At 44.0% G+C, this 144,179-nt stretch overlaps 1 protein-coding gene across 1 annotated transcript; it reads right to left on the reverse strand.

The window, feature by feature from the left end:
• Nucleotides 1-4,628: 4,628 nt before the first annotated feature.
• Nucleotides 4,629-116,826, reverse strand: ASIC5 (acid sensing ion channel subunit family member 5). Its single transcript, XM_033958640.1, has 13 exons — nucleotides 116,766-116,826; nucleotides 114,088-114,147; nucleotides 102,796-103,102; nucleotides 91,996-92,233; nucleotides 87,259-87,381; nucleotides 78,404-78,553; nucleotides 75,892-76,039; nucleotides 72,462-72,518; nucleotides 69,322-69,490; nucleotides 55,296-55,387; nucleotides 43,767-43,933; nucleotides 4,812-5,006; nucleotides 4,629-4,670 (listed from the first exon to the last, which is right to left on the reverse strand). Exons 1-13 carry the CDS (start codon nucleotides 116,824-116,826, stop codon nucleotides 4,629-4,631), a joined length of 1,809 nt encoding a protein of 602 aa, XP_033814531.1.
• Between the last annotated feature and the right edge of the window lie 27,353 nt (nucleotides 116,827-144,179).

The following is a 144,179-nucleotide window of genomic DNA, read 5'->3' on the forward strand; positions in this document are numbered from 1 at the left end:
AACTTGAGTGAAATGGTGTGGTGGCTGTGTTAGTCTAGATTCGAGCTACCAGATTTTATGTCAGTAAAATCCGGACCCCCCTAGACCTGCCCCCTGGCTTGTCCAGCTCCACCCATCCCCGCCCCGATACACCCCAGTTCCGACCCCAGCCCCACCCCCCCACTACCTGTTCATCGGGCAAGAAGGCATGTGCGGGGCTCAAGGGTCTCTCGTACGAAGAGAGACTGAACAAATTGCAGCTCTACACTCTCGAGGAACGTAGGGAGAGGGGAGACATGATCGAAACATTTAAGTACCTCACAGGACGTGTCGAAGTAGAAGATGATATTTTCTTTCTCAAGGGACCCTCGGCCACAAGAGGGCACCCGCTCAAACTCAGGGGCGGAAAATTTCATGGCGACATCAGAAAGTATTTCTTCACAGAGAGAGTGGTTGATCATTGGAACAAGCTTCCAGTGCAGGTGATCGAGGCAGACAGCGTGCCAGACTTTAAGAATAAATGGGATACTCATGTGGGATCCCTACGAGGGTTAAGATAAGGAAATTGGGTCATTAGGGCATAGACAGGGGGTGGGTAAGCAGAGTGGGCAGACTTGATGGGCTGTAGCCCTTTTCTGCCGTCATCTTCTATGTTTCTATGATGTCACATACATCCGCACGTCTGCATGACGTCACCGAGTTGCATACGCGGATGCCCCCTCCTGACATAATTTCTTTTCAAAACTCGGACAAAGTGCCAAGTTTCGAAAAGCCGTCCGGACCCCAGGACATGTCCTCAAAAGGAGGACGTGCCCGGGGAAATTCGGAGTGTTAGTTCACTCTTCAATGTAATATGTAGACAAAACTTACAGCCACCCTTTTTCCTTGAACTTATTTTAATTGGCTCAGATGTGCGCAGAATTTATCTTCCCATATGCTTAGTTCAGTAAATACTATGCAAGCTGAGCAGATTGATTATACAGTATTCCTTCACTTTTCCACTGCAGTTTTCCAGGGTGGTTTACATTTACACTTCAGCCCTGTGATTTGTAGGGTATGAAGTGGCAGTGGAGCTCTCATCTGCACATGTATTTCTTTCAACATTTTCAATGAAGGTAAATGTCATAGATATGTTCAGTTACTTAACCAGGGCTGATTCCAGTGCTGTGTGTGACATACTGTAGGCAGATTTATGTTAAAACCCCGTGGAAAGAATTGAGAGCTCTCTATATAGACAAAAGTTACTAAAAATAAGACCACAAGTCATGACCAGGCAGAGTAAAAAAAAAAAAAACCCTCCTTTATCACTGGGACTTTTCCATCCCATCACTACTCCATTCCATGCCATTTGGTTCCATGTACTGAAATGCTAAGAAGCTACTGTATATAACAATGAAGGCTGAGCTCAGTGTCCTAGATCAGTTAACAAAATAATTTCTTTGTGTTTGTGTGTGTGTGTGTGTGTGTGTGTGCATGTGGCATGCAATGGAACTTGACTATGGGGTCCGGTTCATAGTCATTCACGTGCGAGACCAGCGTGCCGACATTTCAGCGCCGACAATTTGGCGCAAGACACCAGTGCGCCGCCTAAAAAGTGACTTTTAAAGAGCTCCGATGCGGGGTGTGAGTGGGGAACCCCCCCAGTTTACTTCATACTCTTCACGCTGCCGTTGGGGGAGGGGTTGGGGGGGTTGGAACCCTCCGTTATAGAGTAAACTTAACTTTTTCCTGATTTTTAAGGGAAAAGTTAAGTTTTCTCTATAATGTGGGGGGTTGCACCCTCCCCACCCACCCCCAACAGCAGCGCGAACAGTCTGAAGTAAAGTGAGGGGGTTCCCCCCCCCACACCTGCCGTTGGAGCTCTTTAAAAGTCAATTTTTAGGCGGCGCGCTGGTGTCTTGTGCCGAATTGTCGGCACTGCAATGTCGGTGTGCTGAAGTCTCGCGCGCGAATGTCCCATCACCATGGGGTCCTTTTACAGAAGTACATCTAATTTGCAGTCACCACATCCTAATGCAAGAAATTAAAGTACAATAAATTGCTGTTAGTTTCTGACGACTGCCAGGTACTCAGTGGCATAGTAGGGAGGGGCGGTCCACCCCCCCTGCTCGGTCCCCGCCCCGCCCCACTGCAGTGCGTGCACACCGCTTCCCTTCCCCATACCTCTGTTACGTTCCTGGCGCGAGAAGCAATCCCCAACCTGCTGTTGCGCCAACGTCGGCTCTTCCTCTGATGTCACTTCCTGGACCCGCGCCTAGGAAGGGATGTCGGAGGAAGAGCCGACACTGGTTGGACAGCAGATTGACGGTTGCTGCTCACACCAGGAATGTTACAGAGATACGAGGGAAGGCAAGTGGTGTGCGCGCAGCAGGAGGGGGCGGGGAATGAGCTTGTGGAGGTGGGGGGGGTGGAGAAGAGGGTGGGGAGGGGCATCTCTTACCCTCGCTACGGCACTGCGTGCACTGACAATTTTGCAGTTCGCATAGGTCCGCTTAGCACCTCCTTAATAGGAGATGCTAAGTGCATGTGTTAACTACAACCAGGGTACCACACACTAATGGACATTTTGATAGGTGACCTGCAAAAAAAAATGCTGGACATACCCCTTAATAGGTGCTACATTACATTTGTTTATACTCTGCATGCCTGTTCATTCCCTACCTACTTCTATCCCCATGACTCAAAATGCTCATCATGCACAAACTAGGTCGCAGTAGCCATTTTGGCTCAGATTCTCTAAATTGCACTGATATTGGCAGCTGCCTAAAAAGCATCCGCCAATCGCGTGCCAATCACGTGATGACACCGTTTAGAGAACTGCACCTCCGGGAAAGATAGACAATGGAAATGTAGGCCAGAGTTTTCAAGGCCTACATTTCCGATGCCTGTTTTTGCCGTGAATCATTCCTACGTAGGTGCTTTACAATGCCTAATGCCACTTCCAGCGCCATTAGGCACCTCCAGCGGTACAGATCTGGCACCTTTTGTTTAGGCAGTAGGCGCCTTAAATTTAATGTTGCTTGTCATTTCAAATGGCATTTCCCAATTAACTTAGGCACCAGTAAGATGCCATTTATAGAATTTCCCTCTTTAAGACTGGACTTGGCTTGGGCAGAAGTGACTGGGTATTTCTTCTGCCCTGGCTACCCCTTACACCACCAGAAGACCCAGGAGGAGCACAAGTGCATGAGGAGGAGGCTTTATGGGGTGGGGGGGCGGGGAATTTTTGGGTAGGAGCTATTGTCATCAGTTCAGGAGTCCAGATGAGTAACTGACATACAGCTAGGTCCTACGTAAATGTTTTATGTGGGTCCCAGCTGAATATCAGCCTAGTCCTGCATAAGATAAGCCAGGCAGTGGCGTAGCGAGGGTGACTGGCACCCCTCCCCCACCCTCTTCACCACCACGCTTCTTCCCGACCCTCCCTGCCACGCGTGCCCCCCCCCCCCCTTCCTTTCCCCTGTACCTGTTTAATTTTCCTGGTGTGAGCAGCATCATGAACTTGCTGCCCACGTCGTGTCTGCTCTCCCTGTCACTTCCTAGGCATGGGACCAGGAAGTGACATCAGAGAGTGCTGACACCGATGCAGGCAGCAAGTTTGTGATGCTGCTCGCACTGGGAAAATTAAAGAGGTACAAGGGAAGGGGCGTGCGTAGGAGGTTCAGGAAGGAGCAGGGCAACGGAGAAGATGATGGTTGTCGGTGCCCCCACCAAGACAGCGCCCGGGCTGAACTCCCCTCCCCCCTTACTATGCCACTGAGGCCAGGTACAGTCCAGTCACACATATATTCATTGAATATTCAGGTCTAATTTAGCCAGCCAATCTGAACTTAAAAACATGCTGACTGCCGCTGGCTGAATAAAACTTACTAAAAAGAGCCTCTGCATTTCCCATTGTATTTGTGCATTTATGGCACTTGGTTTTTCCTTGGTTCTTGAAGGTTTTTTTTTCTTCTTTTGTAAATCCTTATTTTCCTGTGTATACTGTGTCACTTCAGAAGGCCACAGACTGCGTGGCACAGCCCCTGCCTGGTGACAAACAATAGTGCGGAGCACTTCCAAATAAGGAGAAAGCCCTACAAGCAACTTGCCAGGGTTCAAGTGCCAAACCCAGTTAAGAATAATCTCAAATTCAACAGTCTTAAAGTTTGTGTAATGCTGTATCTTTATTCCTCCAAACATATAGGCCTTAGCGTCATTGTACTCAGAAAAATAAAAGAAGGTTAAGTGTCACTTTTCTCAAAGGCAAAAATGAAATAGGCAAAAACACACAGTTCACTAGAAAATAAGTAACAGGCAAAAATGACCTTGTTTCTAACCCTCAGTGGACAAGAAGTTTTACAAACACAGTTCATTGGCCTTGTCTCCCAAAGTCTTATTCAGATGGCTCTGGTCTAAAACAGCTGGAGTCTCCAGCTTTAAAAGTTGGGCAGGGAGGATTACTGAGTCTGCTTTCACTGGCTTTTTACAGCTTTCAAAAATCCCTTCCCAAGGTATTAGCAGACTCTTCCCCCAAAAATCCTCAGCTCCTCACTGAGCCAAAACAAAATATAGCAAAAGAAAGAAAGTTCAAAACTTTGCAAGCACACACAGTTCTTTCTTCAGGGCACTGATGTGCCCGTTCCACACTAAGTGTAACAAACACTGCATCAACTGCTCTTTGCTTTCCACAGTTCAAAATCCAGTACTTTCTGTGAGGGGAGAAAAGAAAAAAACTTTTCACCAAAATAGTTCACGCCTTTTTGGCTACACAAAAAGAAAACATTCCTTTTAAAACTTTCAGGAAGAATCCTTGTCACTGGCAAACAGTAAGTTGTCTCACTTTAACTTACTTCCATTTCTTCTAAGCCTTCTCCTTCTGTAACAAACTGGTCAGCCAGCTCTCTGGGCTCCTCCAGGTTTAAATCTTTCTCTTCAGAACACTTAGGAGCTTCTTCAGCTTCTGGCATTTCCTGGTCACTACCTTGCCATTTGTCTGGGTTCCTCTCTGGGAAGTCAGATCCCTCTGCTTTCCCTGCCTTCTTCCCCTGAGGAATGAAAGTAGAGAATGACATGGTGAATGTTACCCACCGCTAGCTACGGGTAACCCACAGGAATGAGGCGAAAAATGATTGAAAGCTGCAGGTATGGGGACAAGGCCATTCACTGCCCCATGGAGCAGTGAATGGCCTTGTCCCCGCAGTAAAGTATCTGCCGCACATTGTCTCCCTTCCCACCCCTCCCTGTCAGTAGCCTTCCTCGTGATCATGCATTCCAGCAGCCCCCTCCCTCCTCCCTCCCAATTGCTGTGGTCCTGGCATCTCTTCCCCTCATCAGGTCATCTCCCTCCCTCCCGAAATGACGGAGGTGATTAGTGGAGTTCCACAGGGCTCAGTCTTGGGCCCAATCCTATTCAACATCTTTATAAGAGACTTGGCAGAAGGGCTTCGAGGTAAAATAACATTATTCACCGATGACGCCAAACTGAGTAATGTAGTGGGCAAATGCACAACAGACGAAGATTCAGTGCCCGACAACATGATGCACGACCTACTCCTACTGGAGCGATGGTCTAGGACATGGCAACTCAACTTCAATGCCAAAAAATGCAAAGTTATGCACCTGGGCAGCCAGAATCCATGCAAGTCTTATACCCTTAATGGCGAGATCCTAGCAAAAACGGTAGCAGAACGAGACTTGGGGGTAATCATCAGTGAGGACATGAAGTCTGCCAATCAAGTGGAGCAGGCTTCGTCCAAGGCAAGACAAATCATGGGCTGCATACGAAGGGGTTTCGTCAGTCGTAAGGCGGAAGTCATTATGCCATTGTATAGATCCATGGTGAGGCCCCACCTGGAATACTGTGTGCAATTCTGGAGGCCGCATTATCGCAAGGATGTGCTGAGACTGGAGTCGGTGCAAAGAATGGCCACCCGGATGGTCTCGGGACTCAAGGATCTCCTGTACGAAAAACGGCTTGACAAATTACAGCTATACTCGCTCGAGGAGCGCAGAGAGAGGGGGGACATGATCGAGACGTTCAAGTATCTTACGGGCCACATCGAGGCGGAGGAAGATATCTTCTTTTTCAAGGGTCCCACGACAACAAGAGGGCATCCGTTGAAAATCAGGGGCGGGAAACTACGAGGTGACACCAGGAAATTCTTTTTCACTGAAAGAGTGGTTGATCGCTGGAATAGTCTTCCACTACAGGTGATTGAGGCCAGCAGCGTGCCTGATTTTAAGGCCAAATGGGATCGGCACATGGGATCTATTCACAGGGCAAAGGTAGGGGAGGGACATTAAGGTGGGCAGACTAGATGGGCCATGGGCCCTTATCTGCCATCTATTTCTATGTTTCTATGTTTCTATTTACCATCCTTTTTTAAAATTAATTTTACTTTGATGTATTTTAAACAACTTCTTCTTCCCCTACTTTCCTTCTGTTTCATGTATCTGAATTTGTCCAGTATTTTTAATATTTGATAAATTATTGTTTTTATTTACTTATTTTAATTGTTTCCTATAATCTTTTATAATATACACCGTCTAGACATATATTTTGATAGACGGTATATCAAAAATAAAGAAACTTGAAACTCTCACCTTCATGAGTGCTTTTCAGAATTACGGTTTTCTCTCTGAGCAGCCCAGATACCATAGCATTCTCACAGATCGAGCACAACTATTCCGAAACTTCTCCTCTGATGCAAGCCGCCCGGGTGGAAACAGGAAGTTGCATCAGAGAAGTTTTGTAATAGTCACACACGACCTGTGAGAAGGCTACGACATCTGGGCCACTCAGAGAGAAAACCTCGATTCTGAAAAGCACCCACGAAGGTAAGGGAGGGAGATGGTCCGATGAGGGAAAGAGGTCGAGTAGCACTGAAAAGGGAGAGAGGAACAGATGCCGAAGGGAAATAGGGAAGAGAGAGGATACGGCATGGAAATGGGAAGGGAGAGGGGAGCAGAAGCATGGAAGAGGGAAGGAGAGAGAGATGGGGGAACAGACACTGGAAGAATGTGGAGAGGAGAAAGAGGGGAGAAGACGCTGAAGGGAAGTGGAGAGAGAGGGAGGAGCAGATGCTGGATGGAAATGGGGAGGGGAGAGGAGAGTGGGGAACAGACACTGAAGGGAAGTGGAGAGAGAGGGGGAGGGGAGAGAGGAACAGATTCTGAAGGGAAATGGGGAGGACAGAGGGGGAGCAGATGCTGCATGGAAGTGGAAAGGAGAGAGAGGGGAGCAGTCACTGGAAGGAAGTGGGGAGAAGAGAGAGATGGGAGCGCATATTGGATGGAACGAGGGGATAAAGAAAAAAAGGGCACATGCTGGATTGGGGGAAGAGGATAGAATTAGTGGGATACTGGAAGGAGTAAGGGAAAGAGGTGGCAAGCTGTAGGTAGACACAATGAAAGGTAAATTGAGGACTAGAAAGTAAGAAAGTAGACAAGAGGTAGAAAACAAATTGAGAATGAAGAGAAGAAAAAGAAGGGAAAGGGAGAAGAGAGAGGTACCAAAGCATTGGGAGAGGGGAGGAGACAGATATCTGAAGGAAGGAAAGGAGGAGAGAGATGCTAAAACCCACCTGGGGGAGTGAGTGAGAGATGGAAGGGAAGAAGACAGAGATGCCAGACTATGGGGGGAGCTTAGGGAAGAAGATGGGGAGAGGGAGGGAGAGATGGTAGGGAGAGGCAGACTATTTTTGGTAGAGGCATAGAAATAGAGCAGATGCCATATGGAAGAGCCAGAGAGAAGACAGATAGCAGATGGAAGGATGAGAATGATGAGAAGATGAGGAAAGCAGAAACCAGACAAAGTTAGAAAAAAATTTCTATTTCTTTTCTTTTTTTTTTTTTTTGATTTAGGATAAAGTAGTATTATAGCTCTATTGATAAACGTTTATAAGCAAAGCTCTGCCACCTGAAGATCTCTTCCTCTATTTTGACAGCCAGAGCTCTGATTTATAAAATGACAATTGTACAGAATATTGTTTCTTTTTATACTTAATAAAATAAGTTCAGTATAAAACTGAGGCTTGTGCGGATAAGATCAGATGGATTGCAGGGATGGGACAGGGACCGAGCTCGCAGGGATGGGGCAGAGACGGGACCCGAGCTTGCAGGGACAGGGCGGGGACCGAGCTCACAGGGGTGGGGATGGGGCGGAGACGGGGACAATTTTTTTTCTCATCTCATTCTCTAAAAGTTTTCTGCTTTTCAGTGTGTGTGCACGCCCAAACCTGTGTGAACCTGACCTGGAACTTAGCTCTCTTGGGCTCCACCTGTGGTCATCTTGCATAGTGCTGGTTTTCTTAAACCTAGTAGTGCATGGCTTCTGTTTTCTGGCAATAGGTTTGCAAACAACTGCTTTCTCACTGTGCATGGTTTCCAGCTCACTGGAAACCATGGCATCGTGCCAGGTATCCTGCCAGGGTTCATTCTCAGAAGGGTCTTTCTCAGAATAGGCAGCCACATCTGTAAGTGAATGTAATCTGTACTTCTGGAGAGCTTAACACTGCTCTTCTAATCTAAGGCTTGGCTTTATATACAGAGTCATCATTCTAAGAAAGCTCGACTCGGTTTACAATAGTTAACTTAACAGAAAAAAACCATAAGGAATAATGACAGAATTTCAAGAAAATTAATTTTCAAAATATTTAGCAAATAAAGTGGTTTTTAAAGATTTATGAAAAAATTGAAGTGAACCAGAACTCCATAAAAGAAGCAGAAGATCATTCCAAAGTTGAGAAAATTGAAAAATCAAAGATCGACTAAAAATCTTGACTCCTTTAGTCCCTCTCCTAGAAGGAAAGGATAACTTAAATCGTTGGATGCCTTTTGCAAAAGAGAATCTGTAGACATTCCAAGATAAAGGAATAAGAGGAGTAAAGATACCATATAGGATCTTGAAAGCAACACAAGCATATTTAAATTGAACTCTAAAATAAACCAAGAGCCAATGACTCTGGAGCAATGGAGTCACATGGTCAAATTTATGTTTCTCAAAAATCAATTTCGAAGCAGTATTTTGAATCAACTGCAATCTATAAAGGCAGATTTTTTTAATGCTGAGGTAAATATAGAAACATAGAAACATAGAAGATGACGGCAGAAAAAGTCCATAGCCCATCAAGTCTTCCCATTCTAATGACCCACCCCCCTTGATTTTACCCCCCTAGAGATCCCAAATGTGTATCCCATTTCCTTTTAAAATCTGGCACGCTGCTGGCCTCAATCACCTGAAGTGGAGGTTCATTCCAATGATTAACCACCCTTTCGGTGAAGAAGAACTTCCTGGTGTCGCCATGAAATTTCCCACTCCTGATTTTCAGCGGGTGCCCTCTTGTGGCTGAGGGACCTTTAAGAAAGAAGATATCATTTTCCACCTTTATGTGGCCCATGATATATTTAAACGTTTCAATCATATCTCCTCTCTCTCTACGTTCCTCGAGTGAGTATAGCTGCAATCTGTTCAGCCTTTCCTCCTATGGGAGATCTTTGAGCCCCGAGACCATTCTGGTGGCCATTCGTTGCAGTAATCAAGGCGAGATAGTATAATGGACTGAACTAAAATAGAAAAATGACGTTGATAAAAAAGATGTCTAACCTTCCTCAGCATATGTAGATTAAAAAAAACATTTCTTGACCACAGAGTTAATTTGATCCTTAAAAGAGAGAGAGGAGTCAAAAAGGACTCCCAAAATCTTAGCAGAAAACTCAATTTGTAAAGAGGATCCAGAAACCAAAGCTACAGAAAGAGGAAGACAATCTTCTGATTCTTAAATGGGACCAAAGCAGACGCAGAGCCGGATGGGTCACAAATGGAAGATTCTCACTCATTCCTTTTGCTAGTCAAAATGCTTATCCATGGGGTTTAATTCCAAGATATTTTATTGATTTTATATATATAAAAAAAATAAAAAGTACAAGATAAAACGACAGTATAACTGTAAAAGAGGATGAAAAAAAATAACATTGAAATTCTGAGAGGAACATTACAATTACGTCAAAGTACACTGACTGGGCCTCCACGTGTGTGGATCGCCGGACTCGATGGACCTTGGGTCTGATCCGGTGATGGCAGTTCTTATGTTATTAATGTTAAAAGAAATGCTGAGCTCAAGCAAATTGTCTGTTGCTCAAATGATATCTTTGAGTATGAGATTTATGAGAATTATCTAAGGCTTGTAAATATGATTATAACATAGACCAGTTGGTCATTTACTTTCATATGCCCATACATTTTGTCCATTGGGGTCTGTTGATGCTGTTAAGTTGGCTTGGATGTCTGTGATGGCAATTCTATCTATCATCTATTTCTATGAGATCTATTCCTCCTTCGGCTCTAGGAATGTACAGTCATAGCATACATTCATTTTATTATATTAGGGTAACTTTATAACATATTTTCTGCATATGAAGCATGTGATCTATACATAAAATTGCTTTTACAAAATTTCCCGGGGATGTGCACAAAAGCTCACATATCTATGCATAGACATTCTTAGAGGTGTAATTTGGATGCCGAAGGAACAGCATTGTGATACAGGTTAGTTTTCTTATAATTCTCTTGCACAAATTTACATATTCTTCAAAGATGATTTAAATGTGTTCATAAAATCCATGAAAACCTTTGCATAAGAATTTGTTTCTACTACAGATCAGGTTGAATAGAAGGTGACAGAGGGTAGTGATTGTATGTGATGATCTTAAGGTGGCCAAACAGGTTGAAAAAGTGACGGCAAAAGCTAGAAGGATGCTAAGGTGCGTAGGGAGAGGTATGGCCAGTAGGAAAAAGGAGGTATTGATGCCCCTCTATAAGACTCCGGTGAGACCTCATTTAGATATGAAAAGGATGGAGTTGGTCCAGAGGAAGGCTACTAAAATGGTGCTTGGTCTTCGTCATAAGGGGTATGGGGACAGATTTAAAGATCTCAATTTGTATACTTTGGAGGATATGCGGGAGAGGGGAGATATGATAGAGACGTTTAAATACCTATGTGATGTAAATGCACATGAGTCGAGTCTTTTTCATTTGAAAGGAAACTCTGCAATGAGAGGGCATAAGATAAAGTTAAGAGGTGATAGGCTCCGGAGTAATCTAAGGAAATACTTTTTTACAGAAAGGGTGGTAGATGCATAGAACAGTCTCCCGGAAGAGGTGGTGGAGACAGAGACTGTGTCTGAATTCAAGAAAGCATGGGATAGTCAGTGGGATCTCTTAGAGAGAGGAAGAGGTAATGGTTGCTGCGGATGAGCAGACTGGATGTGCCATTTGGCCTTTATCTGCCATTGTGTATCTATATAGTAGGAGCCTCTTGTTTAAGGGCATATAGATGCCTATTTTGTTCTGATAAATGTAATTCCTAGCTTCCACAATATTGTGTATGCAAATTCTGCTATGTGAAGCCATTTTCCTTTCTGACTGAAAGCCCAAGGATGCAGATATGGAGTCCAAAGAAATTTTAAAAAAGGTGGGAGGAGGGGGAGAAATAGCAATGTGTGGCAAAACACCCAAACAAATCCTCACTTAAAATTTTCTCAAATTCATTCACAATATACCTGTATATCTATAGATAGATTCTTTACAGTAGATATGAATGTTGAAATCTTTATTTTTTTTTATTATTTCTTAATGTTACTGTGTTGTACTGGGGAGATCATCAGAGAAAAACATCTCAATAGTGGTGCATGGGAGAAGTGCTTCTGCGAATTGCAAATTGCTATAGGGTCAATAGAATTGCTATAGCAATTCTATTGACCCTATAGCAACTGCAGACGAAGTTGGGGGTCTCTGCCCAAATGCCAGTGCTGTGGAAGTGAACTCCATTTCTCTCAGCAGATGTGGAAGTTTAACGATGTAGGTGTCAAGTGATTGGACTTGTTTCCTTTATGTCAGCCCTGACACAGATAAGTGGCAGTTTTGTTTGACCCCCTTATTATTTTTTGTGTGATTGTCAAAAGAAATGCAGTGTGACATATTGAAGACTTTAGGGCCTCCTCCTTGCTTCATTCCACTTCCCATTCAACCCTTCAGTGTACCTAACTGGTCTGTCACATTGGATAGTAGATTGTGCTGGAGGGTTAAGCCAAAACCCAGAATTTATTTATTTATACTGTTCTCTCAGGGGAGCTCAGAATGGTTTACATGAATTTATTCAGGTACTCAAACATTTTTCCCTGTCTGTCCTGGTGGGCTCACAATCTATCTAATGTACCTGGGGCAATGGGGAAATTAGGTAACTTGTCCAGGGTCACGAGCAGTGTGGGTTTGAACCTACACACTCAGGGTGCTGAGGCTGTAGCTTTACCCACTATGCCACACTCTCACCCTGTCTTACATCAGCCCACCCTCTTGGTGTTGTGTTTTTCCTCAGGCAACTGAAGAGTTTATGCAGTTTCCTACAAATGCGATGTGTTTCAACAAAATTGAAGAGTGCAGCAATATTATTTGACCTGCTGTTGATGCCTCTGTCATAATAGGCAATCCACGAGCAGCCTCATGTCAGTCTTGAAAAAAAATCAATACCTTATTAAGCTGTCAGGTTAGGTTTTGTCTGATGGCAGCTGTAAGCCATTTTGACTTATAAGCGGATAAATTTTTCCATGTGCATAAATGTGTCAGTGCAGCTGACAGGTTTCGGTATAAAACTGATGTTTCAAGAACAGAACAATTTGGCTGTATTTTAGAAGGAGTTGAGCAAATTTAACTGGAAGGGGGGGGGAAAAATGGAAATGGTGCCCAGTCAAATGAAAATAGTATAAATGGACAGATAGTAGGAAGAAATATTGTCAGCCTGTAATAATGGAAAGTTTTCAGACAGCAAGTTTCTTAAAATGTGATATACCGCTTATTAGAACATAAGAATACTGGGTCAGACCAATGGTCCATCAAGCCCAGTAGCCCATTCTCACGACAGTCAATCCAGGTCACTAATGTCTGGCCAAAACCCAAAGAGTACCAACAATCCATGCTACTGATCCAGGGCAAGCAGTGGCTTCCCCCATGTCTTAATAACAGACTATGGACTTTTACTCCAGGAATTTGTCCAAACCTTTCTTAAAACCAGCAACGCTATACACCTTTACCACAACCTCTGGCAACCCTTTCTGCACACAATGCCACAGCACTTTCTTTGGGGCTCTCTTTCTTTTCATCCGTGTAAGCATTTTAACTACTTTTATTCTCTTTCCTTGATTTTAATCTCCAAATTTTTATATTGCTACCCCCACTAGTTTCACATTTGTCTCATTTGATATATAATTTTTAATATACCAATAAAAGGCATGGGAGGCATGCTAGTACCTGGCCAAAACCCAAAGAGTAGCAAAATTCCATGCTACCGATCCAGAGCAAGCAGATGCTTCCCCCATGTCTTAATAACAGACTATGGACTTTTCCTCCAGGAATTTGTCCAAACCTTTCTTAAAGCCAGCTATGCTATCCACCTTTACCACAACCTCTGGCAACAAGTTCCAGAGCTTAACTATTATCTGAGTGAAAAAATATTTCCTTCTATTGGTTTTAAAAGTATTTCCCTGCAATTTCATCGAGTGTCCCCTAGTCTTTGAAATTTTTGATGGTATGAAAAATCGATCCACTTGTACCCATTCTACTCCACTCAGGATTTTGTAGATTTTAATCATATCTCCCCTCAGCCTTCTCTAGCTCTAGCTGAAGAGGCCTAACCTTTTTAGTCTTTCCTCATACTAGAGGAGTTCCATCCCCTTTATCATCTTGGATGTTCTTCTTTGAATCTTTTCTAGTGCCGCTATATCTTTCTTGAGATAAGGAGACCAGAACTGAATGCAGTACTCCAGGTGAGGGCGTCCCATGGAGTGATACAGTGGCATTATAACTTGTTAACCATCTCTTTTTTAATAATTCCTAGCATCTTGTTTACTTTTTTTGGCTGCCGCTACATCAGTGGTCTCAAACTCAAACCCTTTGCGGGGCCACATTTTGGATTTGTAGGTACTTGGAGGGCCGCAGACAAAATAGTTAATGTTTTATTAAAGAAATGACAATTTTGCATGAGATAAAACTCTATAGTTTATAAAACTTTCCTTTAACAATTAAAAGGAAAGATATATAAACTATAAAGAGTTTTACCTCATGCAAAATTGTCATTTCTTTAATAAGACATTAACTATTTTTTCTGCGGCCCTCACATTTAAAGTTTAATATCCTTTCTTTCTCAAAACTGGCACATTTCATTCACTATATTGAAAATAAAATCATTTTCTCTACCTTTGTTGTCTGGCGACTTTATTTTTCTGTGCTTTCAACTATGTTTCCAAGGCCTTCTTGTCCTTTGACTGTTTTTCTCTCCGTCTTCACTTTCTGCCTTGCATCCATCTTTGGCATTAACTTAATGTTCAATTTTTCTGCTTTCTTTTCAAAATCTACGTTTCCATGTCTTCCCTTCCCTTCCTATCTCTCTCTTCTTCTGTCCTATTTCCATGGTCTGGCATCTCTTTCCTTCCTTTCTCTCCCTCCCTCCTTCCTTCCTTTCCCCTGGTCTGGCATCTGTCTCCTTCCCTTCCCCCATGCTCTGGTATCTATCCCTCCCCCTCTATGGTCTGATATCTCCTTTCCTTCCCTCCCTCCCATGAACTTGGCTTCTTCTCTTGTTCCTCTCCTCTCCCTTCTCCTTCCTTCCCTCTCTTTCCCCAATTGGGTGCAGCAGCAACAGAAGCAGCATTTCCCTTCCCCCTTTCCTGTGCAGGAGAGGCATTTCTCTTCCCCTTTCCCTCCCTCTCCCTTTCCCTGTACAGCAGCAGCAGCATTTCCCTAGGGTCCCCCTTTCCTATGTAGCAGAAGCATTTCTCTTGACCCTTCCCTTCCGTTCTCTTCCTTGTGGAGCAGCAGCGTGTCTGGCCAGCTCGTTCCGTTCAAAGCCTCGGGTGGCGGCTCCTTGCGAGATCCGCACCTGCGTCTGAAGCCTCTCTGATGTTGTGACGTCAGAGAGGCTTCCAATGCAGGAGTGGATAGCACGAGGAGCCGCCAACCCGCGGCTTTGAACGGAACGTGCCGGCCAGACACGCTGCTGCTCCAAAAGGAAGGGAAAGGGGAAGAGAAATGCTGTTGATTGCGTCCAGACCGCGGGCTGCAAATAAAACCTGGAGAGCCACATGCGGCCCACAGGCCGCGTGTTTTGAGACCGCTGCGCTACATATTGGGCATAAGGTTTCATTGTTTTGTCTACAATGACACCCAGATCCCTTTCTTGGGTGCTAAACTCCAAGGTGGACCCTAGCATCCGGTAACTGTGATTTGGAATATTCTTCTCAATATGCATCACTTTGCATTTGTTCACATTACATTTCATCTGCTATTTGGATGCCCAGTCTTCCAATTTCCTAAGGTCTGCCTGCAATGTTTCACAATCCGCATTGGTTTTAACAACTTTGAACAGTTTAGTGTCATCTGCAAATTTAATCACCTAACTCGTTCCAATTTCCACATCGTTTATGGTAAAATAATTTTTATTGGAACAGACATAAAAACAAATACCAAGACTCAACTGCATAAGCAGTGTCCCAAAAAAAACAGCAACATTTGGTACAAAACTAACCCAATCATTTCCCCCGCCCCAATCACCTCCCCCCCCCAACTGGTCGGAGTTCCCAGAAACAGTCAGTAACACTAGTAAATCAATAAGACACAGTCAACAATTTAGCACTCGACTTCTTGCAACAGGAGTCATGGTAGTCCAAAAACGTTCCCAGATAACTGTAAAATGCTCACCCCGCACAGTTGAAAGATCAGGCACATCTCGACGCTCCCAAGTAAGCAGTTGAATCATCTGGGTACGCCACATGTGAATTGTGGGAACATCCATGTCCAGCCACTTGAGAAATATACATTTGAGGGCACATAAAATGGACCACTTAAGAAAAGCTTGCAGTCCAGGTGGCCTCAGATGACAAGAAGGAGAAACACTAAATAGCAGAAGAGAGGAGGGTTGTATAGTCACAGTCCAAAGAGTCTCTATAAAGGCAAAAAGTTGCCCCCCAAAAGTTTGAACCGCTGGACAAGACCATAACATATGGCCCAGCTCAGCGATCCGATAACCACATTTATCCACATCGTTTATAAATAAGTTAATTAGCACCAGTCCCAGTACAGATCCCTGTGGCACTCCACTGTTTACTCTCCTCCATTAAGAAAAATGACCATTTAACCCTACCCTCTGTTTTCTATCTGATAACCAATTCCTAATTCACAACTGAACCTTGCCTCCTATCCCATGACTATTTAATTTTCTCAGGAGCCTCTCATGAGGAACTTTGTCAAAAGCTTTCTGAAAATCTAGATACACTATATCAAATAGCTCACCTTTATCCACATGTGTGTTCACACCATCAAAGAAGTCAAGCAAATTGGTGAGGCAAGATCTCCCTTGGCTGAACACATTCTAACTCTGTCTCATTAAATCATGTTTGTCTATGTGTTCCACAATTTTATTTTTTATAATTGTTTCTGCCAATTTGCCCGATAGTGAAGCCAGGCTTACTGGTCTGTAATTTCCCAGATCTCCTCTGGAACACTTTTTAAAAATCAGCACAACATTAGCCATCCTCCAATCTTCAGGTACTACAGATGATTTTAGTGACAGGTTACAGATCACTAACAGCAGGTCAGCAATTTCAAGTTTGAGTTCCTTTAGTATCCTGGGATATATACCATCCGGTCCAGGTGATTTATCACTTTTTAACTTGTCAATTTGGCTTAGTACATCTTCCATATTCACAGAGATTTCTTTACGTTCCTCCACATCATCACCCTTGAATACTATTTCCAGTTCTGGTAGATCTCTTATATCTTATTCCGTAAAGACCGCAGCAAAAAATTAATTCAGTCTCTCCGCTATGGCCTTAACTTCCTTGAGTGCTCCTTTTGCTTCTTGATCATCCCATGGATTCCCTCACTGGTTTCCTGCTTCTGATGTACCTAAAGAAATTGTTTTGAGTTTTTGCCTCTTTGGCAAGTTTCTCTTCATATTCTTTCTTAGCTTTCTTTATCAATGCTTTGCATCTAACTTGCCAGTGCTTGTGTCTCTTCTTATTTTCTTCATTCGGATCCTTTTTCCATTCTTTAAAGGATTTTTTTTTGGCTCTAATAGCCTCTTTCACTTCAGTTTTTAACCATGTCGGCTCTTTCCACCCTTGCTAATACGTGGGATACATCTGGTCTGGGCTTCCAGGATGGTATTTTTAAATAACATCCACGCCTGATTTACAGTCCTAACCTTTGCAATTGATCCTTTTAGCTTCTTTTTAACTATTTTCCTCATTTTATCATAGTCTCCCTTTCAAAAATTAAATGCCTTTACAGCAGATTTCTTTTGCGATGTCACTCCCGGTGTCAGCTCATATTTGATCACGTTATGATCACTGTTTCCAAGCGGACCCAACAGAGTTAACTCCTGCACTATGCCTTGCATTCCACTAAGGACCAAATCTAAAATAGCTTCCCCTCTTGTTGGTTCCCGGACCAGTTGTTCCAAGAAGCAGCCATTTATGACGTCTAGGAATTTTACCTCTCTAGCACTCCCTGATGTAACATTAAACCAGTCAACGCTGGGGTAATTGAAATAAAAAATTCACAGGATGAGATAAATCAATTACAAATACACAAAAACTTTTATCTCCTACTGCTGGGATGGGAACTTTCATATGTTAAATAATAACCTGAGGGGGAGAAAAAGATCTCACAACTCACGAGGTATTTAGCTAACCAGCCGAAGCTGCAAAGTGAATAAGCCCTCAGTTCATCATAGGTAATAATAATAATAAAAAAACTCCCCCCCCCCCACTGACTTATCAAATTATGTCCCATTCAGCAGCAGGAAAAACACAAAAACTGAAGAAGTTTCTTCAATACATATGAGATGTGGAGCAGCAAATAGAGAAACACAGCATCTAAAGGGGAGAGGCGGTCTTAATCCAGTTAACCCCCTCTTTTACAAAGGTTCGTTAGCCATTTAAGCATGTGTATATTTAGCATGCACTAAAATGCATAGCGCACCTTAGTAAAAGTCTATGCACAAGTACATCTAGTCCAGACGAAAGATGCACCATCCAGAGAAATGAATCAAGTTCAAAATACGGTAGCTCAGAAAGATGGTCACTTTATAACCGGAAAACTACTCGGCTCTGCAAAATCTCTTTGGGATTAAACGACTGTCCATTCATCCAAGCAGAGCTGAAAAGTGCTAAAACTAGCGTCATGAATCCACTTTAAGTCCAAGTGCCAAAAAATGCAAATCCCTTGTCAAGGGTTGAAAACATGAGCACATCTCAATTTAGCAGTTGTTAGAATTGTTTTCATGTCAGCTAATTGCCTTGCACTGGAAATTGCCTTGAAAAAATGATTGGAAGGTGGCACATCAAATCTAAAAGAAGTTATCCTGCCATTGTATCGGGCGATGGTGCGCCCGCATCTGGAATACTGCGTCCAATATTGGTCTCCGTACCTTAGGAAGGATATGGCGTTACTAGAGAGGGTTCAGAGGAGAGCGACACGCTTGATAAAAGGGATGGAAAACCTCTCATACGCTGAGAGATTGGAGAAACTGGGTCTCTTTTCCCTGGAGAAGAGGAGACTTAGAGGGGATATGATAGAGACTTATAAGATCATGAAGGGCATAGAGAGAGTAGAGAAGGACAGATTCTTCAAACTTTCGAAAAATAAAAGAACACTTGGAAAAGTTGAAAGGGGACAGATTTAAAACGAATGCTAGGAAGTTCTTCTTTACCCAACGAGTGGTGAACACCTGGAATGCGCTTCCAGAGGGCGTAATAGGGCAGAGTACAGTACAGGGGTTTAAGAAAGGATTGGACAATTTCCTGCTGGAAAAGGGGATAGAAGGGTATAGATAGAGGATTACTGCACAGGTCCTGGACCTGTTGGGCCACCGCGTGTGCGGACTGCTGGGCATGATGGACCTCTGGTCTGACCCAGCAGAGGCATTGCTTATGTTCTTATGTTCTTAATACCTAAATAAGTAAATAAATCTAAAAAGATTAATTTCCAAAGACTCCTTTTCTTTCTGTTGAAGATTAAATATACTTCTTTCAGAAAACAAAATCCTTTAATCCACTGGGATATTGAGGGATCTCCATAAAACATATTTGGAAACTGAATTCCTCATTACTGGAAACAGTGAAAGTGTTCACGAGATTATAATGTGTTGAGAAATACATTAAACATCTGTTAACTTAATAAAAGTGGCAGTTTCAGTTTATTCTTAATGCCATGATAATACACTATGTAAAAATGTACACATTAAGTCGAGTTCTATTCCCAGTGCAAAATAATCCAAATCAAAACAATGAAATTGTCACTTTATATTGAATGAATATATCCTACTAGGTTTACAGAACATTTTTAAAAACATCATTGTGGTATTCACATGGAAATTTTCTTTCTTCACTAGGGGCCCCTTTTTACTAAGTCGCACCAACGACTTTAGCATGTGCTAAATACTAAGAAGACAAAGTCAAAAACAAAGAAAAGCCACTTTTTCCACAACAAAGGAGAAATCAAAAACAAAAGTGAAAAAACTATGCAGTAAACGTTCCTGATGCAGGCGTTTATTTAAAACAAACACACCCAAAAGTATGCAGTGATCCACATAAGATGTCAAAAGTGCAGGCCCAAATGATAACCCACCTTAAATATCCATCATACAGATCCAACACAGTCCGTGTTTCAGCCAAAACTGCCTTCTTCAGGGGTCCCAGACTGTGAAGCCTTAAGATTAGTTGGGATTATTTCTGTCCTTTGCTTTGGTGGCATTTCGCATTATAGGTGCCTTTGTTTTGATCCACATAACAGCCTTCTAATCTTAAGGCTTCATAGTCTGGAACCCCTGAGGAAGTCAGTTTCAGCCGAAACATAGACTGTGTTAGGTCCTTATGATGGATATTTAAGGTGGATTATCATCTAGGCCCACACTTTTGACATCTTATATGGATCGCTGCATACTTTTGATGTATTTGTTTTAAATAAACCCCTGTATCAGGAAGGATTACCCCCTCAGTTTTTTCACTTTTGTTTTTGGCTAAATGCTAAGAAGCTCATTTTAATCCTATTGGCTGCTTAGCTAATTGAAAGTACTCACTAAAGCCTTTAGAGCACCTTAGTAAAAGGAGCCCTTAAGGCGAGTACTTATTTCTGAACCATCTGCTTAATGCTTTGATGAAGGAAGATCTTTCTAGTTAAATCTAATCTAATCTAATCCTTAGGTTTGTATACCGCATCATCTCCACGTTCGTAGAGCTCGACGCGGTTTACAGTAGGAGAAATAGGAAGGAACTACAACAGAGGGTTAGAGGTAGAAGTGTGAAGAAAATTTAGAGGACTTGGGATGCCAAGATATAAGAGTTTCCTTGATTCCTAAGTTGGAGGGAGACTTACATTTTTTGAGAAAAGCCAGGTTTTCAGATGTTTGCAGAAAACTTGGAGAGAGCTCAAGTTCCGAAGAGGGGAGGTAATGTTGTTCCAGAGCTCAGTGATTTTGAAGTGAAGGGAGGTCCCTAGCTTTCCTGTGTGGGCAATGCCTTTTAGCGAGGGGAAGGATAGTTTTAATTTGTGGGAGGATCTGGTGGTATTAGGGTTTGAGGAATTCCAAGAAAGAGGGATAAAGGGAAGGAGGATACCATATAGGATTTTGAAAGTTAAACAGGCGCATTTATAGTGGACCCTGGCGATTATCGGAAGCCAGTGGAGCTTGGCCATTGGGTCATTTATTGGGCTTGCAGCTTTTAATTTAATTTGAGGAAGAGAAAAATGATTCAAGTGAACTCCACAAATAACTGTTTGAAAAGCAGTGCTGTTAAACCAGTACTTGCAAATATTTTAATAAAATAAACAACAAAAAAGATGTTGCACCTTCTTGAGCTATCACTGCTAACATCCTTAGCAATCCTACCTATCCCCACGCTGGCTTATCCATTAGGCAGAAGAGAAGACTGGCACACTCCAAGAAACAAACTCAGAGGATGTCCATAAAGGAGTTTAAGCTACCAAACCAATGGGCCAGGAGATAAGGAGTAGAGAGTGACAAAATTCATCACCATTCCCATCCCCGTGGGAAACAATCCTGTGTCATTCTTACGTGTCTATCTCAACCTCAGTCCTTCTACACCGACATTCTTCAATGCAAGGCTTAAGGGTCTGTGGTTGAGCCCATTCATACTCTTGATTCTTCCCTCTCTCCTTGAATAATGACATCAAGATGGTTTCCCGCGGTTATCCACGGGGACGGGAACGGTGATGAATTTTGTCACCATCTCATTCTCTAATAAGGAGCCGTTACAATTTCGCTTTATTAACCAGTCGGACTCAAAAATAGATCCAACACGGTCCGTGTTTCAGCTCAATAGCCTTCATCAGGGTCCTATGAGTTCATATTTATTTTATTTATTTAAAAAGTTTATATACCGCATATAGCCTGTCCCACGCGGTTCACATAAAAACAAATCATTCATAACTTTAGAATAACATCAGAGTACATATAAACAACTATCAAAAGATTAATTCAGGAACTAGTGGAACCCTCAATCATTCACTAAGTTAATTTCCACTGAACAACAAAATTGTGAAATCCATAAACATATCACATGTAAATAAATCACTACTAACCGAATGGAGTCAATAATCACTTTCCACAAATAGCCCCAATATTGCTGGAAACCCTTCTTCTATAAGAAGCTACTTAATATCATAACATTCAATAAATATTATTAAATATAAATTTTCTTACATTTATCCATTAATTTTCATAAAATCACATCAATACATACATCATTTCCAATGAGATTACCCTCTTTTTTTGTTTTCACCCCACACTTCACCAATAAATAATAAAAAGTCCACTCAAAGATAGTGCTTCTTAAACTTGCTACCCTCCTGGGCAAGAAATCACAATGTCTGCCCTTGTTGGTTGCACTTGCTCTGTTCTTTAGAATTAATTCCACAATTCACTCAAGAACTCAGTCCAGCCTGACACAGAGCTGTGTTTTGCAATCTTGTGTCATCAAGAGCTGTGACTCAGGAGGTCTCCCGTTTAATCTCTGCCCTCTCCAACAGAATATCCATATATTACTACCTCGATGAGGGTTAATCCAAGCCAGGTATCCACCTCCAGTTGTGACTTCACTTAGAAAGCAAACGCTCATCACATGTAAATAAATGAATGAATAGGAGGAAAAGCCTACAATGTCCTCGCAAACCTCAATGTGCTTCCTCATAGACATAAAAACCTCCTACTTGAAAGCATTCATGACTCAACATTCTCTTTAAATTAGTTCATGCAAGTCCACTCAAATAAATACTTCCTTATACGAAAAACAGTTCATGCATGTCCTCTTTCACTTTAGTGATTGTAAAGAATACTGCAACTTATCTGGTTCTCAGCGTTGCTATGATTCCACGCCGACGATGGCAAGCATTTCACAGACAAAGCTGCTTCAGGAAAACGGGATCACGGCTTGCTGACAAATGGCTGCATTGCTTTCAAGTAGGTTTTTATGCCTATGAGGAGGCTCATTGAGGTTTGCGAGGACGTTGTAAGTCCCGAACCGTGCCCTGAGGCTTTTCCTCCTGTTCATTCATTTATTTACATGTGATATATTTACAGATTTCACAATCGACTAATAATTTTTGTTGTTCAGTGGAAATTAATCCATATAAAACAAGTCACTGGTAGCACAAAAAGCCTGATCGTCCAAGTACCCATAATCAAAGCTGATTTTAGACGTATCTAAAACCAGCTTAGGCCTTTCCCCTGCCACTAAACGCACAGAGAGAAAAGAGGCATTTTTAGAGGAGGGGAAAGGGCGGGCGGTGGGCGGGTCGGGTTGCCTAGTCGGCACTTATACGTTTTGACTTAGACGAAGTGCCGAAAGATCTAAGTGCCGAAAAAGGGGCCACTGAGCTGATCATAGCTGCTAAGGTGGGATTGGGGGTTGGGGTGGGGTCGGCGGGGGGGGGGGTCACGGGTCGATAGGGGGGGCCGATCAGGGGTTCGGGGGGGGCGGTCATTGGGGGGGTTGTGTCCAGGGTAGGAGGGCCTGGGATCCCTCCTGCCCGTATTGTAGTGGGGGTGGGGGGTAGGGGGTCCGCCTGGGCAGGAGGGGTTGGGCTCCCTCCTGCCCGATTGTGTAGGGGGGTGGGGGGCGAGAGGCCAGGAGGGGTTGGGCTCCCTCTTGCCCTGATGTCATCGGGGAACGTCGGGGTGCCGCGGGGCAGGAGGGTTCCCTCCTGCCCCGATGTCGTGGGGGGGAAGGGGGTTGACAGACACCGGTTATAGAATCCAGCTTTTAGGCGAAGCACTGGCTCCTCCTTCGCCTAAAAGCCCTTGTGTTGGACGTTTGGGGCTTAGGCGTTTTTTTGGTTCATTATGGGGTATAAGTGTAGACGTCGTGGTGGTCTGGGCATTTAAACAGCTGAATATAGTGGCAGGCAATTATCAAAAAACCTCCATTTGGACGTTTTTTTTATTATGGACATTTTCCCTGCTTCTACTTTCAACGTTTAAGGCCTTAGGCCAAAAGGGGACTTAGACTTTTTTTTGATTATGCCCCTCTATGTGTACAAGTTGTGCCTGGAAATTCAAAATGATGAGATAGATAGATTGGGGATGAACCTGTTATGGTTTTGAAGCAAAGACAAGCAAACTTAAAAATGACCCTGGCTTCCACTGACAGCCAGTGTAGTTTTTTGTAATACGAGCTTACATGATCCGATTTCTTGAGACCATAAATGAGATGGACTGCAACATTCTGAACGATTCTTAGTCATTTGATGGTTTTCTTAAAAGATCCCAGGTATATAATATTGCAGTAATCTAAGATGCTTAAGATCAAAGATTGAACCAGCAATCGAAAAGAGAATAAATCAAAGTAGTGTTTAATGGTACGAAGTTTCCATAAAGTGAAAAAGCATTTTTTAACCCGAGAGTTAGTATGATCTTCAAAAGACAAGCTTCGGTCCAGGATGACACCAAGAATTTTGACAGTAGAATTAATTGGGTAATCTAGTTCCTATCTATGGTGCCCTGCATGCTGGTATGCCCCTCCAACAGCATCTATATCACATTCTGTTAGCTCAGCATGGCCATTGAAGAATGAAGAAAGTGCCATCATCATATCTGATTCCTCATTTGCACCCTCCAAGTTGACGGCCATGTTGCCAAACACTCCAGCCTCCTCTTGTAGGTGCTCTTCCGGTGGTACATGATGATCCTTAAGTGTTGTTGGGCTTCCTCTGATATCTCAAGCTGGCTGCCCACTGACAGTCCTTGCCTGGGTGCTTGGACACTTCTCAGCATCAGAACCCATGGCCTCATCTACAAATATGAAAACTGTAACACACCATCAATATATATGCCATCAGTCTCTATACCAGTGTTTCCCAACACTATCCTGGAGGTACACTTTTTCAATTTTGTTTTCAAGATTACCACAATGAATACGCTTTCTCTGCAAGGATTCTCCATTATATGGAAATCAATATCATGCATGTTCACGTAATCCTGAAAAGAGGATTGGCTAAGTATGCCTCCAGTAGAGGGTTGAGAAGCATTGCTTTACACACAACTTAGGCTCAGATGTGGTCAGCTATGGACCCTCTCCTTAGTCTAGAGCAGTGGTTCCCAAACCTGTCCTGGGGGACTCCCAGCCAGTCAGGTTTTCAAGATATCCCTAATGAATATGCATGAGAGAGATTTGCATATAATGGAAGTGACAGGTATGCAAATCTCTCTCATGCATATTCATTAGTGATATCTTGAAAACCTGACTGGCTGGGGGTCCCCCAGGACAGGTTTGGGAACTACTGGTCTAGAGGGTGCAATTCAAAATGCATGCATGTGGAGTGCATGGCAGTAGGCGGTACCTGACCAAAAAACTGTATCTTGTGATCCAATTGATAAGGGTACAAGCCCCTACCACAGAGTTCAGCTGAGTATACATGTAGAATACCTGAAGGAAAGTCAAGAATCCTACAGTACCTGATATTTTACAATACAGAGATATTTCTAAGACTGGTGTTGCAATTAAGGACATGTTTAGGCATGTCTGTCTGGCCAAGACCTGTACTCTGGTATCAGCTAATGCGATGCAAAGTAATTTTGGGTTGCACTGAACCCTCAAGACTAGGCTAGACTTATCGGAGCCTGAGCTCTATGAAATTCCCAGAACTAAATGTTACATAAGACTGGTCAAAGTCCTGAATTCCAGGAAAAGCACAAAAAACAAACAAACATAAAAGCTCAATCTCTAGTTTCATTGATGCCAGAGTTCAAAGAAATATATCTCAAATCAAAAGACATTTCTGAGACTTCTTCAGCCAGTTACCTTCTGAAATGTTCCCAGAACATCTGATTAGAAATGGTGTAAAATAGGGACATCTCTAGCTGGAAGGGATCTGACATTTCCTGCTGTTAGCCTTTTTATAGAAACATGTTTTTATGGCGAGAATGCGGGATTGCTTCTCGTAGAAGGTGTGTTTGCAATTAGATGATGCTTACAGAGAGCCTGTCTCTACCTAATTATTGTACTACTATAAGTTTCATCCCACTCACTGGTCCAATGCCCCAGTCTTTAGGCAAAACCCTGGAATGTATTAAATGCATATGGTGAGCAATATGAGGACCAGATGGACAGTCATATTTGGGACAGCCATGTTGTGCTGCTCAGGGCGGATATTCAGATAATTCCTCTTCCTCTCACAGGGCAGAAGTTTCATTAGCGTTTGCGCTCTAGTGGGGTCACAAGGCTCTCATCCGGAGATCATGAGGCACTCTGCTACCTGCCTAGCCACCCGCCACAGCGACACTGGAAGGGCATTCCATAACAGAAGAGCACTTTGACGAGTGCCATTTATCCATGCTCATGAAACAGGAGGGATATGTAAATGAAAACCACATATATCACATATACCACATATATCCTCAGTGGTTTACATTCAGGTACTTTATCATATTTCCCTATCTGTCCCGACGGGCTCAAACTCTATCTAGTGTACCTGGGGCAATGAGGGGATTAAGTGACTTGCCCAGGGTCACAAAGAGCAGCGAGGGATTTGAACCCACAACCTAGAAAATTATAGCCTCAATCTATATAGTGGCATTTCCACATTTATTTTCCCACATATACAGCCTATCTAAAATGGACCTACCCATCAAGGTCACAGGGATGATGGCGTCATGTACCAATTATAAGGGGACCCACCGAGGGGGTAACTCTAACCACATCTAACCAAGGCGCGTTAGCGGTTTTACGCGCTTAATAGCGCATGCTAAACCGCTGGACACGCTAGCCGCTACCGCCTCCTCTTGAGCAGGTGGTAGTTTTCCGGCGAGCGCGGGGGTAGCGTGTGATTAAAAGTTGCGCGCGCTAAAGCCGCTAATGCGGCTTCATAAAAGGAGCCCTAGGTTTGAGTTCAATGGCTGGTATAGCTACTTATGTCTAACTTGACTGCTCTGGTGCATTTTTCCACATTTTGAAAATTTTTGAATGTAGTGATGTGGTGTGACTCTTTTGATATATTTTTTTTTTTTCCAGTTTGAAATGGATTGAAATAGGAGTGGCTGTTTAAGCTGTACGTACGAAAGTCCTTCAGTCTTACTCTGTTGAAGCTACAGCCTCAGCGCCCTAGGGTTGTGGGTTCAAATCCCGCGCTGCTCCTTGTGACCCTGGGCAAGTCACTTAGTCCTCCATAGCCCCAGGTATGATAGATAGATTGTGAGCCCACTGGGATAGTTAGGGAAAACGCTCGAGTACCTGATTGTAAAACCGCTTAGATAACCTTGATAGGCGGTATAGAAAATCCTAATAAACTTGAAACTTGAAACTTCCATTTGAATTGTATTTGATTAAGTGAGGCTACACTAAAACAGATTTAAAGAGAGAAATATTTACCTGACCATTGTTCCTGAGTTGGGCTCAGGTTCTTGTTAGTAGATATTGTCTTAACTTAACATATGGGTGGAGGGGTTTTTTTTGGCCTATAATTAAGGTGTGCAGACTTGACTACTTCAGGCTTTCCCTTGAATTGAGTGCTGCGGATTTAGATGAAAAGAGACCCTAGGCTATTCCACTTATGAGGCCCTTTCACCTCCCATTTTTAAGTTTGTAAATTACATGAGAGATAATAAAATATATCATTACTGTCATATATATCAATATGTTAAATGAAACATATTGTTATTGGAAATAACCTTTATAAAAATTGTGACACGGATAATAAATAAAAAAAAGTCGAGAACACTTATTTGGAAATTTATTCTCAGCACCATATATAGTACTTGTAACAATAACTAATCAAACATAACACACAACATTTACAAAGAAACAAAATTCAAATAATGAAAATCTTTGACTACGAAAATAAAATACGCAATAAAAATTATCATATTTTCTATCAAATTAAATAAAATATATTCAATACATTGAAGATTAAACCAAATTCAATTCAGATAAATTTATTTCATAATAATTCGCATTTAAAGTTTAAGTATGAATTATTATGAATTTTAAGTCTTAAACTAAACCAAAAATGGAACTTTATTCAAACAAAATCCAGATCGCAAAAAAGAAAATATCAAATTGTATATCATATTAAATTTTATGTTAATAGTTATTTTATTTAAGAACTGATTCAATCCAAATATACATTTAAAATGAAATAGTAGATTAGAAGAATTTCTTTCTAAACTTTTTCACACAGAATTCTTCTATACGTTCATCAAAATCTATTTTTCTTAAGGTCTCATTATCATTTTTCAATCAAGATTGTATGGAACTGTTATTTTGTCTCATTGGAAAAAAATAGCAATTATGAATAATGAATTATATATATATATATAATCATGAAAATATAAAATAAAGCACGTAATATACATTTTAAAATATGCAAATTAAAACATATGTTAAGAACTTACTTAGAATTCCGCAAAATGAAGATATTGTCCCCAAAAAATTTTTCAATAGTCTATAAACACTTCACCAAAGTATTGAACCTACTGAACTCAAAAGGCGAGAATCAAATGATCGTTTATGCAATCCTAAAATAAGAATCTTTTCTAATAACATTATCACGTGTTTCATATTATCGAAGTAACATGAATATAACCGAACGTCGGGATATCAATAGGGCTGTTCGTTTGTCTGTTCCAATCTACACCAATCTGCACTTTATTTATGCAAGAACAAACCAGAGCTTAGTAGCATAAGGCACGTCAATATTTGCCATAGCAATCAGTGAACGTATGAACTATACAGTACTTTGGTGCAATCTAGTATATACAAACAAACAGACCCAATGAGCTGAACGCGTTGATCTTAACCAATACATTTTTATGTTTGTTTATTAGTCATATGCGTAGAATTTCTCCTTATTTTCGGTTCACTGTTTTTAGAATTGTGTAATTTTAATTATGCTAACAATTTGAATGTAGGCCCCTCTTGATCTTGAGGCCCTAGGCTAAAGCCTAGTTATCCTATAGGAAAATCCAGCCCTGGCTGCATCGCATGCGCCGATGTCTTTTTTTCTCCACTTTTTCTGTTTTTAAGCCGCTACAGCTTGAACCCACTCAGAAGAGAGTAGTATTGGTATTTTGTTGTTGGTAATTGAAATCACCCATTATTGTACTGTTGCCCAATTCTCCAGCCTAATCTCTGAAAACATTTCTTCATCTGTCTGGGGGACAGTAGTATAACCCTACCTTTGTATTACTTCCCTTCACACATGGAATTTCTATCCATAAGGATTCCACACTGCTATCTATGTAATGCAGAATGTTAATTTGATTTGATTTCATTCCCTCTTTAACATATAGCGCAACCCCCCCCCTCCAATTTGATCTACTCTGTCCCGCCCAGTTTCACCCATCACCACCCTGTTATGAACCATGCCCCGCCCCTAGCCTCCATCCCCTCATCCTATGCCACTTGTAATACACTCTAACAAGCCTATGTCTACAGATCAGAAGATGCAAACTACCCCATGTAATTGCACCAGGCACAGATAAAAATAAAAATCAAGAATTAATACAGAGCCTTTTGACAATGAAAATCTCACCTAGTCTAAACCCCCAATACAAAGATATCACTGGAACCTTTCACTACCTAGTGCCACTCTGCCTATGTACTACTAGTGCACAGAGACTGTTCACCAAATTGTCATCTAGTCTATATCTGTAATTTTTAAGGGTTCACAAGGTCTATTTATTCCTATATCACTCTGTCTGATATTTCAAGTACAAATATTCAACAAAACTGCACAAGACCTTTTGAGTTTGCATGCAATCTCTCACCCAGTCTATGCTGCACACATCATACCCAGTGCATACAATAACAAAAACAATTAAAATCTACATACCCAGCTGGAGATCCTCTTGAGGAATCAAGATTAGCCTCCAAATGTAATCTTTACTTTTTTATGTCTAGCCTTTTTTGGGTCTCAGGTTCAGGCCTCAGAGGCAGTGGAAAGTACAAGGTGCTGTTGAAAAGTTCTCAGCTCAAAAATGATGTGGAGCCATGAATCGTACAAGTTATTCCACACTTTCTTGACACATTTTGTTTCAATGATATGAAATGAAAATTTTTTTTTAAAAGTGTGGAATAACTTGCAAGTTTCATGGCTCCACATCATTCTCTTCTTAGTTGGACTGAGAATTTTTCTGTAGATGGTCTGCGCATGCGCTGGCCCTCCGAGCCTGGCAGAGAAGTTTTTTTTAAAAAAACTGTTTTTAACTTTTTTCCAAGCCCATGGTTTTAATTCACGTTAAACCTGCAAGTTAAAACTACAGGCTTGCTCTGCGGGAAGGGCAGGAGAGATTCAGGGTGAGTTGGGGTTGACAACTTGGGGCGGCAGGCAGGAGAGATTCGAGGTGAGTTGGGGTGGCAGACAAGAGAGATTTGGGGCGAGAGCAGGGCGGCGAGTTGGGGCGGCAGGAGAGATTCAGAGAGAGAGCAGGAGATCGGGGCAGGCAGGAGAGAGCAGGAGATTCGGGGCAGGCAAGAGATTCAGGGCAGGCAGGAGAGAGCAGGAGATTTGGAGCTGAGAGCAGAGAATCAGGGCAGAGAGCATGGCGGCAGAAGGCAGGGAAGTCGGAAAGGACCTCAGCGACTGGTCCTCAGCAGTCGCTTATTATTGGATCGGCCAGCCCAGTCGGTGTTGCTTTTTTATTTTAATGAATCACTTCCTGCCTGCATCTGAATGCCATTCCCCCTCATTTGCAAGTGCGGATCGGCGGAGGATCGGGACAGAGGTTAGTGAATCGAGTTGGAGGGAAATCGGGTCGTAAAGGGGTCGCTAAGTGGTTGGAAGATGATCGGTGGGCTTGGTGAATCTAGCCCTATGTCCTGCCTGAATGAATGAGGTTGGGGGGCGGGGGGTCAGAATGTGTGTGAGAGAGCAGATCAGAGAGTATATATGAATGAATGTCCTGTGTCTGAATGGGTGTGTGAAGGTGTGAGAAGCTGAAGGAGGAAGAGAAAGAAGAAAGAGGCAGGGGGTTGAAGTCTGTCTTTATAGATTTAAAATTTCTGTTCTAGTATCTTCCAGTATCAGTCTGTGTCAATTTGGTATTTGTTTGAAACAATGGCCCTTAATTGACAAGGAGACCCAGTTCATGGAGCCATTCTGTCTGGGTGCACCTGTCTTTATCATATCTTTTGGGAAAGTTCAGGACTTGAGGATACTCCCAAGTACTAGGCAAAAGGTCTTTTGTTGGTCTTAATTACTGGTCTGCTTGCTGTGGCATTCCCAGGGTCAGATTTGTTTAATAATATCCCAGAATCCTTTGCTTGCACTCTGGATATGTCAGCACACTAGTGCTGAATCGAAAAAAAAAAAAAGAAAAAACTGCAGCCAGCACACAGTAATGTAATGCTGACAATTGGCATCCTACTAAAAAAAGTTATTTCATGTTCAGGGTGAACAAAGACTTTCTTTAACTTTTATTCGCAGAGCCAAAATACAGTTCATTGTGAGATTCCGATGAAGTAACCCTCTAAAGCCTTAAATACCATAATAAAAAAAAGTCAAATAGGCAAATAAGCAGCTGGTATATGGCAGAAAATGCCCATTAATTTTAAAGTCTTTAGGATAAAGGTAATGCACTGTATAGAAAACAGCAAAAGAAGAATCCAATGATAATCTCATTCTCTAGTTTGCCCTTTACTCCTGTGTGTTTTGAATGAAGGGTTCTTCCTTAATGTTCATAATACAAATGTCACTACTGTGTACATTTACTACAAATAGTAGTTAAGGAACTTTTGTTCTGTGCTTACAACTATTCCATTTACATAGGGATTTACATTACATTACAAAATGTAACGCAGTTGCGTTGTTCAACTTTTTCTGTCATTTTGTCCAAAATGAAAATCGGACGGCGCTCACTTTCACTTCCTCACTCATCAGCGGTCTGCCAGCATTTTTGCGGCAGACGAGTACAGGAAATTCAGTAAGCAAACCAGAGGGTCCAATTAAGATGCCATCTTGCCCCAGCTAAGTATATTTTAATGTAGGATTTTCCTGCCCGCTATGCCTAGACTCAACTCATCATGCCTTAGCTTGCTAAAAAAATATTTTTATGCAGGTCTTGGGCTAATGTAGTTATTAGTGCACTATACTTGCTAAAGTTAATGCAAAAGCACTTACCACCTCCTATTTAGTGATAGGTGTTCCCGCATTAACACTACATTATCTGATTAGTGTACACTAATCAAGACAATGTGCTCTCCACCTAAATTAGACTTAGGTGCCAGTATTTAGGCCAAGAAAAGCCTGGCATATATAGAGGACGCCTAAGGGTTCTTTTTCCAAAGGTGCGCTAGCGTTTTTAGCGCACACACAAAATTAGCGCGTGCTAGAGCGTGCGCTAGCCGAAAAAATACCGCCTGCTTAAAAGCACGCACCATTCCACGCGTTAAGGCTCTTAAGAACATAAGAAGTTGCCACCACTGGGTCAGACCAGCGGTCCATCACGCCCAGCAGTCCGCTCCCGCGGCGGCCCATCAAGTCTGTGACCTGTGAAGTGGTTCCTGACCATTTCTGTAACCTACCTCTACATCTATCTGTAACCCTCAATCCCCTCATCCTTTAGGAACCTATCTAAACCTTCCTTGAAATCTTGTAGTGTGCTCTGGCCTATCAAAACCTCTTAACGCACCTTTGTAAAATGAGCCAATGGCATATCTAGCATATGTGACACCCGGGGCCCAACATTTTTTGACACCCCCCATCTGTATGAAAACATGATTTTTAGTAATCCACACGTCACACATGAGTACCTAGGAAAAGGCAGCATCTTACATAGTGCAATGAGCAGTACATCAATACACCCATTGTAAAACTAAACAAGCCAGACTAGTACAGATTAATCCTGCAGTCAATCCTAACAAAAAAACATGTATTTCGAACACACAGAACACACCTTCGCCTGGTATGGAATATGTAATTACAAACTAACCCCTCCCTCTTTTACAAAACTGTAGTGTGGATTTTAGCTACGGAGGTAACAGCTCTGATGCTCATAGAACTCTGAGCATCAGAGCTGCTACCACCACGGCTGGTGCTAAAAAACGCTTCACAGTTTTGTAAAAGGGGGGATAAAATAGAAATACATAGACAAAGGTTAAATTGAACCAGCAAGAAGCTGGACTCTGCATACAATGCTTCACAGAAACAGTGACACATGTCTCCTAAAGCAATAAATAAATAGAAAATTTTTTTCTACCTTTGTCTTCTGTGGTTTCTGCTTTCCTCATCTTCTTGTAACTCTCTTCCTTCCATCCACTGTCTGCCGTCTCTCTTCCACTATATGGCATCTTCTCTCCTATGCCCCTTCCAGAAACTGTATGCCTCCCCCTTCCATCTCTCCTTTCACCCCAATTGGTCTGGCATCTCTCTCCTCTCCTTCCCTCTCCCACACCTCTCCTCTGCAATCCCTTTCCCTTTTTTCCCTCATTTCCCTTTTCAATTTATTTTCTGCATCTCTCTAGATTATGTTCTTACTACCCTCTCATCAATGTCCTTTTTTATTGTCTACCTAAAGCTTGCCACCTCTTTCCCTCACCCCTCCAGTGTTCCCCTAACTCAATCCTTTTCTTCCCATCATGTGTCCTCCTTTTATTTATCCCCTCCTTCCATCATGTACCCTCTTTCTCCAACCCTTCCATCTAGTACCTTCTCCTCTCTCTGTCCACTTCCATCCAGCATCTGCTCCCCTCTTTCTCTCCTCCCATTTCCTTCTGGCATTTGCTCCTTTATCTCTCCCATCTGCACTTCCATCCAGCATAGGCTCCCCACTACCATCCAATGTCTGCCCTTTTTCCCTCCCTCTTCAATCAGCATCTTCCCCCTTTCTTTCCCTCCAATATCCTTCCCCCTTATGTCTCTCCCCTTTCTCTGTACATCAATTCCATCAGCATCACCTTTCCATACCACCCTGCCCCCCTTTATTTCCCTCCACCACTCTTCCATTCCAGCAGTCCTGCTCCTTTCTCTCCCTTCATGCAGCAAGGTCCCGTGATGACTGTAGCTGCCTGCTGCCAGTCCACCCCACTCCGACGTACTTGCTCTAGAGCGGACTCAGCAGCCGCATGCTGGAAGGTCCCGCGATTACTCGTCTGCTGGCTCTGCTCTGGAAGAAGTAAGTTACGTTGGAGGGGGTGGACCCGGCAGATGTAGTGAGTTGCGGCAAAGTCCCGCAATGACTGCGTCTGCCGGGTCCACCCCCTCCGATGTAACTTACTTCTTCCGGAGCAAAGCCAGCAGATGAGTCATCGCGGGACCTTCCTGCACCTCAGCGCGGCTGCCAACTCTGCTGAAGAGAAAGTAAGTCAGTGGTAACGTGACCATTTATTTTTTTCATCAAAAGGGGACATCTATTAATTGACTGTGTATCCTTTCTTTCTTTCTGCACTCAGGCCCAACAATTGTCCCTTTCTGTTCCCTCCCTCCTTCCTTCCCATGTCCTTAGTGCCCCCAGTGCCTCCTTCCCGTGTCCATAGTGTCCCCAGTGCCTCCTTCCCATGTCCTTAGTACCCCCAGTGCCTCCTTCTTATGTCCCCCCACTGCCTTCCAGATTTTGCCCACCCCCAAAGCCAGCCAGCTCTACCACCTCTCCATTTTTTTCTCTCTGTCACCATCCCATCCCCTATGCTCTGGCATCTCTCTCTTCTCCTTTCTTTCCTTCGCACCCCATAGTCTGGTATCTTTCCTTCCCTGATTCTCTGGCATTTCTCTCCTTTCCTTTTCTTCCATCTTTCCCTCCCCCTCCATGCTCTCACATCTCCCCCTTCCTTTTCCCTTAGTCTGGCATACCTTCCTCCTTCCCTCCAAACCCTGGCATCTCCTTTCATTCCCTCCCTCATCTTCCTTCTCCCTCCAGCTGGGTATAGCAACACTCTCCCCTGCAGCTCTGGACTTCCCCACACCTGCTCCCCCAAAATTGCCATGCTTCGGTTCCTCCTCTTCCTTCCTCCCTCCCCCCGCGGGACCCTGCGGCACCATCAACTCTTACTCCCTCTAACACCAGCCCTGCAGCTCCGGACTTTCCCACACCTGCCCCCCCCCCCCCGGATCGCTATTATTTTAAATGTTAAAGCTGCGGTGCTGTATCCATCAGTGGAGACGTCTAACCTCAGCCTGCCCAGAACTCTTACTGCAGCAGCCGCCCGTCTAGGCAGGAACAGGAAGTCACTGTTGCAGTAAGAGTTCCGGGGCAGGCCAAGGTTAGACGTCTCCACTAATGGATACAGCGCTGCGGCTATAACATTTAAAATAATAGCGATCCAGGTGTGGGGAAGTCCGAAGCTGCAGGGCCGGCGTTACACGCAATGAGAACAGGACAGCTAAGCGTCTGACGTCACCTTCAAAACCAGGCCAGCTGTGCACCCCCCCCAAGGCGTGCACCTGGGGCGGACCTCCCCCCCCCAACCCCTTAGTACGCCACTGGAATGAGCCCTAAGGTTTTAACGCCTACTGGCACTTAAGTCCAATTTAGACGCCGCTAGGAATGATTCTGTGAACGGCATCTCATTCATGATTGACATGCGCTGTGCATTGTGTTCGTCGGCGCCTGTATTTTAGGCTCTGCTTATACAATCAGGACCCTATTTCCTAAAAATGCACCTTTGTAAATGGGCTGCACAGTTTATGAAAATAGGAGCTAAAATTTGGCTCAGCACATTACATGAAGTGTTTATGTTTATTAAAATCTTTCTATACTGCCTATAAAGCCAAAAAGGATCAAAGCGGTTTACATCACAACTTTATTTAAGACAGGAACTCCATTAGAAAATAGGAAAGGGAAGAAGAGAAAGGAAAGAGATTAACATTTCTAAAACATATCCACTAAAACTGTTATATGAAATAAATAAATCCAAATCAACATGAATCGGTACAAATTAATGCAAATTAATGCAGATTGTGGTCCCCATTCCATTCTTCAATTCGGGAGAGCCATTTGAAAAAAAAAATATGCTTTTATTTGTCTCTTAAAATTTTGAAATGATTTTGTCTATACTGATACTGTTCTGCCATCTGCTGGAAAGCTGTGATCAGTGCTGCTTAGTGATTCATGTGCTGTGTGAAATTTAGAAGAAGAAAAAATCTGCAAATTTGCTGACTTTGAAATAAGCACAGGTTTAATTTCAAAGATGTTGAGTAGATAAGACAACAAGTAAATTTTGGCTGAATTTAAAGTGGAAGAAATGTGGATCAAAGGTGACAAGACTTTTCAGATCTGTCCTCATCACCCCTCCCCCCCTGGATGACAGCCCACATCCTAAAGACCGTCCCCAAACTTAAAAAAAAAAAAAAAAGAAATCAGCAGGAGGGAAGCCCACTCACTGCTGCTTTGGCCACCCAGACCCCCACATTCATGACCCCCACCTTTATATTAAAGAGCGGCAAGAGAGATGCCTACTCCTGCCACTGGAGCCCCCTGCGAACCCAAAACACCCCTGCAAACCCCTGACACCCCACCACAACCCCGTACCTTTCAGAAGAAAATTCAGCAGGAGGGATTCCCACTCCCTCCTGCCACCGAGGCCTCCTGCAAACCCACAACACTCCCAAATCCCTGACACCCACCCATATTACCATATCTTTCTGAAGAAATCTGCCAGGAGGGATGCCTACTCCTTCCTGAGAGCAGGCCCGCCTCTTCAAAATGGTGGGCGTTCCCCTTCCCGGTGTATCCTGGGATGCACTGGAAGGAGCCTAAGACTCTGATTGACTCAAGCACCTAAGGCTACTCCCATAGGAGTGGCCTTAGGCACTTGGGCCAATCAAGACCTTAGGCCCCTTTTCGGTGCATCCTGAGATGCACTGAAAAGGGCCTAAGACTCTGGTCCAGGCTCCTAAGACCCCTCCCATTGGAGAGGTCCTAGGGCCTTTGGCCCCTTCCCAGTGCATCCCAGGATACACTGGAAGGGGAAGGCCTGCCATTTTGAAGAGGCAGGCTTACCAGCAGGAGGGAGTAGACATCCCTCCTGCTGGTTTTATTCTGAAAGGTATGGGGTTGTGCGGAGTATCGGGGGTTTGTGGGGGCCCCAGCAGCAAGAGAAAATGGGCATCCCTCCTTCTGGTTGTTTTCTGAAATGTATGGGGTTGTAGGGAGAGTTGGGGGTGTCGTGGATTTGTGGGGGTCCTGGCAGTAGTAGGGAGTGAGCATCCCTCCTGTCGCTCTTTAATTTAGAGGTGGGAGGTCGGTGCTATGGGGGGTCTGGGTGACCATGGCAGGAGGGAGTGGGTTTTCCTCCTGCTGATTTTTTTTAAAGTTCAGGGTGTGGGCCGTCGTTAGGAATGGGGGGTCCCAGCATGACATTCATTTGAAAAGAAACTCTGCAATGAGCAGGCATAGGATGAAGTTAAGAGGTGATAGGCTCCAGAGTAATCTAAGGAAATACTTTTTTACGGAAAGGGTGATAGATGTGTGGAACAGTCTATCTCCTGGAAGAGGTGGTGAAAACAGAGACTCTGAATTCAAGAGGGCCTGGGATAGGCACGTGGGATCTCTCAGAGAGAGAAAGAGATAATGGTTACTGTGGATGGGCAGACTAGATGGGCCATTTGGCCTTTATCTGCCGTCATGTTTCTATGTTTCTGTGTAACATATGCACATCTGTGCCCATTAAAAAAACAAAAAACAAAACTACTCTTCCTTCCCCGAACAGCTGAGCGGCAGGAGGCTGCTTCAGGGCTTCCCCTGCCAATTAGCTATTCGGGGCCTCCCCTGCCAACTCTGCGCATGTGTCAGTCACTTTTTCCAACGACTGATCGGATTGGATTATGGCGGAACTCTGGGAAACTAATTTGCATGCAAAATTGTTTGAACCTCAATTGCTGTTTTCAAATCAGACAATTAATTAACCCCTCATTGACCTATGGGATTTTAATGATGATTTTTGTGAATCAAGCCCTAGATCTCTGAAACACATGAGATGAAATTCAGTGGGACTTTTCCAGTTGGAGGGGCTCCTACCTGGATAAATCCCACTTACATGGCCATACTTGCACTTTCAGCAGAATTTTCTGGCTAATGCTACTGAAAATCCTTCCAGAGAATCTCAGTACTATCTGGGTAGCACCAGGGTGGAACCTGGGCACAGCTTTAGGTTATCTGGTTAGTAATAATATTCATTCAGATAACCATTCAGATAGAGGTAGGACAGCAAAAGGCTGTTTTAACTTGGGGGTCCTTTTACTAACCTGCGGTAAGAACTAACGCATACTTACTGCAACAAAAATGATTTACCGTGAGGTGCACTGAAGCATACCGTGGTAATTTTTTGATGTGTACGCATGGCATATGCAAGGAAAAGTAAAAATTATTTTTAATATAGTTTTTTTGCGCTGAGGTGGGTCTGAGTGTAGAGAGTGGGCGACCTCTGCGTTTATCGGTCAGCACAGCTACATTGCTACTTGCTAATTGATTAGTGTGTGCTTAGTGCTTGAGTCACTGGGTGGCAGTAGGGACTCAGGCACTAATGGGAAAATTGGAATATGGTCCAGTATCTGAACACTAACGCTGAGGCCCGGTTTCTATAAACAGTGCCGCCGTTGTTGTTGTCCAACTTAAAATGGCCGTCGATTGCATGTCACGTGACAGCGCCATTTATAGAATTGTGGCTGCAGGAAAGGTAGGCCAGGGTTTTCAAGGCCTACATTTCCAGTGTCTACCTTTCACGTGAATGGCGGCTATTGAGGCTCTTTATGGCGCCTAATGCCACTTTCGGCATTAACCACGCCTACGGTGCCATTAGGCGTCGTAAAGCACCTTCGTAAGTACAATGCAGACACCGTTTTTTAAGGTGCCAGTAGTTTTGAAATGCTTTTAAATTTTTTAAACGGCGTTTTCCACTTATGTGAGGCGGCTAACTTAAGGTGCCGTTTAGAATATGGGCCTGACTGTCTGTGAATAGTGGCCAGCAATGAAATCAATCACTGACCGCTGTGACTGAATATCAGGGGATTGCTTCTTTTTAAAAAATGTATTTATATTGTATTAACATTTTTAAACTTATTATAGAAATCCAAGAACTAACATCAAAAGAAAAACATCACAAAAATTTACAGAAATATGATATATACGGTAATATCATATTTACAGTAATATGATATATACAGATATATATATATACAGATATATCATATTACATGACATCAGTTATTTCTAACCTGTGCAAGCCATATCAGTTTAGCATGTCTTACATACCAAGAAAATTACAACTCTGCACTTATCATTTCTTATCAAACATTATCAAATATCTCTTACTACAAATTTTCAAAATAAATGTCTTCAATAATTTCTTCAATAATTCATAGATTGAGGCGCACCTAATTTTCCCCCTCTTTTACTAAGGCGTGCTAGCCGTTTTAGCGCGTGCTAAAATGCTAACGTGTCCATAGAATATAATGGACGTGTCAGGGCTCCTTTTACTAAAGTGCGCTAGCGTTTTTAGTGCACGCACGAAATTACCGCGCGCTACGCTTCTAGAACTAACGTCAGCTCAATGCTGGCGTTAAGGCCCAGCGCCTGCGGCAATGTAGCGCGCGCTATTCCGCGTGTTAAAGCCCTAACGCGGCTTAGTAAAAGGACCCTTTTGTGTGGTAACCGGTTCTACCAATATGTGGCCTGATACGAAAACCGTTTTGTTAAACTTGATTTATATACCATACGATTCACTCGTGGGTAGTTCAAAATGAAGTAACGATGCGAGGAAATATGCAGCAACGGAGTCATATAACTCAAGGCTAAGCCTCCTAATATCTGGGCAGACTTGCACGGACTGTGTCTGTGTATGGCCGTTTGGTGGAGGATGGGCAGGGGAGGGCTTCAATGGCTGGGAGGGTTTAGATGGGCTGGAGTAAGTCTTAACAAAGATTTCGGCAGTTGGAACCCAAGCACAGTACCGGGTAAAGCTTTGGATTCTTGCCCAGAAATAGCTAAGAAGAAAAATTAAAAAAAAAAAAAAAAAATTTAAATTGAATCAGGTTGGGCAGACTGGATGGACCTTTATCTGCCATCATCTACTATGTTACTATGTTACTATCTGATAGATACAAGAGTATAATTTATGGGTTTGTTTAATTTGTTTTCTATCCCATCCCCCCTCCACCCCCCAAAGAGCTCAGAATGGGTTACAGGTTAACATACCTAATATACAGTTTACAGATTAAATGTGTCATTTGAAAATATATGAGGGTTCACACAGCAACCAATGCCATTTCGCAAATAGAGTAACCATTTCAAATTTGGGAACCTTTTATATTAAGTGAGCAGCAGCATTAAAAGCAGTTTGAAGTTTCTTTTGGATTATCACATGACATCCAACATATAATAAAAACAAATTGGTGAGAGCTTTAAACTCCCTTTGGAATTACCTGAGCGTCTGAGCAAAAGTAATAGGGTTATTATTAAAAGGACTTTCAGTACGGGCTTGGGCAACCCTGCGATTCAAATTTAGCCCCGGGCGGATGTTCATTGGTGACAAGCATCAGATCGAAATCTATATAAACTCCACCCCGTACATCATAATGTCCTTGTGAAATTGTTTTTTTAAAATTTTTTCTAAAGTGCAAATACTCATACCAATAAGCCCGGAAACGCCGAGAATAATTCCAAGCTGGGAGAAAAAAAGACTGAGAAGCACTTCAAAACCCCCCTCCCCCAAACAACAAAGGGCTCCTTTTACAAAGGTGCGCTAGCGTTTTTAGCGCACGCACTGGATTAGCGCGCACTAGCTGAAAAACTACCGCCTGCTCAAGAGGAGGCGGTAGCGGCTAGCGCGCACGCTATTCTGCGTGTTACGGCCCTAATGCACCTTTGTAAAAGGAGCCCAAAATAATCAAATATTGAAAAATTCAAAACTTAAACTTTGAACAAAAATTGCTAAGTTGAAATTTTCTTAGCACTGAAGCCCATTCCATTCCTATGGGCTTCGGTACATTTATCATGGCATCACTACTGCAGCATTGTAAAAAGAGCCCTAGGATTGAAAGGACCTCGTAATGCCATAACTTTTGTTTTATCTCCGAATAGGGTTACCAAAAGTCTGGATTTCCCCGGACGTGTCCAGATGGCTTTTCAAAACCCGGCACTTTGCCAGGGTTTTGAAATGAAATTGCGTCGGAAGGGGGCACCCGTGCATTCACGGATGCAATGCGGTGACATCATGTGTAAAGGTGCATGTGCATGACATCATTGCATTGCATCCGCGCATGTGCAGATGCCTTCCTGCCCAACGGATAGGCAGTGGGGGCGGGGCTGGGGTAGAGCTGAGGGCACAGCTGGGGGCGTAATGGGACAGGAATGGGTGGAACTGGATGGGCCTGGGGGGCGAGTCTAGGAGTCCGGATTTTACTGATGTAAAATCTGATAACCCTGTCCCCGAAACCCCCCATAAGAGTGGGTTTCTGACCGAACTTAGAAAGAGGTGTTTGTGAACAATGGGTTTAAACCAGCAGTTATCTGTTTGTGTTATAACAGAAAAGCTAGATCTCTTAGATCAGCAGATCAGTATTTGCTGACCATTCCATCATTGAAAGTGATTGGCACTAGAAGAACTACAACCTTCTCCATTTTGGGACCTCAGATCTGGAACAATCTTCCAACCTCTACTCGCCGAAACCTCTCTAGAGAAATTTAAAAAGCTATCTTTAAAATTAGAAAGCTATCTTTATAAAGATGCATATGAATCTTAGATCAGATAATTTTTTTTCTCTTTTATGACCCTTCTACTAACTCTTAGATTAAGTTTTTTTTAAATATGTATTTTATACCAAGTTTCATCAAAAATTCAGTGTTTTTTACCCCTCCTGATGTTGTTTTTCCCTAAATGTTTTTCTTTTATTTTAAACAAATATAGTTTATCCTTGTACTCCATATGTATTTTTAATCATCTATGAATAAGTTTGTATGTTTATTGTTTAAATGGTTTTATTTATTTCCCCAAATTTATTTTTGTTATATGCATTGAAAATATTTGATATTGCGTTTAAATCTAAATCTCAATAAACTTGAAACTTGAAAAGGGGTTTCTGTCTGCCACTTATCTGACTGCAGGAAGATGGTATCCAATTTATGAAAGTTACATGGTTGAGTGTGCAGAAGGGGTGGGTAACTCCATATGCAATCATGCACTGAGGGATGAACACGCAAACACTTGGGTGAAATGTTATGCATTTTAAGGGGTTATCTAATGAATGGGACTAAAAGCTTGTGGGCTAAAATGAATGTGGGGATGTGAGCTGAGAAACGCTGAATCAGAATAACAGAAGTGGATATCTACTCCCCACAAGTTCAAAAGAGAGAAATGTGGGGGTAAGAGAACCAACATGCTGAAAAAAGTCTAGAATCTATGAGATTGCACCGCACAGAGTCATATCCGTGCATTATACTCATTTGGGAGGTAGTTCCCTAGATGGGAAACTCTGTCACTGGCTAACACAGAGCTCTTTTTAGAGCTAGTATGCTGAATACTAGCAGAGGTTTACCACCAGGGGGCATTGTTGAAATGGATCGGCAGCCCTTGGAAGCTGAGAGTTCAGGGCAGAAGACCAGCAGCTCTTGGGAGCAGCTCAGGGTAGATGAAAATAACTTGTGAAGGCATATCTGTGCCTGTGGGCCGAGAAGAGCAGAAGCAGCCCTCTGTTACTTGTGGCTGTCGTGCCATGTTGAGAGCTTGTAGCTGAGGCCCCAGCACTCAGCCCCAGCCACCCCTGCCAGCTCAGCTGATTGATCAGCAGAGAGAGCAGCAGAGGGAAATGTTCCCCCTCCTGCCGACACCCTCCCTCATCTGTCGCTGCCCTGTTCCCCCCATCCTGTACAAGATTGACACTCCTACTCCATCCTGCTGCTGGGATCACCCATCCCTTGACAACCCCCCTGCCGCCCCCCACCCCACCACCTTTAAGATGAAGGCCAGCAGGAGGGATGCCTACCCCCTCCAGCGGGCAGGCCCACCCGCCTCTTCAAAATGGCAGGCCTTCTCCTTCCCAGTGCATCTTGGGATGCACCAGGGAGAGACCTAAGGCACTTATTGGCCCAGGAGCCTAAGGCCACTCTTAAGGGAGAATCCTTAGGTGCCTAGGCTAATCAGAGTCTTAGGCATCCCTCCTTCTGATTTTCATGGGGGAGGGGAGTCTGGGTGGCCAAGGCAGGAGGGAGTGGGCATCCTTCCTACTGATTTTCGCGGGAGGGGGAGGGGGGTTCCGGTCTGCGGCTATTGTGATAGCCGTCCAACATATGTGGAATGCCCTGCCAGGTTCTTTGAGGCTGTGTAGTAGTAAGATGGTTTTAAAGAAATTGTTGAAGGCCCATTTATTTGTTATTGTTAAAGCTTTTCATTCGGCGGCCCTTAATACTTCAACGCTATATGAATTCATTGCTGAATAAGAATTTCCTGATGCGAACGCTTATTATGCTGCGAAATACTGGCCATGAAATTTAAAAAAAACAAAACAATTATTAAATTAAATTTGGAAACAGACTAATGTTTGCAGGTAAAGGCCTTCTGGTCTATCTAGTCTGCCTAGCTACACCAACTGCTAAGCTCATGGAAACAGAGAAAAATGACAGCAGGTTTTCCTACTGTAATGAACCTACAACAAAGGGCTCCTTTTACTAAGGTGCATTAGGGCATTAACGCGCTGAAATGCCGCACGCGTTAGACCGTTAGTTCTAGCCACCTAGCGCGCGGTACAGCGTGCAGTAATATCCTGCATGCGCTAAAAACGCTAGCGCCCCTTAGTAAAAGGAGCCCAAAATGTTGCAATATGTGGGGATTTTTGCTGCTATCTAACACCCTCTTTTATCAAGTTGTACTAGAGGTTTTTAGTCCAGGCCAGTGAGGTAAGTGCTCCCTAAGAAATAATAACCGTTCAGAGTATAATTCAGGTGTGACAGGTCTTTAACCCTTTCAGGACCATAAGGATCGTAGGCCAATTTTTGTAGTTTTGACGACATTTTTATGGTAAAAAGGGCTTGCAGATGCCAAAAAATTGATTTTTTTTTGTGAAATATCATTATTTTTTTAAAAAAAAAATCACACTTCTGGCTTATGGACAGTGTGGCAAGTGAATCTTCTCGTCAATCTGGCAACGACGCTAATGAATGAATGTCGGAACCAGTTTGTTTACATAAAGGCAGTATCATATGGAATCCGTACATATCAAATTTAGAACTGTAGACTATCCCAATCAAAATGTATAGGATTTTAAAGTTATGGGACAAATATGTCCCTTGGTCCTGAAAGGGTTAACACTGCTGTACTGTATTTAGCTGGCTTTGAACTGCAGGAGGGCACTGAGGAACTTCGGCTGCTTTCAGTAGAAGAAAGATGCACATCCAGTAGAAATTGGTGACAATATATTCCAATATCTCTATGACTGTAATGACACTGGCGCCACAAAACAGACCAAGCTGACCGCCAACATCAGCTGTAATAGAAGGAAACAAGAAATCAGAGTAAATATTCTGCCTTGGGAGCTTCTGTTTTGAGAAAATATAAAGATTCACTTCAATTAAAAAAAACAAAAGCAAAAACAGAATTACCAGACTAGTAATAAATGATCTTACACAAGCTAAAATAAATTCAAGAATTGATTTGTTACAGTATGTTTATTTCTTCTTCTAGCACTAATGTTCACTTCAATATAACTTCTAGCACTAGAGTTCGGTGTCAGGTCAAAAGCGCGCCAGGACAAAGGCGCGAGCAGACAACTGAGCGCAGCGTGGAGGCGCGCACCGAAGAAAAAGACTGTTTTTAGGGGCTATGATGGGGGGTGTGGGGGGAACCCCCCCACTTTACTTAATACAGATCGCGCCGCGTTGTGGGGGCTTGGGGGGTTGTAACCCCCCACATTTTACTGAAAACTTATCTTTTTCCCCCCTAAACCCCCCACAACACTGCCGCGATATGTATTATGTAAAGTCGGGGGGGGGGCTCCCCAACAAAACCCCCTGTCGCAGCCCCTAAAAACAGTCTTTTTCTTCGGCGCGCGCCTCCATCTTGCGCTCAGTTGTCGGCGTGCGCCTTTGTCTTCCGCGTTACTGTCTATGAACCCTAAAGTTCACTTCAATATAACTGTACTCTGCCCCTTCTGTTTCCATTCTCCTCTCTAGTTTTTTGGTGGTTAAATTAAGTCAATGAATTTTCTTGGAGGCATTTTTATTAAGATAAGAAATGGGTTTACCCCATCCTTATATGGGTCTTTCCTGTGTGCTAAGCCCATAAAGACCTAAAAGCTGCCATACTGAGACAGACTGAAGCCCAGTATCCTGTTTCAAACAGTGACCAGTTCAGGTCACGAGTACCTAGCAAGATCCTAAAGAGAAAACAGATTTAATGCTGCTCATCCTAGGAATAAGCAGTGGATTTCCCCAAACCATCTTAATAATGGCTGATGGACTTCTCTTTTAGGAAATGAGCCAAATCTTTTTAAACCCTGCTAAGCTAACTGCTTTTACCACATTCTCTGGCAATAAATTCCAGAGTTTAATTAAACATTGAGTGAAGAAATATTTTCTCTGGTTTGTTTTACATCTACTACTTAATAGCTTCATTGGCGCTTTCCTGCTTATATGTACGATGATCCTCATTTTCAACAATATTTTGTGGAACAGTGGGCAGCTTATGCTCATTTTAATGCCGAGCATGCTGCTGACCCGGTCCTTTATTAAGAAGCTTCTAGGCCGGCCCTTCATGGGGATGTCATTGCTTATGTTTACCGTGAAATATTACAAATTACTTCTTTGTTATCTTCTGGGTGCGCTGGTGCGTTACTTCAATACTTGTGTGGATGACGCTTCATTTCCTCCAGGTGCTACAGATGCCCTTATTACTCTAATTCTGAAACCGAGAAAAGATCCTCTGTATGTCAAATCTTATCGCCCTATTTCTCTGCTCAATGTTGATCTAAAGATTTTTGTACGGGTATTGGCAGATAAATTTGCGCTTGCGTAAGCTACACCTCCTTTTTCTTAGATATTTCTGAGCCAGAAACCCAGAGCTCTGCCCAGTACTGTGCGTAGGTTCTATCTACTGGAAAGTTCTTTTTATTATATAGACTTATACCAAAAAAGCATTACAATTCAATACATTACAAAGTGACAGCAGCAAATATCATACAAATACTACAAACATAAACTGACATTTCACTATCCCCACACCAAACCTGTACATATGAAACTAAACATCCCCAAACCCTGTACACAAAATGACTAGAAACCCCCCTCCCTCCCAGCAATAAATAAACATAAATACAAAAACTCAGTTAAAACAAAAACTGTAACACGCGTCAGGGAGGCTGAAGCCGCACCCCTTTCCACAATAAACGCCACTGCTGTTCACTCCTCCTTTTTCTCTCTGCTTCTGCAACTTGGCACACTGCCTGCACCACATCCATCGCCACTGTGTCCGGTGCCAGCTGTCGCTGCCTCAGCGACATCTGGCAACGTGCCATCCAAATGAAATACTTCAGTATGGAAAAAATAATAAAAAAAGTTTCACCATACACCCTCTTCCCCCCACTACCCCCATAAACCCAATCCGCATAACTCAGACTTTCAAACAAACCCATCTGAAACCCCAAATCCCTGGCCACCCTCCTCCCCACCTCAACTGAAAAGGGGCAAAAACACAAAAAATGTTCCATTGTCTCTAACACTCCCTGGCACTCCCCCCTTGGACACTCCCTGTTAGTCACAGGTCTACACTTTAGATTCGCCCGGACATACATCTTGCCATGCAGTGCCAGCCATGCCACATCGAAGTACTTAGGGGGTAGGCGTGGCATCGCCACATAAAGGAGTGCCTGCTGTTGACGTATCCCCGGGCAATCCTTCAGCAGAGGTTCCACCGCATAACACTGGTGCAGCACTCTTTCCATCCATGTCTTCCTCCCCTCCACCACTTCATCCACCGTTACCCTCCAACTCCTAACTAAACGGGCCATGTCCGCCTGACCCGGCATCCCTGCCAAAACCCCCACCACCCGCTTCTTCCCTATTTCCACTCCCCCCAACCAGTCTTTCCAAAACACTGTTCCCCACGTTTGAACACTTTCTACCCATGCCACCCTTTCCTGCTGTCCCTTCACCAACCCCCCCAAATGGAACTGGAGGAAGAGGGAGGAGAAAAAAAGAATGGGGTTCACCATCCCCAAGCCCCCTTGTTCTTTTGCCAAATACGTTACCCCCCTCTTTATTGGATTTAAGCGGTTACCCCAGAGGCACTGAAAAAAAAAGACTATACATTGTAGCGTGCAACCCCTGCGGGAGCAAACACACATAACTAAGGAATAAGAACAAAGGAACCAAATATACTTTCATTAGACGCACCCGTTCCAGAAATGTCAGCTTCCACTGCTTCCAGGCTTTCACCTTCTGCTGCCCTTCCTGGATTTTTCCCTTCCAGTTCTCCATTTGATACGCCTCATCCCCACTGAAGACAACCCCCAGCACCCTAACCCTCCCCTCTGGAGGCAAGAACCCACTTGTACTCTCCACCTCCCATGCCGGATCCCCGAGTTTCAACAAATGACTCTTTTCCTGGTTAATGCATGCCCCTGTGGCACCTGAATACTCTCCCAGTTTTTCCTCCATTCACCTAAACTCTCTATTTGAAGACACAAACACAGAGATGTCATCGGCATATGCCACCACCCTGACCTTTGTGCCTTCCCCCATATCTATCCCTGTTAAACCCCCACCCTTCTCCAGCCGCTGCAGCAATGGATCGATGGCAAATACATATAGCAATGGACTTAAGGGACAGCCCTGTCTCACCCCTTTCCCAATGGAGAAACGCTCCCCCCTCCACCCATTCACCGAGGGAAAGGTTGCTGCCTCCCTATACAGAGTCTTCAACCCCTCCACAAACTGCACAGGAATCCCATACTTTGTAAGAACCCCCCACAAATATTTGTATGGCACCCTATCAAAGGCTGTGGCTTGGTCCAAACTAACAAGCACCCGCCCCCCCTGGGCCCTCCGACCCCTCTCAACTGCCTCTCTTACTGTTACCGCTGCTTCTATCGCCCCCCTCCCCTGCACGCCACACATCTGTGCTGGTGCCAGTACTGATGCCGCCACCTCTCCCAGTCTTGCGCACATCATCTTTGCTAAAATTTTCCTATCTGTATTAAGCAAAGAAATCGGCCTCCAATTTCCCACCCTTGACCCTTCCTTCCCTGGCTTTGCAATCAAAACCAATACCGCCTCCCTCATGGACCTCGGCAGAACAGGCTGACAGCTAAGCTCCGTAAACAGCCGCACCAAGAAAGGTATCATCTGCTCACAAAATGTCTTAAAAAACTCGGCTGTCAACCCATCTGGACCGGGTGATTTCCCTCTGGTCAGGCCGGCTATCGCCCGTCTTACCTCCTCCACCGTCCATGGGCCATTCAGCGCTTCTGCCTGCTCCTCTGTTAACCCTCCCCCTACCCCCGGGGTCCCCTCTATATATTCCTCCCACCCCTCCCTTTCCTCTTGCCCAACTTCAAAGAGCCCCCCAAAATGCTCTCCCATCACCCTCAATATCCCTTCTCGTGACTCCTGCTCCATCCCCTCATTGTCCAACAAACTCCCCACCTTCCGCCGCCTGACCCTCTCTTTGCATGACCTGAAAGGGTCCAGTGAGATGAATGCCCATAGTCCCTCTCCCACACTAAGGACCTATATCTATCGTACTGTAGTGCTTCAATTTTTCCCTTGAGTACCTGAATCCCCTCCCCCTTTTCACCCCCTTCCATCCTCCAATTTAATTCCTTCCTCAGGGCTACCAGCCTACCCTCCCTATTTTGTGATGCCCTCCTACTTATTTTCTTGAAAAAACCCTTGATTCTACCCTTCACAACCTCCCACCATCCCCCCAATGACCCATACAAACTTACAGTAGACAGCTGGTCTGTCCAGAACTCCCTAAAGGCCTCCTGTACACTCTCCTCCTGGAGCCATGCATTGTTGAGCCTCCACAGACCCCTACCCATAACTGGGTTCTTCCCCCCTACCTGTATGCTCACCAAAGCGTGATCTGTAAATTCAACATGCTGCACTTGGGGAGGGTCCTGACAGTCTTCCCTCCTTACAAAAAACCTGTCGATACGACTGTGGCATTTCCCCCTGCCAAATGTAAACCCCCCTTGCTTCCCAAAAACTGTATAAATATCAACCAGCCCTGCCCCCTCCCCCACCTGTTTCAAAAATAATTCATCATATCCTAAAGAAAATTTCCTCCCTTCCCTATCCTCCTGCCTCACCACTGCATTAAAATCCCCTCCCCACAGCACCCTCATGGCCGTGTATAAATATGGTCTGATCTGGGAGATTAGAGCTTTACGCTCCCACTTCCTCTGAGGACCGTAGATGTTCACCAACCTTACCTCCTCTCCCTCCACCCTTACATCCAATATCTGCCCCCTCCCCCCACCCAATTCCACCACCCTATGCACTTCCACCGCCCTGGAGTTAAACAGAATTGCCACCCCCCCCATAAGCCTCCTGGGCTAATACCCAGTATGACGGCCCCCATTTCCAGTCCCTTTTAGCTTTCCACAATAAACTTGGGTGGTCAACCCTTGTTTCTTGCAACATGATAACATCCAATTGTTTGGAAGCCAGGAACTCATAAACCAGAAACCGCTTTCTCTCCGTTCGGAGACTAGCAACATTCAAAGTTGCAGTATTCAAACCGGGACCCCCCATCATGACACTAATTTAGATTTCTTCCCCCCCCTTCTCTCCGCTCCCTTCTTCCATTCCCCTCTTCACCACCACCCCTGGCGGGACTGCCTCGCCCTCCGCCAGAATCAACTCTTCCCCAATTCCTTCCCTTTCCTTATCTTCCCCTTCCTTAATCACATCCCTCCCAACCAGCAAAACATCCCCTCCATCTACTTCTATACCCTCCTTCCCACCCACCTCTGTATTTAGAAAAGCCCCTCCCCCATCCCCTTCCTCTCTCACTGTCTCAACCCGCAACCTCTCCAGAATCACCGCCGGGTATTCCTGCTGCCCTCCCTCCCGACCTTTCTTCCCTTTCCTCTTCTGAGACACCCCACTTCCATCCTCTTCCTCCTGTGCCAATACACTAAACCTATTAGTATCCTCAACCCTATCTCCCCTTTTTTTCCTCTGGTGTTTCTCCACCTTCTTACTACGTACCTTTTCCCATGTACCCTCATCCCCACCCCCACCCTCTCTCTCCCCCTCTGCTTCCTGCACCAGCCCTTCACCCTGCCTCACCTTTTCCTGGCTATCTTCCTGACCACCCTCCTGATCCCGTTCCTCCTCCTGGGCCCGCTCCTGCGGTTCTTCCCTTCCCCCAATATTTTCCTCTCGCCACCTGTTATGTGCAGCCCTCGGACACTTGCTGAACGGGTGTCCCAGACATCCACACAAGTTTCACCGAATGAGGTCACACTCCTCCCCAATATGCCCCTTCCCTCCACATTTCACACACATCAGGGTAGGACACACCATACTTAGATGCCTAAACGATCCACATCGAAAACATACCCTGGGCTGCCCCTTGTAAAAATACAGGCATACAGGTCCTCAGGGATGAAGCCCAACCCCAGAACCATTCTCAACACCCTGTCCTTTGTTGGCATATTCCCCACCCCCACCCACTTCAACTGAACCACATTTCTTCTCTTGAAAATACCCCCCTCTCTCCCTTCCCCGCTACCCCACCCCCCACCACCATTCCCATTCCCTCCACCATCCTCCCTCCTCCCCCCACTCTCCCCTTGCGCATTCCCCCTCCCCCGATTCCTACCCCCCTGTCCCGATCCCCCAGCCATCACATCTGCAAAAGATATTCCCCGTTTAACCCCTTTCCGGGCACCATGCCCATCACCACCAGATCCCCCAACCTCTCCCACCCCCTCCCCAACACCCACATTCACATCCATAGGGATCTGTCCTGCATTCAGTTCTTTCAACTGCAGTTCTTTAGAACAAGGCAAAACTTGCTTTGTCCATTGCTGCCGTTGTGGCAGCACAGCTTCATCACCTACAGCCACCTCCTGCTGTATTTCTCTCTGTAGATTCTCAGGTTCCAGCTCCTGACTCCACTCCACTCCTTCCAACACACTGGAAACACCTCTTTGCTGTACTCTGCACTTTGAATTAGGCTGAGTTCCCTCAGCACAGCTCAGAGAAGACTCCACCCCTTTCTCAGTCACATTCTCAATCACATTCTCAGTCACACAAAAGATTCCACCCACCAGTTCTTGGGAACTCCTCCCCTGAGCTGCATTCTGGGATTTTCCTTGCCGATGGAACTCAGGTGTTTCCAATCCAGGCTGCTGATCAATCACTTTCAAATCACATTCTTCCTCCTCCTCCAAGAATTTTATCAAGTTACTGGGCAAACTAGTCTCAGCTGCCTGCTGTTCCAGCACTCCCTCAGGTGCTTTTATTAAAGTTTGTGGTAGCTCAATTTCTGTTTGTGGTTTCTCAGTCCCTGCTAACACTTGCTCAAACTCTATATGAAGTTTTTCAGTCCCTGCTTGTTCCAGGTAGTTCACTCTTTGTGTGGCTTTCTTCTTCCTGCGCTCCTTTGTCCGCCCCTCCTCCACTCTGGTTTCTGCTGTGTCTGCACTCTTTTCCCAGCTGTACCAATTCAGGCTGTCTCCCAACTATTCTCCAGTAGCCTCTGTGGTAGCTTTTTCTTCCACTGCTGTGGGAGTTTCCTGCACTTCTTCCAACTGTCCTGCTTCTGCACAGGGTTCTTCTGCAGAAACTGCTGCCTGTAATTTCCCCTGGTGTCCCTGCAGCCCTGCCATTCTCTCTCTGTTCCGATACACTTCAGCCATGGGGTTAGACACATCTTTTGTAATACCAGCCATCTCTGTTATGCAGTTCTCCACCTGCCACTGAAGGTATTGTTGTTCTTTCTTATACTTTTTCTTTTGCTTCTCTGGAGCCAGCTTATACAGAGTGGACACCATACGTTGTTTCTTTTGTAAGTCCTGCAGCTTTTTCTCCAGTCCAGCCATCCCCTTAACTGTTAATATGGCTCTTGTGGCCAAATCCATGTCCTTCTGTACCTCCTCCTCCCCACTGAAAATATCCTCCTCTGACCCTTGTGAGTCCTCCATATCCTCCACCACTGTAACAGCCTGGGCTTTCTTCCTGCCCATCTCCACCTCCAACTCCCAGGCCCTGTCAGACCCCTGTTGTACCTTCATGCTCCTTGGTGTCAATTCTGGAACAGGAACCCTTCCTCTAGGAGCTCTGGGGTCTGGCTCTTCTGGCCTCCTCCAGCCTGATGGCCCAGGCTTTTCACCATCTGGTTCCCTCCTTCCTTCCATAGTAGGCCCTCCAAACCAGGACCTTCCCTGGGAAGGGACCCCAGGCTTCATAGCTCTGCCTGGGGCACAGAGCTAGGCCCAGCTCCCACCTTCCACAGGCCTCTGGTTCTCCGTTGCAGCTCTCTCTTCAGCTCCTCTCACAACCAAAGTCACACACAGACTGGTTCCATCTACTGGAGTCTCCGTCAAAGCTCACTCCAGCCCATCTAAACCATCCCAGCCCATCCTCAACTGAATGGCCATATACAGGATACAGAGTGTGCAAGTCTGCCCAGTTCTGGCCGTAGTTCTTCAATATAGACCCATTATTTTCTGATTGGAAATCCTCTGTGTTCATCCCATGCTTTTTGAACTCTGTCACCGTTTCCCTCTCCACCACCTCCCTTGGGAGGGCATTCCAGGCATCAACACCCCTTTCCGTAAAGAAGAATTTCCTAATGTTATTCATGAGTCTACCACCCCCTCGACCTCAAATTAAGCCCTCTGGTTTTACCATTTTCCTTTCTCGGGAAAAGATTTTGTCCTTTCAAATATTTGAACATCTGAATCATATCTCCCCTGTCCCTCCTTTCCTCTAGGTGCCGTCACATGATTGATACACAATTGGTGACCGCTGATAATAGCGCCAGTTAGAAAATCTGGGCCTTTGTGTCCTTTTTCTAGACTTTTCAAGTTATTCATGAGCTGTATATATGGAATAGTATCTAAAGGATTGCTAGGATATTGGAAATCTTAAGTCGTTTGATATTAGATTACTAAAGACCAAGGATGATAATATTAATCAAATTGATCAGCTGTAAAGTAATGCTTGGTTTTTTTAAATGTTATTTTCAAATGTTATACAATAGGTTAACCCAACTCACTCAAGTGAAAATGCTCAAGTTTGCTAAAAAAAAAAAATCATAAATATCCAAACACAAGAGAATAAACTGATACAATATATTCCAAATTATTCAGACCTCATACACCCTGGACATTACTCAAATTTCTTTCATGACCTTAGTGGTCTGATGCATATTCATTTATAGCTGCATGACAAATGGTTGTGTGTTTCTCAAAAAGTACGTATTTAAGAAGAAGCACTTAGCTTTAGCCTGACTGTTACTCAGTTGTTACACTGCTTCGTTTCTTCAGGACAAAAATTCCACTCAGAACAGGCTGTACAATCCAATGGGAATTCTGATTCCACTTCCTCAAAACGAGTCAGCGGTGTTGGAATTCTTCATCATTCCCCACAGATGGAAAGTACTAAATTTTTTCTTATTTTCTTTTCCCTTTATTTATAACTTACTAGCTGATGCCCCGGCGTTGCACGGGTATTTAATTATAGCAATAACACTGTAAATGGATTCAAATAAAGATACTTTATAGTGGTGAATGAAATTATTTTTTTACAGCTTTATAAAAAGTACAATATTCAAATTATAATGTGAAATATTTGACAAAACGAATACAATACAACTAACACAAAACTTGATTATAAACAACATTTTTAGTTTCACCTCCAGGAGCAAGAACATATAAATTCTTGGGTGAAGAGACCCCCAGAACATATCACCCCAGGTAGTGAGGGATCTGCATACCAAGTTTCGTTCAAATCGGTCAAGCCGTTTTTGCGTGATCGCAGCACATACACACATACACACACACATACACACATACATACCTCCGATTTTATATATATAGATTAATAATTTATAGCTTAGTTATAGCTTATTTATAATTTAGATATAGATTTAAAAGTGTATCACTTATCTTAAATCCTTACTGGTTCCCCTTCCCGACGCGTTTCGGAACTCTTTTTCAAGGTCGGGGGAACAAAAGATAAGGGTAATCCTCAACCATATTCTTACTGCCGCTGGAAGTACAAGTGCTTCTTCTTAAATACTGCCGCTGGCAGTAAGAATATGGTTGAGGATTACCCTTATCTTTTGTTCCCCCGACCTTGAAAAAGAGTTCCGAAACGCGTCGGGAAGGGGAACCGATAAGGATTTAAGATAAGTGATATACTTTTAAATCTATATCTAAATTATAAATAAGTTATAAATTATTAATAAGTTATAAATAAAGGGAAAAGAAAATAAGAAAAAATTTAGTACTTTCCATCTGTGGGGAATGATGAAGAATTCCAACACCGCTGACTCGTTTTGAGGAAGTGGAATCAGAATTCCCATTGGATTGTACAGCCTGTTCTGAGTGGAAGTTTTGTTCAGGTTATTTATTGATAGCTTGAAGTGAGTCAAATAAGTTTGGTAGGTCGTTTCTTCAGGGGCCTTGCCACTTCAATCACGCCACACAACAGCCATCCAAATTGTTTTATGTTACGTTTTCTTGGAAATCAAACCGGCACCTATTTTTGTGATCCGGTACTTGTGACCCCAGTAAGGTCATGAAAGAAATTAGAGTAATGTCCAGGGTATATGAGGTTTGAATAATTAGGAATATATTTATATTCTGCATATCCTACAACTCTATGTGGATTACAAATTATTCAGGTACTCAAGCATTTTCCCCTAACTTTCCCAGTGTGCTCCCGCTCTGTCTAATGTACCTGGGTCAATGGGGATTAAGTGACTTGCCCAGGGTCACAAGGAACCGTGTGGGATTTGAACCCCCAACCTCACGGTGTCAAGGCTGTAGCCCTAACCACTACACCAGCAAACCTTCTATTGCCACACAGCAGTGGAAAAGTATGAGCAACTTCTAAATACAGTAAATACTACCATACTGGATTATTCCCTAAGGGACCATGGATGAAAGTTTACCCAAGGCATTCAGTTTAGAAATGTATTTACATTTTTACATAAATCTACAGTTTGAAGATACTTGATAGTATGCTGATGACAGTAAGTTTTATTGTACTAATTAAGAGAATACCCAGGTGCATTACTGAGCCAAAACTGTTGGCCTCTTTTTCCTTCTCCAATTGTCCATACGCTAAAAATATGCCTGGAGGCACCCATCTATAGTAGGAGTGCGGGGTGGGTTCAAACCTCATACTGCACCTTGTGACCCTGGCCAAGTCACTTAGGGGGTCTTTTACTAAGGCACGCCAGCCGATTTAGCACACGCTAAATGCTAACGCGTCCACAGAATGTAATGGGCGCCTTAGCATTTAGCGCACGCTAAATCAGTTAGCGCGCCTTAGGAAAAGACCCTCTTAATCCTTTACTGCCCCAGGTCCATTTGACAGCCTGTGAGACCAAAGGGACACTTAGGGCTCCTTTTACTAAGGTGCGTTAAGCATTTTAGCATGCGCTAATCACGCGCTAAACACTAACGCGTGCATGTTAGTTATGGATGTGTTAGCATTTAGCGTGTGCGTAGATTTAGTGCACGCTAAACACGCACTAAAACGCGTTAGCGCACCTTAGTAAAACAGTTGGTTAGGAAAAATGCTTGGGTACCTGACTGTAGACTGCTTAATATCTCTTATCCAAACAATATATCATATCCCAATCCCTTTTCTCCGTTTACTTGCCTAGCAGCTCTGTTGATGATAATGCCTTCTGCTGCTGTGACATCTTGTAATTCAGGTCATGATATTTAATGTCAATGTAGACAAAATTCTTCCTACAGTAAAATATAAATGACACTAAATCGATAAGAAAATAAGTTACCCCCCTTCCCCCTTTTTACAAAATCATAGTGCGTTTTTTTAGTGCCGGCTGCGGCGGTAATGGCTCCGACACTCATAGAATTCCTATGAGCGTCGGAGCTGTTATCGCCACGGCCGGCGCTAAAAGCCGTGCTATGGGAGTTAATTAGGGAGAAGATTGTCATTATAAAGAATTGCAAGTTACAGTGTCATAGATTTAAAAAAAAAAAAAAAATCAAACTCTTTAGAAAATTATTTAATGGTTATTATGGGGACAAGACTTTAAGCCCCTTTTACACAGCTGCGGTAAATGCACCATAATCCATAGCAATTGAATGGGCTTAGGTGCATTTACTGTGGCACCATCGCTACCGCGGCTTTGTAAAAGGGGACCTTTGACTATTATGTGTATATTTCACCTACATTTGATATACCACCAATCTAATATAATAAAATGCTAGGCCGCGCATGCACACTCCCATCGCGTGCGTCCGTTTTCCAAGCGGCTGTCGGCCCGTGCTGTTTTTTACTCTGCCCTGCTCCTTGCCTGAAGTCCTCTCTCCTCCCCCGAGGCGGATGTTGGACGCGGCGGCTGTCAGCCCATGCTGTTTTTTGCTCTACCCTGCTCCTTGCCTGAAGTCCTCTCTCCTCCCCCGAGGCGGATGTCGGACGCGGCGGCTGTCTCCCCCGAGGCGGATGTCGGACGCGGCAGCTGTCAGCCGTGCTGTTCTTTGGTCTGCCCTGCTCCTTGCCTTACTATATTTTTAAGTTGAAAGACGAGACAGCGGCTCCTCTCAGGATCCCCACCTGCGTCGGAAGTCCGATGCAGTCGGGGATCTTGAGAGGAGCCACCGCCGCTGTGTCTTTCAACTTAAAAATATAGTAAGGCAAGGAGCAGGGCAGAAGATCTTCAAAATGGCCACAACTGCAAAGTTAACATCCTGGTGTCGTGGACTATACCTTCCCTCTCTGCACATACTAACAACAAAAATTCCACTTCAGAACTTCCCCCGGGGTCTTTTTAAAAGTCCAAACACTCTCCTTTTCACTCTCAGGAGGTGAGATGGGAAAGGAACACTTATAACACAGTCTGGAGCATTCCCAATGTAGCCGAGGCTGAAAGGGTTCACCAGGCACGTTGCCATTTGCAATGCAATACAGGAGAGGATAAGCAGTGATGGGGTAGGTTGGTTATGGTTTGATATTTTGTATTTTGCTTATGAGGATATGCTAAGGGTTATTTTACAGCTGCTTTAAATTGTTAATGAGGCCAGTGACTAGACCGTGCAGGGGGAGCAGGAAGAAGGTGACGATGGACAGGGGGGAGGTAAAATAAAGGGGCTGCTGCTGGATAAGGTGAGCAGTGATGGAGTGGTGGAGGACACAGGGGAGGTAAAAGGAAGGGATAATGGACGGGGAGCAGGCAAGGGGTGGTTGTGGACAGCCAAGGAAACCCCCCCCCCCCAAAAAAAACCACAGAAAGCGGCTAAGGAGAGAGAAAAAGAAATAAAGACAGACACACACACACATATATTCTAGCACCCGTTAATGTAATGGGCTATAAGACTAGTAATACAATAATATCCAAGCAGGATTACATTAGTAGTACATTTAATATTGGGGTGAAATGAGGGATGCCTATATTATAAAAATATTCCAAATTAAAATCACATTATAGTAATAGATTCTAAAAAGATAATCATTATTCTGTTAATCTGTGCTAACATACAATGGGGTGGAAGTAAAAAAGAAAATGGGACCAGAGTGAAAATACTGTCCAAGGCAATGACATATGCTAAGAGCATTAAAAGTCATGTTACCAAAGATGTGGGCCAACATAGTGGTACTGCAGGGATAATCAAAAGTTTTACGAGGCTACCTGGACAGAACTTATGCGTTGTGACGATGTAAAACCAGGTCTAAGAGCCAGATTCTGATGCTGCCTAAGTGGCTTTTGAGATTCTCACATGGGCGTCCTATATAGAATAGGCCTAACGCCACAATTCTCTAAACGGCGTCTACCACAAATGAAAAAAGCAACCTTTAACAACCACGCCTATTTGAGATTTAAAATCTAAAGAACAATCACAATGAATCCCCAAGGTCTTAATTTTTTCCATCAATGTCAAATTCATACTGTCACAGGGCTGCCCCTGTTAGCAGTAAGGAATCTTTGCCAGAGGAGGGACCTGATATTAAAAACAGTGAGAGTATCCCTAAGTCTGCTAGCCTAATACCCAAAGCAGCTCCCAGGAATATTCAGAAGTAAAATCTTCCTTTATTGAAACCGCCTCAAACAGTGTCCAAGACAACTAGAACTGGTTTAGCTTTCCCAAACCAGCTATAAGAAATCAGTAGCAGAAACTACATGTCCCAACTGCTGAGAAGGTCCAAACCAAATAATTACCAAATTCCCAGACCTTCTTTGACTACTGTGGAAGGCAGAATTTTCCAGCTTAAAGCAGAAAAGCAGAAGACATCAGATAATCGGATAAATAGTATATACCCTACTGATGACGCGCTATGTGAAACTCGAGTCGAGGGTTGATTCATACTAAGTAGTAGGAAGCTGCATATGAAGAGCTGCCTCGTTTAGTTGAATGTTTATTTTATAAATGCTATTGCTGTTTGACGGTGGCATACTGGGGCTGTAACATTGCTACAATGGTCCCAGCCAGCGACCTCTGCTTATGATATAATTATAGCACTGAGGTTTACAGATCTGAGTACATTACATTAAAAAAATATATATATATACACAGTATATATATTTTAAAGTGGTGAAGGTGTTGCACAATGTCATGGACTGATGTCAAATTTATAAAGCCTGTGTGTTGTTTAAGAATATAAGTCCACTTAAAATCACAGGAAAGTTCAATTACAATACTCCAAAAGTGTTTTGTTTAGAAATAATGGAGTACAAGTAGATAAGAAATGAATTACTAATTTATTTTATGACACAGGTAGGAAATAGATTTGTTAGTAAATGAGATGGCACTTTAAATAAAGATGCATTTTCGAAAGGACGTCCAAGTCAGAATGTTCCAAACAGATGGTATATTGGAATCAGAACTATGTCAAGATTTCCTGTATGTATGTGAGTTGGAAGTTCTTGTGCTAGAGATGTTCAACGCGAACAGCTATTTCACAACCTACAAGGGGCCACTGAAAAGTTCTCAGCCCAACCAAGAAGAGAATGATGTGGAGTCATGAATTTACAAGTTATTCCACACTTCTCTTAATAGTTTTTGTTTCAATGAGGCAATTCCAACTAGTAAATGGGCACAAGTATAGGGATACCAAGTCATTGTGACATCACCAATGAGGTTGGCTCTTAGGCATTGGTGGAATGAGGCATTATGACATCACAATATGAGGAGCTGCTGAAAAGTTCTCAGCCCAACCAAAAAGAGAATGATGTAGAGCAGGGATCTCAAAGTCGCTCCTTGAGGGCCGCAATCCAGTCGGGTTTTCAGGATTTCCCCAATGAATATGCACTGAAAGCAGTGCATGCACATAGATCTCATGCATATTCTTTGGGGAAATCCTGAAAACCCAACTGGATTGCGGCCCTCAAGGAGGGACTTTGAGACCCCTGATGTAGAGCCATGAAACTTACAAGTTATCCCACACTTTTTCTTCCAGTGATATGAGAACTTTTCAGCAGCCCCTCATAGAATGGTGGAAAACAAGGGATATCCATATGGCAGCATTCTTAGAAAATGGCCACACAGCTATCTATGCAGAGCAGAGTTGCAGCCTAGAGATTCGTGCACTGGACTGTAATGCAAAGGACCCAGGTTCAAATTTAACTCTTTTGTTTTGAAATTGTGCGGCCCTTTTACTAAAGTGCAGTAAGTTTTGCTCGGTGGCCTACCCATCTCCCACCTTGCATCCCTCCTCCCTATCCGATACCCCCTGTCACACTCTTGCATCCTACTCCTCCATTCACAGTCCTGACATAAGGACACTCTTCCCCCCATTGGGGGAGGGATGAAGAGGGTGTCTACATGTCAGGTGGGAATCAGGTGAGTGTCCTGATGTTGGGGAGGGGGTATTTATTTATTTTATTTATTTATTTTTAAAATTTCGATACCGTCTAGCTCAGGGGTGGGCAACTCCAGCCCTCGAGGGCCGGAATCCAGTCGGGTTTTCAGGATTCCCCCCATGAATATGCATGAGATCTATTTGCATGCACTACTTTCATTGGGGAAATCCTGAAAACCTGACTGGATTCCAGCCCTCGAGACCGGAGTTGCCCACCCCTGGTCTAGTTCCTAGGCGGTTTACAATATATCCACATACATAATACTTAAAAATGGTACAAAAGAGGGACAAATCATCAGAATTAAAAATCATAGTTAATCCTCGATCAGAACAAGTCAGACCCTATAGGAAAGCATTAACAAACAATTGTGTTTTGAGTCATTTTCTCAAAGTTCCTCTATCAGCGCCTTTCCTTAGCTGCCCTACCATCAAATTCCATAATTTCACCCCAGCACAGCAAAAAGTCATTTGCATAGGTTTCTACATATTTCAGATTAACAAAGCAGAATTTTCAGAACGCAACAATCTTTTGGGCTGATAAGTGGTTATCTTACCCATGAAATACTCTGGAATTATACTATACAAAAACTGATGACAAATCATCACAATCTTATATTGTATTCTAAAAGCCACTGGCAACCAGTGCAGTTGATGAAGACAAGGTGTCATGTGAGCATATTTTGATGTTCTTCTAAAATGGGAGTATGGGGTGAGAGTCCAGATTTGGGGGGGGGGGAGAGATCGGAGCTACGCTGCCACAGCACTTTTCCTGTCAGCAGGCTGAGAGATTACTGATCTTGCAGCCGCACTTACCACCTCCTCTTGAGGTGGCAGTAAGTATAGCTGAGCTATTGGCAGTCGTGACAGCTAGCATGCGGTATTGACCCATGCACTAGGCCAGTGATTTTCAACCGCCGGTCTGTGGACCACTGTCAGTCCGCAGAAATTTTCTGCTGGTCCACAGGGACCAGCATGTCCATCGGGCCCAAGACAGCGTTCTTCAGCTGTGTTGTTAATACAATTATATTGTGTGTATATATGAAAAATGAATGGAAAAAATAGTGTTACAATTAGTACTATTATGGGGGCGGGAGCTGGGGTGGAGATTGAGTGGAGATGGGCATGACTTAGCCCAGTGATATTCAACTGCCGGTCTGCAGACCTGTGCCAGTCCACAAAATAATTATTTTATTTCCGCCGATCCATAGGTGTCAAAAGGTTGAAGAACACTGCACTAGGCATCACTGCTCACCACTCCACCACCAACCAGGTCACACCAATTTCAAGCTCACTCCCATGTTAAGCAGTTAACACAAGATTTTTTTACTTCTTGCTGCTGTTTTTCACACAGGAGAAAGAAGTGCAGATTTGCGCTAATGTCTACTGTGCAGTAAAATTTGCATTAGCTGCTTTAAGTGATACAACCAAAGCAGTTTACATTATATTATACTCAGGTACTTTCACTGCCCTTCTTGAACTCACAATCTAAGTTTTTGTACCTGGGCAATGGAGGGTCAAGTGATTTGCCCAGGGACACAAGGGGCCACAATAAAAATCAAACCCAGGTTTTCTAGTTCTCAACCCCCCATTAAGCAACTCCTCCTCTCCATAAAGACAACACTTACGCTTATGTGCCTTTATGAAACTGCCTCCTTGAAAACTCCCACACAAGGTTATACCCAACGTTTCTGATTAAGTTTGTGCGAATGTGAGCGCTTTTATTCTGTAGACATCTTGGGTAATTTTAATTTGCCCTGTAGTCATTCTTCAGGAAAAGATCAACCCTTCACTTCCAGGAATTCATCTACAACTTTTTTTTTTTTTAAATAGGAATCAGGAGAGTCAGTTCAATCAGATATGAGAAGCAATCAGACCAAATCCAGCAGAGCACGCCGATACAATCACATTCAGGGTACATGCACAAAATTCCGGTGCTGTTCCTCCTCTGCACCAGAGAAACACTGGTCTATTTTTAGCGACCAACGTTGAACACTAACAGCATGCAAATTATATGCACGCATGCTGTTACTGTCGAACATTGGCTGCTAATAGGTTAGAATTTCCTGGGTCATGTGCCCACAAGAGCTGTGCGGTAGGCAAAACTCTTGTGTTCACGACCAGGGAACCCTAACCCCAACTTTAAAAAAAAACAAAAAAAACTCTGGTGGTCTGGTGGACCTCCGCACTACTCTGCCCCCCTGTCCCCCCCAAAGTACTCCTGGTGGTCCAGTAGCTGACCTGATTCTCCCCACACACACACCGAATGTCCCTCTGAAAACACTGGTGGTCTAGTGGCCAGGCCAGGCCCTCCAGCTTAACAACCCTCTCCCTCACCTGGCCCATTCACACCTTTTCTGAAGAGTGGCAGGAGGGATGTTAACTCCCTCCTGTCTCCGGGCCCACTTCTTCAAACTGGCGATACCCTGACCCTGCTTGGTACATCCTGAGATGCACTGGGAGGGGCCTAAATACCATATAAAGAGGGACCAAAGAAAAAGTTACATACCATTTGGGTCCTGTCCACCCTCTATTGAGAGACTTTGAGAAATTAGTTCTTGAGGATGTTAAAAAATTAGAACAGATTTATGTTTAAATATATTTATTAAATTGCAAAGTGCAAGTAAACAGGTCAAAGTATAACAATTTTCTTTTACATATGCACATTATGATCCCCCACCCTCCTTGTCCCATTCAAATAAACCAGTCCAGAAGCACACAAGGCATAAAACAAGCAATGCCACAAATTCAATAATCGACTCCGAGCTTGAGGAGTGAGATCCATCCAAAAGTGTTCTCAAATCAAACAAAAGCGACGGCCAGGACCTGTGTCAAGATCAGCAAATTGCTTCTTCCGGAGAGGCATGCACTGTCATCAACAATATGCATTGACTATAAGTCGGTGGCTCATTGGATAACCAATTGAACAAAATGGTCTTCTTGCCTAGAAACATAGAAACATAGAAAAAAGCGGCAGAAAAGGGCTATAGCCTACCAAGTCTGCCCATTCCAAGTATCCCTCCCCCCTGAGTTTACTCCCTTAACGATCCCACATGAGTATCCCATTTTCTCTTAAAATCCGTCACGCTGCTGGCCTCTATCACCTGGAGTGGGAGTCTGTTCCAATGATCCACCACTCTTTCGGTGAAGAAGTACTTCCTGGAGTCGCCATGAAACTTCCCTCCCCTGACTTTCAGTGGATGCCCTCTGGTGGTCGAGGGTCCCATGAGCCAGAAGATATCCTCTTCTGTCTCGATGCGTCCCGTGATGTACTTATACGTTTCAATCATATCTCCCCGTTCTCTTCTTTCCTCAAGTGAGTACAGCCGCAATTTCTTTAGTCTTTCTTCATACGTGAGATCCCTGAGCCCCAAGACCATCCTGGTGACCGTTCGCTGCACCGACTCGATCCTCAGCACGTCCTAGCAGCATCACTTTCGCCACAAAAGCAATCAGTCCTTTAGGCTCAGGAGATGCTATATGGTAAAATCCAAAAAGTGCTCTTGGCATTGGTATCCACCGCCTGCCCCATATAGATGTAGTATACTGACCCAAACGATTAGAACAGATTTAGGGCTCCTCTTACGAAGCCGTGTTAGCGGTTTAACATGCGTAATAGCGCGCGCTAATTTGCCGGCCGCGCTGGCCGCTACCGCCTCCTCTTGAGCAGGCGGTAGTTTTTCGGCTAGCGCGAGGGTTAGCGCACGCTAAAAAATGGGCATGCGATAAAGCCGCTAACGCGGCTTTGTAAAAGGAGCCCTTAATGTAATAAATACAAACAAGATCTTTTAACTAAGAAACAACGGGTGGCATTGTGGGGATTAAAACGGGATTCATCATTGATAATAAAGCCTGCAGACAAGGAAAGGGGACAGTGGTTATGAATCAGGATAATTACTTAGGGGAGGACTATAGACAATCAATCAATAATGAGATACTTGACCAGGTAAGGGTACAAGAAGATCTAAACCGCATCATTTCAGTTGCAAATTAAAGACAATATTATATAAAGCTAATCAAGAGGGTTTGATTTTAGCAAAGGAATTGAGATATTTGGAGATGGCGATGGAGAGAGGAAACAAGATGGCGATGAGAGCGGACGCCTGAGTAGGAGGCTCCCTCTCTTGCAGTCGGCAGGCGTTTTGCTGAAGTGACCTAGCAACCCTCTTACCTCGATATGGGGAAGAGGAAAGGAGCCCTTCGCAGCAACCCTCCGGCGGCGATAGCGGCACCGCGTCTGGTGCAAACTACAATCGAGGGAGCGTTAGCCCCCTCGAGTGAATCTTCGGGGGCTACTTCAGGGGTAAGCCCGAATACGTCGGGCGAACTCAGCCAGCACATTCGGGCGTTGTTGAGTCCGGAACAGAGGCAGCCACCACCACAACCCGGAAGCAGTGCAGAGTCGGGAGTTCCTGAGGAAATGATGACCCCGGAAGGCACATCGATCCCCAGAGAAGGAGGACAGCCAGCTCCAACTCTATCGGGAGCTGAAGAAGCTAGAGAACAGCAGCAGCTTTCCCACTCTCCAGAGGAGTTGAGAGGAGCTTCGGGAGGAAGTAACATCAACTTTGGGGTGTTGGAGAAGCCTAAGGTAATAAACATGGAGGCTTTATGGCAGGCCATATCAGTTATGGACGCTAACCTCAAACTATCCTTTTCCACTTTAAAAATTGATTATGGGACTATTCACTCTAAAGTGGAGCAACAGGGCTTGGTCCTTAAAGATTTAAGTGAGAAATTAGAAAAACAGGAGTCAAGAATATCCGAAATGAAAACTTTGGATTTGGAATTGGTAAAAGAAAGATCATTTACTGTCAGGAAAATGGAAAGTTTTGAGAACCAACTAAGGAAAAATAATCTGAGACTCCTAAACTTTCCTAAATGTCCCTTAATTTCACCAATGGAGATGGCAAGAAAATACTTTAAGGAAATTTTGCCACCAATTGTTAGAGCTAATTATCTGCAATTAAAGAAACCTGTAGAAGTTTCCATTCCTAATGAGATTCAAGGGACAAATGACAACATGAATTTAACGACGTTTCTGGAAAACTCTTTAGAGGTTATAACGGAAAGGAAAACCCTGTTAATAACTCTTGCTTTAGGAATTGAGATATTTGGATTGTCATTATCCCAGAATTCCTTGAATGTAGTTTGTTCTCAAGGTACATAATCTATAAATCACCCTCCTCTGGCAGCGAGTTCCAGAGGGTGTCAGGTCAAAAGCGCGCTGGGACAAAGGCGCGCCCAGACAATTGAGCGCAGTGCGCGCCGCCGCGCCACTCTAAATGACTGTTTTTAGCGCTCCGACGGGGGGGGCAGGGGGGAACCCCCCCACTTTACTTAATAGACATCGTGCTGCGTTGTGGGGGGCGTTGTGGGGGGTGTGGGGGGTTGTAACCCCCCACATTTTACTGACAACTTCACTTTTTCCCTGTTTTTAGGGAAAAAGTTCAGTTTACAGTAACGCCGGCGCAATGTCTATTAAGTAAACTGGGGGGGTTCCCCAACAAATCCCCCCATCGGAGCCCCTAAAAACCGTAATTTAGAGTGGCGCGCACTGCGCTCAATTGTCGGCGCGCGCTTTTGTCTTTCGCGCCGTTGTCTATGAACCGTTCCAGAGAGATTAACTATTCTTTGAGTGAAAAAAAAAATAGTTCCTATTTGTTTTAAAAATATTTCCCTGTCATTTCATTGAGTGCCCCCTGCTCTTTGTACTTTTCGAAGGAGTGAAAACTAGATTCACTTTTACCCATTTTACACCCCTCAGGATTTTGTAGACCTCAGTCGTATCCCTTCTCAGTCGTCTCTTTCCCAAGCTGAAGAGCCCCAACTTCTTTAGCCTTTCCTCATACGAGAAGAGCTCCATTCCCTTTCTCATTTTGGTTGCTCTTCTTTGAATCTTTAAGTTTAGCTGTGTTCGAATAGACACGAGCGTACACTGTGACGAGAGCTTTTGTGAGTAGCAGCAAACGCTCAGATCTATGATAACAATTAGCGATCTGATTTCACTTTTCTGATGTGGAAATAATCCTTCGGCTAACAGAACCAATTAATGACACTTCCTGCCATTTTAGATTGCTTTGTTTACATATCTATAAAACAGCGCCGTAAATTGTTTTTTCTCTCCTCTCATATTGCAAAAATCAATAGGCTTCACATTTGGCCGTTGTCAACTTTTGTATCTTTAATATTTGTACTTAATTCCTATATGCTATAAATTCAGTAATGGGAGGATGTTTCAACATGATTGATTATTGCATTTTGAACGGGTTGCCAGTACAGTAATAAAACAATATTCTAACGTGCAGTGTTAATGACGTTTTATGGCTTTCAAAATCTGTTTCTAGTTTTACTGCACAACACTTTTTAGAAACAGACATTGGAGAAAAAGCTTTAGTAAATGCTACTCTCAGTGAGCTTCATAGCCCCCTGGAACTAGATCACCTTTACAAATATGCTAACTGCAGTGTATGGCCAAACTTATATGTTATACCAGCACAAAAATGAACTCACTTAATAAGATCAGCGCATTTCTACTTTTTCCTAAAAATTATTTTTATAGATTTTTTCACTAATTCAGGAAAAGGCCTCAGAAAAGGAGCCTACGCACCGTCTTGTCATAGACCACAATATTCTGTGTAGTTTTTTTTTTTTAAGCTCCACGCTCCAGTCATAGGCCAGAAAAACCTGAATGTATTTATTCAAAATTCTTCATATCTAATATAATAAAATGGTAGGACGCGCATGCGCACTAAAAAAAACGTGTTCCCTGATCCGTCGCGTTTTTTTTAGTGCGCATGCGCGGGTTTACGTCACCAAACTCGGCAACTTGGACAACAATTGCGCTTATGCTCAAGCCGCCACCACGAATCCTCTCTCGAACCGCACCAGGATCGAGAGAGGAGCTGCGGCGGGGGCTTGAGCATAAGCGCCATTGTTGTCCCCCTACCTAGCTGCGAGGCTGCGGTGGCCTTCCTCACGGTTTCACAGTGTTTGGTCCGCCAAACAATTCCTGCCGTTGACCAAATTTGCCCCACCGTTCCTTCCCTTCCTCCATCAGGTACAGTTCAGCTCCGCCTATGTTAAAAGCAGCTGCTTTGAAATTGGAGCCCTGCCGCCACCGTAACACGTTCCCTCTGCCGCGGTCCCATATGTCAGAGAAGGGGCAGGACCAAGGCAGAGGGGAAAGTGCTACGGCAGTGGCAGGGCTCCGATTTCAGCGTGGCTGCTTTTAACATTGGTGGAGCTGCACTGCACCTGATGGAGGGAGGGAAGGAAAGGTGGTTGTGCGCTGTTGAGCCCCTCTGCACGGGCCCAAACCAAAAAAGGAGCCAGGACTCTTCCCAACCCGGCGCCGCCAGACCCGACAAAACGGCCCTACACTCACAGACCCGCGAGCAGGGTTGCCATGGAAACCTAACCGGAATTACATGCAGTCGCGCAAGGGTCAGTGAGAGGGGATCAGGAGCTAAAGAGAGATTGAAAAAAACAAACAAACAACAGTGCACAAGTAGAGAGAGACACACAGACAGTCACAGAAGGACAGGGGGCTAAAGACACAGATTGAAAAAATAACAAAACACAGAGGACAAGGAGAGAGAGACACAGGAAAAAAAATGACAAACAGACATACAGCAGCCAAGGAGACAGACATACTTACATACAGCGTCCAAGCAGACAGACAGAGAGACAGCAAAAAAATACAAACAGCCAAGGAGACAAACAGAAAAAAATAAAAATTACAATGCCCAAGGATAAATTCAGGAAAAAAAAACCTTCCAGACATACAGTGGCCAAGGAGTTAGACTGAAAAAAAGGCATACAGACATACAGCAGCAAATGAGACAGACAGACTGACAGCGACCAAGTAGACAATCAGCAAAAAAACACAAACAAACACACAAAGCAAAAAATTAGAAACATACAGCTAGTAATATATAATTCTCTTTATTATTTTTATACTTTTCATTTAAAATTATTAGTTCAATATTGCTCTCACTTCTAGATTGTTATTCAATTAGTTCCCAACCAAACAAGCAAAATTTGAAATGCACTTCTCTTTAATTTTGAGAAAATTGATAGTTTTACTTATCTTAATTTTCGCTTCTTAAGTAGCTGTTATTTCTCATGTTTATGTCATCTAGGCTAGACATAGGGCTTGATATTCAGCCTGTAGCGAGAAGCAGCTGGTTAGCTGTTTCTGGCCTTGAGCTGAACTAACCCTGGATATTCAATGTTGGGGCATACATAGCTCTCAGCAATGCATGTGAATATTTGGAAACCTGGATGCTGGAATTTGGGTACCAGTTCTCCCATCATAATAAGGAACTCATATTGAACAGACTGAAGGGGACAACAGGTACGAGGGGGCATTCGGAGAAACTGAAGGGAGATAGGTTCAAAACAAACGCAAGGAAGTTTTTTTTCACCCAAAGGGTCGTGGACACTTGGAATGCGCTACCGGAGGAAGTGATCAGGCAGATTACGGTACAGGGATTCAAACAGGGATTGGACGGATTCCTGAAGGATAAAGGGATCATGGGATACTGAGGGAGGAGCTGGGATGTAACACAAGTATAGAAAGCTAACCAGGTAATGAGTATAGAAACCAAACCAGGTCGTGCATGTGCAAGACCGGAGGGTTAGGACTTCGATAGGAAGACAGGACTTAAATGAGAAACCAAGGTGGCAAGGGAGCCCCTTCTGGTGATACAGACAGGTCGTGACCTGTTTGGGCCGACGCGGGAGCGGACTGCTGGGCAGGATGGACCTGTGGTCTGACCCGGCAGAGGCACTGCTTATGTTCTTATGTTCTTATATTAACTGATGCTCTCACAAACTGCAGTAACAGCTCCAACGCTCATAGAACGCCTATGAGCATTGGAGCTGTTATCACTGTGGCAGGCGCTAAAAATCACGCTACGGTTTTGTAAAAGGGGGGGGGGAAGGGGGTTAGTCTCAAAGACAGCAAAACCAGTCTGACATAATCTTACCTTTTATCAGGTCGCAATAGGGTTTTTTAATCACTGGCTATTGAAATATAGATGACTATAGACCACAGTGGCTGGCAATAAAAAAAAACAAACCCTAACGTGGCTTGATAAAAGGAGGGCCTAAATGTGATTTGAAAGAAATAAACTTTAAGTAATGCTTTAGGACAAAGCAATTCAGACCAGAAATATTTATTTAATTCAATGTTCTATACTGTTCTCCCAAGGAAGCTCAGAACGGTTTACATGAATTTATGCAGGTACTCAAACGGTTTCCCAGAGGGCTCACAATCTATCTAATGTACCTGGGGCAATGGGGGGATTAAGTGACTTACCCGGGGTCACAAGGAGGAGTGCGGGTTTAAACCCACAACCCCAGGGTGCTGAGGCTGTAGCTTTAACCACTGCGCCACACTCTCCCCCCCAAATATGGAGGTAAACTATTCCAATGCATAGGTGCTAAGAAAAAAGTATGCAGCTTTTCACATAGATTCATTGTGAGCGCATTGAGGAGAGGGAAGAACCAATCTATGTGAATCCAATAAATGCAACCGTCTAGCTGGAGTACATGGAATAGTGATAGCCAAATAGGAAGGTACCCCAAAATGTAAAGCCTTAAAAGTTAAACATCAAATTATGAACTTACATCTATAATGAACAGGAAGCCAATGAAATGCTGCCTCTGCCCCTGGAACGCACCAGAACCTTTTCAGCAGCACTGACTGGTTAAAGGCCACTGAAAATGGGGCGATCGGAGCCACACAAGCAATTGAACTGGCCAGGAGCCTCTTCTGGCCGGTTAAAGTGCTTTGAAAATCGACCTCTGTGATTCTCGAATAAAACATCCTGAAATCTCACCTGATGACTATGATTACCTGATGTACTCCGAGCTTTTCCTCAGTTTTGTGGAGATAAACTTTATAGCTTTTTCGCTTGGAAACGTAGAATAGGAAATGGTAGTAGGATACGCAGTCTCTTCGCAAGGCACGGGGCAGGTAGTATTGTGTGTTCCTACTGAACATACTCCCAATATTTCTATATTATCTGAAAAGTCAAGAAGATTAAAAAAAGCACTGAAAAAATGTGAATGAAAGAATGCCCCATGCATAAGTATTCTACATGAAGAATAAACTGACACCAGACATAGACTCATCTGATTTAATCTAATCCTTCGTTTTATATACCACTTCATCCCTACAAAACAGATCTTCACGTACACTTCCCCTTGCAAATGCTCACTCTGTAAATTGAATATTTGGATAGTAGCACTTAGGTTGGATGCTGGAATATACAGATATGTAAGTTAGTATTCTAAATATTTATGTGCATAATCTAATATAATAAAGAGCTAGCCGCGCATGCGCACTCCTATTTGCGTGTTCTGTGCGCTGTAGGTCTGTGGCTGAAGGAGTGCGCATGCGTGCTAATACGTCACCAGCCTATCGCCTCCACAAGCCGGACCGCAGCCAGACGACGATCTCCCTTCCTCCTGCCGCCGCCGCCGCCAATCTCCGTTCCTCCTATGCCGCCCACCACCTTCTCTTCCCACGGGCCCGAATGACAATTCCAGCAGCGTGTGCATCAGTCTTCACATGCTGCTTCGGGCCCTTCTACTGCCCTGATTTGCTCTGCTGCGTCTCTGATGATGTCATCAGGGACGTGCCAGAGTAAATCAGGGCAGTAGAAGGGCCCGAAGCAGCGTGTGGAGACTGATGCAAGCGCTGCTGGAATCACCACCTTTGTAGTCTGGACCGCGGGAAGGGAAAGGGGGGGGTAGAGGAAACGCTAATGCTGCTGCACAGGGAACTGGGGGGGGGGAGGGAAATGGAGGGGAAGGGAATGCTGCTTTGGACAGACAGACAGAGAGAGGAAGGGAAACACAAAGAAAATAAGAAAGACACAGGGGCAGGTGCACAGGGAACTGGTGTGGGGGGAGGGAAATGGAATGCTGCTTTGGACAGACAGAGAGAGGAAGGGAAACACAAAGAAAATAAGAAAGACACGGGCAGGTGCACAGGGAACTGGTGTGGGGGGAGGGAAATGGAGGGGGATGGAATGCTGCTTTGGACAGACAGACAGAGGGAGGAAGGGAGACAGAAAGGAAAGAAGAAAGACACAGGGTCAGGGAGATACACAGAAAGACAGACAGGCAAAGAGGGACAGAGACAGACAGAAAGGACAGCGGGAGCCGCGTCAGGAGGGGTATGTGATGCGGCAGTGGGAACTTTTCCAATGGGTGCAACTGGGCAGCTGTCGGGAACCTCTGATCAGGGGCAGAGCAAGGTAAGAGTATCATAGGGATAAGAAGGAGGAGGGAGGATAAAAAAGGAAGGGATGCCTACTGCTGGACAGGGGGAGAAGGAAAGAGATGCTGATGGATAGGGGAGGTGAAGAAAAAGGAACGGAGGACTAATGTTGGACAGGGGGAGAAGGAAAGAGGTGCTGCTGGACAGGGGGGAGGTAAAACAAAGGGAGAAGGGCTGCTGCTGCATAAGGAGAGCAGTGAAGGGGTGGTGGTGGACACAGTGGAGGTAAAAGGAAGGGAAAATGGACAGGGGGAGCAGGCAAGGGGTGGTGATGGACAGCCAAGGAAAAAGAAAGGCAGAAAGAAAGAAAGCGGCTAAGGAGAGAGAGAGAAAGAAAGACAGACACACACACATATGTTCTAGCACCCGTTAATTTAACGGGCTTAAAGACTAGTATATAATATATATATATCAGTTAGCCACGCTCATTCCACTACCTTCTGGTCCCACACTGCAGATCAAATTCTCAAGCAAAATTTTGGGCATCATTAATGACTCTACACTTTCCTTTAATGATCATCTTAACTTTCTGGTAAAAAAAAAAATGTTTTTTTAGTCTTCACATGTTGAGGAAAGTGAGAACCTGCTTCCGCCAACAACATTTTGCTGTCCTTGTACAATCAATCATTCTTTCCAGACTGGACTACTGTAATTCCATCTATCTAAGTCTAACCAAGAAAAGTCTTCAAAGACTTCAGTGGATCCAGAACACTGCGGCTAGACTGATCTTCGCAAAAAGCAAATTCGATCATGTTTCCCTGCTTCTGTCAAAACTTCACTGACTTCCAGTAATTTTTAGGATTCACTTTAAATGTACCTGCCTAACATTCAAGATCCTACATGGCATTCTTCCTCTCCTAATTCCACTATCCTGGAATTCTTCGAGACCTGACACTACCAGATCCGCCCACAAACTTAAACCATCTTTCCCCTTGTTAAAAGGCGTCACTTATGCAGGTAAATTAGGGAAATCCCTTTTCTTCAAATTCACTGAGCTTTGGAATAATCTCCCTGCCCCGCTGCAGAACCTAGGCTCATTCCAATTATTCCAAAAGCATCTGAAAACCTGGCTTTTCTCTAAAATGTAAAGCTATCTAATTAAAATGTAAAGCTAACTATTCTCTTCATAACCTCTAATTTCTTATGTCTTTCCCTCATTTATTGAATTACCTGTAAACCGTGCCGAGCTCTATCTTTATGGAGATGATGCGGTATATAAACTTAAGGTTTAGTTTAGTTTAGTTTATACATAAACGTTAGCACCTAGTTTAAAGAATTACCTCAGTAGCATGCACTATTTACCACTTTTGCACAACTATTTGCAGCTTAGTACACCAGTTGAAGTTCCTGTTCTTTATGCATTAAGTGCTTCTGCCTGTGTAACACCCTATTACAGGGGTGTCAAAGTCCCTCCTCGAGGGCCGCAATCCAGTCGGGTTTTCAGGATTTTCCCAATGAATATGCATGAGATCTATTTGCATGCACTGCTTTCATTGTATGCTAATAGATCTCATGCATATTCATTGGGGACATTCTGAAAACCCAACTGGATTGCGGCCCTCGAGAAGGGACTTTGACACCCTGCCCTAGTATATCTACTGTACTCCAGTTTATCTCTATGCTGCCCCAACTGCTTTCATAGGAGCCACAAGCATAAAATATATTGCTACAATTTTGAATTATTGTAATAATAATACTAAAGTACTCACACAGTGCAGGAGATACACAATTGTAGAACTTTTCTAGATCACATTCCATTCCATTCCCTGTTTGACCAAAAGAAAGCATTATTTAGAAAGGTGGTTTATAAATCTAACATACGTAATAGATAATATAATTATAAAAAATGAATAGACTATGGATAAACATGAGCTGACTATGTATGTAAGGGAGGGAGTCTATAGGAAATTACGGTGTCAGGTCAAAAGCGCGCCGGGACAAAGGCGCGTGCAGACAATTGAGCGCAGCGCGGAGGTGCGCGCCACAGAAAATTACTGTTTTTAGGGCTCCGACGGGGGGAGTGTTCCCCCACTTTACTTAGTAGAGATCGCGCCACGTTGTGGGGGCATTGCGGGGGTTTGGGGGGGTTGTAACCCCCCACATTTTACTGAAAACTTCACTTTTTCCCTGTTTTTAGGGAAAAAGTTAAGTTTACAGTAAAATGTGGAGGGTTACAACCCCCCAAACCCCCCACAACGCCGGCGCGATCTCTATTAAGTAAACTGGGGGGGCTCCCCAACAAAACCCCCCGTCGGAGCCCCTAAAAACTGTAATTTTCTTCGGCGCGCGCCTCCGTCTTGCGCTCAGTTGTCGGCGCGCGCCTTTGTCTTTCGCGGGGTTGTCTATGAACCGGAAATTACTGCTCCCCCTTAACAGCACTCGCTCACAGCCTCAGAGCCATCTTAAAAGTCAGGCTGCAGAGCAGGGAGGGCGTGGCAAAGCAGGATAAAGCCCCTAGCACAGCTCAGTCAGGGTAGGGTTATCAGATTTTCCTTTGGGAAAATCCAGACCCATGGCCACGCCCCCCCCCAGGACCGCCCAGTTCCACCTCTGTCATGCCCTGTTCTCCCCCCCAGCCCTATCCCCAGCCGGCATCCACGCATGTACGGATGTGATGCGGTGACGTCATGTGCGCCCACAACATGTGTGGACGCCCCTTCCTGACGCGATTTTGTCAGGAAGTTTTTCAAAACCCAGACAAAGAGCCAGGTTTTGAAAAGCCATCCAAACCCCCGGAGATGTCCTCAAAAGGAGGAAATCCAGACGTCTGGTAACCCTATGTTAGGGAGGCCCAGGAGAAGAGAAGAAGCCCTTCAATTTATGTCGCCACCACAGAAGTATAAGCTGCATAAGCTCTATGCAGGTACTCCAAATTTATCTCAGAATCCTATTCTATTCTGAACTCTAGGAACCATGACTGAGTGTCCTGGTTGTACTGGACCATGAAAGACAGAACTTTAAGTCTGAGATCAAGCCAGAGTAAAAACTGGGCTGCCTTCTTCTAAGAGACAGACTAGTGCAGGGGTAGGGAACTCTGGTCCTCGAGAGCCATATTCCTGTCGGGTTTTTAGGATTTCCCCCAATGAATATGCATGAGATCTATTTGCATGCACTGCTTTCAATGCATATTAATTGGGGAAATCCTGAAAACCCGACTGGAATACGGCTCTCGAGGACCGGAGTTCCCTACCCCTGGCCTAGTGTATACCCTTCAGGAGTAGGCTACATAGGAGAACTCTGAGTCAGAGGACCAGCTGTGTTTATTTACTCCTCACCTGTGAAATGAACAGGTCACCCTTTCCCAGCAGCGTTGCTGTATTTTAACAAGACTCTGGGCCTGCTCTCACCCAGCCCATGCTGCTACTGTTACATTAATTCAATCTGCAGTCCTCTTTGTACTTGGCTTATAGAGATAAGAACTTGAACAGGAACCGTCTAGGCCTGATAAACTTGTGATATCTTAGACCAGTGGTTCTTAAACCTGTCCTGGGATCTCTCAGCCAGTCGGGTTTTCAAGATATCCCTAATGAATATGCATGAGATAGATTTGCATTTAATGGAGGTGACAGGCAAGCAAATCTGTACAAGTCTTTGTTTCCACCACCTCTACCGGGAGACTATTCCATGCATCTACCACCCTTTCTGTACAAAAAGTATTTGCTCAGTTTACTCCAGAGCCTCTTAACATCATGCTATGCCCTCTCACTCTGGAGTTTCCTTTCAATTGCATATTTATGCCACTTTTATGTTTAAAAATCATTTTTATTAATATATCCAAAGTCAGTGCACACAATGTTATGCTATTTTTAACGTCTATCATATCTCCCTTCTCCCGTCTTTCCTTCAAAGTGTATATATTGAGATCTTTAACTCTGTCCCTGTACACCTTATGACATAGACCACCAACCATTTTAGTTGCCTTCCTCTGGACCGACTCCATCCTTTTTATATCTTTTTGAAAGTGCGGCCTCCAGAATTGTACACAGTATTCTAAATGAGGTCTCACGAGAATCTTATACAGGGGCATCAATATCTCCTTTTTCCTACTGACCATTCCTCTCCCTATGCACCCTAGCATCTTTCTAGCTTTTGCCGTCACCTCTTCAATCTGTTTGGCCACCTTAAGATCATCACATACTACCACACCCAAGTCCCACTCCTCTTTTGTGCACAAAAGTTCTTCATGCCCAATAACATAACCTTGAGGCACACCACTGGTAATATCCCTTTCCTCAGAGCGATCTCCATTGATCACTGCCCTCTGTCGCCTTCCACTCAACCAGTTCTTGACCCATCCCAAGGGCACTCAGTTAATTTAGCAAACACCAGTGATGGTGGTGTAGCAAGGGTGAGAGGCTCACCTCCCCTGCCCTCTTCTCTGCCCCCTACCTCCACATGTTCCTTACCCACCCCCTCCTGACACGCCCACGCCACTTCCCTTCCTCGTACCGCTGCAATGTTCCTAGTGCAAGAACTACCCCCAAGCTGCTGTCACACCAGCGTTGGCTCTTCCTCTGACATCACTTCCTAGGAGCAGTTTCTTTGGGCATATTTTTTCACACGATTACCAGCTCTCTTTCTGATGAATGCAATGCTACAATGACATAAGTAAATATAGATTAACTACAGGCAGCCTCCGAATTACAGACGCCCAACTTAAGGACGACTCGTCCTTAAGAACGTGGTTTGCAGCTTCATTTGATTTCACAGCAATATATCCAGTGGCTTAGACTCCTATACTTCTCCTGCAGCAGATTCATAAATGATGCATGGCCACATTAAGGACAGTGTGTGGTTGAGGGATGGTCGGTCGGCCCTTATGTCAGCTGGGAGCAGAGATAAGCAGCAAGAATCTGACTTAAGAACAGCTTTAAAAACGTAATTCGTTCTTAACCTGGGGACTGCCTGTATATAATTTGTATCTTACTGCAAGATATCTTAATGAAAAATGTTGCAAAGGAACTGAAATAAGAAGGTAAGGTATCAGCAATCTAATGCGAGAACATCTAGAATGGACAGTTCAAAGACTGGATTAGTTCCCAGTTGTAGTTTGGGTTTACATGCTCAGTGACATAAATTTATTTTAAAATGTTTGGATCCATAAAGATCATTTTACTGAGTATGGAAAGTAAACCCTACCTGGAAGCAGAAATGGTAAACATCCACACTGGTTCTGTATATGCCTTGCTTTGCATTCTTGCACACATCCATAAGTGCTGTAGATTGTAGAATACTTTAACTTTATGTTAGGGTTGCATTCCCCCCAAGGGTGTTCCTGGATAATAGTCTTTAAAAATAAAATATATATATATATATATATATATAAAACCTGATGAATATCTACATTTGATAAAGTTTACTTTTAGACCTTTTAGAGGCAATTCAGTTCTTTTTTTTTTTTAAGTTCAAACTTTTTTATTGTGAGTTTAGAAAAATCAAAACAAAATACAAAAAATGAAGATAAACATACAATCAGTACAACAGTAGTAGCCTGAAACTGCTAAACAGAAACATAATCCAGTTATACAGTCTACTGTATATGTAACCTCTTACAACAGAAAAGACCAAGAACTTAGTCCTGGAACATATTGTTAGAATAGAGGGAAGGAAAGAAAGAAAAGCAAAACCAATATTAGAGGCAAAAAGAGAGGGGAGGATAGGAGTGTCTAGAGAGCAAAATGAACATATTGGTCAAGAAATTTCCAGGGCGATGTGTGACAGGATGTCTGAAGGGACAAACGAGAAATACATTTTTTTTCAAAAGCATAAGATTCGTGTTTATGATAAAGGCTTAAAGAGTTCCACCAGAAGGGTTCATAGACAACGGCGCGAAAGACAAAAGCGTGCGCCGACAATTGAGCGCAGCGCGTGCTGCCGCGCTGCTCTAAATTACAGTTTTTAGGTGCTCCGACGGGGGGTTTTGTTAGGGAACCCCCCCCAGTTTACTTAATAGACTACGCGCCGGCGTTATGGGGGGTTTTGGGGGGTTGTAACCCTCCACATTTTACTGTAAACTGAACTTTTTCCCTAAAAACAGGGAAAAAGTGAAGTTTTCAGTAAAATGTGGGGGGTTACAACCCCCCACACCCCCCCACAACGCGGCGCGATGTCTATTAAGTAAAGTGGGGGGGTTCCCCCCCACGCCCCCCCCGTCGGAGCACTAAAAACAGTAATTTAGAGCGGCACGGCGGCGTGCGCTGCGCTCAATTGTCTGGGCGCGCCTTTGTCCCGGCGCGCTTTTGACCTGACACCCACCAGAAGTATAGTCCAGCATGGAGGATGACTTTCAGTTCTTCAGAATGTGCATAAGAGCTGTTGCAAACATGATGTAAATCAATTTGGAAGGACACTTTGACAAAGCGAAGCAAGTATGTTGGAATTCAGTTCTAAAACAGAATCCAGCTGCCTAGATTCAGTTATAGAAGCCTAGCATTACCTGGTGTTAATGCACCTAACATTTAGGCCAGTGGCACCCAAAATTGCCTCAGCGCCTGCAGCAGCCATTTTGAAAGTGCAGATGTGACAGGAAGGAATAAATGGATGTTGCTCCTGCCCGTTCCCCTACTAGACCTCAGGAAGTAGGCCTGGAAGAGGGGAATTGATGTTCCAAAAGGGAAAGAAGAAGGGGATTGGCAGAGTGATGTTCAGGAGGGGTTGGGGAAGGGAGAAAGGGAAGAAAAGACCTGTTGATATTCCAGGTAATGTGAGAGAGAAAGAGAGGGGATTATAAACTGACCAGATTCCCTTATGCAGATCCCAGCCAATATTCAGCTGGGACCTGCATAAGAGTAATATGGAGGCCCTGGCTGAATATTGGCCAGTAGTCAGCTTAAGATGAATCAACCCTACATATTAAGTGCTGGGGCCCAGACATGGTCCAATATTGAATATCTGGGACTAATTTTTTTCTATTCTATAAACAGCACCGTAACTTAGGGCTCCTTTTACAAAACTGTGCTACAGCCTTAACGTGCGGACTAGCGCACGCTAAATTGTCCCGCGCGCTAGCCGCTACCGATTCCTTTTGAGCAGGTGGCAGATTTTTGGCTAGTGTGCACTATAGCACGCGCTAATCCGATGCGTGCGTTAAAAACGCTAGCGCACCTTTGTAAAAGGAGCCCTTAAACACCAGTAGGCACTCTGCCGGCACCTAAGTTAAGTCCAAAATGCTGTTTGAAAGCGCACTTAAGAAAAATTACAAGAAGCCTACCAGCGCCTTAAAAAAACAGCACTTGAATCATGCTTCCGGAGGCACCCACTAACGCCTAATGCCACTGAAGATGTGGCTAACGTCAGAAATGGTATTAGGTGCTGGTAGGTGCCTCTGGAGGCATGATTCACATCAAAGGTAGGAACCAGAAATTTGGCCTTGAAAACTCTGGCCTACATTTCTGGCGCCAACCTTTGATGTAGGCATTTATTCTCTAAATGGCACCGTCACATGTTTGACACACGATTGGCAGCTGCTTTTAAGGCGGCCACCAATAATAGCACCATTTAGAGAACCTGGGCCATAAAGTCTACCATAGGCTGAATATCGACTGGTATGTATGCCTAAGCAGGTGCCTTCGTGACTTCTTAAACCACACACACCCTATTATAAAATGACCAAATATTTATTTTTATTTTGTAAGAAAATTTCTTTCTTTACCTTAAGCTGGCGAATTGAGGCATGCGCGTGCATTCCTACTGGGGTCCATAAGCCCAGTCCATCAAACTGTGGTGGTTTCTCGGGCGAATGAATGACGAAAGTAATTCCAGCGTCAACAAAACCAAGGGAAGGATCATCAGTAAATTCAGACTGATAGGAAGTGAATATTTCCAAGATGAGTTGACTTCGGTGTTGACTTTCTCCCTAAAGCTTTTTAGACTCAGACACACCATGTTACAGTTAGGTCCCCTTCATAAATCATTGTTTTTAAAAAAAATTGTTGCTATTACCTTTTGGGTTAGTTTGCCCATTTAAGAGACAATTCTATAACTGAGGAGCTAATTTTAGGTGCCTGATGCCACATGACCAGAGCTTATTCAATAGAGGCATCTGAGTGCCAAAACTCCATTACAGAGCATTGGTGATCTTATCATTTACTTGGAGTGGAGGAGTATCCTAATGGTTAGTGCAGTGGACTGGGATCAATTCCTACCGTAGCTCCTTGTGACCTTGAGCAAGTCGCTTAGGCCACCATTGCCCCAGGTACAAAACTTAGATTGAGAGCCCATAGGGATAGTGCCTGCATATAGGGTGCTGTAAGTTAGGCATAGGGTTACCAGATTTTTGCCTGGAGAAATGGGATGCATGGTCCCGCCCCATTCTGCCCCAGCCCCACCTTGTTTCGCCTTCAGCACCATTCCTCTATCTCCACCCTCACAAAACCTCGTCTTTCTCTTCTGACCTTCGAGCTGCGTCTGGATGGCCTCAGAGCATACGCGGACATCTGTGATGTCATCCACACATGTTCAGAGGTCCTCCAGACGCGGCCGGGTGGTCAGAGATTTCCAAAACCCGGACAAACTACTGGGTTTTGGAAAGTCTGTCCGGACACCCAGACAATTCTCTAAGAAGAGGACAAGTTTGGGTTTTCCCGGATGTCTGGTAATCCTAGTTAGGTGCCTTGATAGTGACCACCAGTGCCTAACTTACCCCCTTTTACTAAACCTTGGCCTGGAGTGCTACATGCTTTGACGCTCCTCTGATGCTCACAGAATTCCTATGAATGTCAGAGCATTTAGCACCCTGGGCGGTGGTAGAAACCTCTACTACAGTTTAGTTAAAGCTGTGTGGGGATTTAATTGGCTTTATTTGGTGCGGTAATTGACTGCGTTATTTAAAACCAATTAAAAACTCATTTTAAAAAGAAAATGGAGTCAATCCAGAGAATGGCCACTAGGATGGTTTTGGGACTTAAAGATCTCCCATATGAAGAATGTCTGAGCAGACTGCGCTTGTACTCTCTCGAAGAGTGCAGAGAAAGGGGGGACATGATAGAAATATTCAAAAATATCACGGGCTGCATTGAGGGGAGGAAGAAATCTTTTTTCTTACGGGTCCCACGGCGACAAGAGGGCATCCGCTAAAACTTAAGGGGGGAAGATTTCATGGTGACACCAGGAAATACTTCTTCACTGAAAGGGTGATTGATCGATGGAATGGTCTTCCACGCCAGGTAGTCAAGGCCAGTAACCTGCTCGACTTCAAGAGACGATGGGACAAACAGGTGGGGTTGCTACAGAGTTATACTTAAAAGATGGATTCTCAAAGGAGGGAAGGTTCTTGAGTGGGCAGACTTGTTGGGCTGCCGGCCCTTTTCTGCCGTCATACTCTATGCATGATGGTTAGTGTTGCCTAAGGTTGGAGAGATGACCTTAGGTGCCGTTAGTCCTGATTCTCAAAAATACTTAGGTAATGTAGGCCTTTAAAAATCTGGCCTACATTACTGGCACCTATGTTTTTTCTTAGTCATCGGTAACTGTGATTCTGTTAATGACGCCTAAGTGTGATGGACATGTGGCCGGCATAGTTTTTCTACGCGCTGGCTGATTTAGGCACCGTTAACAGAATCTGGGCCATAATGTGTACAGCACTGCATATTGTGACCAGTCAGGCTCCGTGCCTGCCTTGGTCCCTGTGATTTCCTTAGTGTCCACCGGGGGAGCCAGAGAGAAGCCCAGGTGAGAGCAGGCTCAGTCAGAACAGGGCGTGGCACGGGAGGTGAGAGGGAAGGCAGGGGTCTCTTCCCAAGTAGAGCATTTCTGGCAAGCTAGGGTAATGCCTTAGACCTGGGTGTGGAAGAGGCTGGCTCCACACCACCATTTGCAGCTCAAGCCAGTTCGTGTGTGGTAGAGCTGCAAGGAAAGCCACGAGGATTGGCAAAGCCTGAACAAAAAAAAAAAAAAATCCCTGTGTTTTTTTTCTCTGTTTGCTATTTTGGGCTGAGGTTGTGTTTTTTGTCAGCTTGGGACACTGACTGTGGGAACTGTGAGGTTTTGTTTCTGGACTGTTTTTGATTCTCTGCATCTTTTGTTAAGAAGCTGCGAATGCTTTTTGTGGGGAGAAGTTTGCCAACAACTGGGAGGGATTATGAAAGCTGTTTTTGTGGTTTTGAAGGCAAACTTGAGGCACTCCCTTAGACTCAGCAGTGCTATAAAACAAGCTGGAGGCTTTACTATTTAAAACTGTTTGAATATTGGTGCATGATAGCAGAGAGCTGAACTTTGCTGAAACCTGCTAGGAGCAGGCTTTGAAAGCCTTATGGCAAGAAGCTCTGTGGAGAATAAAACCACAGAGGAGATTTTTGACATTTGTGATGAGAAATCCTGAACTGACCCAGAGTTTTCCTTTTGGGGGGTTTTCTTTGTGTTTTTTGAAAGTTATATTGATTTTTGGATTTTGCCATTCTGACTATTAAATTTTCTTTTGGAACTGAACCTGGAGCTGTGTGCATTGGTTCTGGTTTTTGTTTGTTTTACTCATATTAATGCAGTATCTGCGGGGTGACTCCATACTGGGTCACACGCTGGTGCAGTTTTTAGCTGTAACCACTAGGGGCACTGAGGAGTCCCGTTGCTAGTGCCGGTTACAGTGTGTCTAGTAGCGTTATAGAAATGATTAATAGAACTGACGTAACTAAGGTTGTGTGGATGTAGCAAGAGTGCGTGTGACTTACACTATTCTGTAAGTTCCGCCCTTAGGCAGAAGCCCTACCCATGCTTTACCCCTTGCATTTTCATGCTATGTCACTTATGCACGCCCATACAGAATTTCACTTAGGCATATACTGTAAGTGTACACATCCCCACCTAAGTGCTAGTATTCTGAAAATTCATACAGAAATACAGGTGCCCTATTATTGAATTAGGGAGCTAATGCCAGGAAAGGAGACCATGATAAATATGCTATTCAATCCTAGGGTTACCAGATTTTCGCAAATGAAAATCTGGCCCCCTGGCCACGCCCCCCAGGCCCACCCTGTTCCGCCCGAGTCACGCCCTGTTCTGTGCTCCGCCCCTGCCCCACACCCTCAACTTGTTTGCTCATCAGGACGGCATCCGCGCATGTGTTGGTGTGACGCGATGACATGAAGCGAATGCTCATGACGTCATCGCATCATGTCAGCGCGTGCGCAGATGCCGTCCTGATGTTGCTCGTTGCTAGAGGCTTTTCGACACCCGGACAAAGTGCTGGGTTTTGAAAAGCCGTCCTGACCCCCGGACATGTCCTCATTGTTTTATGGGGGACTTTATTGCAACCTAAGAGTCCAGTTAATGCAAGCAAGAATAGACTTCATATTATGGCAGTTAATAATGAAAAATTGGAAAAACTGGGACAGACTGAACTTCAGCTTTTGGTGGGAAACTCTGAGTCAATTTTATAGATAGGAGAGAATGAATTCTGAACAACTGGGACATAATAAAAAATTTAAAGAAACTTGTAATTTGTAAAAACTGATTGATCAAGTAAGCCTTTGATTCCTAATTGATCTTTGCGCATATCCAGGGAGGGGGGAAGGGAGGGGGGAAATGTACTTTATATCATTATTTGTTTGGATGTAAGTGCTGATTATTGTATTAATTGATTATACATTCTTTGCACTTTTGTATTTGATTTGAAAAATTAATAAAGAAATCCGGATGTTTGGTAACCCTATTCAATACAGTCACTGAATAGTTTTTAATGGTTTTCTGATATTATTGTAGAAAGTTGCTGCCTGTATGTGTATCTTTGCAGCATGTAAAAGTTTGAAGAGGAGTGTTATATGGGTGTGACCTCTGTTTCAGAGTAGAGGGAGTCATTGAGTTGTGTGAGTGTGTGGGTGGCAAAGAGCAGTAGGTACAGTTGGAGGCTCCTTTGCCTGCATGGGAAGGGGTCTTATAAAAGGAGAGGAAGACTTGAAATCCAGGCTTTTGGTGATCCTGATCTTCTGCCGGAGCCCTTGTACTGAAAGAGACTTCTAAAATGCTGATTTCTTGTGGGGAGGAGAACGTCAAAGAGGATTTGCAGAAGAGCATTGAAATAGAGTGAAGGAAGAGGGAACCCAGTGGGGTTTACCACAAAGGAAGAAATGTCTTTACTAAACCTTGTCAAGTCCAACGGATCACCGGGAGAGGACAGAGACAACGTGTGAGTGGAAGAGTGGAGAAAAGAAAAAAGGAAATACTAAAGAGATAGTTTGGAGTGGGGTTGCCAGATTTTCCAATCAGAAAATCAAGACCCCTAGACCCGCCCCCCCCAGGACCTCCCAGTTCCACCCACCATAGTCCCAACCCCGCCCCCAATTCCACCCTTGCTCCGCCCCCCCCCGCTGCCTGCTCTTGTTAGGCAGGAGGACATCCGGGTATACCCTCCTACCTGACACTGATTTCTTAAAAGCTTTTCAAAACCCAAGGGTTTTGAAAAGCCATCCAGACCGCTAGGGAAATCCAGATGTCCGGTAACCCTAGTTTGCAGTGACTTTGGTTTGAAATGCTTGGAACTAGTTGATTTCACATTTGAACTAAGTTGTAAATAGTTTATTTTTGACTCTACAGTCAAGTTATGTAAAGAGTTCCAGTTTATCTGTTACCTCTTGGCATATGCCTGATTCTTTCATAGTGGCTGGGTGAGAGACTGAGTCCTGTGACGGAGAACCCGGGACGGTGATCCTTTGGCCTACTGGCATAAATCTGGCCATGGACCACACCCAGCTCAATGAACTAAAGGAACTATGTCCTATCATATAAAAATTTTTTTTTGTGAATCCTGGTTGCAGGTTCCCCAACACAAAGAGTTGACCAGAGCCTCCTGGGCTACATGGGTATGAATTGGAAGGGCAAAAAGTATGGTTATGTTTCTGATTTTGCAAGGTAAGACACTACTGGTAGCAGCCCGATAATGTTATTTAACCAGCCAGCCTTAATATTCAGCGTGAGATGGCTGCTGAAAATATATATATTTATTTAAAACATTTATAGACCGCTTAATGTCTAAGCGGTTTCCAGCAGCAAACATTCATAAAATTAACCATAAAACATATTAACATAAAACAACGATCTCTATTAGTCCATTTTATACGGTGACGGTATGTCAGGGCAGTTGAAGAGGAAATTTTATTCTCATTACATGTAGGTATCAACAAACAGTTGTGTCTTTAGTAACTTTTTAAAGTTAGTAGAATCCGTGCATAATCTTAGATGTCCAGGTAAGTTATTCCACAGCTGTACCCCAGCAATACAAAGCATTCTTGTTTTTGAAAGAACATATTGTACGCTTCTTTCCTTAACCGCTGTTAATCTCATGGCTCCCTCAGATCTCCCAAAGTGCACCAAAACAAGCTGGTACGGATCTACATATAGAACCTGGTGGATCAGAGTCGTGAATTTGCACTGTTTAACTTGCGACCAGTGAAGTTGTTTCAAAACTGGTGAAATATGCGCTTAGCGGCTAATGAATAGCCGACCCCTTGGATTCAGCCTAGAAGCAGAACCTAGGGGTTATACTATGAAAATTTTCCTATTTGTTCCTATCAATTTATATGGCAGGCAGATGGATGAATATTGACCTTGCAGTTCTGATGCAGCTAAATCATACTTTAATTTCCTTCCCTGGCTCTATTTACACTTCTATGCTGTAGATAAGTTGAAAAGTCAGAAGCTCAAAATACATTTTTTCTGTTAAAATGAAAGAAACCAAGTAGCATCCCATCCCAAATTGGAAAGAATGTTGATTGATACTACAAATAGGTATTTATTTTCATACTTTTTTTTTCTCAAATGTACTGTTTGCGTTCCTAGGCTTTCATTTAAAAATCAGGTAGATGCAGTAATTGATTCCTTTTTCTTTGCTCTGTACAGAATTTGTGCGATCAAACCTTTTCTGCCTTCTCTACTTATCCGTACACCTATTCTCACTTTGCTTGTCCCACACCTTGACTATTGCAATGCATTGTACTCTGGCCTCCCTCTTTCCACAATTAAGCATTTACAACTTGTTCAATTCAATGCTGTCAAACTCCTTCACAGTTCTGCTTTGAACGTGTTACCTCCCATCTTGTCTCTCAACATTGGCTTCCCATTTCTGCATGGACCAAGTTCAACATTGTAAGCCTGGCATTCAGGGGACTGACACCTTCAGTACCCAACAATCTCTTGAATCTCTTCATTCCTTAAATTCCTTCATGAGCCCTCCGAACATCCCAGCAGGCACTGCTGTATCTCCCTTTCTACTCTCAACTCTGTCTAGATACAATCCACCAGACCGCATCCAGTTATGTACTTATCATCTCAATTATGGAATGCCCTATCACTTGACATTACAATAGAATCCTTGCTCACATATGCTCACTCCTTGGCCCCCCTCCCCCACCTCTGCAACACCAATGACTGATTAATATTGACTGAGAGAATCTCTTCTTGTTACTTCTACTTTTTTTCTTTTTATCCCCTTCTCCTTCCTCTCTCTTGTCTCTCTTTTCTTCTGTTTTCATTTCAATATTAAAATTACCATTAAAACTACCATTGTGTCTGTAAATAAATAAATGTCTGGCCAAAGTGAATCATCACATTTATCATAGAAATTACAATGCATTATCACAATTAACACAGAATTAGTATATACGTGGAAGGGAATAATCAAAAATGTGCCTAAGTCTGAGGTTGGGCGTTTTGTGCAAGACGTCCACAAACCCAGCAGGAAAAATGTCCATTTTCAAAGCTGCCAAACGTCTATCTTTTATTTTTGAAAGTGAGCTAGGTTTAAGTTTTGGTCCTTAGGACGTCCACCTTTTTTGCCCATTTTCAAAAATAAAAACGTCCATGTGAAAAACGTACAAAAGCCCTTTCTGTAGACGTACCCACCAACTACCTTGTCTGATCGCGGCAGAAGAAATCCCCATCAGCTGAGCTGGTTTTGGGGATTTCTGGTGGCTCAGCTGATGGGGATTCTCCCTGCCAGGATCAGCTGAGCCGCGGAGCCCTGCACTCTTCCCCCTGACATCCTCCACATCCCGACATCGTCCTGATATCCCCCACATCCCCCCTCACATCCCAATATTGCCCTGATATCCCCCACATCCACCTAATATCCTCTACCTCCCTGACATCCCCCGACATCTCCACCTCCCCCCACATTCCCAGAACCCCTTCCCCGTACCTTCGGAAGAGCAAATGGCAGAAGGGAAGCTCCCTGCATCCTGCCTACAGGGCTGTGTGCTGCAAATGAAGGGGCTTCCCCTTCCCAGGCCGAAGGCCCTGATTGACTCAAAATGATGGGATGTGAGGGGGGGATGTGGGGAATGTCAGGAGGATGTCAGGGGAAGGGGTGTAGGGCTCCATGGCTCAGCTGATCCTGGCAGGGGGGATTCCCACCAGCTGAGATGCCAGGAATCTACGAAACCGGCTCAGCTGATAGGGATTCCTTCTGCTGTGATCAGCTGATGATAAGCCAATGGACTTTTTTTCACTCTTTGAGTGGTGGGAGGGGTTTGTGACCACTGGGGGAGTAAGGAGGGGGTCATGCCTTAAATCCTCCAGTGTCCTTCTTATCAGTTTGGGCATCTTTGTGGAACGTAGACGCAACTCAAATAGGTCTAACTGCCAGCGTCTAAGTTCCCTGTAGGAAAGCTATGATTATGGCTGGGGTTTGTCCAGGTTGAAACCCACCCAATTCCTGCCCATAACACATTTCCTAACATGCCCCTTTGCTCTCTGGATGCTCAGCAGCTTAGAAGTGCTGCTGCACATCCAGAATGTTGGTTTTGATTATCGGCACTTGGACGTCCCTGCTATTAGGATGTCCAAGTGCCGACTTATGCTGGTTTTTGGTCGTTTTAAAGTTTTGATTATGAACCCCATAGTCTAAAAGAAAACCCAGAATAAAATGAATGAAACCAGCAAAAATAAAATAAAAAGGTAAGGAGAATGGAATGGAATGGAGACTTGTCTACTGCCTTTTCTGGCATTTCACATCTTACATATAAAGAGGTGGGCACTGGAGGATTGAAACTAGAGAATGACACGGTGACAAAATTCATCACCGTTCCCGTCCCCGTGGATAACTGCAGGAAACCATCTTCATGTCATTATTTAAGGAAAGAGGGAAGAATCAGAGTATGAATGGCCACAACTACTGACCCTCAAGCTTTGCTTTGAAAAATGCTGAGGTAGAAGGACTGAGGTTGAAATAGACACTACAGAATGACAGTCTCTGATATCCAGAGCAGATATTGTGATGTCATAATGCCTCATTCCACCAGTGCCTAAGAGCCAATCACATCAGTGATGTCACAATGGCTTCATTATCCTTGGCTCACATAAGAATCAGAGTATGAATGGCCACAACCACTGACCCGCAAGCTTTGCTTTGAAGAATGCTGGTGTAGAAGGACCGAGGTTGAAATAGACACTAGAAAATGACATGGGTTTATTTCCCACGGTTATCCGCGGGGACGGGAACAGTGATGAATTTTGTCACCATGTCATTCTCTAATTGAAACAACCCTGCATACCTGCAATAATGTTTTAGGATCTACATACCTGTTTGATATTGAAAAGCAAACTTAAACCTCTACCAGGAATGTTTACTTTTCTTCTTCTGTCAAAAGAATTGTGGTTAAAAGTAAAACAGTTTCCATATTCAGTGAAGACATGTTTGAAGTCCTGCAGCAAGATAAATAAAACAAAGATTTCACGGTCGTTTGAAAGAATGAGGCCTACTTGTACAACAATAAGTGCAGGACCCCCTAATTTCCTCCAAGCATCCATCAGTCTACCACCTACTGCCCCTTGATGTTACTGTAGCCCTGGGTAATTAGGGTGTACTGAAGTGGGGAACTAAGGGGTGCATCTGTTAATCCAGCAGATTGTCACAGTTTTATATTAAGATACCTCACTGATTACAAAACTGAATTTGTTATAAACTATATACAATGGAACCTTGGTTTACGAGCATAGTTCGTTCCAGAAGTATGCTCGTAAACCAAATTGCTCGTATATCAAAGCGAGTTTCCCCATAGGAAGTAAGGGAAACTCGCTTTCATTCGTTCTACCTCCTCCTCTCCCCCCCCCCCTCCGAGGCTACCGGTGCTGCTCCATCCCCTCCCCCTTGAGACCACCGACACTGCTCCGAGATTCTGAATCTGAGAATCTCGGAGAGAGCGAGACCAGAAGGCTTTGAGCATGCGCAAATGATCAAAGCCCAGTCCAACCCAGCACAGGGAAGAGGGAGGATCTCCGTCGCACCGCCCAGCCCAGCCCAGGCCAGAAGAGGGAAGATCTTCGGGCACCGGCACCTCCTGTGCATTGGTGCTGGTGCTGATGCCGGTGCCCAATCGGGGTAAGCGATGTCGTTGCGGTGCTTGGGGGGATGTAGGATCGCGGGGGGGGGGGGGACGCGAGTGGGGGGGATGCCAGATCACTGAGGGGGATGCTGGATCGCAGGAGGTGGCGCTCGTAAACCGAGTCAAACTCTGTTTCCGAGGCGCCGATTTTGCGAATGTTTTGCTCATCTTGCAAAACACTCACAAACCGGTGTACTCGTAAACCAAGGTTTGACTGTATATCATTGTTGGTCTGTGCAATTGTTTATACCAGTGGTCAGAGAGTGGGCGTGGTTTACACTAATTGGTAAGCTCAGCTATATTGATGCCTGCTAACCAATTAGCGCATGGTTAGCGCATAAGCCCTTACTATCTATACAATGAAAAACATAGAAAGATGATGGCAGATAAAGGCCAAATGGCCCATCCAGTCTGCCCATCTGCAGTAACCATTATCACTTCCTCTCTCTAAGAGATCCCACATGACTATCCCAGGCTTTCTTGAAATCAGACACAGTCTCTATCTCCACCACCTCTACCGGGAGGCTGTTCCATGCATCTATCACCCTTTCTGTAAAAGAGTATTTCCTTAGATTACTCCTGAGCCTATCACCTCTTAACTCCATCCTATGACCTCTCATTCCAGAGCTTCCTTTCAAATGAAAGAGACTCAACTGGTTCACATTTATTCCACGTAGGTATTTAAACGTATCTATCATATCTCCTCTCTCCTGCCTTTCCTCCAAAGTATACAGATTGAGATCTTTAAGTCTGTCCCCATACGCCTTATGACGAAGACCACATACCATTTTAGTAGTCTTCCTCTGGACCGACTCCATCCTTTTTATATTTTTTTGAAGGTGCAGCCTCCAGAATTGTAAAAAGCAAAGCAAGGAGACCCAATATTCCACAGGAGAAAGGAAGCAATCCAAATAAAAACAGTCTGTGGAAAACACAATGTTCTTGACTTTCCTTTTATTTCTTCTAAACTTCTTCAAATAGTATAAAAGTTTGTCCACATAGATCATAAAAAGGAGTCCACGAGCCTTTTTATGATCCATGTGGACAAGCTTTTACACTATTTGAAGACCTCCAGAATTGTACACAATATTCTAAATGAGGTCTCACCAGAGTCTTATACAGGGGCATCAATATCTCCTTTTTCCTACTTGCCATACCTCTCCCTATGCACCCTGGCATCCTTATAGCTCTTTTCACCTTCACACACTAATTCAGACCTGGGCATTGTAAGACTCCCGGGCCACATCTGGCCCTTTGGCTGCCCGGCCCGCATAAGATCAATGGCAAATTAGGAATCAAACATAATATTTCTACGTCATATGCACAATACAACTGCATTGCTTTTATTTTGAAGACGACTGCTAATTTTTTTAATGTATGTAATCAATTTACATACATTTGTGTGCGTGTGTACACGCGAGCGTATGCACATTTTGCTGTAATGTGTTGCAAACAGACTTTTACGAGAGATGTGTTAGCTGATAGGCCTAACAAAATCAGCTCACATTAAAAAAAAAGAAAGATTGATAAAGAATGTAGAGTTTTTTTATCAAGACATAGGGGTCCTTTTATCAAGCTGCGGTAGGGGTTTAACGCGCATAATACCGTGCGTTAAACCGTCTGCCATGCTAGCAGCTAATGCCTGTATTGATAGTACCTAGCATTCTATTTGCCTTCTTAGAGGCCGCTGCGCACTGTGCCGATGGCTTCATTGTCTTGTCCACTATTACCCCCAAGTCCTTTTCTACATGCAAGACTTTACATTTATCTACATTGAACTTCATCTGCCATCTCATCGCCAACTCTCCAAGTTTGTTCAGGTCCCTTTGTAAATCTTCACAGTCCTCTTTAGTCCTAACTCCACTAAATAATTTGGTGTCTTCTGCAAATTTTATTACTTCGCACTTCATCCCTGTTTCTAATCAAAGATAAAGCTGGGTGCTTAGTTTGTGGAGAACAGATTGCCATGTTTAAGGATTACGATTCGAATCGCCATTACGTGACTAAACACACAAGAGAAATCTAATCTAATCTTTGATTTTTTTATACCGATTCATCCCAACAGGAGGGCTCGACTCGGTTAATAAAATTATACAGGAGATTAGAACAGAAACTATCCCCCTCTTTTATGAAACTGCGATAGCAGTTTCTAGCATAGAGAACTGCGCTGAATGGCCCGCGCTGCTCCCGATGCTCATAGGAACTCTATGAGCGTTGGGAGCAGCGCGGGCCATTCAGCGCGGCTCCCCGTGCTAGTAACTGCTCTCGCAGTTTCGTAAAAGGAGGCCTATATCTTTTAGACCAGAATTTTATCTTTTATGATTGATTATTTGAAAAAGAAGGATCATTAGTAAATTTCTGAAATAAATAAGTCTTCAGTACTTTACAAAAAGCGGGTAGATGAGAGAAAACTCTAATTATAGAAGGAAGATCATTCCAAACTTTTACGAATAAAAAAAGAAAATGATTGACAAAAATTGGCCATAGTTTTTATTCCTTTAACAGTGGGAAATCCAAATATATTTCTGAGAGCTCCTAGAATTAGATATTTCTTGTGAATTAAATGAGATGGGAACCAAAGGAGAAAAAATACCATATAGGGTTTTGAAAATTACAGTTGCACATTTAAATCGGATCCTCCAGTAGACAGGAAGCCAGTGAAGGGATCTCAGTAAAGGTGTTTACCGTATATCAGTTCAGCCGTAGTATTCTGGATTCTGGATAGCCTCCTCAAATTACATTTACTTAAACAAGCATAAAGCGATTAAAGTCCAACTGAGATAAAATAATGGCCTGAACCAAAACTGCAAAATGTTGCTGAAAAAAAAGATGACGTACTCTTCTAAATATCTTTAAACTGAAAAAGCATTTTTTAGTAACATGATTAATTTGTCTGCTGCAAAGCGGGCGCAGACATCTGATTCTTTGCTAGCTAAGCTGCAAAAACAACAAGGAGGGTTTTTTTTTTTTTTTTTTTACCAACGATGTAATGTTGCTGTTTCACATTTTCATAGCCTAAACCTTATATCTACCAGTAGCAGCTAATCAAAATCATACAATTTACTGCTTTTTATAAAGAGATAACATTAATGTGGAACAGAATTGAGTTTAGCCTATTGGTCCAGCCCTACATAACAGTCCCAGTTTCTCATGTGGCCCTTTGGCCTAATGGGAAAATTAGTGTGTGGTCATTAATACAGAAAATACAAAAATTGGCCATTTTACCCTGGCCTTAGCGTGCAGGAATGACGGGGCAAATTCTATTAGAAGTGCCCAAAAGTTAGGCGCCAAATTAAGCACGGTTCAGCGCGATTCAAGTAACTTTGGGCGCTGTTTAATGAATCACGCTGAGCGGCACCTATTTTGGAGGCGCCCAATAAATTGGCCAGCTCTAGGCACCACTAAAAGTTAGGCACCTATATGAGCGCTTAAGCATGCTTAAGAGCAGTGATTCTGCAACAAAGCGCCTAACACATAGCCACGCCCATGCCTAACGAGCTGCCTAAATTTTTAGAGGCGCCTTGTTACAGAATCGCTCTTTCTTGATAGGCGCCTAAGTTTCAATTATTGCCGATAGGCACTTATCTAGTTGGGCGCCTCCAAAATAGGGGCCTAACATTAGGCACCGGTTACAGAATTTGGGACTCCTTGTGCAAAGACACGCTACAGCTACTTTTTACTGCACAATAAAAATATAACACCCCTTATGAAAGCATCCAGAAAACAGGATACAAAGAACTTACCACATTTTTCCCATGAGTCTAGTAAATTAGCCTACGACACTGTCATTTGTACATGTTTGCTAATATTACAATGGACAGTTTTCATATGTTTATGAAACTTATTGAACGGGCCCCATGATGTTGCAGATAGCGAAAAAATAAAAATAAATACACTCCTCTCACCAAAAAACCCCCCAACACATAAATGTTACCTTTGAATTACATGGTTTCCCAAAATATTCACATTTCAACAGTGTGCTGTCGTTGAGATAAAATCCATAATTTCTGGTGAATTCTTTTATGCTGAAGTCATGGTTTCCCTGAAGGAACTCGGAGATCTCTTGAGAAAATTTTGAGTTTCCATCAACTGCAGAAAAGCGAAGGACAGCGGACACGATGCTCCACATGAAAAACACAATGGTGAGGTTGGCCACTGCGTGAGTTTGGTATCTATTAGGAAGAAGCAGAAATAACATGGCTAGTTTTTTTTACTTTTTTGTTTTTCTATTTATATACTTAAATTGTTTTATATATTTTAATGTTTTCTTGTTTGTTCATCCAATTCAGCAAAAAGCCTCGTTTCAAAACATAAAAGTTAATGGAATCGGATTTCACTTCGTTTGTTGTGTGGAAAGTGGCAAGGATCTAGAATGATCTTCCAGGCAAGTTTAAAAATTTCACTCATTATTTACAAGTTAGGAAAAACCTTAAAACTTGGCTATTTCAAAATTTGTATTTATAAATATTTTTTAGTATTTATTTAAAAATTTATATACTGTATATTATCTATATGGTTTCCATAGTAACAAGCATAAAATGTTAAACAAACATACATAATTCAGTTATTAAAAAAACAACACTCTTATAAATGGTTGGTAAACATCAGAAATCTTCAAATCCAGCTTGAATATAAAATTTCAACTCAAAAAAGCCTTCACAAACATTTGGTGGGCCAGTTTATGTTTAGGTTACAAATATGAGAAGATGAATGCGGAAATGTTAGGGCATAGCAAATTATTTAAATTGGTTTGGGGCCCGTTGACATCCTTTGTTACTTCAACATAGTTGTCTTTGTTTAAATTTTTTGTTTATTTTTATAGGACGGGGTGGGTGGGGGGGGGATATCTTTCTGGTTTACACTTCTCCCTCCTTATTCGTGGTTTCTGCACTCGCGGTTTCACATAATCGCAATTTTTCATCGGGTGACTCCGCCCCCCAAAATTACATCATGATTAATGTTCCTTTCCTTTTGCTGTAATGTAAAAAAAGTTAAACTTTTAACAATATTCACTCAGCTTCAATGATTTCTCATACAAATTCGAAGTTCAAAAACTTTAACCCTGAAAATCGCTGGTTCACATCGTGCACAGGGAAAAACACTGCTTCCCAGCATCCATGGAGTGAAATGCTGCTTCCCAGCATGCATAGAGAAAATCGCTTGCCTGCTTAAAGCTTTCTGTATTGCTGCTTGCCTGCCAAAAGAATTCTGAATTGCTGTTTGCCTGCACTTTAAGTTTTGAACATTTCTTTTTTTCCTTGTTGGTAAAGCAGTACTGGACTGTATTGAACTTTTTCTGTTTACCCTGAGATTTACAGTACTTGTATTTAATAAATATTGTTACAGTATTCAGTAAATACAGTTAATATATACAGTACAGTATTGTATCGTTATTCCACTAATATAGTATTTAGTTGTACTGTAGTCCCTTCCATAAACCGCGAATATGAATTTTATATGTTATTCGCGGTTTTATTAACAAAACCGCTATTTTTTTTACAAAAAACCGCAATTAACAAATACAATTCATATTTGCGGTTATAGCTGGAACGTATCCCCCACGAATACGGAGGGAGAAGTGTATTTCTTGATTAAATTGTTGGATGGGAGGGGATGGATATTATTTCTTCTGCATTGTTATTGATGGAATTTAAGTGCTTACGTTGATTATTAATGTCAGTATAATTCTTGGCACTTTGTATTAGTTTTGAAAATTAATAAAGATTAAAAAAAAAAAAAAGCAAGCCTTCACAAACAGTTGAATTTTAACTTTTTCTTAAAATTCATTCTAGCAGCACGCAAACGCAAAATTCCTGACAGAGTATTCCACAGCTTTACACCCGCTACAGATAACATAGTCACACCAATCTTAATGTGGGAGATTAATATATTACCTTCCAAACATAGTAGGGGTGTTTTATATTTTTATATCGGTAATTCTGTAGGTTTGCCTAGTTTTCTTATTAATCGTGAACCACTTTGTACTTTCTATGGTATACGCGAGATACATGTAGCATATTGATATTGTTTTCTTTGCACGTGCTTTGTCTTATTTATGCGTGGGTCACTATCGAAAAGCAGTTACCAGATAACAGCACCTGCCATCCGGACAAGTGTTGCCAACCGGGATATTCATAGGCACAATCCAGATAATGCCTCTGAATATTCTTACAGACCACCTAGGAACTATGGCTCAGATTCGATAAAATTGTGCCATGATCGGCGTCCACCCACAAAAGCGGCTATGTCACAAATAGGCGCAAGAAATGTAGCCCTTGACTCTGTAGCTCAGTATGGAGAGACCTAGGGAGGTTGTAAGCCGCCCAGTAAACTTATCCATGGGGAGGGATAATAAGTTTTTATTAAACTTGGAAACTTAGAATAAACTTGGCTGACTGACCAGCATTCCTATCCAGCTGTGGCTAATTAACACAGCAAGGTGAACACGCAGATAGAGGCTTGTAAGCAAAGGCTCTGCTGAGGAGAGAATGAGAGAGAAAGAAGCAGAGAGAGGCGGAGAAGGGGAAAAGCCCTAGACAGAGTGTGAAGAAAAGCCAAGCTGACCCACCAAAAACCTACTGTGTTGACAGATAGGTGACACTTGCAGTCATAAGAGCTATTGGAGACAAATATAGTTGGGTACAATAGGTCGTGGGTGAGTTTTGGAGTGTTCAACATATAATGTAAGAGGGTTATGGTGAGATGTGCACCTGGGGCCTTTTTTGTGAAGTCCACTGCAGTGCCCCACTGCTCTGCTGGGATGTCTGTGTGGCCAGTCTGCTAAGAATGCTGGCCCCTCCCACATCCCTATGGACAGATTTTTTTTACTTTTATGAAAATGGTTCAAAAAGATAGATGCGCTGAGGACAAACACATCTATAATGTGACTATTTCAAACATAAAAGAGAGACATTTTTCTGGTTTGAAAATAGCCATTTTGTTGACTGGATATTTGGATTTTTTTTTTTTTAACAAAATGTCTATGAGACTCAGATTTAGACGTCATATTGAAAATTTTCCTCCGCGTCTTAAGTTTCTTGAGAAAGCTTCTATGTAATTTTCATTTGTGGCACAAAAATAATTTTAAAGAAACAGACATGCAAAGAAAACCAAAGCTCAGATATGGAACCCCCATGTTGATGTGTTGAGTTCTAATTTCTGCTTGGGGTTACTGGGTTCTAGAGCAATTCTAGTGAAGCAGACATATTTGACCTCCCAAGGTGAATCTCCTTAACCAGACCCTTTGTAAATAGAAGCAATTTAAGATTTTAGAATTTAACACGTTTATATACTACCACTCTAACATGTGCAGTAATTTACAAAAATTACATACATAATTAAAACCATTACAAATACAGACAAAATCTCACATAAATCATCACAAATTCTTCAGTCATCACCATATTCTTCCCATAAATGCCAAACCCAGAATCAGCTTCCTACTCATACTTCTGGAAAATAAGCCTTAAGAAATATCAGAGTTTTCAAATTCTTTTTAAACATTTTCACATCCTGCTCTAACCTTAAAAATAAAGGTAACATATTCCATAATTTAGGACCCATGATGTAGAGTTTTCCTTTGCTCTCCAGGAACTCCACACTTGACTTTCATGTGGAAGAAGATTGTGAATTAAACAAGACCACTCCTGGCAAATGAGGTCTGGTGATGCACAAGGCCCTTTCCAACACAAGGCTCTTTATTTTTTAAGAGAAAAGAAGGCCGATTGCACATAGTCCTAATTAAAAGGCAGTTGTAGCTGCAAGCAAAACTCAAACAGTACTATGTTTGTAATTCTATGCTAAGCTTGTATACAGTATATAAGACTATGAGGGGCATTTTCAAAACATACATCTAAGTTGGCAGTAAGAAAATGCCTATTTTTGAAAGGCAAACCACCATATGTCTTGACCAGGGGTGCCCAAAAGGTCGATCATGATTGACCAGTAGATCTCAAAGGCAATGTGAGTTGATCACGGAGCCCATCCTGGTCTCCACGATAGACTCATGCTGCCTTTGCATTCTGTTCTCCCTGCATCCCCGATGCCAGGCGCGTACAAGCGCCGGGCCCACAGCTTTCCCTCATTCGCTGCTGGCTGGCCTGTAACTTCCTTTCTGATGTCAGAATTGATGGTGGGGGGGGGGAGGGGAAGACTTGTACGCACCTGGCCTGGCGTCAGGGAAGCAGGGAGATATTGGCGGTGGTGGCTTTGGAGAACAGGGAGAGAGAAAGACAGACAGAAAGAAAGGGGGCAGGGAGAGAGAAAGAAAGACAGATAGAAAGAAAGAAAGGGGGCAGGGAGAGAGAAAGAAAGACAGATAGAAAGAAAGAAAGGGGGCAGGGAGAGAGAAAGAAAGAAAGAAAGAAAGGAAGGGGAGGGGCAGGGAGAGAAGAAGAAAAAGTTGGACTCAAGGAGAGACAGAGGGAGATGTTGGTTGAGGAATGGAATGAGGTCTAGAGGAGAGGAATCATGCAGGAGGCAGAAAGAAATAAATATTGGAATTGAACCCAGACAAATCATTAGGGCTAGCCCTAATGATAAGCTTACGGAAACGATACTTACAGTAAACGGTCGAACTTATCCAATAGTTCCTACTTTAAAAATATTAGGAGTTACATTGGATCATACATTATCATTTAAAGCTCATACAGATTTATTGGTCAAAAGATGTTTTATTACTCTTTGGAAGTTGCGTACCATTAGAAAATATTTTGATTTTATATCATTTAAAATACTGGTTCAATCATCAATTCTCTCAATGCTGGATTATCTCGCACTCCTCATCCTACCTAAACTTCAGGAAATGATTAAAAACTAGCCTATTCAACCGAACTACAACCTAGCCCTCTCTCCCTCCCCTGTTCCCCAAGTTCTCTTTCCCTACCCTTCGCCCTGCCCACCTTACTTTTGTCCCTCATATTTCACCCGTTCCCCGCACACGCATATTTATTGTATCTGTATTCGCTGACTGTAACATCTCGCTGATTGACCTGCCCTTCTCTGTTGTAAACCGTATTTGCTAATTCTTTGTTGTATTTGTACTCACTGATAGTAACTATTCGCTTATCTGTATCTGTATCTGTATTCACTGATTGTAACTATTCGCTGATTGTCCAGCCCTTCTTTATTGTAAACCGCCTCAAACTACTATGGCTTTGGTGGTATATAAGAAATAAAATAATAATAATAATAATATTTGGGTGCTCATAAAAAAACAACTAGTAGATTAAGATTAATTCAAAACACAGCAATTCGTTGATTTTTAATCTAAAAAAACATGATCATATCAGCTCATATTATCAAAGGCTCCACTGGTTGCCATTTGAGGCTACAGTGTTGTTTAAATTTGGATGCATTTGCTACAAAGTCTTATTTGGGTTGGCCCCATCTTATCTTGTTGCTGATTTTAGATTTTTTATATGTAAAAAAAATATATGTAGAACTGGCTGGTTTTATTTTCCTTCAGCGAAAGCGGGCCGTTTTAAGAAATTTTTAGATAGGACTCTGGCGCTTCAAGCAGGAATAATGAATACATATTTGAATGCTCTTATTACTCCAGCCCTCACTTACCAGCAATTTCGGAAAGATTTTAAGACCTATCTATTTAAACAGTACAATACTTAATAGATATCAATATCAATTTGATAAATGGATTTTTATTATTTTTATGGAATAAGGTTTACAGAAGCTTAGTATAAATAATCTGTATTATGCATACTTTGTTTGAATAAGTTAGGGTTGTACTTTGTCAGTTAGTATCTTTTATTGAATTGTGTTATTTCCTTTTATAAGACACTGTCATCTGGCTTTGTATCTTAAATACTTTGTAATTTACTGTGTAAACCACCAAGAACTGATGGTGTAGCGGTATACAAAAATAAACTATTATTATTATTATTATTTAAAGTCAGAAGAAGGAAGTGCAGCCAGAGACTCATGAAATCACCAGACAGCAAAGGTAGGAAAAATGATTTTATTTTAAACTAGCTGATGCCCCGGCGTTGCACGGGTATTTAATTATAGCAATAACACTGTAAATGGAATCAAATAAAGATACTTTATAGTGGTGAATGAAATTATTTTTTAACAGCTTTATAAAAAGTACAATATTCAAATTATAATGTGAAATATTTGACAAAATGAATACAATACAACTAACACAAAACTTGATTATAAACAACATTTTTAGTTTCACCTCCAGGAGCAAGAACATATACATTCTTGGGTGAACCCACCCTTGAGCAAGCAACATAGAGTTGTCCATGGGAAAAACAGGAGGATCTTAAATCCACTCCACAGTATGTAATAGTCTGTCCCTGTGATTTGTTGATTGTGATAGAGAATGCAAGTCTCACAGGAATTTGCAAGCTCTTAAACTGAAAAGGAAGATGTGTTGGAATAAGTGGCATCCAAAAGTTCCAGTATTGATTTAAACAACTCAATATGTGGAAACTCAGGTTGAAAAGAAACTCCATGCAGTTGTTTCCCGGTTCAGAATGGAACCTGTGTTCCTAGTTCAGCATATGTGAGTACTCATGTAATGTAATAACATTATGAACTGGGGTGCATGAAGGAAACAGTTACAAACACAGTTAGAACATACAAACTCTATATGTATGGTGTCCATGGTAGAATAGAAACGATGTCCCTAGTGGTTATAGTGTCATAGAAAGTGTTTTATAGTTGGAATTACGGTGAGAATGGCAGCTTTTTACATCCTTTCCATTGACATGAATGGGTGAAATCTGAATTTCTGTTTGTAGCTCCGCCCACGTGTGCAGGTGGGCTGCGAGACCCCCAGAACATATCACCCCAGGTAGTGAGGGATCAGCATACCAAGTTTCGTTCTAATCGGTCAAGCCGTTTTTGAATTACTGTGAGAATGGCAGCTTTTTACATTTTTTCCATTGACATGAATGGGTGAAATCTGATGTTCTGTTTGTAGCTCCGCCCACGTGTGCAGGTGGGCCGCGAGACCCCCAGAACATATCACCCCAGGTAGTTGGAATTACTGTGAGAATGGCAGCTTTTTACATTTTTACCATTGACATGAATGGGTGAAATCTGATTTTATGTTTGTAGCTCCGCCCACGTGTGCAGGTGGGTCGCGAGACCCCCAGAACATATCACCCCAGGTAGTGAGGGATCAGCATACCAAGTTTCGTTCTAATCGGTCAAGCCGTTTTTGAATTACTGTGAGAATGGCAGCTTTTTACATTTTTTCCATTGACATGAATGGGTGAAATCTGATGTTCTGTTTGTAGCTCCGCCCACGTGTGCAGGTGGGCCGCGAGACCCCCAGAACATATCACCCCAGGTAGTTGGAATTAATGAGAGAATGATAGCTTTTTACAATTTTGCATTGACATGAATGGGTGAAATCTGATTTTTTGTTTGTAGCTCCGCCCACGTGTGCAGGTGGGCCGCGAGACCCCCAGAACATATCACCCCAGGTAGTGAGGGATCGGCATACCAAGTTTCGTTCAAAGCGGTCAAGCCGTTTTTGCGTGATCGTGGCACATACATACATACACACATACATACCTCCGATTTTATATATATAGATTTAGTGATCAAAATGTGTCAGTTTTGAGAATTTATATCTGCTGTCTATATTTTGCACTATGGCCCCCTTTTACTAAACTGCGATAGCATTTTTTGGCACAGGGAGCCTATGAGCGTTTGGAGCAGCGTGGGGCATTCAGCGCAGCTCCCTGCGCTACAAACCGCTTTTCTATTTGTGTATAGTTGTTACTGAGGTGACATTGCATATTTTAAAGTCATCTGCCTTGACCTCTGAAAAAATATCCGAATATAAATGATAATTAACATTTTCTCTGCGTACAGTGTGCTTTGTGAGTTTTTAAAAAAAATTTTTATTGTTGGTAGATCATTTTAACTTGGTCATTGTAAAAGTAGCTTGCAAGCCAAAAAAGTGTGGGCACCCCTGGTCTAGATGTTTACATGCAACATTTACCTTTCCATCTGTTAGAGGATGTAAATTCAAAAGATTCCTTCATCGCCTTTTATCATATCAGGCTGGATCTTGGGACAAAGATCTAAATCTCTTTATCATGATTTCTAGCACCTATCAAGAATTTAGGAGACACTTGAAAACGTATTTGTTTAATACCGGTAAGTACTTAGGTAACTAAGACATCTCATCTAATTGCAACTACAGTGGTACCTTGGATTACGAGCATAATCCGTTCCAGGAGCATGCTCGTAATCCAAAATGCTCGTTTATCAAAGCGAGTTTCCCCATAGGAAATAATGGAAACTCGCTTTGATAGGTTCCCCTCCCCCCCCGAGGCCAGCAGCGCTGCTCCCCCCCCCCACGAGAACCGGCATTGCTCCCCCCGAAGGCCCCTCCGTGAACCGGCACCCTCCCCCCCGCGATCCGCAACCCCCCCCCACCATCGAGCACCCCCCCTGCCGCCATCGGGCACCCCCCCGCCGCAACATGAGGTCCCCCCAACCCACCCGAACCCTCTTCTTACTTTTCTGTAGCCTCCGCAGCGGCGCCGGCATCAGCATGAACTCTCAGGCCCAGCACAGGAAGCAGATCTTCAGGCACCGGCACGCACAGGACATGCTGATGCCGGTGCCGCTGCGGAGGCTACAGAAAAGTAAGAAGAGGGTTCGGGTGGGTTGGGGGAACCTCAGGTCGCGGCGGGGGGGGGTGCCCGATGGCGGTGGGGGGAGGGTGCCGGTTTGCAGGGGGGGGCGCTCGCAAATCGAAGCGCGCTCGGTTTCCGAGGCGCCGATTTTGCGAATGTTTTGCTCGTCTTGCAAAACACTCGCAAACCGGTGCACTCGTAAACCGAGGTACCACTGCTTTGCTTTTGTAAACCACATAGAGCTTCACAGTACTGCGGTACAGAAGCAAATTGTTATGTTTATGTTAATAGAACTTTTTTTTTTAAAAAATTCTTTATCTGGATGTCTAGGCCATTGGGACGCCCAGACCACCAAAACGTCTATCTTTATACTACATTTTCGAACAAAATTTTGTCCAAGTCTCAAATGCCCAGAACAAGACTATTTGAACATGGGAGGGGCTAGTCCTCTAATGGACTGGCCACTCAGACATCGCAACAGAGCAGTAGGGCACCTTAGAGGGCGTTGCTATGAACTTCACATAAAATGTGCCAGATAAATATAGAAATTCTTCCAAGTCTATTATCTGCTTACTGTTGCCTTCCAAAAAGCAAAAGAAAATAAGAATTGCATAGCGCAGGGGTGTCAAAGTCCCTCTTCGAGGGCCGCAATCCAATCGGGTTTTCAGGATTTCCCCAATGAATATGCATGAGATCTATTTGCACGCACTGCTTTCATTGTATGCTAATAGATCTCATGCATATTCATTGGGGACATCCTGAAAACCTGACTGGATTGCGGCCCTCGAGGAGGGACTTTGACACCCCTGGCATAGAGGGTCAGACTAAAAACCCTTTTAACCCAGTATCTTGCTTCCAACAGTGGCCAATCCTGCTCACAAGTACTTGACAGAATCCCAAAAGTAGCAATGTTCCATGCAATGGATCACAATGGCTTTCACAGATCTACTGTAATAATTTATGGACTTTTCCTTCAGGAATACAGTGCTCCCCCGTGAACTCGCAGTCGGCAGTTCGCAGTCCCGGCCATTCACGGTATTTTCCGACTGCGAATGACTGGGCAGAGGAGGCAAGAGAGGGCAGCCGGAGCGCCGGCGAGTGAAGGAAATCACTCACTTTATGCTCTGTCCGCTTCTTCCTGTACTAAAGTCGGGCCTTACCAATCAGGAGCTACGTGTCAAAGCAGCTCCTGATTGGTGAGGCCCGACTATAGTACAGGAAGAGGTGGTCAGAGCCTACAGCGGGTGATTTTCTTCAATCGTCGGCGCTACGGCAGCCCTCTCCTGCCTCGCCAGCTGCCCTCTCCTGTCTGCCCTGCCTAAAAAACGTATTCGTGGTTTTTCAAAATTCGCGGGAGTTCCTGGAACGGAACCCCTGTGAATTTCGGGAGAGTACTGTATGACAAAACCTTTTTTGAATCCAACAACATTAACTACTTTTAGTCCACTGTTAACCACATATAAGTTGAACAACTTTTACATAATTATTTAGATGGGCAGAGGGCTTCTGAAAACTCTTCCTAAATCCTAATTAAAATATCTTGATTTTATTTGGATTGTACAGGGTTGTAGCTTGAAGAACTAGATTCAATTCTTATTGTAAGCTGCATCGATTCCTTGTAGATTGTGAGATGTAAGACATTCTATAGCAGTGGTTTCAAACTCACGACCTGGGGACCACATGCGACCCGCCAGTTACTATTTTGAGACCATCGGTATGTTTATCATAATTACAAAAGTAAAATAAAACAGTTTCTTGATCATATGACTCTTTAGCTATAAATGACAATATTATTATTAAGACTTAGCCAAAAGGAAAAATTTATAAACTATAAAGAGCTTTACCTCATACAAAATTGTTATTTCTTTAATAAGACATTAACTATTTTTTTCTGAGGCCCTCCAAGTACCTACAAATCCAAAATGTGGCCCTGCAAAGGGTTTGAGTTTGAGACCACTGTTCTATGGTATGGTATGTTATGTTTTATCAGCCAAACTTTCTTCTAATAATTGTGTAATTGTAAGCACAAAAATTTAAAACCTGTACAAGAGAGCAAATCATTACCACAGAATTCTGCAATATGATGATTTCTATAAAAGTCCATTTGATGTTACCTATTCAAATTGCAAAATGTCACAGCTGGAAACTCAATGTTGTCCACATATTGGACCGTTACTGAAGTAGAGGTTGGCCAGCTGAAATAATGAAGGAAACGGGTGTAGATCTGCCATGAAACAATGAAGATTGATCCCATGACCACAGACATCCAGAGTATCTTACGAGTCTTGTTGCGTGTACCAACAATGTTGTGTAAACCATGAAATGAGGTCGAAACTGCAAATTCCCGATCATACTTCGTCCTGTCTTCTGATGGTGGCACGGGATGTTTTAATAAGTGGGTATGGATTTTCCCCAATAATCCTACAACAAAGACAAAGAGGGCAGATTACTGGGATGCGTCTTCCTATGTTGTGTCAACTCCATTCAAGGGCAAATGCTGATCCTCACTCCGTAAAGAGTATGAGAATGAGAGCGGATCATAACTGGTGTGGTCAAAGGAAAATTGCACTGTTACTGCAAGCATGAAGATTAGAGCAAGAGAAAGTAACTGGCCCCTTTTTAGTAGACTATGGAGCAGGAGCACAGCCAGACCTCTATTTGTGGGTGGGCCTGGCCCACACACTTCCTCTCCACCCACTGTTTCCTCCTCCCTTCTCCTCTCTCAAATAATATAAATTAATACTTTGGCTGGCAGGGATCCCCAAGCTCTGCTGGGCTAAAGAGTCCACTCTGGAGCTTCCCCAAGCTGTCTAAACCTCAGGGCAGTCGGCGACATGCTTCTGCTGCTGACGCTGAGAGATGTTCACATGTGCTCAGTTCATGCATATGAACTGTGCATGTCTGGGGGGTTCTCAGTGTCGGTGGGTGGAAGCATACCGCCAACTGCCCTGAGGTTTAAATAGCTCAGGGAAGCTCCAGAGAGGACACTATCAGGCAGGACTAAGAGATCCCCACTAGCTACACTAATCATGCACACTGTGGATGGATGGGCCTGAACTGTAAATGGGCGGGCACCTGCCTACCCCTGTGGTTATGCCACTGCTATGGGAGTACGTTTATAAAGCATTCACTGATATAATACAGGGTTTTGCAAGAGAAAAGAGCTCTTTAAAATCGTATGGCATGTACATATATAGAACCATGCATTGGAATCAGTTTTATGTCTTTTCAAAGTATTCTAGGAGGTAGAGTCTAGCAATGATTTGGGCAAGTTGGTTTTTTTGCATGCAAGCTTTTTATTTTATAAAATGTGCATTGGGAGGAAGAAGGAAGGGAAAGTGTAAGGTAGCAGCTGCCTGAAGCCTGATATCCTCCTAAACATCATACCCATTTGAGAATGAAAGATAACATAAAAAAAACCTGTTGCAGGTAAAATGGAAGTCAACAGAGGGCATCCACCATCTTGAAATAAAGGGCTGCTAGCTACCCAAAGGAAAAAGAGAAGAAGGTTTGGGAAACATCCTGGTTACCAAGACAGGTTGGAAGGAAACTAAAATGGGGGAGGGTTTAGAATTTCTTCTAGAACCTGAGAAGAGGAAGAGTATTTTTCCTAATCCATGGAAGCTGAAGTCACTAACCTAATACTCTTTGGGAAGCAAGCAAGAAAACCAAGGAATTAGAGAGCCAAGCAACTATAACTCCTGAAGATTTTGAAGAGGTGGAGATAGGAGAGATTCCAAAAGACTTCTGCTCTGTATCCAATACTTCCCATGAAAGTTGATAGTTAGCCAAGTGGCCTGTTTTTTTTGGGAAGGAAAATGGTTTATTTGTGGCTTTTGTGCTAGCAGATGGATGAAGGTATAATAGAAGTCAGGCCTTCAGACCTTCTATTACAGTATAAGTAATTATGCAAGAGATCTGCTTTCTGTTTGAACCCTAAGCCTGTAAGAGAGACCAAACAGAAAATAGGGAATGAAAATGTTAAGGCTGAGTAATTTTGTTTGCACCAGGACTTTCAAAGATTGAGACTTTGTGAAGCAGTAAATTTTGGGAACTATCCTTCTTGATTAAAGACTGAGTTACAGACTCTTTTCTGAGAAACGTTTTTCCAGGAAAAGTTGTTTAAAAGGGACCATCCTCTGAAGGACATGGGAGGAAGTTGTTACTGAGGGACTCATTTGCATAAAGCTTCCAAGGCACTTGGTTGGATCTCCTTTTTGGGTCCAGTACAAAGAAAAAGGGAACAGAGACCTAGATAATTCTAAAGTACTGCATGTAGCACAGCACATTATGGGGCTCATAATAAAAAAAAAAGTCTAAAAAGTGGCCTAAATGGGTACTTGGACGATCAAAAAGCCTGATTGTCCAAGTACCCATAATCAAAGCTGGTTTTAGATGTATCTAAAACCAGCTTAGGACTTTCCCCTGCCTCTAAATGCACAGAGAGAAAAGAGGCATTTTTTGAGAAGGTGAAAGGACGGGAGGTGGTTTTTTTTTTTTTTTTTCTTTTCTTCTCCTCTCTTCTCTCTTTCATTTTTCTTTCCTTTTTCTTTACTGCTCTCTCTCATCTTTATCTTATATATCCCTTACATACATTTTTAATAATTGGAGCCTTTGCTCCTATACAGTTAAACATAGATTTATATATTTTATATACAGAAAGCTTTATTTTGTTTCTATGTACTTTAAATGATTCTTGTATCCTTTAAAATACTTAATAAAAATTATTGAACTGAAAAAAAAAGAAAGGACGGGAGGTGGGCCGACCTACACCTAGGCATACAACATGTATAATCAAAGATTTTGACAGGTTGCCTAGTCGGCACTTATACGTTTTGACGTAGACCAAACAGGTATAAGTGCCGAAAAAGGGGCCGCTGAGCTGATGGTGACTGGCGCGATCAGTTCAGCGGCCAGGCAACCTACCCACCTCCCCCACCGCAACCATCGCGGCAGGAGAGATGCCTCATCTTCCCTGCCACGATACGATCACCCCTCAACCCGAACTGCTACGACCCGCGGCAGGAGAGATGCCCAATCTCTCCTGCCTCGGGTTGTAGCAGTTCGGGTAGAGGAGTGATGGCATCGCGGCAGGGGAGATGGCCAATCTCTCCTGCCGCGATATATCACCCCCCACACACTATCGGGGTAGGAGGGAGCCCAAGCCCTCCTGCCGCGCCACCCCCGAACCGCGACCCCCCCCACTGACATCGGGGCAAGAAGGAGCCCAAGCCCTCCTGGCCCCGCGATCTCCAACCCCCTTCCCCCCCACACGATCCAGCCAGGAGGGAGCCCAAGCTCTCCTGGCCCGGCGACACCCTCTAACCCCCACCCCCCCACTAAAATACGGGCACGAGGGATCCCAGGCCCTCCTGCCCTCGAAGCAACCTCCCCCATGACCGCCTCCCCAAACCCCTGATCGGCCCCCCCGCCGACCTGCGACCCCCCCGCTGACCCCACGACCCCCCCACCCTCACCCCCCTTCTCCGTACCTTAAAATTGTTGGTCGGACAGACGGGTGCCAAGCCTGTCCGTCCGACAGACCAGCCATCTCAGGAATGGCTGGCCTTAGGGCCTGATTGGCCCAGGCGGCTCAAACCCGGCCCACAGGTGGGGCTTGAGGCGCCTGGGCCAACCGGAATCGGCCCAGTTGTCTTAGGCCCCTCCTGTTGTGGTTCGCCAGGGCAGGAGGGCTTGTGCTCCCTCCTGCCCTGATCGTGTTGCGGGGTTCGGGGCTGCTGCGAGGCAGGAGGGCTTGGGCTCCCTCCTGCCCGGATCGTTGTAGAGGGAGGCGGGGATTCTGTAACTGGTGTTGTTTTTGACAGACATCAGTTACAGAATCCAGCTTTTAGGCGAAGGACTGGCTCCTCCTTCGCCTAAAAGCCCTTGTTTTTGACTTTTGGGCTTAGGCTTTTTTTAGGTTGATTATATGGTGTAAGTTTAGACGTAGTGGTGGTCTGGGCATTTAAACAGCTGAACGTAGAGGCAGGCCATTATCAAAAAAACCTCCTTTTGGACGTTTTTTTTGATAATGGACATTTTCTCTGCTTCTACTTTCAATGTTTAAGGCAGGGGTGTCCAACCTGCGACCCAAGGGCTGCATGCGGCCCCGTGAAGTATTTTGTGCGGCACCGGTCGAGGGCGATGCAGTGTTTTCCTCTGCTGTCCCCGGGTGTTTACCATCTTGGTGGCTCCCTCCTCTGTCTTGTTGCAGTGTTCGCGCATTTGTGCAGCCCCAGAAATATTTTTTCGGCCAATGCGGCCCAGGGAAGCCAAAAGGTTGGACACCCCTGGTTTAATGCCTTAGGCCAAAAGGGGACTTAGACGTTTTTTTTAATTATGCCCCTCCACATGTTTATATCCCAAACTGTGGTAAATTGAACTTTGTTTTTATATTTCACTCTAATCTTAATGGGAAGAGAAAATAAAGATCCTGGATATAGGGTAATTAGCTTACAGTGTGGACTTTTCTACTTGAAGCTAGGAAGTCTCTTCCACCTCTGTGGTCTCTACTGGGAGAGGACCTCATCAAAGCATGCGCATGGGAGTGGGTATAAATACCGTATTTTCACGCATATAACGCGCATACGCGTATAGCGCATGGGTCCAAACCATTTGTGTAAAAAAAAATTTTTTATATAGCACGCACACGCGTATACCGCGCATGCTGCTATAATCTCCTCCCGCCACTTCCGCTTACTCCCTCTTCTGGCCTGCGAAATGGCATCCTCCCCCCCCCGCTCGCATCACCCCCCTCCCCCGCGACCCTACATCCCCCCCCCAGCACCGCAAAGACATCGGTCGCTTACCCGATTGGGTACCGGCACCAGCACCAATGCACAGGACGTGCCAGTGCCCGAAGATCCTCCCTCGTTGGGCTGGGCTGGGCTGGGCTGGGCTGGGCTGGGTGGTGCGAGGGAGATCCTCCCTCTTCCCTGTGCCGGGCTGGACTGGGCTTTGAGCATTTGCGCATACTCAAAGCCTTCTGGTCTCGCTCTCTCAGAGATTCTGAACCTGCGAATCTCGGAGAGAGCGAGACCAGAAGGCTTTGAGCATGCGCAAATGCTCAAAGCCCAGTCCAGCCCGGCACAGGGAAGAGAGAGGATCTCCCTCGCACCGCCCAGCCCAGCCCAGCCCAACGAGGGAGGATCTTCGGGCACTGGCACGTCCTGTGCATTGGTGCTGGTGCCGGTGCCCAATCGGGTAAGCGACCGATGTCTTTGCGGTGCTGGGGGGGGGGGAAGTAGGATCGCGGGGGAGGGGGGTGTGACGCGAGCGAGGGGAGGATGCCGGTTAGCAGGGGGGATGCCGGATCGCACTGAAAAAAAAAATTTGTATAACGCGCTCACACATATAATGCGCATGGTTATACTCGGTTTGTAAAATCGTGTATAACGCGCGCGTTATATGTGTGAAAATACGGTACTGTATATGTTACAGAATGAGCTTATTATATGCCTATGGGATAGTTGAAGCCTACTTTCCCTTCAACTTTTAGAATACACACAACTCAATTATATCCCATTACTTGGCTTAAATAATTTGTAATTTGACTATTAAATAATGAAAAAGAGGCACTACTATTATCATTCTTCTTTCACATTGGTTACCTGTGAAGGCACATATTATGTTTAAATCACATTGTTTTTGTTATAAGGCACTTCACGGTTTGCTGCTGGATTATTTACTGGACCACTTTGTATTTAACAATTCTCTTTGGGGAAATCTGGCATTCTTTGTATTTCCCCCCGGCCAGAGGATGCATATTTAAGCAATTTCAGGGTAGATTGCTTTCTTACCAGGCAGCAACCTGGGAATCAGAAATTCATGCTTTTTTATGGTAATATGTGGAAATAAAATAAAAACATAAAGGAAAAAAATGATACCTTTTTTATTGGACTAAATGTAGTTTATGATTAGCATGAAAAGGCAAATGAGCAAACTTACAGATAAAGAAACCAAGCAGAACAGTCACCTTTATTTTCTGACAATCTGCAAGAAGAAGGACATCATCCCCAAAGGCCTCAAGATCAAAAATCCCTTTGGCAACCACTTATAATTCTTGATAATGCAGAAAACCTCTGCAAACACAGAAGCCAGAAATTGAGAAATAAACATCAATTCTATAAGAAAAAGTAAATGATAGAAACCCAGAGAGAATAAATCATAAGGATTACACAGGAGCTAAATCCCAACCTCAGGAGCCAACTACATAAGTACCTGCAAGAAATCCAAGCAAAGAAACAATTCATTGCTATTTGCAATAAAAGACAGAAAGCTCACTTCCCTCCTACAGTTATCCTGCCGTTGTATCGGGCGATGGTGCGCCCGCATCTGGAATACTGCATCCAATATTGGTCGCCGTACCTTAAGAAGGATATGGCGTTACTCGAGAGGGTTCAGAGGAGAGCGACGCGTCTGATAAAAGGGATGGAAAACCTTTCATACGCTGAGAGATTGGAAAAACCGGGTCTCTTTTCCCTGGAGAAGAGGAGACTTAGAGGGGATATGATAGAGACTTATAAGATCATAAAGGGCATAGAGAGAGTAGAGAGGGACAGATTCTTCAAACTTTCAAAAAATAAAAGAACAAGAGGGCATTCTGAAAAGTTGAAAGGGGACAGATTCAAAACAAATGCTAGGAAGTTTTTCTTTACCCAACGTGTGGTGGACACCTGGAATGCGCTTCCAGCGGGCGTAATAGGGCAGAGTATAGTACTGGGGTTTAAGAAAGGATTGGACAATTTCCTGCTGGAAAAGAGGATAGAGGGGTATAAATAGAGGATTACTGCACAGGTCCTGGACCTGTTGGGCCGCCGCGTGAGCAGACTGCTGGGCACGATGGACCTCGGGTCTGACCCAGCGGAGGCATTGCTTATTTTCTTATGTTCTTACAGAATCACACAGAGAACAGAATCTCATCTCAGAACATTGGAGGCACAACAGCTGATGGAACAGACTTGAGCCACCTGGACATACGTCCCAACCCACCTAAGAAATGTGAAAGTCAAAATTCAAACAGACAAGATGATCAGGAAAACCAAAAGACTCCAAATAGGCAAACTCCCACTGACCACACCGATGGAAGTGCAAATCAAATGGAGATTGTAAACCTCTCCAGCTACCCATTATCATAACAGGAGACCTCTCTTTCTGTCCTACCACCAAAATAGATAAAATCCAACTACACTCAGATCTTTAAGAATTCTTCAGCAAATTCCGCTTAAAAGTACATTTCCACAATAAAGAGACTCCCAACAGACTGGAATACAATTTTTAAACAAAAGAATACATATTTCACCCCACAGGATAGACAAAACAACAATTCTGCAATTCTGCAAATTTTATATGAAATACGCTGATTCCTATTGCAGATTAGACTGCTGCCCTCCAAATATAATGAAAGTTGATCCAGTCACATTTAAAGCCAAACTATACAATTGGTTTCCTCTCTATTACTAACTGGTACCTTTCCTGAAGACCTAGGCCAGATTCTGATTACACCGATCGTAAAAAATCCTAAGGAATCTATCAAGCTGACATCAAATTACAGACCTATTGCGAGCACTTACTCGTTAAACTAAAGGAAGGTTTGGTCAACCAAGAATTAGTAATGTATTTGAACAAATTTAGCATACTACAAGACAATCAGTCAGGTTTTCGATCTGGGTTTAGCACTGAAACGGTCATTGCATCACTTCTAGATTTCCTCCATACCTTATTCAGTCAAGGCACTAGTACACTAGTTCTGCAATTGGACTTAAGTAGTGCCTTCGATTTGGTCGATCATGCTATTCTGATTGACTGTTTGGAGTCAATTGGTCTTTCAGGCAATGTGTTAAAATGGTTTCAGGGTTTTTTGAGCAAACGATCTTATCAAGTCTACAGTGACAATAAACAATCCTGCAGCTGGGTAAACTCTTGCGGAGTCCCGCAGGGCTCTCTATCCCCTACACTGTTCAACATTTACTTTGCCTCATTAGGGAACTCACTGCAAAGCTTAAAAGTTAAATTTTATATCTATGCAGACGATATCACTATAGCTATTCCCCTTACTACCCTGACTTCTGAGACAAAGAATCAACTATCATCCATTCTAAAGCAAATCAAATTATGGATGACCGAATTCAAATTGAAACTTAATTCAGACAAAACCAAATTTTTCCTGGCAAGCCCGAATGGCAAAATTAAAAACTCATCGATCTTCTTGAATGGTCAGGTCTTCACTATTGACCATTCCATAAAAATTCTGGGAGTGACTCTGGACCTTCACCTTACTCTAAATGTTCACACAGATTTATTGGTTAGAAAATGCTTCTTGATACTTTGGAAACTCAGAACCATCAGAAATACTTTGATGCAGCATCATTCCGCTTATTGGTTTAATCTTCCATCTTAAGCATGCTCAATTATTGCAACATCATCTACTTGGGCTACTTCAAAAAAACCATTCTAAGACTTAGAGTTATTCAAAATTCAGCAGTGCGACTGATTTTTGGGCTGAAGAAATGGGAACACATAAGTCCCTATTATCAAAAACTTCATTGGCTGCCCCTGGAAGCAAGAGTTCTGTTTAAATTTTTCTGTCTTTGTTATAAATCAACATTTGGTCTGGCCCCCATGTACCTGGTTTCTCAATTTAATCTGGATAGTTCTTTTTGGCCCACACGTAGAATTCATCTGTTCACCTATCCGACAATTAAGGCCTGCCACTATAAAAGATTCCTGGACAGAACTCTCGCCTTCCAGGCAGGCAAATGGAACGATTGGCTGGGTAACATTATCACACATTCCTCATCCTACCTCAATTTTAGAAAATCTGCAAAACAAACTTGTTTAATCGATTTGTAACCTAAGAATCTTATAACTTTCCACTTCTTCCACTCTGTAAGCTTGTATTTGATAACTTTGTATTGTGACTACTTCGCAGTTTGTCCAGCACCTTTCGTTGTAAATTGCCTGAAACATCATGGCTTATATTCGATAACTTTTTATTGTAACCACTTCGCTGATTGTCCAGCATATCTTGTTGTAAACCGTTTCGAACTATCATGGCTTTGGCAGTATATAAGAATAAAATTATTATTATTATTATTAAAACACAAAACTAGAAAACTACATAGAAAGTTTCAGACATAGGGTAAAGTCACACCTTACCTATTTAATGCACACCAACTTTTCTGACCACTTTATCTAACAAAGATGGCAGCGGCATCTCAAAAGGGCTGATTAAATAAACAACGAGCCCGACAGCTGGGACGTGCGTAACTGTTACGTCTCCAGTGCCGAAGCCCGAAGTAAAGCGCTTTTACTTGGAGCAAAGATGGATTTATTCTTTGAATTCTGTTTCCCCTATAGGGTTAAATGAGCAATTAGAATGGGTTTCTCTTTTATGAGGTTGGCCCAGGGATTACTCTAAAACTGTAAGAGTGCTTTACTTCGGGTTCCTGCACTGGTGACGTAACATTTATGTACATCCCATCTGTCGGGCTCATTGATTATTTAATCAGCCCTTTTGAGATGCCGCCAACACCATCTTTGTTGGATAAAGTGGTCAGAGAAGTTGATGTGCATTAAATAGGTAAGGTGTAGATTTTCTTTACACTCCCAATTGGTTTGGGTACCTGTCCCTTTATTAGAATCGGTAGATTAGGAGTTTTGTGCTGATTTTATTCATAGGCAGTATGCTAATTGTTATATTTTTCACCTAGGGACTCAAGCCTTGATAAAACTTAAGGTGAAACATGTTGGCGATCCTGTCCCTAGCATAATGACCACAAAGCTAAGCCTTTTCAAAAAAATTATTAAGACCCATTAAATATAAAGTTTATATTATAACATTTGGGATTGAAAGAATATACATGAATAAGAATAGATCCAGTGATGAGTTGACACATAAATCATGAGGCAAATTAAAATTTTTGAGCCTGGTATGGTGTCGCTGAGGATCTGGATTGAAAATCTTTATGAAGAGGTCTCTTATGGTTTGTACTGAATTTGGTACTTACATATTTGATGCTTTATAGTGTGTCCTCTCTTCAAGCATTTTTGTGTGTTACCTAACCTGTATATTGATGACATTTTTATCATTTGGACCGAGGGAGAAGAGACTCTCAAATAATTTATTACCAAAAATATTGCTAACAGTATTTAACCTGCTAATTTCAACATTAAGATGTTTTCCCCTCCCCCTTGAGAGCTCCCTAACTCGTAGCATAAGCTAAAAAAGTGATATTTATTATTTATTGGGATTTATTAAACACTATTATGAAGAGATTCACCCAAGGTGGTGTACAGCAAGTACAGTTCAACATGAAACTTACAATTTTGATAGCAAACACAACACAAGCCCCTCGAAAAACCAAACAATATAACCATGTTTGATCGAGGAGTTGATTTGAGAGATTGACTGTGACTTCACATCCTGAGGCAGCTTATAATTAGCGAAACGCTGGCCACCGTCGATGTGCGGTGTCTTTCTGTTTACTCAATAGAATTTGGCTTTTCAAATCATTTTCAGATCATAGGGGTCCCGATACAAGGCAGAGTATATCCCACTTGCATTGCACAAGGCTTTTCTTTATTGAAATATTATTGAGGAGGTTTTTTATGCCAGTGACTTTATTACACCCTGTAAAACCTGAGTTTCTCGGTTTGGTGGAGGGGGGGATCTGAGGCTTTTTCCTCCTCTTAATAATTTTCACAGAAGAAGCGTTGCTGATGTGCGAATTGTGGGTTTTCTGCCTTGTTCTGGAACTCTATGCCTGTGGAATGTTTAGTACTTCTCTTTGTGGACTCTGCTGATCTTTCATGAGTAGTTGTGCTGTGCTGTAAAACCAGAACTTACAATTTTGATAACAGCATAACAATAGTAAAATGACCAGATAGAAATACAGTGAATTAGGTAAACTCAAAATCAGCAAATTGAACTTAATACCATGAAACAGTATCAAAAATGTACTTATCTAACAACACTGAAATTCAAATAGCAGAGATATAATACAATGCCTGCATAATATATACAATACACACACTTGACCTTCATCCGCCTTTGACATTTAGGGCTCCTTTTACAAAGCCGCGCTAGGGCCTTAACGCGTGGAATGGCCCACGCTAAATTGCTGCAAGCGCTAGCTGCTACTGCCTCCTTTGGAGCAGGCGGTAGATTTCCGGCTAGCACACTCTATAGCGCGCGCTAATCCGGTGCGTGCATTAAAACCACTAGCGCGGCTTTGTAAAAGGATCCCTTAAGGTATAAAAGTCCGTCTGGCACTGCCCTTAGTTCCCTAATCCATGCCTCCCTATTGACATTTGGCATTGGGACACAATTGAAAAGTCATACTGAGAATGAGAGTACCAACTTCTCTAAATAAATAGGGGAAGATAGACTGCATCTCGTTACATACCTTCCTTATTGAATTCATTAGATTTTCCAGTTTGGTCCATTGGATTGGTTAGACTTCTGACTGGAATAAACAAAAAAGGTGCTTTATAAATGGTTAACATTCCTGTTGATGGTTTATATGGAGAGTGAAAGGGGTTGGGTGTTTCATTAGCCGTGCGACAGTCAACAGATTACCTGCCTTTGTTGCTATACTCGTCCCTGGTCAAAGACTAATTAATTTTATGGTAGAATTATATTACGGAAGTGTCCACAGGCTAAATGGTAGGTCAATATAATTTGAGATATTTGTTATCATATGAAAATAGGTAATTCTTTGAATTATTTGATGATGTTCCTATAATGTTATGTACTTTGACTGTATCTAATGAAAGAAGCAATTTAAAAAAATGATTCCCAAAGCCACGAATATATGCACTACATTTCACTCTTGTATTTTACACTAATTTTCAAAGAGAAATTTGCCTGTGTAATTTCACTTTGAGAACCGTCCCAGCTCACACTTGCACCCTCCTCTGTGCGTAGATACGTTTCAACTAAAAAAGTGCACACTTTTGAAAATTGACATTGCTGCACTGGGGATCTAATTTTATCCATATACAGAGTGGGTTATTTCAGGCAGCCAGTATATGAAGATTTTAAAAACTTTTTGTTATCATTTTTATATCAATATAACATTGCATAAAGGAACAATTCAGATAAAAAGGCATAACAATCAGAAATATTGCCTTAATGTTGTGGCACCGGGATAGGCTCAGGAACACAGCATTTAAAGTCTGCAAACTGGTGCTGGTTTTCTACACAGTGGTGGGTGAGCGCATCAATTACATTATATTAAAATACCTTTCTAGACCGCAATACCTTCTAGATCAATGCAGTTTACATCACGAAGAGACTGTACATCACAGATCTGTTTCTTGTGTACGATATTGCTCCGATGTTCAAAAAGTCTTGTTTTTTTTTATTTTTATAAATCTTTATTGATTTTACAATCTTCAATAGTGCAATACATAAATATATCATATATAATAAGTCAATGTAAGCACATTTAACTTTCAATTATACAGAACCAACCAATTTCTCCCCCTCCCCACCCACCTAATGACAATTTAAATAAAACACAGAAACATAGATTTCCCCAATAACTTTACCCTATTAGCAATATCCTTCCTATATTTAAAAATCAAATTATGACAAAAAATATCCCCCCCACCCTTCCCTGGATGTGTACCAAAATAAACAAAAACTGATTCACAATCAAAAACCTATTATAGTGAGGTAACATAAGATGTCAATGGGCCCCAAACCAATTTAAATATATTACCATGCCCAAAATTATCAGCATTCATCCTTTCAAATCTATAACTGGAGCAAAGATTTGCCCACCAGAAAGGAAAATTTAAACGATCATAGTTCTTCCAATTTCGGGTTATCATCTGGATGGCTATCCCGGACATTATAAGGAAAAGATGGCCTTCATATTGATCTATAGGGGGCTTAACACATAATAGTGTCCCACAAATGACCGCCTCATACGTTAGTGGAATTGATGATTCCAAAATGTTATTAATTCTACCCCATATTGGCCTCTAAAAATTAAGTATAAAAGGACAATAGAACAGTGTTTTTCAACCTTTTTACACCTATGGACCGGCAGAAATAAAATAATTATTCTGTGGACCAGCATCGGTTGAAGAACACTGGGCTAAGTTGTGGGCCAGACCCTGCTCATCTCTACCCAATCTCCGCCTCAGACAACGCCCCCATAATAGTACTAATTGTAACACTATTTTTTCCATTCATTTTTCAAAGATACATAATATAATCTTTTTAACAACACATAATGGTTAACCACAAAATTAAACTACACAAAGCACACTGACGGCAGATGTAAATTCTCAAAATTGACATAATTCAATCACTAAATTCAAAAATAAAATAATTCCCCCCTACCTTTGTTGTCTCCCTCCCTCTATGTTATGCCTTACCTTCTGGCCTGCTCCCGCCTGGCCATTTTATGCCGCCCCGGTATTATTTTCAGGCTGGCTTCCTCTTCCTCACTGATGCAGTGCACAAAGCTGTGGGCAGTGGCTCCTTGCGCATCCCATGCCTCATCTGGAAGCCTTCCCTCTGACATTGCAATGTCAGAGAGAATGCTTCCGGTTCAGGCGCAGGACGTGTGTAGGAGCCACTGCCTGTGCCTTTGTGCACTGAATTAGTGATGAAGAGGAAGCTGGCTCGAAGATAACGCCACATCGATCGCACCGTAGACCAGCGGTTGAAGAACACTGTTTTCAGCCTGATGTACGTGCTGGCCCTGTGGACCGGCAGGAAATTTCTGTGGACCGGCACCGGTCCGTGGACCGGTGGTTGAAGAACACTGCAATAGAACAACAGATGATCCAGTGTCCCAATGTCTAGATGACAGTGCCAGCGTCTATTAGATTTAGAACTAACTTGTCTTGTTTTAAAACTCCTTGCAGTATGTCCAATGTAACACAGAGCAAATCATCACATACACCACCCCCACTGTGGCATACGTTGTACAAGATTTCAACGTCACCAGTTTTCTTTCAGAGATCTGTACTGTAAGACCCTCCGGTATAACTTCAGAAGCTGCGCAATGTCCACAACGATACATTGGAGCAATATTGCACACAAGACATAGATCGATGCTCTCACCCGCCACTGTGCAGAAAACCAGCACCAGTGTACAGACTTTAAGTGCTGTGTTCTTGAGCATATCCCGGTGCCACAACGTAAAGGCAATATTAAGTGCATGTTATATCAGCACGAGCAGCGGTGGATCTATTTTTGTGATACGATCTGGCCCCGGGGTTTAAATCAGAAATTAGAATGGTGTGCTTTTTATTAAACAGAAGTTACATCGCCGGAAGTGGGAGAGCCCTGTTCATCTTAAAACCCTGACGTGCGGCTTGGAGCCGATAATGCACGGGAATGTGGCGCTGTCACTGAGCCTGTGAGTTTTCCCTGACACAGCCATACAGCAGCGAAAGAAGGCCTTGTCAGAAGAGGCTTGGATCAGAGTGGAGCATCTAGTCAACGGTAAATAGATGTGAGACAAATGAAAGGAGACTACGCTGTTTTGAAGAAGATGCCAATAACTTAAGTTGAGTAAAACCTTTTTTGCCAATTAAACCCTGTGCACAGTGGTGGGCTTAGTCTCGAGTTGAAAATTGCATTTTTACATGTGGAGTTTTTTTAATGCCTATGACAAGAAGTTAGCGGGCCTTAGGGCCTGATTGGCCCAGGTGCCTCAAACCCTGCCACAATAGCGATTTCAAGTGCTGTGTTTGGCGGCACTTAGTGGTATCGCTATCATGGCAGGGGAGATGAGCCATCTCTCCTGCCATGATGTGCGGTGGGGGTGGGTAGGTTGCCGGGCCACTGAGCTGATTGCAGCAGCTGCCATTAGCTCAGTGGTCCCTTTTTCAGCACTTATACCTATTTTGACTTGGTCTAGGTCAAAACATATAAGTGCTGACTAGGCAACCTGCCTAAACTTTTATTTATACCTGCTGTACGCCTATGTCTAGGTCGGCCCACCTCCCGTCATTTCCCCTCCTCTAAAAATGCCCCTTTTCGCTCTATGCGTTTAGAGGCAGGGGAATGGCCTAAGCTGGTTTTAGATACATCTAAAACCAGTTTTGGCTATGGGTACTTGGATGATCAGGCTTTTTGATCATCAAAGTACCCATTTAGGCCACTTTTTAGAAGTTGTTTTTTTTTTATTTTGAGCCCCATAACATATATCATTCAATGCAAAAAGTGTAAAGAAGGGTGCTACACTGGAGAAACAAGCCAGATGCTAAAGACTAGGATTAATTTATGCAAATATCATATTAAAAATTGCAATGCAAACTAGGATATCACCTCTGTGGGACAACTCTTCAGAAAACCAGAACACAGCATCAATGATTTTATGGTGAGAATACTAAAAGGAAATTTTAAGACAATCCAGAAATGTAAGACCTTTGAAATCAAAATGATAACCTATTTTGACACCCACCAGACAGGGCTCCACAAAGACCCTGGTTTTCTATTGAGTTACAAACCATGAAATTTTACTGCTTTCACCTATCCATATCTCTCTGTCTCTCATCCACCTAGCTCTCTCTGTTTCTCACCTTGCCCACCCCTCCCTCCTCCTCTGAGACTGTCATTGGAATGCTTTTATTTTTCACTTATGTATACTGGTATTTGTCTAAAGAAATCAGAAAAACCCAAAAAAATTGGAAGGTAAATAAACAAATCCAACAGCAAAAAAAACCCTCCCAAACTCCAAGAAAAGGAACTAGACAAGGGTATTTGTCAACATTTGCTTATTTCTGATCTGAAGAAGAAGGGTTACCTTTGAAAGCTAATCAAACAATGCACTGAGTTAATCCATTAAAAAGGTATCACTTTTATTCCTTTTGCTAAAATTCTGCACGCGCTAAAAACGCTATCGTAGCTTAATAAAAGGAGCCCTAAGTCTCAACATGGTCAAGAGGAGGTCAGCTGTTTTTTAGGTTAACCAGCAGGTGGCAGAAATATATTTCAGCTGCAGTGATTTTAACCATTGCATGGGAATGTTTCTCCTAATATTTGTATTAGGGTAAGATAGTATAAAGACGTACCTAAAATATTCCATTAATGTACTCTAAATTTCCGAAGTAGGTTTCTCTTAGGCCCATGCTTATGAAATTGTCATAAAATACTGTATGTGTATTTTGGAAAAAATGATTAGTTTGTTAAACATGTGCAAGTCAGAGACACCAAGGGAGAAATTCATCAAGGGGCGCTAATGCCCACTTAGGGTTGCCAGATTTTACTATAGTAAAATCTGGAACCCCCCTAGCCCCGCCCACAGGCCTGCCCAGTTCTACCCATCTGCTCCCCATAATGAAAGCAGACAGTGAGGGAGGGGCTGGGGCGGGCTAGGGCGGGATTGGGGGAAGGATTGGGGCATAATAGAGCATGGATGGGTGGAACTGGGTGAGCCTTGAGGCGGGTCTAGGGGGTCCATATTTTAATAAATTAAAATCTGGCAACTCTAATGAGGGTAGGAGACACTCAGCACTGCCAAGCAAAGTGCTCCCCGCTGTGTGTGCTGCCCCACACTGCACATGCCTGCCCCCAGTCTTCCCTGTCGTGCGCGCCCCCACCTGCGTACCTCTTGAAATCTTGGCAGGCAGCGAGCAGCTTCTCCTCTCTGTTCTTTGTGTCAGCCTCAGTGCTCTCTCTGATGTCATTTCCTGGTCCCACAATTAGGAAGTAACTTCAGAAGGAGAGCCGAAGCTGGTGTGAGCAATATGGAGGAGATGCTGCTCGCAGCCTGAGAAGATTTCAAGAGGTGGGTGGGACGATAGGTGCATGTGCCAACACCCCCTCCCAGATGATGTCCTTGGCGATCTGCCTTCCCCTTACTATGCCACTGACTACCAATCCTTTACTGCTTTGGGATGTAAGTTCAAAACCAGGATTGTTCCAAAATATCCAGCCCGGATCTGGGTAACTTGGCATCTCTGGCATATGGAGAGTAATTTTGCAACATGTGGGGAAGCCAAATAAATGCCTTTCTTGAGGTTATTTTACAAAGAGATACCTATGTATCTTTATGAAATGCCAAAACAAAACCTTCTGAAATCATGGCTACAATACAGCCATTTAATTTACACCTGCTCAGACAGGGGTGATTTGTTCCTCTGCAGTGGAAATGAAACCAAAATCTCAAGATCATGCTGCCATCAGGTATGCAAAATAGGGGCGGGAAATGTACTTTGAGGAGTTAAATTATTTAATTATAATATTGAAATTACATCATATGTTTTATTGTATTAATAATTAAGATGAGGATGGGAGTAAATGACTATTTAATGTAATAATTGTATAGTGCGTTCTATGCAGTATTTTATGATTTAGCAATTGTATTGCACTATCAAAGTTTGAAAATCAATAAAGATTTAAACAACAACAAAAAAGGTATGCAAAATAAACCTCCAGGTTATCTCAACAAAACTGCTTCAGCCTTTGAGGAGAATGGGCATATTCTCAGTCCTTGCCTGAACTACGTATAACAGGGGCTGCGGGTACTCTAATACCTGCTCTGGATTCAAGGGTTTTCGATCCGTCGTCTGGTACATGGAATAGAGCTACTCCTTGGGTTTTGGCCAGGTATTAGTGACCTGGATTGGCCACCGTGAGAACGGACTACTGGGCTTGATGGTTATTCTTATGTTCTTATGCCCTTCAAGTGTCTAAGGTTATATTTACCAGAACAAGGAATAGGACAGATCCAATGATATGTCAAAGCCCCATCCATTCCTGTCTCCAATCTTTCTTTTGATCATATTGGGGAAGTTTAGGTTTGACTGTGTATATATCGTTATTGTTAAGTCCTGGGAATTCCCAGTTTTGTCTTTGTGAGCCACCTAGATTTGGTCTAGTAAAGGCAGGCTATAAATACATCATGTAATGTAATATATTATGTAATAACCTTCTCCTCCCCTCCCCTTTTCCATTCCTTCACTCTCATTCATTAGTAGGCAAATTGATAAGGTTTAGAGTAGATACAAAAGCTTTGGAAAGAATGCCATTTTATAAATTCCTATTTTACCCAGGAAGGAAAGTGAGAGAAGGTGCCACATACCAATTCTCTCTTTCATGTCTTTCACAGAGTGAGGAATGTTAAGGTTATATAAGTGAAGATAGGGACAATTGTAAGATGATTCCCAGGTATGTAAAGGAACCAGTCACTCACTTCAAATGGAACTTGTCTACCCAAGGCTGTCTCAACTCTTCCAGCACCTCCAAAGCCTTTGACTTTGTTTCCATTAGACTGTATGCTCTATTGAGCAGTGATTTTGCCTCTTGTTTAATGTACAACACTGCGTACATATGGCAGTGCTATAGAAATGATAAGTAGTAGTAGTAAATTTAGTTTCAAATCTGCAAAATCACAAGACATGTTGAACTCGTCCACTACCTGAAATTGCCTTAGACATCTCCAGGAATTCTTGGAATCTATGATCTAATAAGAGATTATCGGTGAATGCTGCCAATTTCAACTCTTTAGTTCCCAGAAATATCCCCCCTTCCCATATCACCTCTCTCTTGTAAGTTCTACAGTAGCTGACCCAGTGTTTGAAGAACATTGGACGGCTTTGCTGCATGTCCTGCTGTAAGGTGAAGTCCTGTGTCATGTGGCCATTCACTAGACTCATGCTCTGAGGTGAAGAGTACAGAAGATGTATCCCTTTTAAAAAGTTCTCATTTAAACAAACACCTCCAAAGCCTCAAACAAATATTCCTACTTCACCCAGACATTTTTATTCAGCATCAAAATTGATCCAGGGTCTCCTTTTCTTCCATTGCGAATATTCCACTAAGGCTGGTGTCTCACAGAGGTTCTTAAAAGGGTGATTGCCTAACACAAATCCCACACGTCTCTTCTCTATCGATGATGGGAGTACTCATGCTAACTTATCTGCCATTGCCTTAGCCAATGGTTTGGGGGTCAAAGTTCAGTAATGAAACTGGGCAGTAAGTAAATATTTTGATACAGCAGTGTTTGCAATTACAGTTCAATCACTTTCTTTGTATTATTGTAATATAGTATATCTGGGATGTGCAATGGGGCTGTTGAATAGACTTCAGACAATACAGAATACTGCGGCTAGGGTAATCTTTTCAATCTCCAAATATGATAGGATTACATCATATATATGTTTGGTCTGATAAAGTAAATCCTACTCTGAGTACTGTTTGTGATTACACTGGTGAATGTGTATAAGTGATAGAGAAAGTTATATTTTATTTATTTTATTTTACCGTGAAGTTCGAAGCAGTTTACAATAAAGATACATTTTGACAGTACATGGGATACAAACGGTTTACAATATAGCAACTTCTTTTGTTACATGCTCATTATACTTTAGAGCAGGGGTGCCCACACTTTTTGGGCTTGCGAGCTACTTTTAAAATGACCAAGTCAAAATGATCTACCAACAATAAAATTAAAAAAAAAAAAACACAACGCACACTGTACGCATAGAATTGTTAATTATCATTCCTATTCCGGGGTTTTTTCAAAGAGGTCAAAGCAGATGACTCTATGCACTGTCACCTCAGTAACAACCATACAAAAATAGACAAATACCCACCCCCTCCCTTTTTACTAAACCACGATAGCAGTTTTTAGCGCAGGGAGCTGTGCTGAATGCCCAGCGCTGCTCTCGACGTTCATAGGCTCCCTGCGCTAAAAACCTCTATTGCGGTTTAGTAAAAGAGGACCATATTGTAAAATATAGAGAGCAGATATAAATTCAGACACATTTTGATCACTAAATTTAAAATAAAATCATTTTTCCTACCTTGTCTGGTGATTTCATGAGTCTCTGGTTGCACTTTCTTCTTTTGACTGTGCATCCAATCTTTCTTCCCTTCTTTTAGCCTGTATGCTTCCTCTCCTCCTGACCTCATTCCCCCTCCCCAACGTTTTCTTCTTCTCTCCCTGCCCTCTCTTTCTCTCTTCATGCCCCCTTTCTTTTTTTCTGTTTCTCTTCTTTCCTTCTGTCTCCCTGCCTGCCCTCTTTCTCCCTCCCTGCCCTCCCCCAAGCCACTGCCATTGGATAACAGGCCCACAAAGCCGCCCGCCGCCGGCCAAGCTCTCCTTGCTTCAGGCCCACCAGCATTCCTCTCCCCGATGTCAATTTTGCCGTCGGAGAGGAAGTTCCGCTGGCCAGAACTTCCTCTCCGACGGCAGAATTGACGTCGGGGAGAGGAAGGCTGATAGGCCCAAGATCGACCTATTGGGAGAAATGCTGCCGGGTCCTGCCTTTGAGGAAACAGAAAGTAGGCAGGACCTGGCAGCAAGAAGAGCAAATCGCAAGCTTCACTGACCTGTCTCCCGCTTTAGCCCGCGAATGGGGCTCTAACATGTGCGTGCCGGCTTCCCTTCTCTCTCCCCCCCCCCCCCGGACATAACTTCCGGTTTCAGAGGGAAGAGAAGGGAAGCCGGTATAAGCACACGTTAGCCCCCGGAGCATAAATTCTCCAAGCCGGTTTTTTTTTTTTTTTTTTTTTAATGTTGAGCAGCGGAGGCAGCAGCAGAATTCAGGAGCAGGCCAGTCAGGAGGGGAAAAAAGAGAAGGGAAGAAGGGAACCCACTCTGCGATCGACTGGGGTCGCCTGAGCGAGCGACCTGTCGATCGCGATCGACGTGTTGGGCACCCCTGCTTTAGAGTATACAGAATGTAGCAGCTAAACTAATTTTAGGAGGTTAATTCACAGATAATTTTAATTAAAATTGCATTGTCTTCCAATTTGGACTAAAATTGATTTTAATCTCTTGTCTATCATCCTTAAGAACATAAGAATAGCTTTACTGGGTCAAACCAATGGTCCATCAATCCCAGTAGCCCGTTCTCACGGTGGCCAATCCAGGTTACTAGTACCTGGCCAAAAGCCAAGGTGTAGCAATATTCCATGCTACTAGAGAATGACACGGTGACAAAATTCATCACCGTTCCCGTCCCCGCGGATAACCGTGGGAAATAATCCCATGTCATTTTCTAGTGTCTATTTCAACCTCTGTCCTTCTACACCAGCATTCTTCAAAGCAAAGCTTGCGGGTCAGTGGTTGTGGCCATTCATACTCTGATTCTTATGTGAGCCAAGGATAATGAAGCCATTGTGACATCACTGATGTGATTGGCTCTTAGGCACTGGTGGAATGAGGCATTATGACATCACAATATCTGCTCTGGATACCAGAGACTGTCATTCTGTAGTGTCTGTTTCAACCTCAGTCCTTCTACACCAGCATTCTTCAAAGCAAAGCTTGCGGGTCAGTGGTTGTGGCCATTCATACTCTGATTCTTCCCTCTCTCCTTAAAGAATGACATGAAGATGGTTTCCCGCGGTTATCCGCGGGGACGGGAACGGTGATTAATTTTGTCACCGTGTCATTCTCTACATGCTACCAATGCAATGGCTTCCCCCATGTCTTAAAATTCTCTACAGCCTCACCTCCACATATCTTAGCACATTCCAAACAAGCCTATGCCAAGAAAAACTGAGCCCACCGTGGCAATGGATGAGCCTTTAACTTTTTCTTCAATATTCTAGTGAAGGAGTAGCAGACTGTGATCCTGGGCAACTGGGTTCAATTCCCACTGCAGATCCTTGTGACCCTGGGCAGCTTCATTGCCCCAGGTACAAAAAAAATAAAGAAAAAAGCTTAGGTTATGAGCCCGCTAGACCTCACCGCATGTCAACCAAAGTTAGGTGAAAATATGAAAACACCCACTCTATGCTTGAATGCAAACAGTCAAAACTTAATCTAGTTAGCAGTGCTCAGAGCCACACAAGTGGTAAAAAGAAGACACGACGGGGTGAAACCCCCGAAGGCAGTGTCTTCAATGTTCAATCATTGCACTTCACACTTTATATTGGTGAACACTCCAATTACTCAAAATACTGAATGGTACAAAAAAAAAAAAAAATAATGTATACTCTGACACGTTTCGCCAGAGAACCCACAAATAATTTCTTCCAAATGTATGTGAGACTAAACAAGTAGGAAAGAACATTAGATCACATACATTTGGAAGAAATTATTTGTGGGTTCTCTGAGGAAGCCTGGTCTGGCGAAACGTGTCAGAACCTGGAAGAATCAGCCCTTTAAGATGAGTATACATTATTTTTTTTTTTGTACCTTTCAATATTTTGAGTAATTGGAGTGTTCACCAATATAAAGTGTGAAGTGCAATGATTGAACATTGAAGACACTGCCTTTGGGGGTTTCACCCCGTTGTGTCTTCTTTTTAATGGTGTGGACGTCCAGATAGACGATTTAAAAAAAATATATATATATATACTGTGTATTAGACATATTTTTCGAGAAAGGACATTTTCCTACTGCTGAATCGGACTTAAATGTTTCTTTTGATTATGCCCCTCCATGTCTCATTAAATTAGACCACATTAGGAATCTCATAGAAAACATAGGCATTTTACAGTAAAATTTGTTTTTAAATGTTCATTTTTTCCTATTTGTAACATTTACTGTAAAAGCTTTAGCATCCAAAACACAAATTAACCTCCAGTGTTGTATACCGAGTTTATCGCTTTCACCTTCCTGTCACATATAAAATGTTTTTAAGGAGGAAAGAGGCCTCAGGAACTTCGGAGAGCAAAAAACTCCACCGCAGCTATGAAGGGAAGAGCTGTATAACTTTCCTGGCTCCCCTGCAACACTCTATCATGGCCCAAAAAAACCTGCTTGTATAAATGTTATGTATATGTGAATAGGCGCAGATTTTGAACATATCATCAACAAACAGAAAAGCAGGTCAAAAGATAAGCAGATAAGCAAATGAAAAATAAACGCTTATCTGAATAAGTCCTGATGACGTATGTTCTCACTCGCTGTCCCCGCAGATTCACTATAGCAACATTTGGATTTACGGAAAGCACTGAACCTGCGGAGTTTTTTTTATTCTTCGTGGCTCCTGAGGCCTTTTTCCTCCTTAAACAAAGGTTTATATGTGACTGCAAGGTGAAAGCGATAAACTCGGTACACAAAAATGGAGATTAATTTGTGTTTTGTACAGAATTTATACTCCACTGATTTTTTTCAGTTTTGTGAATACAAAGCTTTAACATCATCATCTCTCTCTTTTCCCAAGAGTCCAGACTCTAGGGTGGTCTGGATTGCAATTATAAAGAGCCCAGATTCTCAGATGGTCTGGATTTCTGGCATCCAGATTGTTGAACTTGTACTGTATTGTGGATATGCAAATGGATCAGTATTAGAGGACAATATATTCGCTCTGTTCCATATGTATCCAATGAAACTTTCCTCCGATGAACATCATCATAGTTTCCCTTGAAGTCTGTTACCAGCAATGTTTAAAGTAAAACTATGATGCCAAGGTTAACTAAATAACGTGTGACGCAAGACTAATATAGTAATCCAATCAGATGCCAGTAAGAGTGGGAGGAATGAAGTTCATGGTTTTTTTGGTTACAAGCATGCAATTTGTACAACAAAGTCAAGAGATAATGGCAGGAGGAGGATTTGTTTGCTTCAAAGTGCTCCAAAGTAAACCCGGTGGCCAGATTTCGCAAAATATTATTCAGTTATAGCGAGAGGTTGGCCTTCTAGCAGTTACTCATTCTTGCTGTGGATTTTACTTCTAGTGCATCTTAGCTTTTGAGCTTGATATCTCTTGGGTTTAAAATGTCTTCCAAAGGGTTTGTCTTGCACATACCGTGGCTTTTGAACCAGGCTGTGTTAGGTAGGATCTCGGTCTCATATTTACTGCTGGCACTCTTATTACCGTATTTTCACGCATATAACGCGCGCGTTATACATGATTTTACAAACCGAGCATAACCATGTGCGTTATATTCGTGAGCACATTGTACACATTTTTTTTTACATAGTTCCCCCCCAGACGTCCGATTCACCCCCCCCCCCCCCGCAGGACTGCTCGCACCCCCACCCCGAAGGACCGCTCACACTCGCACTTGCACCCGCACCCGCACCCCCACCCCGATGGACCGCTCGCACCCCCATAGCCTCCCCACCCCCCCATCATGAAGAAGCTGCCTACCGTTGTCCTGCTGCTTCCTCTGCCGGCGGTCCCGCCCCTTCTCTGAGCCCTGCGTCTGCGCTGCTTCCTCTTCCGGCGGTCAAGAAGCTGCCTACCGTTGTCCTGCTGCTTCCTCTGCCGGCGGTCCCGCCCCTTCTCTGAGCCCTGCGTCTGCGCTGCTTCCTCTTCCGGCGGTCAAGAAGCTGCCTACCGTTGTCCTGCTGCTTCCTCTGCTGGCGGTCCCGCCCCTTCTCTGAGCCCTGCGTCTGCACTGCTTCCTCTTCCGGCGAGACCGCCGGAAGAGGAAGCAGCGCAGACGCAGGGCTCAGAGAAGGGGCGGGACCGCCGGCAGAGGAAGCAGCAGGACAACGGTAGGCAGCTTCTTCATGATGGGGGGGTGGGGAGGCTATGGGGGTGCGAGCGGTCCATCGGGGTGGGAGTGCGAGCGGTCCTGTGGGGGGGTGAATCGGACATCGGGGGGGCATCAGGCTTTCAGGGTGGGGACAGGACTTCAAAGGGGGACAGGACTTCAAGGGGGAGAGGAGAGTCGGGGCGGAGGAAAGGAGAGTCGGGGCAGCATGCGCGGTATACGGGTGTGCGCGGTATATAAAAATTTCTTTACATAAATTACAGTTTCCCACGCGCTATACCAATGTGCGCGTTTTACACGGCTGCGCGGTATATGAGTGAAAATATGGTACTTACATGATGTCAGAGACTTTCCTTTCGGAGCTTGAAGGTGGTGTCAAAATGCTCCCATCTGGAGCTCAAAATGTACATGCCCATATTTAATCAATGTTATCATGTCTACAGTGCTGCTGGATGAGGACTGGAGAATAAGGATAAGTTTCAGGTTCAATAAGTCCCTGCCCTGAAGAGCTTACAATCTAAATGGGTGCATGAGGTAATGGGAGACCAAAAGATTTGCATAAGTCACAAAGAGCGTAGGTGGCAACACAAGAAAGTGAACTCTATCAACTTTGGTTATCACGCCATTGCGCCTCTTTCTTTCTCGCAGATCATCTACTGTCAACATATCGAAGTGCTCCTGAGATATCCGTTTTACAACAATGCAGTTTGGTTTGGCTTTCATGTGTTCAATCGTGTTCAGTGGCGTAGCGAGGGCGAGAGGCACCCGGAGCGCGGGTGCCTCTCCCCAAGTCCTCTTCTCCACCTCCCCCCCACCTCCCCACGGTCCTTCCCCACCCCCTCCAGCCATGCGTGCACCGCTTCCCTTCCCCTGTACCTCTGTAACGTTCCTGGAGTGAGCAGCAACCCCCCAACCTGCTGTCGTGCCAGCGTTGGGCACTTCCTCTGATGTCACTTCCTAGGTACGGGGCCAGGAAGTAATGTCGGAGGGAGAACTGATGCTGGTGGCGACAGCAGGTTGGGGAGATGCTGCTTGTGCCAGGAACTTTATAGAGGCACGGGTGAAGGGAATTGATGCACCCGCACGACAGTGGGGATGGGGGGAAGGAGCGGGGGGTAGAGAGGAGGATGGGTGCATTCACCCTCACTAAGACGGCACCCGGGGCGGACTGCCCCCCCTTATTATGTCACTGATCAAATTCCTATCTATAGGTCTTGCAGCTCGTTCATGGCATTTCCTGGGTTATCAGGTGCTAATACCTCTGAACACGTGGGTGGTAAGTTACTATGCAAAATTATCAAGCAGTAAGGTTCCGCTTCTATAAATGGTGCCCACAACATAGGTGCCGAGGAATGCGGCGCTTAGCACATACCAATCTTACGTTAGACACTGTTTTATAGAATCGCGTCTAGTAGTGCCTACGTTGGACTTAGGTGCCCTAACCTTCGGTGCCCCCTATTTATGCCAGGGTGTTCTTGGTCCAAATATCAGCGCTTATGTCCAAAACAGGTGCCTACGTTCCAAACACACCCATAATCAACCCCCTAACCATACCTACTTTCTAGTAGGCACTTTGCACTAGACTCCATATATACCTACCATACAATTAACTTTAACTTAAGACAATTAGGAGGTGCCAATTGCTTGTCATCAGCACCAATTACTACTACTACTACTATGTATCATTTCTATAGCGCTGAAAGGCGTCGGCAGCAATGTACATTTAACATTCACTAGACGGTCCCTGCTCAGAAGAGCTTACAATGCAATTTGGGAATTCGGGGTTGGGAAGATTCTGGTAACAGGAATGATATAATAGGTATAGGTATCTCAGAGTGAGTGGGAGTTAAAAGTCGAAAGCAGTTTCAAAAAAGGTGAGCTTTTAGCTTGGATTTGAAGACTGCTAGCGACGGAGCATGACCTATTGATTCTGGTAGCTTGTTGTAGGCATACGACGCAGCAAGAAGGAAGGGGCGGAGTTTGGAGTTGGCAGTGGAGGAGAAGGGTACAGATAAGAGGGACTTACCTGACAAACGGAGTTCAGGGGAGGGGGGGAAGGGAAGTATAAGGGGAGATAGGGGAGAAGAGATAGGCTACAGAGTGAATGTAGGTCAGTAAGAGGAGTTTGAACTGTATTTGGAAGCGGATGGGGAGGCAGTGAAGTGACTTGAGGACAGCGGTAATGTGAGCATAGCGGCTTTCGTGGAATTAAGTTAGGTGTCTAGACCGGCTAGGCGCACGGATCTAGATGCCTAACTTTAGGCAACTTTTATAGAATCTGGGCCTAAGTGCCAGGGCTGTGTGGTAACTCTTGAGAGCATATCCAGCATGTTCTATCTATCTAGTTACCATAAAGAAAAGCTCCTTACTGTGATTTTGCAATTAGTGAAGAAACATTAAGTGCACCAGGACGATGGGGGATATTCTATAAATGGCTCTGGAACTTAGTTGCCAGTGGGCACCCTACTGGCACATAAGTTAACTAAGAAATGCCATTTAAAACGATGAAAAACAGTAAAAATAAAGTGCCTATCTGGCCCTATATAAAACATAAGAACATAAGAATAGCCTTAATGGGTTAGACCAATGGTCAAGCAAGCCCAGTAGCCCGTTCTCACGGTGGCCAATTCAGGTCACTAGTACCAGGCCAAAACCCAAGGTGTAACAATATTCCATGCTACTGATACAGGGCAGAAAAAACAAAGAAGGCAACCAAGTCACATCAAGGTTTGCGTGGGGGAAGCCCACAATGCCAACCTGTCTCACAACTTATAAGCCAAATACAGTGTACCAAGTCAAAAAAGCATGTCACACTGTATAATGTTATAGGGCGCTCTCAGTGTGAACCCTCAGTGATAGGAGCACAGCTCCGACACTTCACTTCTGGGTCAAGGCGATAAGCCTCCACCCACACACCATCATCGAGCGCCCTATGTGTGCAAGAATCAAAGCAATCAACAATCAAAGTGAGTAAATAAAACTCAACACAACACAAGCAAGCAACCTGAGCGACCCCCACACAAACCCTGCCAGCCAAACCCCCTCAAAAAGCATGCACAAAATCACAACGAAATCAAAAACCATGCCAAAAGGTGAAAAACATATCCAAAAATAAACAATAATTATCCAAAACTGTCACACCAACGGAAAAACCGTGCCAGGAGGAAAGGTAACTGGTATTTGACCTAAGGGCTGCCACGGGAGCGGACTGCTGGGCACGATGGACCACTGGTTTGACCCAGCAGTGGCAATTCATATGTTTTTATGTCAGAGGATGCCGAAAATAGTACACAGTTTGCCATCAGTTGATCGTGGCAGGGGAATCCCTGATCAGCTGAGCCGGCAGGTGTTCCTGAAACTGCAGCTTCGGGGAGTTCTGCTGGCTCAGCTGTTCGGGAATTCCCCTGCTGTGATCAGCTGAACCAGTAGGGAGATCCCCATTTCCTCTCTCCTTCCCTCCCACCCACTGATCCCTCCTGCCCCCATCCAAAGAAAGCTCCATCCCACTGAACCCAAAATCCCCCTCCGACACCCCTCTACACTCCCTGACATCCCCTCAGCCAACTCCTGATACCCCCATACACCCCCAACACTCCTCTGTAATCCCACCTCCCTCCACACCACCATACTTTTGGATGAAACATTGGCAGGAGGAATGCTCGCTCCCTCCTGCCTTCCTCCTGCCTGTGGCTCACTGGTTGAGCTGTTGCCTCTACACCTTGAGGTTGTGAGATCCAATCCTGGTGCTGCTCTTTGTGACCCTGGGCAAGTCACTTAATCCTCCAGTATCCACTGCTTTGAATGTCAACTTTGAAATGCTTTGAAATGCCAAAGCGACAAAGAGGCGGCATATGAGTCTCCCATTGCTTTCTGTGTGCGCTCCCCTTCCCTTCCCCAATATCTGTTTAGCTTCTCTAACATGCCGCCCGCGCCTTCATCGGCTCTCTCTCTGATGTCACTTCCAAGTCGCAGGACCCGGAAGTAACGTCAGAGGGGAGCACTGAGGCCGGCGTGAGCAACAGGTTGGAGCCGCTGCTCACGCCGGCAAAAGCTAGAAGTACATTGGCGGGGAATTGAAGGTGCACATGCGCGGTGGGGGAGGAGCGGGAAGGAGGTGGGACCGAGAGGAAGAAAGGCACCAGCACCGGTGCCCCCACCAAGACGGCGCCCGGGGCGGTTCGTCCCTCCCTTACTACGTCACTGGTCCCAGAGGAGGGCCTTCTAGTAATCCTGGGCAAATCACTTAACCCTTCACTGCCCCAGGTAGTATAGGTAGATTGTGAGCTCAGCGGGACAGAAAGGGAAAAATACTTAGAGTACCTGAATGTAAAAACTGCCTTGATGGTCTTGCAAAGGGTGGTATATAAGTACTTTAATAATCAGTTAGGCAAGACAAAGAAGTGAGTTTAGAAGGGATGATTCAGACACATAGAGCAGCAGAATAGACAAGGGCCGCAATGAGCTGCCAACAATCAGAAAAAAAGAGATCAAGATATAGAATCTGCTATGGGTGGTAGTGGAGTTGTGGTAGATAAATAGAGTTATAGCAAGGCAAGGTGGCATGTCGCTGCCTGGACTTTGCAGAGGGGAGAGAGGGAAAACCCAGATCACAGGTGGATGGGGGCAGACAAAGGCAGAACATGCGAGAGCCAAGGTAGACTGTTTAAACCTGTGAGAGAATTACTGTTTAAACTTGCAAAGGCAAAGAACTATAAATCAAAAATATACGTTTAAAGCTGCAAGGGACAAGAACTGTTTACTAGGATCTGGCAGGGGTGTATGTCGAAAGGAAGCCTTGCAGGCATAAATGCCTCGATGCTGGGTTTGTTTGACTGAAAACCAGCAAGGGACAGGTGCAGTTTAATGTGAATTGACAATTAAAAGGAAGCTTTACAGCAATAAAAGCCCTGGAACTACTACTACTACAGTGGTACCTTGGAATCCGAACTTAATCCATTCCAGAACCCTGTTCGAGTTCCAAGACAATTTTTCCCCATTGAAAATAATAGAAACTGGATTAATCAGTTTCTTGGTTCCACAAACTCAGATTTTCAAAGCAAGATCGGGCCCCCCACCGACATAGGTAGCAAGATCGGCAACTGCAAGCGGTGCTCAGCCCAAAGCTTTCCTCCCAGGCAGAAACAGGAAGCTGCGCCAGAGGGGAAGCTTTAGGCTGAGCAACACATGCAGTTCCCGTACGTTCGGATTCCAGGGCAAAATTTAATTTTAAAAAAAAGTTTGGATTCCAAGTTGTTCGAGTTCTGGGGTATTCGGATTCCGAAGTACCACTGTATTTATAATTTTTGTAGCACTGAAAGACATGCAGCTTGTAATAGACGATCCATTCTCAGAAGAGCTTACATAGAAACATGATGGCAGATAAAGGCCAAATGGCCCATCCAGTCTGTTCATCCGCAGCGCCCACTATCTCCTCCTCTCCCTGAAAGATCCAATGTAACTGTTCCAGGCTTTCTTGAATTCACACACAATCTGTCTCTACCACCTTTACTGGGAGACTATTCCATGCATTTACCACCTTTACAATCTAATATGGACAGACAGACAGGACATACAGGGGTTGGGGAGTTTCTTGCAGAGAGACTGAAAGGATAGACACGAGTGTCTGTCTTATGGAGAGTGGGAATTCGGAGTTGAAATCAGCATTGAAAAAGAAAGTAGACTTTTAGCTTGGATTTGAATACTGCTAGCGTTGGAGCTTGACATATTGACTCAAACTCCATCGTTGCATACGGTGCAGCAAGATAGAAGGGAGTTGATAGTGGAGAAGGGTATGAGTAGAAGGGACTTACCTGATAAATAAAGTTCATTGGGGGGGGGGAAGCATAGAAAGCGATAAGTGAGGAGAGATAATAAGGGACTGCAGAGTGAATGCACTTGTAGGTCAGTAAGAGGGGTTTAAACTGTATTCAGAAATGGATGGGGAGCCAATGGAGTGACTTGAGGAGAGAGGTATTGTTGAGGTGACCATTTATTTTTTTCATCAAAATGGGACATCTATTAATTGTCAGTTCCGCCCCAATCCCACACTAGCCCTGCCCCAATCCTGCCCTCAATTTCTTCCATTCAATTTTCATGTACACATAATATCTTATTAATTCATAATGGTAACCATAAAATTAAAAAAAAAACTTCACAAAGCACACTATACGCAGAGAAAATGTTAATTATCATTTATATTTGGGGAGGTTTCAGAGATGTCAAGGCAGATGACTTTAAAATATGCAATGTCACCTCAGTAACTATAGAAAAATAGACAAATATAGTGCAAAATATAGACGGCAGATATAAATTCTTAAAACTGACACATTTTGATCACTAAAGTGAAAATAAAATCATTTTTCCTACCTTTGTTGTCTGGTGATTTCATGAGTCTCTGGTTGCGTTTCCTTCTGACTGTGCATCCTTTCTTTCATTTTTTTCTTTCTGCACTCAGGCTCAACAATTGTCCCTTTCTAGTTCATACCTCCTTCCTTCCTATGTCCTTAGTGCCCCTTCCTATGTCCTTAGTGCCCGCAGTGCTCCTTCCTATGTCCTTAGTGCCCCTTCCCATGTCCTTAGTGCCCCCAGTACCTCCTTCCCAAGTCCTTAGTGCCCCTTCCCATGTCCTTAGTGCCCCCAGTGCTCCTTCCTATGTCCTTAGTGCCCCTTCCCATGTCCTTAGTGCCCCCAGTGCCTCCTTCCTATGTCCTTAGTGCCCGCAGTGCTCCTTCCTATGTCCTTAGTGCCCCTTACCATGTCCTTAGTGCCTCCAGTGCCTCCTTCCCACGTCCTTAGTGGCCCCGTGCCTCCTTCCTATGTCCTTAGTGCCCCTTCCTATGTACTTTGACAAATTCCTCTGAACGTTCTCCTCTCCTCCCTCCTCCTCCTCTGACCTTGACTCTCCCCAGACTCTTTACCGCCGTATGTAACACTTCTACTTGTAACTCTGATGTATGTAACTCATAGCAAACATAACTACTCTGAATATATTACCTACCTGCAAAAATTAACTTCTCCGTAAATGTATCATCTAAAATGTAAATTCAAATTGATTGAAAATATGCATTATCTAAAATATTAATGTAACATTAATGAAATTGTATCTTCACTGTAATTGTACAGTCTCTTCTTCTGTTAACCGCATAGAACTTCCATGGTAATGCGGTATACAAGAATAAAGTTATTATTATTATTATTATTCCTATGTCCTTAGTGCCCCTTCCTATGTCCTTAGTGTCCCCAGAGCTCCTTCCTATGTCCTTAGTGCCCCTTCTCATGTCCTTAGTGCACCCAGTGCCTCCTTCCCATGTCCTTAGTGCCCCCAGTGCTCCTTCCTATGTCCTTAGTGCCACTTCCCATGTCTTTAGTGGCCCCGTGCCTCCTTCCTATGTCCTTAGTGTCCCTTCCTATGTCCTTAGTGCCCGCAGTGCTCCTTCCTATGTCCTTAGTGCCTCCTTCCATGTCCTTAGTGCCCCCAGTACCTCCTTCCCATGTCCTTAGTGCCCCCAGTGCTCCTTCCTATGTCCTTAGTGCCACTTCCCATGTCCTTAGTGCCCCCAGTGCCTCCTTCCCACGTCCTTAGTGACCCCGTGCTTCCTTCCTATGTCCTTAGTGCCCCTTCCTATGTCCTTAGTGTCCCCAGTGCTCCTTCCTATGTCCTTAGTGCCCCTTCCTATGTCCTTAGTGCCCCTTCTCATGTCCTTAGTGTCCCAGTGCCTCCTTCCCATGTCCTTAGTGCCCGCAGAGCTCCTTCCAATGTCCTTAGTGCCCCTTCCCATGTCCTTAGTGCCCCTTCTCATAAGAACATAAGAAACGCCTTCACCGGATCAGACCTAGGTCCATCTTGTCCGGCGACCCGCACACGCGGAGGCCCAGTTAGGTGCTCCTTGTTGGAGACCCGGGTTTCCCTATCCCCGGCTATGATTTGCAAGAAGGTTTGCTTCCAACTTGCGCTTGAAACCCTGAACACTAGTCTCCTCCACAAGCTCCTCTGGGAGAGCATTCCAAGCGCTCACCACTCGCTGTGTGAAAAAGAACTTCCTGATATTTGTCTTGAACCTGCTGCCACACAGTTTCAGGCTATGACCTCTTGTCCGTGTCACATCTGAAAAAGTCAGTAATGCTTCTTTCTGGTCTATTATGTCAAATCCTTTTAATATTTTAAAAGTCTCTATCAAATCCCCTCTCAATCTTCTCTTTTCGAGGGTGAACAGTCCCAGTTTTCTGAGGCGTTCCTGGTAGCTCAAATTCTCCATACCTTTGACTAGTTTCGTGGCTCGCCTCTGCACCCTCTCCAGCAGAGTTGTCCTTAGTGCCCCCAGTGCCTCCTTCCCATGTCCTTAGTGCCCCCAGTGCTCCTTCCTATGTCCTTAGTGTCCCTTCCTATGTCTTTAGTGCCCGCAGTGCTCCTTCATATGTCCTTAGTGCCCCTTCTCATGTCCTTAGTGCCCCCAGTACCTCCTTCCCATGTCCTTAGTGCCCCCAGTGCCTCCTTCCTATGTCCTTAGTGCCCCTTCCTATGTCCTTAGTGCCCCCAGTGCCTCCTTCCTATGTCCTTAGTGCCCCTTCCTATGTCCTTAGTGCCCCCAGTGCCTCCTTCCCATGTCCTTAGTGGACCCATGCCTCCTTCCTATGTCCTTAGTGCCCCTTCCTATGTCCTTAGTGCCCCCAGTGCCTCCTTCCCATGTCCTTAGTGGACCCATGCCTCCTTCCTATGTCCTTAGTGCCCCTTCCTATGTCCTTAGTGTCCCCAGTGCTCCTTCCTATGTCCTTAGTGCCCCAGTGCCTCCTTCCTATGTCCTTAGTGCCCCAGCGCCTCCTTCCCATGTCCTTAGTGCCCCTTCCCATGTCCTTAGTGCCCCCAGTGCTCCTTCCTATGTCCTTAGTGCCTCTTCCTATGTCCTTAGTGCCCCCAGTGCCTCCTTCCTATGTCCTTAGTGCCCCAGTGCCTCCTTCCCATGTCCTTAGTGCCCCTTCCCATGTCCTTAGTGCCCCCAGTGCTCCTTCCTATGTCCTTAGTGCCTCCTTTCCATGTCCTTAGTGGCTCTAGTGCTTGGAATTTTTTAAAAGTGATATACTCTATAACAGCCATCTGAAGGTCCTACAAAAAGTATGAATATGTTATGTGTTTTCTTGAATAAGCTTCTATTGACTGACTTAATTTGAATGGTATTGGTTTATTGTGTCCAGACCAGCCATGGCAAAATTTTTGAAAGTGTTCAAGTTATTTACAGTGCCATTATTATCTCTTCCGAAATGCTAACTCCTTTCCCACTGTTCTCTCTAAGTGGAGTGGGTGTCCTCCAAAGGCATTGCTACCGGGAAGGGGTGATGCTTCAATATAGTGTTTTCAATCTCTAGTGTTAGGCAGATTGCCTGGAGTCTTGCAGAACTTGACTGTTCCTCACTAAGAAAATTTAAGAAAATAACAAAGATTAAAAAATTGATCAATGGATCAATGAAGAGTTGAGCTGGGAATTTTTAAAGAGTGATATACTCTATGGGCTCCTTTTACAAAGGTGCGCTAGCGTTTTTAGCGCATGCACCAGATTAGTGCACGCTATAGCACGCGCTAGCTGAAAAATTACTGCCTGCTTAAAAGGAGGTGGTAGCGGCTAGCGCGTGCGGCATTTTAGCACGTGCTAAGACCGCTATCGCACCTTTGTAAAAGGAGCCCTAAAACAGCCATCTGAAGATCCTACAAAAAAATGAATGAACTTGTAGGATATGTATTTTTCTTGAATAAGCTTCTATTGACTTGCTTAATTGAATTGTATTGAGATAAGTAGGTAAAGCATGATTCATCTAACCCAGGGGTGTCAAAGTCCTTCCTCGAGGGCCACAATCCAGTCGGGTTTTCAGGGTTTCCCCAATGAATATGCATGAGATCTATTAGCATACAATGAAAGCTGTGCATGTAAATAGATCTCATGCATATTCATTGGGGAAATCCTGAAAACCCGACTGGATTGCGGCCCTCGAGGAGGGACTTTGACACCCCTGATCTAACCAGTTCATTCCTGTTGAAATACTGTAGACTAGTGGCGTAGCGAGGGTCAGAGGCGCCCAGGGTGGTGGCGTCTGTCCCCCACCTTTTTCTCCGCCCCCCCCACCTCTATGCGCTCCTTTGTCACCCCCTCCTGCCGTGCGTGTGTTGCTTCCCTTCCCTCCCAACTTGCTGTTGCATTAGCGTTGGCTCTTCCCTCTGACGTCACTTCCTAGGCACAGGTCCATGAAGTGATGTCAGAAGACGCTGGCACGACAGCAAGTTGGGGTTTGCTGCTTGCACCAGGAATGTTACAGAGGTATGGAGGAAGGGAAGTGGCGCACCTGTGCAGCAGTGGGGAGCAGAGAAAGAGTGTGGGGGGGGGGGGAGGCGAAGAGGAGGAAGAATGCCAGCGCTCTCACCAGGACAGCTCCCGGGGCGGACCAACCCCTGCCCCTGTCCCTACTTACTATGCCACTGCCACAGAGTTAGAACATCTCCGTTACAGCCCCTCTACTCAGGAATTCCCTACCAGCTCATTTGAGGGAGGAAAAAGCTTTAGATAGATTTAAAGGTAAATTGATAAGTTTTTAAATTAAAGACACTTTTGACGTCTAATGCCCACTCAGGATTTTATGCCACTTTGTTTTTTTTAAAGACTTTTCAGTTGTTTAAACGTCAAGTTGTTTTTTTTAATTCTTCCTATTTGGATTTCCCCCTCCTTGTTGTTTTTACCATCTTTGTTTTTCTGTTCTTTAATCATTGCAGTTCTACCCCCTCTTCCCTCTTTTGTGCGTCTGTCTATCCTTTTGTGTAAGTTTTGATGTCCATGTCTGTTTGATTATGTTGTATTATCCCATTTTAAATTCATTGTGCATCGCTTAGAAGTCTGATAAGCGATCAAATCAAATTTTAAATAAACTTGAAACTATATTAATCCTCTGCAGAATAGCACTTGGTTGCTCTTCAATGAAAGCTCTCGACAAAGTATTCAAAGGCAAGGAGGTAACACTCCAAACGAAGATCAGCTTGTCCATACACTCATTTTCTCAGTGGTCAGTTACGGAGGTGAAAGCTGGACACTACAGAAACAAGACAGAAAGATTGGCTCATTTTTGCTTTGGTGCTGGAGAAGGATTTTAGGCGTGCCATGGACTGCCAGAAGAACTAACAAATCAATTATGGAAGAGATCAAGCTGATCAAGCCCAAATGATGAAATTACGACTGTTTTATTTTGGTCACACCAACAGAAGAGAGAGATCACTGGAGAAGGACATCATGTTTGGGAAGATTGAAAGAACCAGACGAAGAGGGGAACCTGCAATCAGATGGCTGGACATGTTGAAAACAACCATGGGAATGACGCTGGAGGACCTTTCTGGACTAGCAGAAAACTGATTTCTTCTTAGATCCACAATTTACCAAGTCGGTAGAACTTGAGTATGAGTCGATTGCACCTAACAACAACAACATTAATATCTATGGATCAGTAGAGCCAGATTAATGCTTACACTAACTGAGCCTTCCCTCTTATGTCACTTATTGGTCTGCAAACAGGAAGTGACATCAGAGAGGGGATGAGGCCAGCGCGAGCTGTAGGTATGAGATGATATTCACTGGCAGCGAAGATTTGAAGAGGTGTGTCTATGTATTTAGGAGTTCTCTTCAATCATTGGGTGGGTTGGAGAAGAGGGTAGTTTTCTTAGTCTGCGCTCAGAGACTTCAATCTTCTTGTGCATATCTGTGTCTTTTCCTTCTTTCCTCTATCTCAAAGCAGTTTACCAAGTTTCATAGCTGACTCCTTCTTTCCTGAAGTTGAATGTGTGTTGTATTGTCTATACTGTGCACTTTATCTAAATGTGACCTTTATATCCTTTGTTTTTGTGTTGAATGTTAATCCATTTATTTAAACTGTATTTCTCTTTTAATCCCTATTATTTAAAACTGTCTTGCTGCTAATTTGACAAAAGGCGGTCTAGCAAATATGTCAATAAATTAAAGTAAACTTAGGAGATTCTCCTAGGACAAGCAGGATGAGTCAGCCACATATGGGTGTTGTCCCAACACCTCCCAATTTGCGGATAAGCTCTCCAATAGCTCAGAGAGATTTTTTTTTTTTTTCTCTGAGCACGTGCAGTGCCCGGGCCCCACTGGGCATGCCCGAGCCCTACCCATGTCCCCCTGCTTCCCCCTAATCCCCAGTCTTTAGTTTCCGCCCGTTCCCATCGGTCGGATTTTTCTACAGCTCTCCATTACAACTTTTCTACTCATCAACTTGAAGATGCCTGAATCATCTAAAGAAACAACTGGGATGCAGGAGGAGGATGAACACACTGGATCCTCATGAATTGTACGCCCACTGATTGGATCCGGTGCTCGAGGTTTCCGTGTGGCTTGTACTGTGCGCACATGTCACCACGTGCACGCAAGCTAAGGAAGAGGGCACTGAGAGACTTCATGAAGAGAAGTGAGGCCCGAGAATCTTCCTCCAGCAGCCATCCTCATCGGAGTGTAGCAGCGGGGGATCCACAGACGAATCCGGTGAGGAGCCTCCAGGACATCCTGGCTCAGTCAACCCCCCCGACTGCAACTTGCCCGGTCGAGAAATCTCTCCCGGAGGTCCTGCATGCTGTCGCTAGCCGCCAGCCCCTGCAGGAAGCCGATAGGAGTCTCACCAGACCGAGAGATCTCTCCAGGAGTTCCTGCATGTTGCTGCTTACAGCCAGGCATGAAGAGAAGTGAGGCCCGAGAATCTTCCTCCAGCAGCCATCCTCATCAGAATGCAGCAGCGGGGGATCCACAAGCTACAGTGGAAAGGAGCCTCCAGGATGCCCTGGCTCAGCTAATCCCCCCGCCTGCACTTGGCCCGGTAGAGAAATATCTCCCGGAGTCCCTGCATGTTGCCGCTTAGAACCAGCCTCTGCAGCGCAGCCGATAGGAGTCTCGCCAGACCGAGAGATCTCTCCAGGAATCCCAGCATGTTGCCACCTACAGCCATCCTCTGCAGGGCAGCCGATAGGAGTCTTGCATGCTGCTGCGTAAATCCACAGCCTCTGCTAGCAACAGATCGGGGCTTTCACCCTCCAGACGGCATGCTGCCTCTTACAGCCAGCCTCTGCAGGGAGCCGATTGGGGTTCAAAGGTAAGTCCTATCTGCTTGTTTTTGGGAAAACCTCTGATAATCTGTTGCAGCCCCAGGGCTCTGCCCCACCCTCCTCCCAATCTGAATTTAAGGAGAAAGAATCTCCCATGCTTCTTTCCCTTGGAGGGGACCTGCAGACCTCTCCCCCCAGTAGGAGACATGCTGCCCCAGAGTTCAGCTTATAAAGGACATGCTGAAAAAAAAACAACAAAAAAAAAAACAACCAACTCGATGTTTCTTTCCCTCTTGGGGTCCTGCAGAGTCTACAATTCACACCTTTCCCACCCTGCCCCCCTCCCCCTCTCATGTTGGGAGCGAGGAGTCTGCCTTTCTCAGCAGGGTGCTGATATCTTCAGAGATGCAGCATGTCAGACCATGCCTCTCCAAAGGTGGGGGTTTGAAACTCCTCAGTCTAAAAAGCTGTTTGCTCTTCATAAAACCTAGGCAGAGTGCTTTTCCAGCTAGCATGAGGGACTCTGTACTATTCATGATTTCTATAGCACTGAAAGGCATATGCAGCGCTGTACAGTTTAATATACAATAGGCAGTACAGCAGCAGAAGCCCACTCAAGAGGCATTATCACTCCTCTTTCTCTGCCTCCAGGCACAGTGGGAAACGCAGCCAGGAGCACTGGCACAGATGAAGGGGTGCATCCTGCCCCTTCTCTGCAGGCTCTCCCCCCCTCTCAAGAAGGACAGAGAAGGGCGGTGGGGTACATGGAGCCACCCAACCAGTCAAGTGGAGCAGCACATGAACCTTCAAACCACCAGGGGTGGGACCAGCAGCCACAGTTAATCCTCCTGCTGACCCACTCCTCTCTCAGCGGGCTACATTCCCCATTATGTCCCCCTTTAGAGGGAGCCACGCACAACAACATGGCGCGGTTCAGTGGCATGCCATGCACCCAAGCAACGGAGGAACAAGCTACACACCAGCCTCCAGCCACGCCCCGAGTCACCACCCACAAAAATAAATAAATATTTACTAAAAAAAACCCCCCCACAAACGAGGACTCACCCCAAGTCCCTCCAGAAACTCACAGCCTTTCTCAAGATCCACGTGGGTGGACAACAAGTACCCAAGACAGAGTACTACAAGGCCTGAACTACCAGTACCAGTACTTCACGCAGGCAGTGGCGATTCCAGTCCACAAGAACCTCCTGGACTGCAGAGACAAGATTTGGCTGTCTCCCTCCTCAGGGCAACCAACATCAAGGAGACTGGGATTGAAGTACCAGATCTTTCCAGCCCAGGGATTCGACAACCCGCAGCAGCCATACATGGACATTGCGGTAGCTTAAGAGAAACAGGGCAGCACGACCCCCCCTCCAACCCCCGTCAGGGAAGGACCTGAAAAACCCTGGTTTCCACGGGGAAAAAGACCTTCGAGGGCGCAATGCTGAGCGCACAAATTGCTACGCTCCAGTTCCAGATGCGGCTTTATCAGGAGGCCAGTGAGAGGAAATAAATAAATAAAATAAAATAGAGACTCCAGCTCACAACTGAGCCAGTCCACACTGGCAGCAGTCTGTGCCCCAGCGCTCGCAACAGTAACATAACTGCTACGCAAACAAGCACCGCCCGAGGGGCAGGGGCATCCAAGGGCAGCCTTCTCCCCAAGACAAAAACAGAACCTTGATCACCCTCCGGCCCAGCATGATCAGATTGTCTGCGAAGGCTTGGCCCAGGATCACCATCGACCAGTGGGCCCTCAGCATCATCAAGCAGGGATTCCGAATTCGTCTCCACTCCCCCCCCCCCGAGTGGGCGGGGCACCCTCCATCTGACGACCCAACTTTCCTGCAGCAAGGAGAGGACCTGCTTCGGCAGAATCAATAGAGGCGGTGACGAACAGAGGAGATCACCAAGGGGTTTCTACTCCAGGAACCCCCGCGTCACCATGGACAAGGACAACGCTCGTTCCTGGATCTCTGTAAGCTCAACAGATGCATACACAAGGTCCAGACGCACTCTCTGGGTACAGTCTTGGCCCTGTTACAGCCCGAGTATTGGCTAGTATCCCATGCACCCAGCCCACAGGAGGCATCGTCGCTTCTATATCCTAGACAGACTCTCAACGGCTCCAAGAGCGTTCACAAAGTGCGTGGCAGTGGCACATCCTCGCCTTCAAGGGGTGCGCATCCTATCTTATCTCGACAGCTGGCAGCCCCGTCAACCACCATAACCCTCCTCCAAGAACTGGGGTTCCTCATCAACTACATTAATCCCACCTGATACCCACCCAGGGGATATCGTCCATCTGGGCAGTCATCAACACCACGCAGACCAAGGCCGTCCTACGGGACTACCAGATCGATGCCATGACATCCCTGGCCCAGTGCATCCCTGCCAGCAGCTCATCGTCAGCACGCTCCGGTCTTTGTTGTGCAGCACACCAGACTACTCATGTGATCCCTGAAAGGGCTCCTCAGACGTCACTGGGACCAGTGTACCCAACCTCTGACTACCCACCTACTGGAGCTCAGGGCCTTAGGGAATGCCCTCGAAACCTTCAAACAGGCAGGGCAGTCCTCACCCAAACAGAAAACCAGGTGGCCTTGCACTATATCAACAAACAGGGAGGGACAGGGTCGACCTCGCTATGCAAGGAAGCTTGCCACATGTGGGAGTTTTCCAACTCCATTCAATGCCCCATCCAGGCAACTTACCTCCTGTGGGAGCAGAACGACCTGGCAGAAAGACTCAGCCACCAGCTGGATCCCGATGAGTGGTGTCTCAACCCAGCGGCGATGAAGAAGATCTTCAGCACCTGGGGCACACCGAGCATCGACCTGTTTGCAACCGAACCAAACTCAAAATACTCGATCTTCTGCGCAAAGAGATCAACCCATCGCCGTCTCAGCCCCGACGGTCTGTCTGTGAGTTGGAACACCCTAAGTCCTGCAGAAGATTCTTCAGGACAGAGCAACGGTGATCATGATTGCCCTGTTCGGGCTCCTGCAACCATGGTTCCCGTTCCGGCAAGGGATAGCGGTTCACCCACCTCTCCCCGCTCCCGATCAGTGCAGTTCTCATTACACAACGCGGGAACCTTACCCTCCACCACGACCTGCGTTCCTTAGCCCTGACCGCATGGATGATGAGAGGATGAACCTACCACAAGACGTGGAGCACACTCTTATGGCAGCCAGAAGACCTTCAACCAGAAAACGCTATGGGTTGAAAGGGAGAAGGTTCCGCTACCAGTGCACAGACACGCAGCGAGACCCCTACAACTGCCCCATACCGGACATCCTGTAGTACATACTGAGCTTATCTCAGGGGGACCTAAAACCCACTTCCATCAAGGTCCACCTAAGTGCAATCACGGCATACCACGCTGGCCTAGACAGCAAACCAGTGTCGAGGCATCCAGTAATCACAAAATTTCATGAAGGGACTGTCCAATCTGCACCCACCAGCCAGACCACCACCGCCCGGATGGGACCTCAACTTGGTGCCGCATCATCTCACCTCGACCCCTTCAAACCTTTGGGGGAGGCAGATCCCATATTCCTGGCTGGGAAAACCCTGACCATCGTGTCTACCGACACACTCCCTCATGAGAACAGGGTGGTACCCAGAACCCACCCCCGATTCTTGCCGAAGGTGGCTTCAGCGTGCCTCCCGGCACTCTACATCTCCCCACAGGGAGGCACACTGCCACCTCAGCAACACCTCCTGGACTGTGTGCGGGCCCTGACTATGCAGCAGATTAGACAAGCCTCAATTGTTCGTCTCCTACGACCAAAACAAACCAGGACTTCCGGCCACCAAACGCAGGCGCTCGCGCTGGATATAAGAGTGCATCCCCTTCACCTATAGAAAAGCGCAGCATCAACCGCAGGTGGGAGCCAACGCCCACCAGCGCAGAACCATAGCCAACACAACGGCACTTCTGCACCACACACCAATAGGGGACATCTGCGATGCAGCCACTTGGTCCTCCTTGCACACCTTCACCAAGCACTACTGCCTCGACATAGCATTCCACG

The sequence above is a fragment of the Geotrypetes seraphini genome, chromosome 1 (genome assembly GCF_902459505.1).
Source record: "Geotrypetes seraphini chromosome 1, aGeoSer1.1, whole genome shotgun sequence".
Classification (NCBI taxonomy): domain Eukaryota; kingdom Metazoa; phylum Chordata; class Amphibia; order Gymnophiona; family Dermophiidae; genus Geotrypetes; species Geotrypetes seraphini.

What these genes read in the sequence shown, in the direction of transcription:
- ASIC5 (XM_033958640.1), bottom strand. Translation starts at nt 116,826, where the DNA reads ATGCTCAAGAACACAGCACTTAAAGTCTGTACACTGGTGCTGGTTTTC. An exon ending in CCTCAATTCGCCAGCTTAAG is followed by an intron (nt 76,040 to 78,403) that starts GTAAAGAAAGAA and finishes TTATTTTTAAAG; the next exon opens with ACTATTATCCAGGAACACCC. An exon ending in TTCAAAGCCAGCTAAATACA is followed by an intron (nt 5,007 to 43,766) that starts GTACAGCAGTGT and finishes TTCATTCCTCAG; the next exon opens with GGGAAGAAGGCAGGGAAAGC.